General features: G+C 30.5%; 11 protein-coding genes and 1 long non-coding RNA gene across 14 annotated transcripts; 9 read left to right on the forward strand and 3 right to left on the reverse strand.

Moving 5' to 3' along the window:
• The first annotated feature begins 11,622 nt into the window (after window positions 1-11,622).
• LOC105639216 (epidermis-specific secreted glycoprotein EP1) lies at window positions 11,623-13,134 on the forward strand. The gene has a single exon (XM_012223201.3). The coding sequence runs from the start codon at window positions 11,635-11,637 to the stop codon at window positions 12,916-12,918; it is 1,284 nt and encodes a 427-aa protein (XP_012078591.1). The 5' UTR covers window positions 11,623-11,634; the 3' UTR covers window positions 12,919-13,134.
• Window positions 13,135-38,767: 25,633 nt separating this feature from the next.
• Window positions 38,768-44,731, forward strand: LOC105639215 (phosphoenolpyruvate carboxylase, housekeeping isozyme). Of its 2 annotated transcripts, none has more exons than XM_012223200.4 (11): window positions 38,768-38,922; window positions 39,235-39,435; window positions 39,947-40,338; window positions 40,533-40,617; window positions 40,798-41,020; window positions 41,159-41,262; window positions 41,398-41,485; window positions 41,743-41,897; window positions 42,292-43,290; window positions 43,384-43,770; window positions 44,138-44,731. In XM_012223200.4, exons 2-11 carry the CDS (start codon window positions 39,268-39,270, stop codon window positions 44,432-44,434), a joined length of 2,898 nt encoding a protein of 965 aa, XP_012078590.1. In that variant the 5' UTR covers window positions 38,768-38,922; window positions 39,235-39,267; the 3' UTR covers window positions 44,435-44,731. The 2 variants fall into 2 exon arrangements, with proteins under 2 accessions (XP_012078590.1, XP_020537007.1); XM_020681348.3 differs by lacking the exon at window positions 38,768-38,922 and adding an exon at window positions 38,992-39,157.
• Window positions 44,732-53,705: 8,974 nt separating this feature from the next.
• On the forward strand, window positions 53,706-59,429 carry EBS3 (Alg9-like mannosyltransferase family). Its single transcript, XM_089724329.1, has 10 exons — window positions 53,706-54,088; window positions 54,363-54,450; window positions 54,582-54,741; window positions 54,986-55,203; window positions 55,346-55,641; window positions 57,125-57,239; window positions 57,842-57,980; window positions 58,569-58,765; window positions 58,843-58,932; window positions 59,025-59,429. The coding sequence occupies exons 1-10, from the start codon at window positions 53,817-53,819 to the stop codon at window positions 59,154-59,156; spliced, it is 1,707 nt and encodes a 568-aa protein (XP_089580455.1). The 5' UTR covers window positions 53,706-53,816; the 3' UTR covers window positions 59,157-59,429.
• Window positions 59,430-63,554: 4,125 nt separating this feature from the next.
• On the reverse strand, window positions 63,555-64,667 carry LOC119371509 (uncharacterized). Its single transcript, XM_089724452.1, has 3 exons — window positions 64,397-64,667; window positions 64,220-64,301; window positions 63,555-63,957 (listed from the first exon to the last, which is right to left on the reverse strand). The coding sequence occupies exons 1-3, from the start codon at window positions 64,665-64,667 to the stop codon at window positions 63,555-63,557; spliced, it is 756 nt and encodes a 251-aa protein (XP_089580578.1).
• A 788-nt stretch (window positions 64,668-65,455) lies between these two features.
• Window positions 65,456-68,165, forward strand: LOC105639213 (14-3-3-like protein D). Its single transcript, XM_012223196.4, has 7 exons — window positions 65,456-65,615; window positions 65,762-66,068; window positions 66,157-66,244; window positions 67,131-67,240; window positions 67,354-67,502; window positions 67,784-67,836; window positions 67,937-68,165. Exons 1-7 carry the CDS (start codon window positions 65,543-65,545, stop codon window positions 67,937-67,939), a joined length of 783 nt encoding a protein of 260 aa, XP_012078586.3. The 5' UTR covers window positions 65,456-65,542; the 3' UTR covers window positions 67,940-68,165.
• Window positions 68,166-68,319: 154 nt separating this feature from the next.
• LOC105639211 (AAA-ATPase At3g50940) lies at window positions 68,320-72,115 on the forward strand. Of its 2 annotated transcripts, none has more exons than XM_020681355.3 (3): window positions 68,320-69,442; window positions 69,561-71,508; window positions 71,598-72,115. In XM_020681355.3, exons 2-3 carry the CDS (start codon window positions 70,444-70,446, stop codon window positions 71,952-71,954), a joined length of 1,422 nt encoding a protein of 473 aa, XP_020537014.3. In that variant the 5' UTR covers window positions 68,320-69,442; window positions 69,561-70,443; the 3' UTR covers window positions 71,955-72,115. The 2 variants fall into 2 exon arrangements, with proteins under 2 accessions (XP_020537014.3, XP_089579915.1); XM_089723789.1 differs by having other exon boundaries at window positions 68,320-68,428; window positions 68,768-71,508.
• On the reverse strand, window positions 68,858-70,264 carry LOC105639231 (AAA-ATPase At3g50940). The gene has a single exon (XM_012223212.1). It carries the CDS (start codon window positions 70,262-70,264, stop codon window positions 68,858-68,860), a length of 1,407 nt encoding a protein of 468 aa, XP_012078602.1.
• A 1,932-nt stretch (window positions 72,116-74,047) lies between the features above and the next one.
• LOC105639230 (AAA-ATPase At3g50940) lies at window positions 74,048-76,160 on the forward strand. The gene is made up of 2 exons (XM_012223211.4): window positions 74,048-74,849; window positions 75,572-76,160. Exons 1-2 carry the CDS (start codon window positions 74,058-74,060, stop codon window positions 75,968-75,970), a joined length of 1,191 nt encoding a protein of 396 aa, XP_012078601.1. The 5' UTR covers window positions 74,048-74,057; the 3' UTR covers window positions 75,971-76,160.
• A 1,335-nt stretch (window positions 76,161-77,495) lies between these two features.
• LOC105639210 (olee1-like protein) lies at window positions 77,496-78,353 on the forward strand. The gene is made up of 2 exons (XM_012223194.4): window positions 77,496-77,702; window positions 77,791-78,353. Exons 1-2 carry the CDS (start codon window positions 77,540-77,542, stop codon window positions 78,123-78,125), a joined length of 498 nt encoding a protein of 165 aa, XP_012078584.1. The 5' UTR covers window positions 77,496-77,539; the 3' UTR covers window positions 78,126-78,353.
• A 2,442-nt stretch (window positions 78,354-80,795) lies between these two features.
• Window positions 80,796-83,153, reverse strand: LOC119371510 (uncharacterized). Its single transcript, XR_005179131.2, has 3 exons — window positions 82,069-83,153; window positions 81,889-81,963; window positions 80,796-81,072 (listed from the first exon to the last, which is right to left on the reverse strand). It is a non-coding gene; the product is annotated as an uncharacterized LOC119371510 (long non-coding RNA).
• An 8,561-nt stretch (window positions 83,154-91,714) lies between these two features.
• Window positions 91,715-95,527, forward strand: LOC105639209 (ubiquitin-conjugating enzyme E2 36). Its single transcript, XM_012223193.4, has 8 exons — window positions 91,715-91,873; window positions 92,274-92,301; window positions 92,515-92,601; window positions 93,369-93,427; window positions 94,739-94,780; window positions 94,862-94,935; window positions 95,077-95,174; window positions 95,273-95,527. The coding sequence occupies exons 1-8, from the start codon at window positions 91,838-91,840 to the stop codon at window positions 95,308-95,310; spliced, it is 462 nt and encodes a 153-aa protein (XP_012078583.1). The 5' UTR covers window positions 91,715-91,837; the 3' UTR covers window positions 95,311-95,527.
• Window positions 95,528-96,684: 1,157 nt separating this feature from the next.
• On the forward strand, window positions 96,685-97,174 carry LOC105639208 (uncharacterized). Its single transcript, XM_089724260.1, has one exon. It carries the CDS (start codon window positions 96,753-96,755, stop codon window positions 97,161-97,163), a length of 411 nt encoding a protein of 136 aa, XP_089580386.1. The 5' UTR covers window positions 96,685-96,752; the 3' UTR covers window positions 97,164-97,174.
• The last annotated feature ends 30,909 nt before the right edge of the window (window positions 97,175-128,083 follow it).

The raw sequence follows: 128,083 nt of genomic DNA on the forward strand, positions 1-128,083 counted from the left end.
GAATTGAAAGGTGTAACAAATAATGTCAAGATTTGTGAAAACAAACCTGAAGAGTGAAGAATGAAAAGCCCGAAAATGGGTATTGGCATTAAAAAATGGTGACAATGAGTTATCACTAAACTCAATAGTACAACCGAAACGTATATAAATATAAAATATGAAGGCAAAATTTGAAATTGAAAAGTGTAATAAACAATGTCAGGATCTATAAAAACAAACCTGAAGAGAGAAGAACGCAAAGCTCGAAAATGGACATTGGCCTTAAAAAATGGTGACAGTGAGCTATCACAAAACTCAACAGTACAACTGAAACATATATAAATATATAACATGAAGGCAAAATCCGAAACTAGGCCATGAATTGAAAAGTGTAATAAACAATACCAGGATCTGTAAAAACAAACCTGAAGAGAGAAGAATGCAAAGCTTGAAAATGGGTATTTGCGCTAAAATATGGAGACTGAGCTTATGATGGGTAGCAAATATCGTTCTTTTAATGTATAATATTGAACTTTTTGAGCCCTTGGACTTTCTTTTTATAATTAAGCAGGCTTCTTCTTTTAATGAAATTTCAATCGTAATGTGTAGTCTTAAATAAATGGTTTTACCTTATTTTTAGATAAAAGAAGAAATGGTAAAAAAAATCAATGAAAGAGGTATTCAAATATCTATGAAAAATTCAAATAATCGATTTAAATTCCATATATGGACCGACCAAATCTAAACCCATGAAAACTTCTGCTACTTGTAGAAGAAGTTATGGAAGGAAAAGTAAAAGAAATTTGAGAGAGAACTCAGATTGAAACTAAAAGGAAAATGGTATTTCTATTAAATACAATTGAAGCTTCATAATAAGGTTTCTCTAATCGTATTAAGTTAAGTTGACTACTAATCTAAAAACTATATGACTTGTTGACTTACAATTGCCCAACTGTTTGGCAAACGACTCTCAAAAATTGTCTAATCAAATTCAAAATTTTAATAATTATCATAATAAATTCTATAATTAGTTCAAAAATAATAATAATAAATTATACATACACAAGCTTGCATTTGATTGCGAGTGCTTTTATAATAAAAAATCTATTACAAAAAGTGTAAGTTTTATAGTTAAAAATTTTGATTTATTGCTAGTGAATTTCTAATTTAAATGACATATTTCAATGATATATAAATAAAAACATGGGGAAATATGAGTCCTGAGGTTTAACCAAATTAAATAACTCGTCTCCGTGTTTTATCAATATTAATTAGGAGTCTTCCAAGTTTAGTTCCTTTAAACCATCAAGTTCTTCCATTCACTTTCCCTCATTTTGTCGTTAAAATGTGTGAGAAGACGAAAATAATCTCACAATTATATGAGAAAAGACGATAATACCCCCACAATTATTTAAGTTAAATGGAAAATATATAATGTTAGTAATTAAGAACTCGTATACTAATTCTAATTGGTGGAGGATTTATGAGTCTTTTTTATTAGGCAATTCAAGATGGTGGGTTTCATATTATAGGGTTAGTTTCTCTTTTCTTTCTTTTCTTCTCCTTCACTTTCTTTCTTTTCTTCTCCTTCACTTTTTTTTAGAAGTAATGCTTGTCTTCTTGTTCTTCATCCACATTTATACAAGTCGTCGGCGTCAATTGAACCGTCGCTTAGTGGCAATTACAAGAAGGAGAGAGAGAGAGAGAGAGAGAGAGAGAGAGAGAGAGAGAGAGAGAGAGAGAGAGAGAGAGAGAGAGAGAGAGAGAGAGAGAGAGAGAGAGAGAGAGAGAGAGAGAGAGAGAGAGAGAGAGAGAGAGAGAGAGAGAGAGAGAGAGAGAGAGAGAGAGAGAGAGAGAGGGCGAATTTTAGGGATTTTAAGAGAATGGTTTCTAACAAAAAAATTCTGGTTTTCCCCTTTTTTGAATAATTAAAACACATTCACACCTTTAAAAATAAAAAACATGGCCGTTTTCAAAACTTAACTGAACATAACATATATTCATTCTAGACGTCAATGGTAGTGGTCAAATTTACAGTAATAAAAGTGGACATATATTCATCAAATATACAAATAAGAGTTAACTCTGTATTTATGTGGCCAAACTTATAAAAGTGATCAATGTTACTATAAAACAAAATGAAAAAGTGAGTTGATAACTTGTTCCTTAAAACACGCGTGCATTAAATGCTAAGAATGTTTGTATTTGCCACTTTCCTTAATTGTTAAGCTTCAATCTTAAAAAAACGCATATACTGTAAGGACTTTTTAGTCTTTTTAGCTTAGCTTGGATCCCAAAATTACTATTTAGAGTAACTTTCTCTATATAAAACTACATCCAAAAAAATTTTTTCTCTAAATAAAGAGAACAGAGAAAGTACAATTTTTTAAATTTGTAACAATAAAATTATTTATTCACGTTTCTGGTATTTTTTTTCACTGGATTGCTTGAGTGGTTAGTACAATCAACAAACAAATTCGTTTCTAAAATCTCATACTATTTGAATCCATTTCCAACATATTAATATATTATTATTAAAATCCGTTGTTAACTTTATTGACTTCTTAAAAATCTATTAATAATTATAATTTTTTATTTTTCTCTATTTACTTTATATTAGAAAGACAATATGAATATAAATTATCGAATTTCTAATGAAGATAATTATATTAAACATATTTAGTGTAAGATAATTACAAAAACTTTGTCTAGTTAAAAAATATAATACATCATTTATGTCTAATTAATATAATTATAGAAAAAAACAAAAGAAAAAACATACATGCAAGACCATTTTTAAGTTTATTCATTGCCATATGATTTACATTATACAACACATATACAAGATATGTACAAAAAAAGAAAAAGGGATCATAATCGGATATAATAAGATCAGAATCACATATAGGATCAGATATATTATTGATCAAATTCAAATAAGGTATGGTCAAATTCAGATATACTAAAACCATTTAGGATTTTATTCTAACGTTATAATCCAAGAGTGACTGATAAAATAAATTCTATTGTTAAATTTAGAAAAATTTTATACTTATTTACCCAATGTCTCTCTCTAAATTTATATTCATTTTCCTTTATCGTCTATAATTTTCAAAACGTCCCATAAAAATTACAATATTTTAAATTCGTAACAATAAAATTATTTACTCATGCTTCTCGTCATTTTTTACTGGATTGCTTGAGTGTCAAGTACAATCAACAAACAATGTATATTTTTATGTCAAGTCACATCCTGTTTTTTATTTCACACGATTTCCTTCTCTCTTTTTGTAATCTTTATATCCTGTAACCTGTGTAATGACCTAATAAGTCCAATGAATAAACCAAACAATAAAAAGAGAAAAGGGTATATTTGTAATTGTTTGTGCACTTACATGTTTTTTTGAAATTACTGTACTTAAAATGAGTAATCTAAATTTCCACAATCATCATCATTGCTCCCACCACTAATTTCCTCTTAATTTCCCATTTTAATCTTGTTTCTTCTTTTTAATTAATATAATAGCCAAAAACAAAAATATTAAAAAAGTGTAAGCTATTGTCTGGGTAATATAATTGTGGTCTAAAAACAATTTTTTTTTTAAACATTATAAGAAAGGAAAAAATATTGATTTGTTTTTTCCTGAAATCATAGAAAATCAAAAAGAATTGTTAATAAATATTAAAAATTAAAAAATCCACATCCCCTCGATTGTATAAAGTTGGTTCAAATGTAAATTATTTAAAAATTTATAAACGAATAAAAAAATTAAAAGAAAAAAAAAAAAGAAAAGGTAAAAGCATGTAGACTTTGAAGTTTCAGAACAGAAAAATAGAATTCCTCTTTGAGTTTCAAAAGGTCAAATAGGGATTTTACTGCTGTACAGATAGTAATTATTCTCTATTAATATAGAATGCTCATCATTTGACACAAATTTATAAAAACTTATTGCGATAGGTTACTCAACATGTTATTTGTTTCTTATTTATATGTATCCTAACTTTTTTTTTTTTCTATATTTATCTTGTATCCAGTAACCTATTATATAAAAAATATATATAGTATTTTTAATATAAAAATTAAGAATATTTTTTTTCTCATTCCTAAATCATGATAAATATAAAATTATCTGGAAAAAAAAAATTAGTTATCAAATTTCATTTAAATACAAATTTTCCTTTCTAGTGTTATGATTTTTTTTTTTTTAAATAAAATTCCTCCTTATCATTAGGATGGCGTATATGAAATGTCGTATAAAAGTAATATAAAAGATAGGTAAATTATTATAGACATAAATTTCTTTCAATTAAGAAACTTGTAAAAATATATTAATTACAAATTCTATGTTCAAATTTACAAATTGAAGGTTACAAATTCATGATATATGAACCTTTATATTATATGAATTCTAAACCAAACAAATTTTATTTATAAAGCTATATGACTATATAAAAGTTTATTTTTGAAAAATGTAAAACAGAATTTACAACAAAAATAAGAATGATCAAATTGAAATTTAAAGATTAATTAATTTTAAAAATAATGATTTTATATATGGATGTATAATTTGATATTTTTAAAAATCAAATAAATTTTTGTATGACTAAATATATAATATGGATTATTTTTAAAAATATAAATCAATTTAAGGTAACAATTAAGATTAGTTAAACTACAAATTGGAAGTAACAAGGTTCAATTTATATAATAGTTTATATAATTTGATATTATAAAAGGGTAAGATTTATAAGTCAAGCATTAGAGTTATAAATTTTTTAATTAAAAATATTATATTAAAAAATATATAATCTAATTTAAATTACATGATAAATGTTTTAAAAATAAGAAACTAAAAATTTGTAATTATTTTTATTCAAAATTTAAATAATTTATTTTGAGTAGATGAATTTGAAGTATTAGTCAATTATTTATTTTTGAGAGTTTATGTTTTGTAGAATTATAGTTGTGCTTCAAATAGTTTTTTTTTTTTTTAATTTACAAAATTTAATAGTTTTTTATTTTAATAATAATAAATTAAATCATCTTCTTTTGATAAGTCATTCTATAGGTAACAACTCATATGATCAATTTTACATTTAATGTTTTATGTCTAATTAGTTTAAATTTAATGGTGAAAAATAATTATGTATCAGTAGAGAAATTTTTAAATCTGTATTGCAGTTTTACCGTGCGCTGTCCAACAGCTTACTTAGAAACCTCCTCCTCCTCCTTGTTCTTGTCATCTTTGTCACCTATTTACCCATCTTCTTTCTTGTTCAATTTGTCTCATGAATTCCTACAAAACCGAGCACCACCTCTTCCACAATGATCATGATGATCTGGGCCACCTCCTCAAATAAGTTTATTTACAGGAGAAGGAGATAAGATTACACTGAGAGAAAAAACAATAGTTAAGTATTTTAGCTTCACTGCATCACTTGACTCTTGCTACTGCTACTCTCCGCTAAAGCTGGATTCAAATCATGTACTACCAATCACGACGATGGCACCGTGAAGCACCGCAGAGTCCCCGAAATTCAAATCCAATCTAAGTCTACTCTCTCTTAATTCATGACTTTGCCGCAAACGCAATGTGGCAATTCAACAACTTCATTCCTCCATTGAAGTCCAACTCCAACCTTTATATCCCTGATCTTCTCTTCTTCGTTGATTCTTACACGACCCAACTTGAGAGATCCGAGAATTTCTAGGCCCAGTGCGCGATGGCTTTAATGGATGTTATTGCTAATGTTAGTATATGAAGCTTAGTTACAGTGGATCCGTGGGCGTATAGCATGGTGACACAGTCCTATTTGAGTTTGTTTGGAAGAGAAATATTCGGAGGAAAGGATGTTTCCAAATGAAGAGTCTTGAGAGAGAAATAGAAGAACAAGTTAGAGCGAGAATGTGATATTAGTCTGACATGACATCGCTTATCTGGCAAGCTTTTTCCTGAATTGACAGTCCAGTAGAACTATGGGTCAAAAGTGACCGGTTTTTTTATTTGTCAAGAATAGGAGAAGAACTGGAGCAGCGATTGAGGGGTATTCCAATCCCTAATGTTAATACTGGATGTTCTAACCCTTCCAGGAGATGCTTGAGAAGCTTGGCTAGCAGCTTCCGTGGCTGTCAGGCGGCGACTTCAAGAAAAACCGCCAGATTTTGTGGCCTTAGAGCTAGAGGAGTCAGAGGAGGAGGATCTAATGGCAATGGCCTTGCCTTTTCTCGAAGGAGAGATGGAAGCTCATTAGTGAAAGCAGAGACAAAGAATTTTTACCTTTTTTAGAATAATTGCAGAGAAATTGTGACAAAGAAGATAGCAGCAAAAGTGTCGAGGAGATGCTAAGAGGAAGCTGGAAAGACAAGGGACGTGCCTTAACGAAGGAAATAAAAGGATGCATTGTTGAAAGCACGTTGATAGCTTTAAAAGTCACGTCTAGGGATGTCAACGGATCATGTAACCGCATAAAATACACTGTTTAAATCCGAATTCGATTACAAATTAGGTATCTGAATCCATTTTAAATCCATTTAAAAATTCATATTTACTATCTAGGTCATCCTAAATTTGATTATAATTACCTGTTTTGAAATCCATTTAGCGTTAAAAATATTTTTATTTTAATTTTTTTTAAAATAAAAATAAGTAAAAATTATAAAATTTTTTATTTTGACTTCATAAAAAATATAATACAAATATTAAATAATTATAGTATTAAGTGCGCAATTTTTCAAAAAAGCAACTCACACGTGAAAAACTTATATAATTAATGTTCAAAATTTCCGCGCGACATTTACGACCAGAATTCTCGCTTCGGCTGTTATTCCTTCAGTTAATATATGAAAGGTATTATAAATATTCATATCTCATCCTATTTAGAGGAAATATTACAATTAATTATAATTTCATTCATTTTCTTAATCTAAATCTCTTACTTCTAACAAGATTTGCATCTTCTTAAATCTTTATATGACTTGGATAAATTAAGCACCAAAATAATGACATGAAAAATTTGATCTCATTTTGATTGGTAATGATGTTTTATCTGTTAAAGTTGATACATGAGTGTACAAAAACTTGAAAATGTTGGATATATAATTCTTCCTTGATATGTAGATTTCTAAAGATTTTGAATTCGAGCTCCGGGTACAGTGCACCTTTGAAACTTGTAAAAAAAACTTTATCTCTTTTCTACGCCTACAAGTGTAAATCTAGATCAGTCGAACTAGGAGATTCGCAAATGGTTTCTTCCAAAAAAAGTTTATTTATAAATGACATGTTTTTTTTTTTCATAATTATGAGATAGTACATACAATCTTTTTTTTTCTTGATTCTAAATCAAATAATTATATATACTCTAAAATCAAAAATAAAAAAATAGGTAAAAATAAAAAATAATCTAATTTGAATTTGCAATAAAATATCTTTCTAAGATTTTGCTTTTTCTACTTTATATTTGCTATTTTGTAATTCGATGTTCAGTTTTTTATTTTAATATTAAACAATTTTATCATTTTAAATATATTAAAAAAATCTATTTCTTTTCAAGCAAAAAAAAATATTTAATTGGTGCACAAATAAAAGCATTATAGAAATCAATTTTTTATCTCTTTTAGCTTGAATTTCTATTTCTTTTTCTATTATTTGTTATTTTGTATTTCAATTTTCAAATTTTTAAAAAATTCTTTTATAAAAATGTTAAAATAATTTTTATTTCAGTTTCACAAAATTAGATTAATTAATTCAAAAATATATATATTTTTTTATTTATTAGGCTTTTATAGAGAAAATAACGTTGGGGTTAACAGGAGGTAGTCATTTCCCTTGACTCTCTAAATTGATGAAAATAATTGTAATTGAGAGGATTCGACCCTCTTTCCCTTAACTCACTTAATTAATGAAAATAATTGTGATCGAGAGGATTTGAATTTGAAACTTTCTACTCCTCACACAAATAATAAAACCAACCGAACCACTACTTGATTTACAAAAATATTGCTTTAACTTGGTTCTGAAAATAAAATTAAACCAATCGATTACAATTATTCTAGTAGAGAAAATAAATCTTTTAAATATGATAATCTCGAATTCGTAAATTTGGATGTAACCATTACGTCACAAATGCTAATTTAAAAATTTTAGGGGTAGTAGGTAATAGAGATATATAAAATCCATGTCCACTGGATCTGGTTTTGTTTCTTTCATTCAAAACCCATTCAAAGACGTCGATCTAGACTGACCTCATCTTTTGACCATAATGGTGTAATAGGAGCCACCTTCCCGTTGCCCCCATGTGCTGAAAAAGTTTTTAATTCTATACATTGTGTCCTCCAAAATTCCAATCATGACACATTGTCAACCGTTGATCATTGAAAAGTCTACTATTGACTTTGATTTTAGTATTTATGATCATGGATTGAGCGCACATAATATAGAAAAAACCGACTGAATTAAACTAAAAATTTAAATTTAAATTAAAATTTAATCAAACCAATTTATTTAAATAACTTTAATCGTTTTAATTTTTTCTTTTATGAAATTCAATATAACAAGTTATATTTGTTTCATCTAATGTGAATTGAACAGATTTAAACAATTAATCATAAATATTTTTTGAAACCATTAATTATATATTATGAAATTAAATATTTTCTCTAAATAATTTTTAAAATATATTCCATATTGATTCAAGTTCGAATTTTCCTCATTCAATATTTAAAAATATATATATTCCATATTAAAGGAGCTTAGATTGGTTTAACAAGTAAGGTGTACAATGATGTTATAGACAGCCTAGTACATTGGAAATCCTTTTCCTTTTTTTTTTTTTTTTTTAAATTTTTTTTTTTAAAAAAGAGTAGCATTTCCTTCACGGAGCAACCTTATCCCCCCAACAATTTTTTTTTGTCTTCAGCTAACTCTACAGTACCCTAAGGTACGGGTAATATTTTCGAATTATTTTTTTTATTATTTAGTATTAATACTTGAAAATTAAATATTATTTTTTCTTTTGAAAAATAAATATTATTTTTGCTTTTAATATTTGAAATTCGAAAGTGTAATTCTTAACAATCGTTTTCCTATAGTTTCAAGAAGTACCATAAGTCTTTTTATATATATATATATATATAGAGAGTTGTATCCGTCGCGCTCTCTTTCCTTCTCCATTAAAATTTTCTTCTCTTCTCTCTATTCAAACACAAAATTAAGCTTGTAGATATGGAAGAGACTGGTTCTTGATCTTGTGACAGCCTCTTCCTCATATTTTAGTATATTTTTAGTTTTGGTACAAATTTTTATGTTTTTTTATTAAATAAATTATAAATCTATTTCTATTCTGACATAGATTCATGTTATTTATGTTTCTATTACTATTTGTGTTTTATCTTCATCTTGTGTAGAGTTTATGGTCTATCTATTTTATGTGGGGTTTTATTTTGTTGTTTGCATTTGTTTGGTTTATTTGGATAAGTTGCAATTTGTGAAGAATTTTTCAACTTTTGAAGCCTGGTAGTGTGACATGTTTCTCTATTGGATTTAGTAGTTAAAATCTTCTATGTTTGTCATAAACAACTAATTTATGGATAATTATGTCATGTATAGAAGATTCTAAGAGTTTATCTAATCAACCACTTTGAAAATTTATTCGTTTTCTTTAAATACACCTTATATTTTTTATTAAGGTTTTTTATTAAATCAGCGAATAATAATTATTTTATAATTTTTATTTTATGTCTGGTTTTCATAAGAGGGGTTATGTTCTATTTATAATATTTGTTTTGATTTAAACTTTTTTAATGAAATCCTAATATTATCTTTAAAAAAAAAAAATCAAGCGTTTTCCTAACCTACATAGTACATACGCTATTTTCAAATTAATAACATTTGTCTCATTTCAAAGACATTTAGAATCTTTTTCATGTTAACTTATTTGTATTTATGTTATATTTTGATTTTTATAAGGATAACCACTAATAAAAACAATAAATTAATGTTAGATTAGCTCATCTGCATTTATATTATTTTTTTCTAAGTTAATATTTTTTATTATTTTACTTATAGTTATTAAAAATAATAAATTTATATTAAATATTATTTTTTAAAAAGTATTTTTATATAACATATTAAAATAAAAAATAAATATATCACTTAAATTTTTTTTAAAAAAATTATATATATACATCATGATATACTCATTTCATATTTTAGCGACTAAAATTTTACCCATTCATCCACTAGCACTGATATATATTTAAATTTGAAAAATTGAGTTAATATTTGTGTTGTTTATAATTTATGTTAAAAGAAGATTCGTTTTACACACTGGAATTCCAATTTAAGTTTGATTCATCGTTAAACGAGTTAGTTAAATCTTTTAGACTATGGTGTGAGCAACTTGCAAGCATTTTTTTTTTTTTTTTGTTTATAATTCTAGTTTTAAACCCCTTCAAAGAAAAAATTATAATTTTAGATAAAAAGAGTGTAAAGGTGTAAATTAATAATTTCATCCTGGAAATCCGGTGACAAGTTTTTTGTTTACGCGGAAAATTGGGTAGCGCTGGACATTGTACCGGTACTTGAGGTACCAAACGTAGGACCCTTCTTCCCTTGGCAAATTGGATTAATGCAATCATGACTGTGGAAACAAATTGGTCAATTGGTCAACTTGTACTTTTTTTTTTTTTTTGCAAATGGAAAAAACCATGCTTCACTTCATTATTATATATTTTGATTAGTATTTATACGTAAATATAATGAAACATAAACATATTTTGATTATTATTATTATTATTATTATTATTATTAATACTGTAAACAATTGAAAATTGGAAAAAAAAATTTAATTTTAATTCTAAACTGAAGCTGAAATGAAACATATAGTATGAGATTATTTTAAAATTATATTGAAGTACAAAATAAAAAATAAGATTACACTAACCAAAAATTTCCCTTTAAATTTTATTTTTTCACAGTTTCACTTTCATGTTTTACCTTTTCAATTTTTCACTCTATTAAAGATTTTTACAGTAAGAATTAGAATTGGAATTCTAGTTCTTATTCCAATTCTAAATTAAATCCATGCTACTTAAAACTTCACCCAATTTAGCTATATTTAATTTTCAAATCAGATAAATGTATTCTTTTGAAAAATAGTATGAATTTTTTAAAATGAAAAATAATAAAATTTTCATTCAATTAAATCAAAAAGAACCATATGAAAAATAAAATTACAAGAAGATAAGATCTCACTCCTCATATAAAAAGCAGCAAATTAATATATATTTTTTTTCATTTGAAATAAATAATTTAATATCTAAAAAGTTAAAACATGAAATTATTAAAGGAGGGAATATTTTAATACTAAAAAAGAGTAAAGAGGGAATCCACCGAAGAATTTATCGTTCTTCGACCATTAATTAATATGGAACCAATAGATTTAACATGAAAAAAAAAAAAGAAAACATTAATTAAAGAGACGCCACCGTTTTACAGCTCATAGTGGGACCCTTTTCTAATCTATGACAATTCCTTCAACTTTGTCTAGCTTGTTTATCCAAATTTAAAATGCCTAAAAGACTAAAAGAGCCCTCAGGGATTGCTATAAAAGGAAACCCATTTCAGCCGGTTTTATGCCAAAAACAACCGAATCGAAATGTTTCCAAGTCAACATTTTCTGCTCTCTCTTTCTTTCTTCTTCTTCTTCTCCTTCATAGCTCATGCTTCTGTTCCTCCCTCTGCCACCTTCAAGTACGTCAATGAAGGTGATTTTGGTGAATATATCGTCGAATATGATGCAAATTACAGAGTCTTAGACCCATTTGCTCAACCATTCCAACTTTGTTTCTATAACACTACTCCTAATGCCTTTACTCTTGCTTTGCGTATGGGTACTGTTAGATCTGAGTCACTAATGCGATGGGTTTGGGAAGCCAACCGCGGCAACCCAGTTGGCGAAAACGCCACTCTCACCTTCGGAACAGATGGAAATCTTGCCTTGGCCGACGCTGATGGCCGGATTGCTTGGCAAACCAACACCTCCAATAAAGGGGTCGTGGGGTTCAAGTTATTCTCTAACGGTAACATGGTTCTCCATGACAAGAACGGTAAATTCATTTGGCAAAGTTTTGATTATCCAACTGATACACTTCTAGTGGGTCAGTCGTTAAAACTTGAGGGTCCTAACAAACTTGTGAGCAGAGCTAGTGAAAAAGAAAACAAAAATGGTGCATACAGTTTGTTTATGGAGGATAAGACTTTAGCCATGTATTATAAAAGCCCAAAAGCCTCAAAACCTTTACTTTACTTTTTATTTAATGATTTACTGAGTGTCGCAAAAGGTCCTTTGAAGCGAGTAACGTTTTTATCAGGTTTGGAATTAGAATACGAGGGTGCAAAGTCGTTTGGAGGTACTTTAACTCTTAGAAGGCCTAAATACAATATGACACTGTCATATTTGCGTTTGGGAATTGATGGGAACCTTAAAATCCATACTTATGAAGATAATGCAGATTGGAGTGCTTGGCAAGTGACTTACACTCTGTTTTCTAGAGATTCTTGGGAAACAGAATGTCAATTGCCTGAAAGATGTGGGAACTTTGGGGTATGTGAGGAAGACCAATGTGTTGCTTGTCCATCACCAAAAGGATTGTTGGGTTGGAGTAAAAATTGCCAGCCAGCAAAGGTAAATTCTTGTGGGTTAAAAGATTTTTACTATTATAAACTTGAAGGAATTGACCACTTCACTGCAAAGTATACTAAAGGAGATGGACCCATGAAGCAAGATGCTTGTAGCAGTAAATGCAGTAAAGATTGCAAGTGTTTGGGTTATTTTTACCATACACAATCTTCTAGATGTTGGATTGCTTATGATTTGAAGACCTTGACAAGAGTTGGTAATTCAACCCATTTGGCCTATATTAAGGCACCAAACAAGTAATTGAATAACTGGAGCAAAATAAAGAGAAGACTAGCTATTGAGTGATTGATTACTTCCTTTTTGCCTTTGAAATTGAGTTTTTTTTTTTTTCCTTTTTTCTTTTGTGTTTTTTGTTCTCTTTAGTTCAAGTGTAATAATGTTTGTCTTCCCATTTCTACTAGGAAAGCTACTTCTCTTTTTCGGTCTGTGTAATAATAACATTTGGAATTTCTTATATGTTCAAAGTAATGTTAGAAAAAATAACTTTTGCTTTCTAATTAAAGCTTTAATGTGTTCAAAATGATTTTTAATTAATGAATTGCACTTATTTTATCTATTTCTTATACACCCAACTAATAATTAATTATTATATAATTAATTAATTATATAATAATTAATTAATTATTTTGTTTGCTTATTATTACTTTTTTGGATGTCCTAAAATGTTTATAGGGTTTCTAAATTTATATATTTAAATAATTATTTTTCTTATAATAACCTTTACATTATTTATTAAATGAAGAATTTTTATTAATATTTTAATGAGTTAAGCGTAAAAAAAAATTAAAATAGTTTTGTTGACTAAATTTTTAATATGTATATTTTGTTAAACTATGTAAGCAAAATGAAACAGAAAGAGTAAATTGAACATTTTTTTGAATCCATCGATTGGCCTAGTAAAACACAAATTGTTCTTATCTATAATTACTCCATGAATACAAGATAAGTTTATTAATCTTACTCTACTTTTCGAATCACACATTAAATTTTTATTACCATATATTTTAATTTATTATAAGATTATTAAATAAAAAATATGACAGGCCATAGCTTTCATGAAATTACGATTTACAAATAAATTTTGAATTACAAAATTTGTAGGTTATTTGTTATATTGTCTTGATGTCAGAATAGATGTGATCACGAGAATTTTAAAGTTTATTGATGGTCTAAAAAATTTATTTTTATTTTCTCTAATAGTCTTTGACAAAAGACTTCTTCAAAGCCAAATACATAAACAGGATGCTCCAGTGCGACAACTCTGAACAAAATAAAATTAAATTATATTAAATTGATTGGCCAATACATTCAAAATTGCTTTAAACGGTTTTATTTCATGAATTTAAAAATTAAATTAATGCTTTCTTTTTATATTACTTTTTAGTTCTTCTAGAATAGGTGCCTCACGTACAGTGTTGAGTATTAATTTTTTATTTATTCTCTTAATTTTAGTAAAGCTTTTAGTTTATGTATCATAAAAAAAGCTTCACACACCATACTATCTATAAGTAAAAAAAAATCATAAACATCAGCTCTGTGTTCTTCAGCTATTGATTTCATGCATTTAATTATGAATTATATATAAAAGATTTGCTAAGTAGGATTCATAAATTATTGAAGCACATTCCAAATGAGAAAAAGATAAATTCTCTCCCTCATTTATATTTTAAATAAATATATATTTACATATTCCTCGCTTATAAACCATGTTATATTTACATGTGGTATAAATTATTGATTATTCTTTAGTTAATAATTTAATTTGATTATTTTCTAATTTCTAAGATGAGATAATAATATTATTGTTAGAATATTTATTTATTTATTTAAAAATTATATAACTACATTATTTAATAGTAAAGTACAAGTATTAAAAAATTAAATAATTCGACCATTCGAGGTAAGGTAAGAGATTGAATTCAAAAGGAAAGAAAAAAAGAGATAATTTTTCTCTCATTAATATTTTAATTTACATATGACTCACTTATAAAGAAAAAAAATTATATTATTATTTATTCCCTCTGATTTATTTATATAGATAGAACGAACTTTGCATATAGATGAAGGAGTTAGTTGAACTATAATTTTTGTCCAAATCTTTCCTATTTTGCCCACCCTACAACATCATTGTCCTCAATATATTTTAGCAAAATCCAACCCTTATCTCTAGTCTTGACAATATTACAAGAGTTCAGATACCTTCTATTATTTTTTTTCAATTACTTTGATATTATCTGCATGCTCCCTACTAACATCAACTCCAGCAGCCATAATGCAATTTGAAATCAACTTTGCATGAGGCAAATGAATACAATTATTCCTGGCTTTATATTTTTCTACACTCATAATCTTGTGATTGTGTGCAATATTCTTTAGAATTATGCCCACTAAACTAATTGGAACATGCTTAATCATATGCCATAAAATTAATTTTTTATCTTCAGTAACATTATCCTTGCTACCATATTTGAGCAAAATATTTGCACAAACAATTAAATGAGGCAATCTAGGAATTGCCTTCATCCTAATTTCAACATAGTCCTCATTAGCATAATTTTGCCAAGGACCTCTCTTAAAATTCAGAAACACCATAACCTTCAAAATATTTAGTATCCTCAATAACAGAATCAAAACCACTAGAATAAATCTAACCAACACGTTGTAAAACACTCTCATTAAGTTTAACCTCAGTACCTTTAACAACTGAGACCATATTAATCTTTCCCCTGTCACCCCTTTTTGTTTTCTCTACAAACATGTTTGCATAAAATAATCTAACTAATCGAGGATATACCATACTCTCTATTGATATACACCTTCTTATAAATCCATCAAAATAAGGTTCTAAGTCTAAACCAGGATCTTTTAACTCATCAAACTCAACTTTTTTTTCAATTAATAATTTTTCATGCATAACAATTTGGTTGTAATATTCTTCACAAGATCGAGACTTCAACGCATGATCATACTTGTCAATGTACTTTACACTGCTCTCTTCATCATCAGTTTTCTTTTCAAGTTCCTCTTCTTCTGATTCAGTGGAATCAACATCTTCTTGAATAATTTTTCTTTTTCCTTTGCTGGTGTTTTTTGAGATTACGAAGCTTTCTTTTTGGGTGAGGAAATTTTCAAAGAGGAAGTGCATGTTTGGGCCATAGATTTCATTCTATACCCCTTTTTTTTCTTATTAGCATCAAATATATCGACCGGCTTTCCCTTCTCTTTCGCAATTTTCTTCTTCATAGACGAAGTCTCACTATTTTCCCATTTTCTTTCGTTTGCTTGTGGTTGCAGTTTTATTATGTTTGGGTAACATTTATAAGTAGAAAATGTTGTTTGAGAAAGTCACTAAGGTTGCAATTGATGGAGGAAGTGATTTTTTGGGGATGAAAGCGATTAAAGGTTTTCAAACTCCAAAACTCTAATTCTCGAAACGAAACAATTTATGGTTTTTTTTTTTTTTTTTACAGCAAAGCACTATCATTTTGAGACAGAGCATTCAGGTTAAATATGCCCCTAATAATCTCTTGTACCCACTTATATGACCCATGCTCATTTTTCTACACGATTAATTGGTTAGTCAACCATATTTAATCAATATTTCAACTTTGTCTGTCACTTTCTTATTTTTCTAAAAAGTTGGTACTCTGAACAAAGCAAATCAAGGGTAATTTAGACTTTGCATTTTGGTCTGGTCTAAATTAATTAATTTTGTCTATATAAATGGAACGCTAAAAATGAAAATTTTGTCTATACAGATGAATCAGAGGGAGTATTACTTGTTAAATTTATGTTTATTATTTATTATTTGTTATAAGGTTGCTAAGTGCCTACCCAACACCATCGGTGTAAGTGAGTATCAAGACCAAGTGCCTTAGAGCTACGTGCTCTCCTTGTTGCCCCAAGTGAGCTGACTGCTCTGAAGTGAGCAACACTAAATGCCTAAAATAACAAATGATAAATGTAAACAAGATAAATTATTAAATAAATAAAGATAAAGGGTATCCTAAAGATATATTTAGATTCATAAGACATAAATGTCCTAGACTTGTGGGGACATTTACTAGAATATAAATATTTATCGAGAATTCAACTAAAATTTATATATAAGACCTAATTATATTTTAAAATCAAATATTATTATTTAGATAGAATCAGAATAGGATTAGGGTCTTTCTACCTATATATATAAAGAGATCAAACTTTCTACTTATATACCCAATATCTATACAATAAGAAACACAATCTCCAACTATTTATTATTCTATTGCTGATTTAAACATTGGAATAGTTTAAGGCCTAAGGCCCTTTTACTCTTTCTTTTTTTTTAGTCCATAGATAGATTGTTTCTAGATCCATCAAGAGTCAATTATAATTATTAGATTTGTTGAGCGTATACTGTATAGGTAAATAATTAACATTGAATTATTTCAAAACCAATGCAACTGAATTATTAAATTGGGTGAGGTAATATAAATAAATAATTAATTTGTCATATGAGTCCAATTTATATTGAATTGACTAGATTGAATTATATGATGTAGTGGTCAATACATATCCGATAAGGCAATAAAGTCTTTTTAATAAATGGGACAGCCATTTGTTTAGTAATTTATTGACTGTCATCACACAGTATCATATAGGTCAGTATGAGGCCTAATGGCTTTGCTTGATCCCAAAGGGCATAGCTAAGGGTAAATGTGTAAAAAAGTCGCACATCTGAATCTAGATTGGAGAATATATATTGATAAAAGAAAAACTTATATTTACATGCAAACACATATGCAAATAAGTCCAAGGAACAAAAATTTTGGATCCTTGAAAGTATACGAATTCTAAAATGCAAGTCTTTTTTTAAAAAATGATTATAGAGTCAAAAAGAAGTAAAAAATGTATCAAGGACTAAAGTATTAGTTTTGCTAGGGATTTGAATGTTTTTCATAACATTTCTGTTCTTTCTACGTTAATTGATTTATGAAATCTATTTTTTAGACGACGGACTGTGTATTTATTTAGCTATAAGTTAGAGCCTTATAATTATTTATTGAAAAAAAAGATATATATTTTTTAATTGGAATAAAAGTCAATTTGGTTCCTGAATTTGTTTAGTAGGATAAAAAATGTCAGATTTGACCTTTTGAGCCAATTTAGCCTTTGAACTTATATAAAATGATTAAAAAGATCCAATTTTACTTTTTAGGCCAATTTAACCCCTGAACTTATTTAAAATGATAAAAAAATTATATTTGACATTTTGAGTCAATTTAACTTATAATTCTTCATTATAGTTATAATAAAATCATTATATAGACATTTATTAAAATTGTAGTTGGGATCGAGCTGACTAATTTATTAAAAAATTAATTAATTAATTATAAAATATAGAAAAATGATATATGAAGAATATTGTATTTATAAATATATATTAATTTGAACATTTTAAAATTAACCTTTATTACTGGGTTATCGCTTATGAAATCTATGTATTTTTCATGTTGAATAAATTAAAGTTATAATACATATTTATAAATTTATTATATTACAATAAATGATGTTTCTATGAATTTTAAATTTACATTCATAAGTGTTGGAAAAGTTTGATCTGAGTGTTCTAAGTGCAAGGGAAAAATGTATAAAAAGTCAATCATTTTAAATTAAATTAATTGTTAATTTATAAAATCAAAAGAAGTTCAAGGGTTAAATTGACCAAAAAAGTGAAATCAGATTTTTTAAATTATTTTATATAAGTTCAAGGGCTAAATTGACCTAAAAGGTCAAATCTGAATCTTTGATTCTGCTAAACAAATTCAGGGACCAAATTTACTTTTATTTCTATTTTAATTTCACTCTTTAAAGACCAACAACTTTTCCTCACGAGTTCTGAAATTGAAAGAAATAAATCTCAATCTGCCCCCTGAACTTAGAAGTAATATTCAGTTTGTCCAAAAATAAACTTTTTTTACAATTTACCGTTGAATTTATACTAAAAGAACAAAACACCCAATTTTCCATAAAAAAATACTTTTAAATATTTCTAACTGACAAATTATTTAAAAAGTTCAAAATTAAGAAAGAAAAATTATTTAAAGACATAACAATAATTATAAAAAATTATAGTGTCTCATCTTCAATTTAAAAAATAACTAAACAAAATATTTGATTTAAAAAAAATTACTTCTTCCATCCCAAAAAGATAGTCTATTTTCTATTTTCACACAGATTAAGAAAGTAGCATTTTTATTATGGTTAAAGGACAATTTTATTCATATAAAATTTCTATTATGTCTATCTTAAATAATACATAAGGAATTATTATATTGAAACAATAAATAAGCATTAAAGAGGATTATTGAAAATAAGATAAAATTTAATAAGAGTATAATAAACAATTTAAAAATTAACTATAATAGAAAAAAAGAAAGTAGAATATATTTTGAGATAAACCAAAAAGAAAAGATGAACTATCTTTTTGGGACAGAGGAACTATAAAATTAGAAAATATTTGATTATATGAATATTTGGTTTAAAAAATTTTATGATTATTTCTTAATTTTATTTGATATAAATGACAAAATTTGTTATTTTTTAATTATATTTTGGTTTAAATTAAAATTTTTTTGAGTAATAAATGGACTTTTTGTTCTTTTGGTGTAAATTTAAAAAATAAATTGTATAAAAAATTAATTTCGAGTCAAACTGAATATAACTTCCAAGTTAAGCAGGTAAATTGAGCTTTATAAATTACATGTTTAATCAAAATTAAAAAGAAAAGTTTAAAAAGAGTTACGACTGCTTGACTTGCACATAAATGTGTCATGTGACTTGCACATGATTGCACTCAACCCTCTGAATACTTTTGAGATTATTGTAAAACGAAGCCCAATGTTATGCTTTATATCTTCAACCCTCCGTCAATACAAATTCAATTCTCGGAAGACAGCTAGCAGCATTGAGCGCATCGACTGAGGGAAGAGGCCGAGAGGGGCCATGGCCTCCTGGGTTAAAGAAAATTTTTGAGTGGAAAAGCATACGGAGTGTCGTTTAGTCTAGTGGCAAAAATATTATTTATGTAATTTGTTGCTCCATGGCTATGTCAGTAGGATTGTGAATGTGTATAATGAATAAGATTTGGATTGGGCTTCAGTATCCTTATATATGCATATGTGGGCCATCAGACCATTTGGAAGTCAAATTTATTACAGGATACTCGATCGTGTTTTATTCACAATGATGTGCCCTTGAGTGTGGACCTTGACAACAAAATTTTTGCAATATCATAATATTAATTCTAACATTAGGATTGAATGTAACCATCTAGGTATAAAATTACTAAAAAATCCTGAGCCATTTAATATATAGTTAAGTACTTGGCTAATTACTTTCAAGTAATTGTTGTATTTTATTTTGGATGACAATAATATTTAGCTTTACAATAATATCCCAACATTTTATGTTTAACTTATCACTAACCAATGCCTTTTCTCGCCAACTAATGCAATAATAATGATTTTAATCTTACCGATAAGATGTGATGTTATTATTCTTATTATTAATGTGAAAAGTGAGAGGTCTTGAATTCAACTCCTTTCAACTATAAGAATTTTCGTAAATTTTTTGAAGTAAAGACTGCCCTATTGTATATTTCAATATATTATTTCTTTTGGCTCATTGGACCTTCTAATAAATCAAAAAATCATAATTTTAATCATTATATATTGTATATTATAATTTTACAATTAACAATCGATTTTACACGGTGTATAATTAAAATATGTGTTATTTAATATCATAGTCATCAAAGGCCTGATATGTAAATTCACCATTATTCTCAAGATAATTAACTTAATAGCATAATCTGAAAATTGTGTGCTTAATCAAATTATTTGTACAAATAATTATGCAAACTTTAGGTTGCATGTTGACAATAATCTATGCAAACTTCGGGTTGCAAGTTAATAATAATCATGTAACTATCTTTTGAATATATCTATAATATATCAAAATAAACTGATCAATAATTTTCTTTTATATATTCTAGAAAATACAAACAGTTCAATTTAAATTCTTCGTGATGCTTAATAATTAATTTACTTTAAGAACAAATTAAGCATGAAAAATTCATTAGATTTGAAAAAACTTTTGGTTTTTTAATAAATATCCACATATTATATTTTCTTTTTTCGCATCATTATCGATTAGGACAGTCCAACCGATTATGCCAAATAATAATATACTTGAATTTGTAAACTTCTAGTCTACAATAATATTTATTTCAATTACAAATAGTTTTGGAATGGTGCATTACACATAAAATTCATTCCTTTTGGTAGTAATACTTGCTCTTTCGGAGCCTTTAAATATTCTTATTCTACCAAAGTCAAATATGAATTTTAATATTTTGGTGTACAAGTACATAACCAATATTCATATATGCCACATTTATTTGTACCATTTCTAGTAACAAGATTTGTTCTTAATAACTCATGTGGCTACCATAATTGCTAAAATCATTATTTCAACTATGATCTCATTAATATTCTCAATAATAAGTATATCTTTGTCATTATTTATATTCATGCCCAATATCATATATTATTGCATTCACTTTAGGGAATGTATCAGTTCTAGTTGGGTAGACATCGTTACACCCATATATATTCTATTCCATTCACTTTGAGGAATGGAGCAAAATCTAATTGGGCGGCCTCACGATTTTTATTAATATCTCTTTATTTTGCTTAATGATATAAAGGATATGAAAAATTCAAAATATATATTAAAATCATCTCTCTCAATATTGCTACTTCAAGAGCATGTTCGAAATACAAATATCATTTGACAATTCTAGATCAATGGCTAATATAAACTCCAAAAATAATAACGGCAATATCTTAATTATATTTAAAATAAACCAATCAGTTCTCAAAATCGGTAGTACATAAATAATATATGTAAATATATAATAATAATAATAATAATAATAATAGAACAATAATCTTAATATTACAAAATCAAAATAATTTACAGTTTTCCGATCTTGCAGGGATAAGCGCATCTTTTCATGATGAGCTTTTGATAATTATATATTTTTTTTCAAATCATTCCAAAGAACAAAAGCTATTTAATCATAAAATATTCTAGTATAATCTTCACGTGATCTTACTTAGATTCTTAGTTTCATCCTTGATTGTGTCTCCAAAGCCATAGCATATATATGTATTGTATCATCTAATATTCATGATATATAATTCTTGTTCATAATATGAAAGAAAACCTATAGCATTTACATTCCTTTTTTTTTAAATAAAAAAAATAAAAAAAAATATCACAACATAGATGTGATAGCCAAATATGATGTGGAGTTACTTGTCCACACAAACAATAAACTGTAAGCTCCCATTAGATTGAATGCAGCTTTAAAATTTAGACTAAGGATATAGTTTTTAATGCTCAATTCATTATATACATATGACAGTAGAAACATAAGGAAACAAAAATATTACGGATTTCGTTATTCAAACACAACTTTAGGTCATATAGAAATTACCTTTTGATTGTAGAAAAACTCAAACACACTAACCTTAACTTTGATTGTCGCAAACCACGAGTTATCCTTTCTTTATGCAAGCGAATTGACCAAGGAAGCTATAGAATAAAAATTATAGTGGTAGAACGAAATTGTAGTGGTAGAACGAAATCGTATTGATAACGTGTTATAAAATAACAGAAAAATAGGGAGAAGTAAATAGAGGATAGAGAAAATAGGGAGATAACCTGAGAGATCTATATTAATTTCGTCGTCTAAATTAATTAAAATACCAGTGGCTACTATGGATATCTATATTTGTTGCGAAGATCATCTTCAAGCAGAAAAATATAATATTATATCTTTTTTATTTTAGTTTTATTTTTCAAATGAATATAGATAATTTTTTTGATTTGTTAAAAAAATCAGCGAACTCTCTATTAATTATAATAGTAAATTCTATGTCTAACAGTAATGTCTCTTCGGCGAAAATTTAAGAGTGGATCATTTTTCTAATATTTTCTACAACGCATGAGGCAAGACAATATGCAAACCATCACTTCACCATTATCTATCATTCCAGTAGCAATAACATGGGCGGCTTAGGTCTAAATCTTTTATTAAATTTATTGAACTTCTTAATTTTTAAATATTATTTTCAACCTTCTAATTTTAGTGTCATTGTTCAAGAGAAATCATTTTATTATTTGATTACAATGGTAATAATGTTAAGAAAATAAATCATATTAGGCAGCAAGAATCAACTTGAATCTTAAAAAATTTAAGCAAAATTCTCTTTGAAAATTACTTTTTTGACTCTCCATCTTTAGTGTCAAGATCCTCAAAAGAGAATCACTTAATTTTTAGATAATAATGATAATAATTTTGAAAAAATAAATCAAAATAGGCAATAAGAATCCACTTGAATAAAAAAAAATTAAGCAAAGTTTCTCTTAATTAGAAATTGTATAGGAAGAGATATATTTTTATTTTGCTAGCTCTTTTTCAAGGGCCCCTTTTATTTCAATGGTTCATAACAACTGATGGATGATAGTAATTGTTAATAGTTGGTAACTGATAGATGTTAGCTGATTACTGAATGTGTGTAATAAAATTTTGGTAGCAAATTACTCTTAAAATATAAAATAATGGGTATAATTGATTTTATATATTATGATGTATAAAATAATTATACAACTGCATGAATCAGGTGAACCAAAGACTTTCTAAATACGAAAAGTTGCTCCAATTAAAAAAATAGAAAACTGATTAGTGATAATTGAGGAAGACTCTCGATAATTGGCATTACTTATCATTAAAAGTCAAAAGGATGTAGAACAGAGCTGGCAAGTGGCAGCTCATTTGACAACTCATGGATCAAAACTTGAGATACAAAACCCTTCTTTTTTGTCATTTCCATTTTTTTAGTCACTTTCTTTTTTATTTGCATAATAAATCAAGATCCTTGACAAAGTCAACTTGATGAAATTATTAGTTAGATGAGTATAATCACATAGCTAATACAAGTTGGATGCACCTTCAAAACCCACATGAAATATCATATGTTGAATCCCAAGAAACAAATTAATAAATCCCAAGAAAAAAAAAATGTGCACATGACTAATTGAATTGCTTTCATACTTGTACATTTTGGGTTTTAAATCAAAGTCTTGACACGACGTATGCTGCAAGGTCCTTACAAAATTTATTAGTCAAAAGTGGTCCCTCCTTATTAAATTACTAAATTTGTGCAACCAGTCATACTAAAATTTTCCACATACTTAAAAAAATAAAAAATTCTTAAGAGTATTTTCGAATTAGAGATAAAAGCAGACCAGATATTTGCGAATTTTTAGCTACTTGTATTTATATCTGTTTAGAATTTTATTATCTATATTTATCCAAAATCCATTTAATTAACTACCCCCGTCAAACCTGTTTAAACTTTAACTATCTATGCTCATCCAAAACCATTAAAAATACTCCTTAAATTGGTGGAGTAGCCACTTTTATCCATAACCAAATCCATTTAATATTGTGATTAAGATGAAATAAATACAGAAAATCAGACATCAATTATGATTATTCTTAACTTCGTTAAATATATCAAAATGGAACGGATATCTTAAAACATTCATCCCTATTTCTAATATGAAAATATGTATAATATTATTAAAATTTATTAGACTAAGAGCATAATAAACGTTTCGCAAATTTTACGGCATTATAAAACTTTTTTCAAAATTTTAGAAAGGTAAATTTATGTACTTACCCACACGAAACACACACTCTGTCTTCCCCCAGTTAACTTGCACGTGGAATTGAAGTTGGACACCACGAGTCTCCACATTTTCTACTCGTGCTCGTCAAAGCAGAATATCCAATCATCTTCCGTGGAATATCCCTATGGAAAATAAAAATTGGTAGTACATATCCGATCCTAATACTCTATAGATACTATGATTTTTACCAAATAATCAAAATAGAATTGGCTAAATACATAAATTAGCCCTGAAATTTATTATTTTATCTTATGACACTTTTAAATTTTATTTTGATTTATTAAATATTATAACTTATAAGATTATACCTATTAAACATTTTAATTTTTAAAATTATTTTATTAAACACTTCAACTCGTAAAATTAAATCAATTAAACATTCATTAAAAAGTTAAAATTTATAAAAATTATTATACGAAAAAGCCATATTAACTACATATCAAGTTAACATTTTATAAATAAAAGTTAAAAATTTTAAAAATTATTAATATTAGTGTTGAAAAATATGTAATATTATCAAAATTTACATATTTAAGTACACGATAAATTATCCTTAAAATTCAAAGTGTTACAAAATTAAAATTACAAAGTTTGGCTAAGTTGAAGTTAGACTGAAGCTCCAAATATTTGTAACTTCAATCTTTTTTTTTTTTTTTTTTTTCCTATTCATGCTAGTCAAATTAGAATATCCAATCATCTTCATAGAATATTCCTACATAGGCCGAAGAAAAAAAAAAAGATTGAATTTATCTAGATTCAGTTTGCTTGTTATCAATGGATTAAACCGATCTTAATAGAATTTTTTTTTTTAAATATCTTACTTTAATTTTTCATAATTGATTAGAAATATTTTCATTTTTTAAAAAAAAATATTTTTCATTAATTTGATTCATGAATGAATGCATACATCGAATCTAAATAAGTAATTAAAAAAAATATTAATAATATAGGACAAAAAAAAAAAAAAAAGTCCACCTATTGACTCTCTTTTTGGAAAAACGAATTTGTCGACAACTTCCAAGTCTAACTCCATTTAGTTAGCTTATTATTTTGATTTTTTTAAAACAAAAAGAATTTTCGACGCAAAAGGGAAAAGTGATATATATGAAATAATATTTGAAAAGAAAATAATTGAATTTCTAAAAATAAATTTTAACTACTTTCAATTATCATTTCAACATAAACCATTTCTTAATAACAATTCAAATATTAATTCTAAATTGACTTGTAATTAAAGTAGCACTCTCTCATTTTTAATTTTCATTGTAAATTTAAAATCAAACCTGCCCATTTTCCATATTAACATATAGGATTATAAACGAGACAAATTGTTTTTGAACTGCTTAAGCTCAGGTTAAAAAGAATTCGTTCAAGCACGTTCAATAAGTTTAATGATTCGAGCTCGATTTTTTAAATTTAAATACGTTTTTAATGAGACAAAATCAAATATAAAACAAATCAATTTCAAATACCACGTTACCACATAAATCAAAAAAATATTATTACAATTCTATTGTAACTGATCAATAATTTGAGCTGCATGCGCATGTTTTAAAAAGAAAAAAAAAAATCTTTCACATCACTTTCGTTTGTGAGTAATAAAATGGAGTTGTAAATAAAAATATAATTTTCAATATTCATTGAGCTAAACTGCAATGATCATGCTGTATAGTTAAAGAACTGATAAGTTCTTCATAACAAATTAATAAGCCATCCTGATTATAGGCAAAGGTCAAGAAAATAATAAAGAAATAAAAGGAAAAAAAATGAATATTTGTTTATTTATTTTGAGGAAGACAATAATTAATTGACGCATAGGCTGCCTAGATGTCATTGACAATGTTAGTATTTTCAATAATAGCATGCATGAATATTTATTATTATTTTATTAATAACATTTTGTATTTATTAGAACTATTATTATTATCAATAAAAATTATAATTTTTTTTAGTTGTAATGGTAGATAGTGTCATGGTTACAATTGAAGCACGCTTGATCAATTATTTAAGTCAACTAAATTTATATAAAATTGCTATAAATTAGTTTATAATTATTAAAAACGCACTTCCAAAATTAAAAAAAAGAAAACCAGATTCAATGAACTATTTCTATTTGTGGTATGGTTTTAGAAAACTACGATTGATTAAAATGAAAATGAAAAAATATATTTTTTGTATGCATTTTTCAATGTTCTGTTTTTGCCTTTTTTTATTTTTTACTAATGAATATAAAATTTTTTTTCTTATCAAAATTTATTTCTCATAATATCAAGGTTTAATGTTTATTAGTTTAGTTGAAGGAATCCAACCAATTCAAAACTCAGAAATTCATAAATAAGAAAATATCTTCATTTACAATATTTATTATTCATTTGTTTATAATCTCTTCTCGCCTGCCTAAAACCAGGCTGAAATATAATGTCTGGATTGGCAAATTTTTAAAAAGACAATTATATAATTAGATTAATGCTAAGAGTATCATTTGGTTTTAAATCCATAAATTGCATATATTTAGGATATTTTTGAATTTTTATATAGATTTTCTGGAAGGTTCACCTTACTTAGAGAATGCTTTTAGGATCCCCATAAATAAAAAAGACTAATTCTATAAATAACATAAAAATCTATATAGGCAAATCGAATTGCTTAACCGCAGCCAAATCACCTTATATACCTTTTTTTCACTCCGTGGATTTCTTATATTTCTTTTATGTCTTTTCATCTTTCTTTTTTCCCTTCTAAACTCTTTTTGTGTTGCAGAGGGAGGATCGAACCCATAACTTAAGCTGTAGTGATCAAGTTTGTATGTGGTTTTTTCCACTGAGCTACTCATTCAGATTTGCATCAAGTTTTATATTGTTTAATATCAATTCAATTAATTAGATACTTACTCCCATTTCTTTATTTTTATACCCGAAATTACAGTTTGTTTATAGGAAAATTTTCATTATAATAATGCCATATACTTCTTTCATATACAGTGAATTAATTATATTTTAATATATAATCCATAAGAATTATATTTTTAGATTGTAATATCTCTAAATCAACTATACATTATTATTTTTTTTTTTCCCTTAAATGGAGAGTGCGCGACACTCAAAGAGCATAAAACACACTGATGTACTACGTTATTTATATTTCTCACAGTATCTTGAGGGGAAAAAAAATTATTATCTGAGCTATAGTTAAATTAATAAATGAGCATTTCTATTTTTAAAAATTAACTATGAAATCCTTAAATTATAATTTTATTAAAATTTTAATACTCCCGTCCGAAATAAAGAGAATAAAGTACTACTGAAAATCACAAGAGAATGATCAAAACGTTAATGCAAAATCATAGGTTAGAGATTTTATAGTTAATTTCATTATAATTTATGAACTAATTTCTCAGTCAACTAATAACTAAAAGATACTATTTTAAATGGAAAAATAAATGTGTTAACATAATCATACCTTAAGGACCACGACAGAAGCCTAGACAAATCGGGAGCAATAAAATAAAGATATTATTAATTTATACAAACTTATGTACGTGACACATGCACTATACAAACAAACCTTATTATGTGAAGCTAATAATGAAGCAAGTTATTTAAGAAACGCCGTTAATTAAAATGTTAACATCTGAGCTTAAATGAAAAGAGGATACGAAACCTTTTTTTAGATATATTATGTATAATGGATATATTACAAATATGCACTAAACAATATTAAAATTGCCATTTAAGTTGATTTACAAAGCACAAACTTTTACATGATGATAAGACACATTTTTATTCTTATTCTTAACTTAATTACTTTTATATATCTTGATGATTATACGGTTCAATCCATCATTGAATAATTTTTTTTATTTAATTTATTGACTCACTTTTATTTAGTATATTAAGATGTTTATTTTTTTCTTATAAATTAGAGTTGGATAAGTATTTCAAAAATTAATTTCCAATACAATATACCAGAAAATATATTTATTCATATAATTTTAATCCATGATAATTTAAAAAAAAAAAAAAACAAAAGGTTAAAGCAACAGGTGTAACCGAAATTTAAAGTAGGCTATTAAGTTGTGGTATACCTAACTTTTATTTATTCCATTTGACATGTCTATATGCGGTTCTCTTATCACGTACATTTGCAAAATCTAATGAGAGAAGAATATATCCAACCATAGCTATCATCTAATTGATAGTGTTTCTCTTGAGGATAGCTTGAGAATATATGTACATAAACAACTATCCTATATTATAAATGGTAATAAAAGTAGGTCTAATTTCACATGAGGTCTCTCAGATATAGGCACTATCACGACGCAATCCCTTAATTTCAATTTATAACGATAAAATTTCTAAATATCTATTTGTGTAACGGTAAAGTGAATTTAACCTAATTTCCAGTGAGATGGAGCCGGAAAGCTGATGTGGCGTTCGGATCATCTTATTTTGTTTTTTAGTGTGTCCACACGTGCCTCGTAAGCTGCGAATCTTTTCTTGACGAAATTATTTCTCTCTCTCTCTCCTAAGTAGTTAATAGTCCTTGAAATTTGTAACAAACCTTTTTGTTTTCTTTTTTTTCTCTATCTCTTTTAATGATTTTGTATATGGGTGTATAGTAGCTTCTGCATTTCACTTCTTGAGTTCTCTTTTCTCATAAGTTTTAAACATTTTAATCGTTTCGAAAAATATTTATGTCAAATTATTTTTTTCAAGAAAAATATATAATTTTGAGATAGAACAATGAATTATACATGCAGTTTTACTCCATTAGCAAATATATTTGCACCTTCTCATTTTATTTTATTTTTTAAATCATTCAATAAACCTTATCCCTTTTTTTATCGAAAGATCAAATAATTTTTATTTTTGAAGGTAAAACTCTTACTTTTTTCGCATTCCCACACTCAAGATTTTTAGCTTAATAGTCATTGTAATATTATTTTCAAATTGGTAATAAAAAAGACCATAACTAATAGACTTAAACTCCTTCTATAGGTTTTTGTATTCAGCTCTTATAAATATTACGATAAAAACTTAACTTAATTCTATTATTATCTTTTTTTTGTCACTTTTATATATTAAGTTCCTTTGAAATACTTATTGATAATATACAATAATAAAATATATAAAAGAATAATATATAAATATATTAAAAAATATTAGACTCCTAAATAAACTCTAATTAATAAACAAGATAGGATTCTCATAATCTTTATCCTAGTACAATTATCCTTATCCCAGTATATATAACCCAAATTAGTTCCAAAAGGTTAACAATTGGTACGATGAGTGTGAAACACACCTTTAACCCTTGTTAATCTCTTTTTTTTTTTTCACCTTGAATACCATAGCTAATGAATTGGTCGAACACCATAACATGGGGGGTCAGGATGATAACCAGGGTGAGGCAGTTGAACATATCGTAATACCTCCTCCACAAACAACCCATCCTCAAGTGGTGGCAACCTTCGCTTAAGCATACTCATAGTTTGTCATTGTGTTGATACATCTTCTTAAGGCCCCCATCCAGGCGACGAACTGACACCCCCAGGTGGGCCAGCGAACCAACACCACAAAGAGCACAGTGCGCCTTTACCATCGCCTCACTGGCAAAGCCACCCAGCATCTGAACAATTCCATGAGGCTGACTCAGGGGCGACTCTCAGTATGGCTTGCCCCCATAGCCAGGAACTGAGCCACACACAACCAGCCCTAAATAGTGCTAATCTTTGAAACCTCATGAAGGAACTGGTTAGAGAGTGTAGAAAAACGAGAGAGGCGGGGGACTATGGTCTCAAGGAGGACTACCCCCTATCGGCCATTATTTTGGGTGTTACTTTTCCCCCAAAATTCAAAATTCTGACCTTCCAACCCTATGAATGGATCCACTGATCCCTGAAGTCATTTAGCGACTTTCCAAACCATGATGTACCTACAAACTAACTCTGAAGACTTTATGTGCAAGGTTTTTCCAATCACACTTAAGGGGGTAGCCCAAGAATGGTATTAAACCCCCGAAACAAGATTCATTCAATCATTCACCCAATTGGCCACAACATTTCGAGCTCGATTCATAATGAGTGTGTCATTTAGAAAAATCTCATATGACCTGGTAGACATGAAAGTATGTCTCCAGATTTCAAAGAACAGTGATGCAAGTAGAGAACCTGAATGATGAAGTGGCAATTAGTGTCATGGCGAACAATTGCAAATACAACAAGTTATTCAAGAGACTGAGTATAGACCATCCTCTAACCTTTGCTGAACTCATGGCCCAAGCCCATAAATACACAAAGCTAGACGAGACCTATGATGCTTAACACCGAAGATCGTCTAAGAAAGAAAAGCCTAGACACAAAAGACACTCTTCTCCAATAAGGAGACGTTCGCCCAGAAGAAGATCACCTCTCTAACATCCATGAGCTAGCTACGCTATTAGAGCACCCTACGTGAAAGAGGATAGATCACAGCAAGATCGAGAGTTCACCACTTTGAACAGGTCACGCTCGGAGTAACTATCTTGGGTAAGAGATCAGGGAAATAAGGTTCAGCTCAACTATTCCAGAAAGATGAAAGAAGATACCTTAGGCTATCGAGACAGGAACAAATACTGTGAAACTTATAGGGACATCGGCCATGAAACTGAAGCTTATTGGCAATTGAAAAAAGGAGATAGAATGCCTCATACAAAGAGGAGAACTAAAAGAATTTGTTGGGTAGGAGGAAAGAAAAACATGCGAGGCAATGCAATACCTTGGGCGCGATTCACACAATTTTTGGGGTTCGTCAGGGGGTGATAGCAACTCAGTAAGAAAGAAAGGGTTAGAGAAGTTTATTTTATCCTACCCCGACAAAAACTAAACATGAGACCACCTATTTTATTTTCTGAAGCAGATTGTGAACATATACATACCCCGCACAATGATGCCCTAGTAATATAAGGAATTTTAGAAAATTTCTTAGTATAAAATGATCTTAGTAGATGATGGCAGTGCGGTTAACTTGCTGACTATAGAAGTCTTCAAAGTTAGACCATATGAAGCTGAAGCATGTCTGAACCCCTCTGCCCAAACTCGTTGGGAAGCCACTTCTCATAGATGTGACTTTAAAGCTTGGAGCAGAGGGTATCTCAAGAAGTTTTAAGTCAGAGTTCATAGTAGCAGACATTCACTTTTTATATAATGCCATAATAGACATGCCTTCCTTATATAAGCTAGGGTAGTTTTGTGCATCAGGTATCTCACTCTAAAATTTTACTCTGATAGTGATGATGTTGTTACTCTAAGGGGAGATCAGAAGATGGCTTGGGAAGCGTACAAGATAGCATTAAAAGGGATACCTCTCGCGCTACCTATTATGTGGACGCCAGATGAGAAAAAAAATACATAATACAAGATGAATATCAACCTTTCGACATACCCAAAGACACCTCGGAGCTAAGCCCAATAACCGTAGGTGAACTGGTTAAATGGGAGATAGATCTAGGGAGACATCTGACCTTGGGTGTCTAACTAACTATCGAGGTACAAAGTACTATAAAGGGGGTATTGCAATATAATCTAAACAGTTTCACCTAAACCACTGGAGACATAGTTGGGATTAACCCAGACATCATATACCATAAGCTTATCATTCATTCAGGATACAAGCCTATCAAGCAAAAGAAATGAAGCATGCGCCTGCAAGGCAGCAAGCCATCGCGACCAAAATGGACAAACTACTACAAGCAAGATTTATAAAGGATGTCCATTACCCAGAATAGTTGGCGAACGTGGTTCTGGTACCAAAATCTAACAGAAAGTGGAGATTATGCATAGACTTTACCGATTTGAATAAGGTATGCCTAAAGGATTCCTACCCTTTACCTAACATTGATCAGCTGGTAGATTCAACAGCTGGATATGAAGTATACAACTTTGTAGATGCGACTGTTGGATACCATCAAATAAGGATGAATAAACTAGATGAAGAAAAGACAAGATTTATTACACATAGGGGAATCTATTTCTACTAGGTAATTGCCTTCGGTTTGAAATATGTAGGGACTACGTACCAGAGATTAGTCAATAGTATGTTCCAACACCTATTAGGGCAGACAATAGAGGTGTATGTAGATGACATGATTATCAAAAGTACCCAAGCCTTGGATCACCCTAACGATTTTGAAGAAGCATTCAAGATTCAAAGTAAATTGAATATGAAGCTGAACCTTGACAAGTGCACGTTTGGGGGTAAGAGTAGGCAAATTTTTAGGTTACGTGATATCACAGTGGAGAATCAAGGAGAAACAAGATAAGATCAAGGCAATCTTGGAGATGCAAATGGCAACCAATATTCACGAAGTACAATAGCCGAATGGCCGAATCATAGCACTGGGACGTTTCATTTCATGCTCGACCAAAAGATGTATGTCTTTTTACCGGGCCTTGAAACAATTGAAGAGCTTCCAATGGGACAAGAAATGTCAACTCACCTTTGACAAGATAAAGGAGTTTCTTTTTTTCGCCCCTCTCCTAAGTAGACCAAAAAGGGCGAACCTTATATTTATACCTAGCTACTACCAAAAGCATAATAGCATCTGTCCTTGTCAGAGAAGAAGATGGAAGCAGTATCCCGTCTATTACACTAGCACTAGTAGAGTTCTTCGAGGAGCCGAACTAAGATATCCCAACATTGTAAAATTGGCATTTGCTGTCCTCACATCGGCGAACAGGTTACATCATTACTTCTAATCTCACATTATATCCGTCTAAAATAACCACCCTTTAAAAAAGGTCTTATACCGAGTAGAAATTTCTAGAAGATTAGTGGAATGGTTAATCAGACTAGGGGAATTCGACATCAGTACACAACACGTGTCGTCATGAAAGCGCAAGTGCTACCGAACTTTGTGGCTGAATTCTCCAAAGAGCATGGAGAGGGCAAACTAGAGGTTGAAGTAACAGATCTTAACAATAATACCTTGTAGTTATACACTGATATGGCCTTGGGAAGTTTGAGGGCTACCGTGGGCATCATACTACAAGGACTTGGGAAGCTAAAAATACAGTATGTTGTCCTCCTGAACTTTACCACAACTAATGTGGTGCTGAATATGAGGGCTTAATCACAGGATTGAAGTTGGCTCGTGAAGTACAAGCTTCTGTACTCGACATCTTCTGTGACATCCTACCGAGTCGAGTCTTTGCATAGAGTCGAGTCGAGTTGAGTCGAGTTGAACCAAACCCGGTTGGGGTAGAATGGGTTTATTAGTGGACTTACTTGATTGAGAGAAAAAGAGCAAAGTGTAAGGATTAGGATTTAATGGCATTAAAAGAACAAGCTTGGGTATTAAGTTATAGCCTTTTGACAATTGAGGTATCATTTAGTAAGTTTCCATCATTTATCTTGATTTTGTGATGACTTACCCGTAATCATCATTTTACTTTCCCATTGTTCATCTTTATCTTCATCTTCTTCATCTCCTTCATTTCCTTTATTTCTCCATCCAATTAGGCAATCTCAATTTTCTCCAAGTAAGTAGAATTACTTGCAGCTTATTGTTATTCAGTCTCTACTTGAGTGATATTGTAGATAAGTTATCAGAAGTTTGATGTGTATAGGAGAAGGGAGTTCAAAGAGTGTAGAGAAGAGAAGCTAGAACAGAGCTCACGCGTTTTTGGAGTAAAGGTTTGATATCTCTTGATTTTTATTATTGTCTTTGCATGAGAATTTGTGTGATGTGTTGCTATTGAGACAATATATTGCTTCATGTTGGAGAATGGTAGTGGTGAGAAAACAGGGGAGGTATTGAGTTTATGTTGAAAACAGGGGAGGACTTCATCTTGATTTTGACCCCATTTAATGAGGGAATTAGGAAGTGTCATAGAAGAGTTATTTGTTCCTCTATGTGTTAGCTTTGCATGGGTTTTTGAATCATCCAAATTGGAGTTGTATGTTGAGAGATATGACCAAAAGAGTGCAGACTGCGCAGGCTGGAAACGCGTCGCGACCTGGCACTGCGTAGGCTGGAAGCACGTCGCGCGCTCGCGACTTTGCACTGCGCGCGCGCGACTTTCACTTCAAACTCACTGACTCTCATTTTGCTCTTCTCGCGCTCGCGACCTTGCAAGACGCGCTCGCGAAGTTGGCCCTTGGCCTGGAAGCGCTCGCGACTTGCATTGCGCGCTCGCGTAGTTGGCATGAAAACTCACTGTCTCTCATTTTGCACATTACGCGATCGCGACTTCCATGTGCGCGCTCGCGACTTTCACCTGAAACTTACTGTCTCTCATTTGGCACACTACGGGCTCGCGACTCTCAAGTACGCGATCGCGACTTGTGCCTGATAACACACTGTCTCTTATTTTCTGCATCTCGCGCTCGCGACTTCCACAGGCGCGCTCGCGACTTGGCTTTTCCTGCATTTTTGGACTTTCTTTTTCTATGTAATTGGGTTCTTTGCTCAACTTGTATGCATCCAATCATTTCAAAACAAAAAGACAACATTAGAACATGTATCAAAACAACATCCAAGCATGCAAATGATGTGAAATCATATGAACATTATAATTTATGAAGTGATGAACTATTACTATGATGTTGTGTTATACATTTGACATACCAACACTATGCTCCATTGAGGTTAGGTAGAAACCATGTCGATAAGGCCATGTCGCGACATAGGATAGCAGATCTGCGCCTCATACAGTTTGTTACTCCGGCTACAGGCCGTTGAGTGGATATGATTATATATGGGCCATAGCAGCCAAGTATACAGTATTCATCCAGTTTATACAGTTTTCTTATCACCTCGGTTTCGCTATAACCTTATGAAGCCATACAGATATCTGGACATAACATTGCATAAATCATACAGATAAATGAAAGATATCATGATATGTGTGCTTATATGTGCCTTGTGTGCCTACATGATTCTTTATATACAAGTATGTGCTTTATTGTTTCTTTCCTTGTTGAGATATCCACTGAGCTTTATTTGCTCAGCGAGTTACCTGTTTAACTCGCAGGTTTTGAGACTGGTCCGTAGAGGGTCCGTTTACAACTGCTGCCGTTCATCTGTAGAAGACTCGGTCTTCAGGGTAGAAACTCATTTTGTTATTCTTTTTATGGCATGTACTGGGCACACAGTTGGGCCCAATCCATTTTGTAACTAGTATCATGTCTTGTAAAGATTATAGACAGTATTAATATAACAGCATCAGCATGCTAGTATGTTCATATACAGGATGATGTCAGCATGACAGGACATACAGTCAACTAGTTTGTAGCGTCTCGTCTCGGTTTATTCGGGTTTACGGGTGGACCGAGAAGGGATGTTACATCTTCCTAGACTCATAGCTAGTAGTAAACCAAGTAATAGGTGCCTTCACCACCAAGAGGTAAACTTAGCCAAATACCACTTCCTAGCTACGATAATTCTACGCAAACTAGAGGAAGATGGTAGCACTTCGTAGATCTCCCAGATTGATCGAACGAACAAAAAAGAAGCAGATGCAATCGCTGTTTCAATAGCATTTAGCCAGTTGTTCGAGTAGCTTTTCATAAAACACTAAAGACTCTGTTCGGCAACAGCGTTTGAGGGAGCGTTAGAGTCTTGACTACGTCAAAACACTATTTTTGTAAATTATGTCATTCTATAAGGTTGTATATAAAATAGCTATTAGTGGATAATATATCATTTATTAAAACGTTAATCCATCTAACATTTAGCGTTTCCATTTTTTGATAATTTTGTCCTTAATTAACTTATATTAACATTAGTTTAAAGTCTTTCTTTCCAATGGTTGCTATGGTACTGCAAATCTGCAATTAATTTAAAAAATTACATTAATTTACGTAAAATTTTAAACAAAATAATTTAATAATAAATTAATAAAGGAATATGTGAGGAAATTGTATTATCATTTTAGAAATGATAATGATTTCAATTTATATAATTGGACTACAAGCTATAGATTGATATTCTTTTGACAAAAAAATAATAACACATTATATAAATTATCTTTTCTTTTTTATAATGAGTTCACTTCTATAATCATATTTCAATGTCTTGTTTTTATCATTTTAAATTCAACAGCTATTTTCACCAAACATTTTTACTCTAAATAACTATATAAACAACTAACAACTTGTAAAACCAATAACAGCCACTAAGGCCCTGTTTAGCAGCGGCGTTTGAAGTGGTGTTTAGTGTTTTGTGTTTTGTGTTTTGATAGAGTTGAAACACCATCTTAATTAATCATAATATTTGGTAATACAATATCTACCATAGTGTTTATAGTTTAATATAATATTTTATGAAACGTTATCTTCATTAATATTTAGCGTTTTATAATTTTTTTATCACTTGTTTTTATCTTGTTCCCCGCCTTCATACCATTTTTTGTCATTTTATATTAAACAGCTAATCAAGCAGTTATTTGTATTGAATCTTTTTTATTCCAAACCGCTATACAATCGTTATCACTAACAGCTAATATTTAATAGTTAACTACTATTAAAATAGCTGACAACTATTAAAACAGCTAACGGCTACTAGAACAGCTAATTTTACCGAACATATCCTAAAACAACTACTATTGTCGAATAGATCCAAAAACTAAACGTTACATGAGTTAACTTTTTATAAAATGCTAGTTCAAACGCTATGTTACTAAACACTATAAAAATTATCATTCAAATGCTAACAGCTACTCAAAAAACTATTGTCGAACACAACTTAAGCAAGACTATAAAAAAAAAAAAAAAGAAAAGAAAAGTACCATATTCAGGAGTAAGTGGAGAGAAGAAAGAAATTAAATAATAAAAAATTATAATTTTTTATATTAAGAATATTATATTCTCTCAAAAAACAAAAATATTATTAAATATTATGTTATTTAAAAATTCTAATCGAATCAAATATACCTGTTTTGATTTTTCCTTATACGTTTGAATACGGAACTTTCCTTCAACCTAGCTGAAAAAGAAAAGGGCATTTTCCCTAAGCATATTCTGTTACCGTACAAGTGGACGGAACAACACGACAAAGCAAAAGAAAAAGCTAAAATTGAAAAAGCCAGAAAAGAAAAATCTGAAAGCGAAAACCATGCGCATTATTGTCATTTTCAATCAATTACAATTACCAGCACAAGTTTCGCCTAATTGCTCCACACCAAAACCAAAATCATAGTAACTACCTTATTAGTCGATTTTTAAAAATAAATTTGTAGAAATATTTTTTAATTTTCAAGTAAGCATATAAATATTTTACTATAAAAGAAAAATTTTCTATTAGTGAATCTTTAAATATTTCTAATATCTTTTCGGAATTATAGCACTTAATTAATATAAATTATTTATTTGATGAAAATTATTTTTACATTATCTTTTTTAAAAAAATTTATTAAAAAAATTAAAAATATATCCGTCTATTTTTTATTGGAAAGTCATTGATGTGTCTTCCACAATTGTTGTTTCTACAAATCAAGTCATTTCTCACGCCATTTGAGCTATTATTCAAATTTACTAATTATTATTTTGAATTTTTTTTAAAAAAATAAAGGCAAGCCATAATTGACTTTTGAGAATGGGCATAGGTCACCTAATGAGAATCACAAAAAAATCATTTTTCTTTCAAAATTTTCTCAATATATAATATAAAAAATATTTATGGTTTCAAATGTTTTCGTATATTTTTATTTATATCTTAAAAGAACATATTTATTCATAGTCTGAAAAGTCAGTTTTCGATGATCACTAAATAAAATAATAAAGAAATATGATAAGTGGTGCCAACCTATTGATAAGCGGTGGCCAGTTGGATATTTCCCAAATTCAACGTTTTCGTTTCATTGTTTTTTCCTAAAAAAGTAAATTCCATTGAAAATTTTATATTTTTTGGTAGAATTTAATTTAATTATATTTAAATTCATAGAATTGAATTTATAAATTGAATTGTTGATTTTTCTTATAACAAATTTAAAATATTGGATTTGTAAATGCATTCCACAAAATTTGTGGAATTCATTACAAGGGGTTAGTAATACAGTAATTTAGATTTCATTTACATAATGTGTTTATTTATGTTCATTTTAATTTTAAGAAAAATAAAATAGTAATAACAGATCTCTAATGTAAGAAAGAAAGCAATCCTTGCAGTATTTACCATTATCAAATCTTTTATATTTAATTGGAGTCTTACATGTCAAATATTATTAATGTTAAAATCTTTTTAATAGGGATTGACGTGTGCAAGTTAGACGAAGATAACAAATTATTTTTCTTCTGTATTGTCTAATTCAGTTTCTTTGCTCTGCTTCTTCTCTGTCTATATATAGTGTAATCCGTGCTTCTCTTTTCATCTCACCCTCACTCTCTCTCTCTCTCTCTCTCTCTCTCTCTCTCTCTCTCTCTCTCTCTCTTCTATCAAATCTCAGTTATTCAGATTCAGGTATTCAATCATCTCTAAAAATAAAAATAATCACTTTCTCTTGCTGTCACACACACACACATACACTCTGTTTGCTCTGTTCTTATATTCACTTCATTGTTTTTCAACCTGCATTTTCTTGCTCTCTACACGTGGCCTTTTGTATAGAAACCTCGATTTTACAGGCCCAATTTTAGTGGGTCGTGATCAGATTTTGTAGCTATAGAGCCAATCCTTGATTTTGCTTTCTGTTTTTGTGGGTTCCTCTTCCTTTTTATGTCTTTGTTTTATTTTGTTTCAATCTTAATTTTTGTTTATCTCTGATTTACGCAGAAAGAAGGGGAAAAAAAAAAAAAGAAGTAAACAATGCAACCTCGGAATATAGAGAAGATGGCATCAATTGATGCACAGCTTAGGCTTCTGGTCCCTGCAAAAGTGAGTGAAGATGACAAATTGGTGGAGTATGATGCTTTGCTTTTGGATCGGTTTCTTGATATTCTTCAAGATTTGCATGGAGAAGATCTCAAGGAAACGGTAAAATTCATGAGCCTTGCCTTTTTTTTTCTCTTTTTGAAATCTGATTTGCAGAAGAATATTTGTGTGCTGATTCAGCCATGTTAAATGAAAATGTTCTGCTGGTAAAAGATTTGTGGTGTAAAAATGTGGATTGATGATCCAATCTGGTGTGATTTTGATTTTTCTTTTTAGGGGATTCAATATCATTTGATTAGTTGGTTTGGGTGCTACCCAGATCACAATTTTGTTTCCTGGGGACGCATCACTCATAAAAATTTTGATTCGCCACTATCTAGTCAGGGTGTTGCTTTCAATTAGTTTTTAAATTTGAAAATTTGATATCTCTTTCCATTTTGTCTGGTTAACAGCGATCATGATCCTATTTCTAGAGAATACAGCTTATGTTTTCTGATATAGACAATGCATGAATTTCTGGTTTTCCTGTATAAGACTCAAGAAATGGTAACTAGTGACTCTTCTTGAAGTTATATAATAATTTTTTTACAAATTTGTCAATGTGTGTGTTTAGGTTCAAGAATGCTATGAGCTTTCTGGTGAGTATGAAGGCAAACATGATGGCAAGAAACTTGAGGAGCTTGGAAATGTCTTGACCAGTTTGGATCCTGGTGATTCCATTGTTATTGCCAAGTCTTTCTCTCACATGCTTAACTTGGCTAACTTAGCCGAAGAGGTTCAAATTGCACATCGGCGACGGAACAAATTAAAGAAAGGAGATTTTGCGGATGAGAACAATGCAACAACTGAATCAGACATTGAAGAAACTATCAAGAGACTTGTTGTTGACATGAAGAAGTCTCCTGAAGAGGTTTTTGATGCTCTGAAGAATCAGACAGTAGATCTTGTTTTGACTGCTCATCCTACTCAATCGGTCCGTCGATCTTTGCTTCAAAAGCATGCAAGGTTTGTTCTACGATTCCTCCGGTTTTGTTTTCATATTCTCGTTCTGCCTCTTGTCTTTTGAGGATTTGATTTTATCCCGAATGTTTAAGTTTTAAATTTTACCATTTTTTTGTTTGAAAATAATTTTGGTTATAAGGTTTATTACATCTTCTATGTATTCATAACACTCTGTTTTGCATGTTCTCATTGTTCAGGATAAGGAATTGTTTGGCTCAGTTGTATGCCAAAGACATTACTCCAGATGATAAACAGGAGCTTGACGAGGCTTTACAGAGGGAGGTAAAAGTCACCTTCAAATGTACTTCTTTATCTACATCAAAACTTATATTTTATCTAAAGAACATAAGCACAAAAAAGAGTAAAAAGTAATTTTGTGCATACATATTTTACAGCTTGGCTTGAATCAATAGAATGTTGATTTGGTTTTCTCATTTTCCATTATCTTTTTTTTTCATGTAGATTCAAGCAGCATTTCGTACAGATGAGATTCGAAGGACACCTCCAACTCCCCAAGATGAGATGAGGGCAGGAATGAGTTACTTCCATGAAACAATCTGGAAGGGCGTTCCGAAATTCTTGCGCCGCGTTGACACTGCTTTAAAGAATGTAGGGATTAATGAAAGAGTTCCTTATAATGCTCCACTTATTCAGTTTTCTTCCTGGATGGGTGGTGATCGTGATGGTATGCTCTTTCTCTATTTTGGTGAAAATATTTTCTATTTTTCCATAAAAATTTTAGTTTGTTTTTTAATGTATTTATATGAGACCTTTGAGTAATATCTTTTGATATTCTTATCATTTTATTTCTTATGAGATGCAGGTAATCCAAGGGTAACTCCTGAAGTCACAAGGGATGTATGCTTATTGGCTAGAATGATGGCAGCCAACCTGTACTATTCCCAGATCGAGGATCTCATGTTTGAGGTACTTCTTGCCCTTTTCACTAGCATTTCACTAGGATTTTCGTTATATTATGTATTGTTTTATTAAGCCGCATCTTCTTTATGCTTATTTATTGTTAATATTAGGTTAATTTCCTACCTTGTTTTCCTATGGCAGTTGTCCATGTGGCGCTGCAGCGATGAGCTTCGGGTTCGTGCAGATGAACTCCACAGATCCTCAAAGAGGGATGCAAAACACTATATAGGTAAATTTTGGAATTAAGCAATTCTTATTTTTATATCAACTATTGTTTTCTGAAGGGATGGAATTTTCCTATATATGTTTGACTTGGATTCCACTTTAAATAACATGAGATGTAAAAAGTACTGTTTGGTTAGTCTCCCCCCTCATCTGTTGTCAAACCGAATGGAAAGGCATTTAACCTGTCTCAGATTTTAGTCTACCTAAGCAATGTAACCATCTTTATCAATGTGATTCCCATTTGCTTTATTTATGGTTCAGAGTTTTGGAAGCAAGTTCCTCCAAATGAACCCTATCGTGTGATTCTTGGTGACTTGAGGGACAGACTGTACAATACACGTGAACGCTCACGTCAATTATTATCCCATGGAATCTCAGAAATCCCGGAGGAGACTAGTTTCACCAATGTTGAGCAGGTATATTCCCTTTTTTTTTTTCTTTCTTTTTTAGTTTTTACTTTTGCAATAGTATAGCATTTCATTAAATGCATTTTTCCTGAAATTAATATGCCTGCTTTTTTGACAAAATTAAAGTTTAGGCGGTAGAACCTTTTTCCTTAACCATTCTGCTATATAGCTGTCTAAGACCATGAGATCCTTAAACCAGCTAAGGATCTTATGGTTTACTATCTGTCTTTTCTTTGATTTACTACCTTTCTTTTTGCTGAGATTTCAGCCGGAATTATTTAAGCCGACAAAAAGGCGATGGTTATTTTATTGTGACATCATGCTAAACTGCATTATTAAGACAAAGAAGAGTCACTGAACTGCGAGTTGATATGAGACTGATTAGGTTTACAATTTCATGCAGTTCTTGGAGCCTCTTGAACTGTGTTACAGATCACTCTGTGCTTGTGGTGACCGCCCAATTGCTGATGGAAGCCTCCTTGATTTCTTGAGGCAAGTTTCCACCTTTGGACTTTCACTAGTTAGGCTTGACATTAGACAAGAATCAGACCGTCATACTGACGTCATAGATGCCATCACCAAGCACTTGGAAATTGGTTCCTATCGGGATTGGTCTGAAGAACGCCGACAGGAATGGCTTTTATCTGAACTCAGTGGCAAGCGCCCATTGTTTGGTCCTGATCTTCCAAAAACTGAGGAAATAGCTGATGTGTTGGAAACTTTTCATGTCATATCAGAACTCCCTGCAGATAACTTTGGAGCATACATCATCTCTATGGCAACTGCACCATCAGATGTGCTTGCTGTTGAACTCCTGCAACGTGAATGCCATGTGAAGCAGCCTTTAAGAGTGGTTCCGCTGTTTGAGAAGCTTGCAGATCTGGAGGCTGCTCCTGCTGCTTTGGCTCGTCTCTTCTCGATAGATTGGTACAGAAACCGCATCAATGGAAAACAAGAAGTTATGATTGGTTATTCAGATTCTGGTAAAGATGCTGGACGATTCTCTGCAGCGTGGCAGTTATATAAGGCTCAAGAGGAGCTCATAAAGGTAGCTAAGCAATTTGGTGTGAAGCTTACAATGTTCCATGGTCGTGGTGGGACAGTTGGAAGAGGAGGTGGCCCCACTCATCTTGCTATATTATCTCAGCCACCAGATACCATTCATGGGTCACTCCGAGTCACTGTTCAAGGTGAAGTTATTGAGCAATCATTTGGAGAGGAACACTTGTGCTTTAGAACACTTCAGCGTTTCACTGCTGCAACTCTTGAGCATGGTATGCATCCACCAATCTCCCCAAAACCAGAATGGCGTAAACTGATGGATGAAATGGCTGTTGTTGCTACAGACGCGTACCGCTCCATTGTCTTTAAAGAACCACGATTTGTTGAATATTTCCGCCTTGTAAGTAAAGGAAGCATTCTATTGTCATATTGATGTCTTTTTGTCTGTTATCAAAGGAATTATAAAATAATGTTGCTTTGCTTATGATTTTAGGCTACACCAGAGATGGAGTATGGTAGAATGAACATTGGAAGCCGTCCATCAAAGCGAAAGCCAAGTGGGGGAATTGAATCTCTTCGTGCAATCCCATGGATCTTTGCCTGGACCCAAACTAGATTCCATCTTCCAGTATGGCTAGGCTTTGGAGCAGCATTTAAACAGGTTATTAAAAAAGACATTAAGAATCTCCATATGCTGCAAGAGATGTACAATGAATGGCCCTTTTTTAGGGTCACCCTTGATTTGGTTGAAATGGTGTTTGCCAAGGGAGACCCAGGGATAGCTGCCTTGTATGACAAACTCCTTGTTTCTGAGGAGCTATGGTCCTTTGGTGAGAGGTTGAGGTCTGACTATGAGGAAACCAAGGGCTTCCTTCTCCAGGTAAATTAATTCACTAGGATGCAATAAGCAATTAATACTTTTAATATGTTCAACACGATTGTGGTTGTTCTTGTTAAATATCTCCTTTCCTTTTGGAATCTAGAGAAGGACAACACTAAGTCGAAGGCTGCTTTCATTTTTTAGGTCTTGCCACACTCGCTGATACAGTGCTTAATTTAATGGTGATATTTGTAGATTCAGGATTCATATCACATTGTGAACCCTTTTATTTATTTAATTTATCGTCAGATTCCACAGAACTTACCATGATTTGCAAAATTCATCAGAACAAACATGCACCATATTTAATCTGCTTTTATAATGTCATAATGTTTGTTAATTTCTTTTATTTGTTTGCCTACTTCAGATTGCTGCACACAAAGATCTTCTTGAAGGAGATCCATACTTGAAACAAAGACTGCGGTTGCGTGATTCATACATCACAACCCTCAATGTATGCCAAGCTTATACACTAAAACGGATCCGCGATCCAAATTTCCACGTGACTGTGAGGCCACATATCTCCAAGGAAATTATGGAATCAAGCAAACCAGCTGACGAACTTGTGAAGTTAAATCCTACAAGTGAGTATGCTCCTGGATTGGAGGACACCCTCATCTTGACCATGAAGGGTATTGCCGCCGGAATGCAGAACACTGGTTGAAAAACCTGTGGGTGTTCTTTAGTTTCCTTTTCTTTTTCGTTTCTTGGCCTTTCTATATATATAGGTTTTGCCCCAAATGCCGTAATTACATGTAATGTACGTGGATGCTGTTTAAATTATCCACCTTTGAGGTTGAAAATTTGGGCTAACTTGTTTTTATTTTTCCAGTTGTCTGATCTCTTTGCTGTACTTTGAGTAGTTCTTGGAGCCAAGCAGAGTTTGTGCTGTGGCCACATCAGAAAGGAACTTGAATGGAATTAATGCTTTAATACTAAATAACTTTGAGACTTTCTAGTACTTTTTGCAGTCTTTAGGTTGATGAAACGGTCTCAGGTATATTCACCCTTCATATTGGGTGCAGTCTGAATACAATAATAGTAAGGATCGAATGAAAGTAAATAAATAAATAAGAAGGGATTTGAGGGTTAAAACAGTCATTTGCTTTTTTTTTTATTCATAAAAATAGTTGCCTCTTTATGAGCATATTTAATCGTTGGGTTATATCCGTCACAACTGAATAACAAATACTTATTTCATAAACACAGAAAAACTGAATAACAAATGCTAATAGTGGTTGTTATTAAAATGTAAAATGAATATTAAGTGTATAAATAGTTGTTTTTATACATTATTATATATAATATATTAATTTTTAATATAAATATATTGTGTTTTATTTTAATATAATATATAAATAAAAATATTAAATTACATTTTTTGGGGGCATTTGGTTCAGCTCATAGTTGATTGGTACCCAGTAGCTGATAGTATCCAACTGATTCCATCGATCAGGTTTGGAAAAATTTTCTTATAGTAAATTTGTATTTATATTATGTTGGGACTTTGTTAAGCTCATAAAAAAATTTATTAATATTGTTATTTATATATTTCATTTATAAAAAATTATAATCCCAAATTATAAACTAACTATTCATCCTATTTATATACTTGGAAAATAGGATGAATAGTTAGTTTACCAAAATTTCAAAATTAATTATCTTAAGACTTTTTTTCTCTATATCTAGTAAATCAACTAATATTAATTATTTACATGAGAAAGTGAAAAGAACAATATTTCTTAAATATGAGACATTATTTTAGGACACAAGAAGAAGAAAGAGGAGTATAGTTTTGGGACAAAGAGAATGATACATGAAAATAAAAATAAATGTATTCGCCTTAAATTTTATATATATATACATTACAATATATAAAAACAATTATGTTCTTAATGGTCTTTTTATTTTTAACAACAATAGCTACCAAAACTTTACCAATACGAACTTTTATCGGTTATCAGCCACTAGCTATTATCAACCATTATTAGTTAATCACCGATGAACTAAACAAGCCCTTGAAATAATATTAAATAGAAATTATTATGGTTAAATAATTTTATTAGTAATTAGTTGTCTTTCCACGTTTTGCATGCGGATGTTATATGATGTTTAAAAATGAAAATGCTATTTTTGTTATAACAAATAATCATTTTTAAGAATTCAAATATCGAATATATTATACTTGTTAATTTTCCAAAGAAATAAAATAAAGAATAAATTTTCCTAGATTCTTGCAAAAGGATCAATGTATTAACATATATATACATAAATCAAGTTTATAATTAAGCTTGAAATTTTTATTTTATAGAAATATTTTAATAGATTTTAAAATAATTTTATAAATATCAATTGTTATTAAATTTATTTTGAGTAAATAATCTAAAATCTATGCACAAATCCAATAAACATTAATTTTTTAAAAAATTTCATCGAAATTTGCCCAGATTTGAAATTTGTCGAGAAATACTGTCATTTCCCTTCACAAAAGAAAATATGCATATCAATTTGTCATAAAATGTTTCTCTATTTCATACATAATGATGTTAAATAATGAATTTTAATTTTAATTTCATTAAAAAAAGTACTGTGAAAAGGTGAATTTTATGATTTAGGTGGCATTGTGTTGAAAAAAAATAAACATTTAATTGTAATGACAACAAATAAAATGCTTTTATATGGATCAAATACACTAATAGTTATGAAATAATTTACAAAAATCATACCTTACTTGATCATCAAAACTAAATACACTTCCTAATTCCATTGTCATCACCACATTGATCAAGCGCACATATAAAATGCCATGAAAATAGTCTTATATTGTTTGTAAAGAATCCATTTCTTTTTGTTGAAAATATGATGTGATTTTCTTTATCATTTCATTTATATTGAAATAAATGTGAAAATGAAAATGAAAATTAATGATATTAATGATATTAATGTAAAAATATGAAAGTAAAAAAGTGAAAATGAAAAGCATAAATATTAATGATATCGTTCATTAGTTACAAAAAAAAAGTGAAAAAAAATTTTAAAATATCAATGATATTATTAATTTTATCAATTATTTAAAAATTGAAAATTAATGATATTAATTAAATTCTCTATTAATTATATTAAAAATAATTTTTTAAAATATAAATATTATTTCCAACACATTGTGACATAAGCAACTTAATACCACATAAGTTTTTATGACTCAATTTTTATATATTTATAGATAGGTACATAGATAGATTACTTTAATAGGGTAATTGGAACTTCATATTGATTGACAAGTCATTCTTGATGTGCTCACCGAGAATAATGAGGCTGTGAAGAGATGTAAAACCATCTATTCAAAAAAATATTATTAATTACCAACTATGAGTTGATCCAGTGAGATAAGACGCTAGATCTCTTAAATAATGTTTAGAGTTCAGAGTTCAAGCCAATTAAAGTGGTGGTCTATTTGCTCTTCTCACTTATGTGAGAAGTAGGAAGTCTCGAGTTCGAGTCCTTTCAATCACAGTTATTTTCACCAATTTGATAAGTTAAGGGAAGGTTATCCCCTATTGTATAGCCTATAGTATTGTTTCCAATGAATTAAAAATGTTTAGAGTTCGAATCTTGACATTGTGAATAGAGAAAATTAGATTGTGGGACGATTGCCCCCGTAATGGGCGTGCCGGATACCAAAAAAAAAATATTGGTAATTCAAAGAAAAGAAAAGAAAAAATTGTTAGGATATATAGATTTTTTGAAACAATTTCACAGAGTAAGGTTAAAGAAAATAAGATCTTTTAATTGAATACAAATTTTAATTTTAATCCTTAAAATAATAAAAGGATCCTAGCATTATTAAGATATATTGAAAAGTTTATTTTTATTATAAGGTCAATGTTGTTTTAATCTTAATTAGGCATTTAATTTTGTGTAATAACATTTTCTAATTATAGTTAACATATTATGAAAAAGATTAATATATAATAATTAATATTTGGACTCTGTAGATGCTTAAATTTTGTTGTTAAAAAGGTTCAGTGATGATGCTATGTTTTTTTACATAAAACTGGATTAAGATTTCCGATCGCCCTAGTTTTTGGACCGATGGTTCGTTGCTAAGATTACTGATGTGTTTAACCACTTTTACCTTTTTGGATTATCAGACGTTTCGCAATGAAACTGGGCTCAGAAAGCGCGTCGGTCTCGCCCGGCACACTTTTCAATGCACCATCTCATTTTACATGCCACCCGATCTGATTTTGTAAAAGTGGGTCGGTCCCGTTGCGGAGCCCGTTAGTAGCTTTTTTGCCACATCAGCCCTGACATGGGGCCACTCACCTTTATTTGTTTATAAATAAGTATTGAGGGGTGTGTTAAAGGGGGATTCTTTGGAAAAACAAGAGAAAGTTCATGCATTTTGAAAACTCAACCAAAAAACTCTAAAGTCAACTTGTGTTAACCTTGGATTGGTGTTGAGAATTTATTGTTAATCAATCAAAAATCCTCTGTAGACAATCTAGAATCCTAAAAACACAAACTCTAATCTTCAATCTCGGATTTTTGGATCGGAAGCCAAGTATTGGGTTTCCTTTCATCCATTTTTTGAGCAAATTATCAAAGAAATCACAAAATGTAATTCCTAAGAACCTTTTAACGCTTTCTTTATCTTTTTCTTTGCTTTTTCAGTGTTTAAAACACCATTTCTGGGTCTAGTTGTGAGGGAAACCTAAGATCTACTAAATAGGAGTTTCTGCATCTCTGCGGCGCGAGGCCAACAGTAGTGGCGTGCACCACTTCCCTGTGGCTCACACCATAAGTGCCTAGAAACCTCTTGTTCTTACCCAATAAACGTCCCGATTTAGTGATCAGGTGGCCAAGCTCCAACCTAAAAAGGTTCGTGATGCATGTTAGGTCATATACGGATCAAATAAATAAATAAAACATGATTGAGAGCAATGATTGGTGGATTTGAGGATGAGCATCAAGATCATAAGCTCAAATCTTGTTAAAATCTTTAAATTTCTGTCATTTAATTACTGTGTTTTACTTTACTAGCATTTTTATTATTTCTATCCTTTAAATTCTTGTCATTTAGTTGAATGTTCATTGTTATTGTGCTAACCTTTTTATTTATTAATCTTGTATCATTTACATTCATCATATTCATGCTTGTTGAATGATTGATTGTGTTGTGATCTTATAATTAATGTATAATTTTGTGGATACTTGTTATTTCTTATGTTTGTTGCTTGTGGTTTGGACTTTTTTTTTATTTAAGCTTTTTATTGCCAAATGTAAAGAGTCCATAAGGATTCCTATTAAAGCTTGCTTGTAATAATTATTTGGATTTGGAAAATTTGGAGGGTTTAACGGTAGATTGTAATGATTAGGGTGATTTGTAACTTTGTTCTCTTCACCTCCCCTTCTTTGATTGATTTATTTTATATTGTATGGGTGAGATTAAATATATGCTTGACATGTTTTTCAAAAATGCATAAAAGGTTTTACATCTTAATTTTTTAGTTAATTGCATTGTTAAATTATTGTAAATTAATGGACAATTAGGAGACCGGCTTAGCCGAGCGAGATGGATGCCTAATACCTTCCCATTTTGTACCTAACTCCCGGACCCTATCTCTGGTTTAAAATCGGATTAGTCGATTTTAAAGAATCGGCTGATTCGAGAATTTTTCCTAATAAGGGTGGCAATTCCAAAATAAAATTCTTACCAAAATAAGAAAATATTTTTTCGAGAATTAAATGGATTTAAATAAAAGAAAACCATTTTTAATAAATAAAATAAATCAAACCCTTCCAATTCGATTCTTTCCAAATCATTTTTGCAAAAAAAAGCTGACATCCTCAAACTCTATATAATAAAATTTTTTTATGATAATAAAAAATAAGTATTAGAACAAAATTAAGAATTTAATAGAGAAAATTAGTAAAAAATTATATATAAAAATTAAATGATATGTACTCTTTCTCATGAGTATAAAAAATATTAATACTCTTATCGTAAATTAAATTGTATATGACTAAAAATATTGAATTTTATATTGCTTTGGAAAAATTAATAAAAAATAAATAACAAATGAATTATAAGTAATCATTATAACGGTTATGATCCACCAGTAACAAAGTTCAATCCACGTCCTTGAATATATATATATATAAGTTGGAATGAGGAGTGAATATTGAAATTGTCAAAAACACGTTTAATAATTTTATAGATTGATAAAAGTATCTTTAAAAATTGTAAATATATTGGTTAAAAAATAAAGAAATCCTTAGTTAAATTGATTACTAAATGAAATTGAAATATTTTCTCTAACTGAATAGACTACTTATTGAGTAGGAATTTTAATTTTAATCATTAAAGAATAATAATGAAAAATTGTCCTATTTTTTGAATCCACAGGCAAAACTACGTCGTAGCCTAGGGTCGGACTCTAATCATACAAATAGATAGTTTGTGGATCACTGACAAACATTTCTATTTGTCTCTTCACTTGCATTTAGTTAAATAGTGTTTGAGTCGGACTGCCGCCTTACTTTGATACATCAGTTGAATAATAATATTTTCCCATATTCTGAGTTCGAAACCAGATTATTGAACTTGAGTATGCTTTTCAATTCTTTTGCCTCTTTTATTTTTATGCATTTCATTAGAGAATGTAATAAGGTAGCTCACGCTCTTGCTCAAATGGCTCTACTATTAAAGTAGAAGAGCTTATGTTCATGTAAAGTGGTATTCCACAACCAGCACAATTGTAAACTCCTTCACCAAAGAATTTATCATACTCTCCTGTGAATTTAAACTTGAGATATGCAATCGAACTATATTAAATATTTTATGGAACAAAAAATTGATAAATCTTCCAAAGATCAAAATGTTATCATAGCGAACATCTCAAATAGGATTTACTCAAGATTAACGATAAGGAATTTAGGGTTTACTCAATTCCTTTCTCTCAAACAATGTGAAATTGCTCTAGACAGAGAATAGCCCGCCACTCTTTTGTCGTCTTCTGGATCGAACCCGTTAAAGCAATAGTCGACCAACTGGACTATTTTTTTTGGTCTTCGAGTAAAGCTGATTCCATTGAACTGGGACAGTGAGGGCATTCAATTGATGTTGCCCTAAGTGTTTTGGAAGGGCCAATTTTGTCCCAAGGTTTTGACCAATCACCTTTTGTACGTGTCAAAACCGACATGGCAAGCCAATTGTCGTCCTAAGCAACTTTTTTTTAGTGGATCCATACGCAATATTTGTGTTTTCGTTAAACTATAGGTAATAGAAACACCGGATTGAAAATATTTTAGACATTTAGATATCTAATGATAAATGTTTTTCGTTAAAATATTGAAATAAAAATTTTTAGAGAACTCAAATATTAAATTTATAATTAAGTCTATATTTAAATCGCTCTTTCTCTTTTTTTTTTTTTCCTCTCAAAAAATGTCGTCCTACCCATAGAAGAAGAAGATGAAAACATGATTTTGCATCTTATAAATGATAAATTTGCTTTAAGATGAGTCTCACACTTTTTTTTGTTTTCATTAATTCATAGCTGGCTATGCTACAAATAAACAGATTTCTTTATTTATACATTAGATTTAACTAAACTTTCATTTTCTTTACAATCTAGTCCATATCTCATGGACACGCTGTCTCTCACTCTCTACTCACCTCCATGTTGGACCAACACCCACACATTCATACATCTAAACATATTTATAAGGTTCTTAAGTAGAGGGGTGTTACATTTTCTCTCTTCCCATAACTTTTATTTTTCCATATACCCTGGATATTATTTTTTCAACAAAAATAAATAAATAAATAAATAAGTAAATATTCTAATATTGAATAATTATAAATATAAAGTGTTATTAGATTTTTTAAATGCGTCACCTTTTTCCACAGAGTTATTATGTTAAATATATTTTAAAAATACTGACTATAATATTGTTTTTTTAGAAAAATCAAACTAGAATTTCATTAATTGAAAACTGTATACAGATATGGGATATGGATCATTATGTTTCTATATTTTTGTATAATAGAATAAAAAAATACAATCTTAATTTGAAGTATCAGATCGAGTTGACAAAACATCATATTTGTGCCATAGGCAATCGCTTGCTCCACTTGGTGGTTATTCATGGCCATTGTTCGACTCCATGGTCTTTTTATAAGTCCAATCTGATTACCTTCAAATTTCTTCCTTCTATTGGAGAGGAGATTTGCCCTTCTTTCTATATAATTATGCAAATAATAAAAGATGCTAGACAAAATCAATAATAACTCAAAACCAGATCTGAAGACAAAATCTCAATATATAGATGACAATAACTCAAATCTGTTTATAGATCTGAGGATTATTTACAAAAAACCAAATAAAAAAAAAGAAAAAGAAAAGGGGTGGCGGCCTGTGAAAGAAAAGAAGAGAGGTTTTAGATTTTTAGAAGAAGAGGGAAAGAGCATGCGATAAGTATTTGAGAATAGAGATAATAATTTAATTGCTATTTTTAAAGGGAGAAACAAATATTTTTTTTTTTTCAATGTGATATTGCAGTGCAATGCATATAACCAAAAAAAAGATCAACTGTATATATAAAATGTAATATAATTTAACCATTGTATTTATTATATTATAGAAGAATTTATTCTTTAATATCATATAAATAAAAAAATTAAACGAATATAAAAAAATGAGCATATAACGAGTATAGTCAACTTGCAACGCACGTAATACGTTTAATTTATAAAAATATAAGTAATAAACATAACACAAACACATATATGCACTAACATAGTTAGAAAATTTACCGAAAAATGCAATTAAAATATATAATTTACAGGAATAACATAAATAAGATAAACATAAATGACAGAAATTTCTTATACAAATGAAAATAAATTGTTACAATTAAATTACAATAATCATCGTCTATTTTTCATTTTTAAAATATATTCGTAATAATTTTATTATCGATACTTGTAAATGCATATTTTTCAATATAAATTATTGAATAATCATCAATAGCTCATTGATTTATTAAAGTACCATCTCATAGCTACTGCAATAAAAATTGTCATCACATAAATTTAAAACTTCATGCTTTTTGATTTTAAAATTAATTAACTTATTAAATATTAAGGATAAATATAATGTTCAATTAAATTGAATACTATGATTCAAAATTCATTTATTAAACTCCCTAAATTATAATGTATTATGAAAAACCAACAATTATTGAACCAAAAATTAATAGAATATAAAATCAATAACTAAAAAAGAAATAGAATTACAAAGTTAATTAGGGTTTTAGCTTTTCTTTAAAGAATGATTACTCAAACATATATATATATTTAAATTAGGGGCCCTAAGGTGGCTTTGTCTATTCACGTATGTGTATATTGAGTTAATTATGAAAAATGTAAAATATTTTCCTTAATAGATATTTTAATTTTTGAAAGTTTTGAAATTGTTAATTTTTAGTCACTTTCTAATATTAGATTATTAGCAAAAAAATAAAAAAATTAGTGGAATTTTTTATTATTTAAAAATGCAAAAATTAGGATAAAATTGATTAAAAGTTGAATTAGTAAGTGAGAATGTTTCTTAGAAAAATGTGAGTTACAATGTAATTTAATTTTTATGATTTAAAATGTAATAATTTTATAATAAGTTTAAATAAATACATTATGTTTGGGTAGTTAGAAATTATTTTTTTAATAATAGAAAATAAAATTTATTTCTTCAAAAGAAAAGAAAAGAAAAGAAAATTTATATTGCTAAAATCTAAACTTGACTAAAATTATAAAATTAAAAGGAAAATAAAAATAAGATATATAAATATTAAAATATATATTAAAATTAACTTTAAGGACTATGTTATAAATTAATAATTAACCCATATTATTTTATCATTATTATACAAAAGAGAGCAGCTAATTTTCTTTATCACCAAGGAAGGAATCGCCCTCTAACTCATTCATTTCTACTCTCTGATCCAAAAAAACAGAGAAAGAAAGATCATTGGAACTGTCTATGGCTCTATCAATGCGACAGCGGCGTCCACTACCGTCCGATTTGACGTCTTCGTCGGAATCATACACGAAGGCTGATAAACCTGTGAGATCGAATAGCAGCGAAGAGGAGGAAAAGGGATTAGGATGGTTCTTGCCTCTATTTGCTTTGGTAATGCTAAGATACATGAGTGCTACATCAAACATCATACATGATTGTGATGAGGTTTTTAACTATTGGGAGCCTCTCCATTATCTTCTCTACAAGTCTGGCTTCCAAACGTGGGAATACAGGTACTCCTTTTATTTCATCATTGCACTGTTTTTGTGCTCAAATTATTTGTTTGTATAGGTTTTGCTGTTTTATGCTATTTCAAGCCTTTTAATTTACTTAAAGACTTACTGGGTTTGCTTTCGTTTGTCTACTGTTTGTTGCCATTTAGAGCTTGCCTTAATTTTGTTGAATGAGTTGTTTGGTTTGGTTCTGAACTCATATTCTTTGATGCTTTTTAGAACTTAAATTTAATCGATATTTTGAACTTGTTGGGTTTGATTTTGGTATTTGCAGCTCTCAGTTCGCTCTTCGGTCTTACTTGTATATTAATTTCCATGAACTAGTGAGTTTACCAGCTTCTTGGCTGTATGCAGAGGACAAAGTAAGATTTTGAAACCCTGCCTTTGATTTATTGAAATTCTTCTAGTGGCTGATTTTGGTTTTTTTAATTTTTTGTTATCTGAAAGCTCGAAACTTTATGTAAACTTTAAATCATATTTTGCATATTAACAGGCAAGAGTATTCTATGCAGTAAGACTGTTTCTTGGTCTCATTTCTGTTGTTGCTGATGCCACTCTGGTAGTTGCACTTTCTAGGAAGTATGGCAAACGTCTTGCGTCTTATACACTTGCCATGCTATGCTTAACAAGTGGTTGTTTCTTTGCTAGTACAAGTGAGTAAGCCTTCTTGTTGCGCTTATTGTCTTTCTGGAATGTTATATTTGTTCTTCTCGTGGGCTCCTGGTAGTAATGCATTATATTCTACGATCCGAGTAGTGATGGTCAGCAAGTTTGGCTCCTGTTTCAGTTAACCAATTAACTATACATAACATTTTTGAATTGTTGTATTCTGCATATCAAACTGATTATCATTTTCTTTTATAGGCTTTTGTGATGTTTTTTGGGTTTCATTGCCAGGTTTTCTGCCAAGTTCATTCTCTATGTATGCCATGAGTCTTTCTTCGGGGTTATTTCTTCTTGAGAAACCTGCTACGGCTGTTGCTGTTGCAGCTATTGGGGTCATCCTTGGTTGGCCATTCTCAATCTTGGCTTTCCTGCCAATTACATTCTACTCTTTGGCTAGAAGATTCAAAAAAACATTTTTAGCTGGTGCACTCACTTCTCTTGTACTTCTTGTAAGTTCGTCACCGTTTCGATTGCTGCACATTTTGTGACACTGAAAATTTATGCTTATATCTAGCAAATCAAAAAGTTATAATAGTATCTTACTAAGTCATTTATGTTTATGCTATGATTTAAAGAGCTGAATTCTTTCAGGTACTCTCAGTTCTTGTTGACTATCATTACTACAGAAGGTGGACGTCTTCTGTTCTGAATCTTTTGGTATATAATGTCTTAGGAGGTGGTGAGAGTCATTTATATGGGATTGAAGGGCCATTATTTTATCTGAGGAATGGTCTTAACAATTTTAACTTTTGTTTTGTTCTGGCACTGCTCTTTCTTGTGATTTTACCAATTGCAAGGAGAAAGTATGCGCCGGACTTGCTGATTGTGGTGTCACCTCTTTATATTTGGCTAGGGTTTATGTCTTTGCAGCCCCACAAAGAAGAAAGGTATGATTTGTCTTGCTGTTATCTTGAAAATATTTGCAGATTATTCCCCAGTCATTTTTATTATGAAGGAATGATTTAGATCTGGATGCTTTATGCTTCTCTTTCTGTAACATCCTGGGTATTTTATTCGAATTATGATAATCCTCCATGCTTACCAGTCCTGGGTTCCTTGTATTTAAAATCCTGATTTTAACAATGATTCATTGAATAAATCCTATCAAATGTAATAAGTTTGTGGCTAGGTACATATCTTATCTTTGATGAATGACATCTTGTCTTGGCAAATGACATTTTCCTTGTTAAGGCTGTCTTATATTACCACACTGAACTATGATTGTACTGATAAATTTATGATGCTTGTCCTCTTTCACAAACAAAATTATGTAGTTGGTGACCTTTGTGTCACCAACTACATAATTTTGTCTGTAATGTGGCGAGTGAGCTTGATGCCACAGTAATATCCTTTTATTTCTGGCCGGTGCCATTGTTGCTATTGGTTGATCAGAATCTTTTGTATCACTAGTCTTTGAGATTAGAATTGACCATAAGGATAACTTGCATTTGATATCAAAGTTTTTAGTTTCAACTGGTTTAGTTTAGTTTAGTTTGCAGTTTGACATGCACCCCATATTTTTTTTTCTTAAAAAAGTTTGCAATGTTCTTATTTAGAGTTACAAGAAGAGATGGTATAGATAATTCGGAAACTGGTTGCTGAACATCATTAGTTTACTTTGGATGGTAGTTTATTTCTTGGTAATGCTTCATGCCATGAGTTTAAATTTTAGACTATAAAAGAAGTTGAGGGAGAAAAAAAAAACTCTTGAAAATTTTCCTATAGTGTTCAAGTTGTCCTATGCAGATAATGGCAATATTGTACATAAACCTGATAATCTATATGTTTTTTCCTTATCAGAATCCAAGTTCCTGTTGTTTGACCCATCTTGATGACAAATTATTGATGAAACCGTTGTTTTTTTTATATAATACAACTGGAAATGCTGCTAAACATTGTGTCATTTAGCATAATTTCTTTGCATTCATTTTTTTACCTTTCTTTGGGGAATCCTCATCAATGATGCTTACTACACTCCAATGCTTGCTTGTCTACAACCATATTCTCTGGGTAGGGACGAAATCTGTAGAGGTTTTTGGATAGATATATATGTATATTCTCATGTGTGTGATAAGCCAATATTTATACCAGAAGATTCATCCTAACTAAACAATATTAATCCTATAATATCCTTGCATGAATTTCATAACTGTTTACTTTTTTCCACATAAAATGATGATTGTGGATATTCAATGAGGTTTTGTTTGTAATGGAGCTCCTTCAAGCGATTACAATTCAAAATGCTTATATGTCATGTTGTTATGGGATTATGGGTGGTTCATATGCTTGGTTTCATCCAGCCTGAGCTCTAGGGTCGAGAAGCGTGGGCCAAATATATATATATGATGACCAAACAAGTGGCAATTGCAGGTTCCTTTATCCAATATACCCTCTTGTTTGTGTTGCTGCATCTGCTGTCATTGAAAGCTTTCCCGATCTTTTCCGAGACAAATATAATCCCTATGACAATTCTCTAATGGTTAAGGTAGCCTTCTTGTCCATTGCCAATACTGGGATAACTATCCCTTTGGTGCCTGAACTTTTTTTAATTTTTATATTCCACCGACAAGCTTATTTTTTTGTCAATAAGGTATATGAATGGTGAAATTTTTTTTTTCTACTTACATTGCATTTGGTCAGATTTAGTTCCCTGAAAAATAAAATTGACTTATTTATGCTTGTAAATAGGCCACTATCATTCCATTTTATTGATTCTCGTTTTATCCATTTTTCTGTGCTTTTTCTTTGCCAAAATTGAATTTTTCCTCATCTCTATCAACCTTTTGAAAGAGAAGCAATAAAATTATTTGAATAGAAAAGATATGATAAAATGGAATAAATCGAAAGAGGTAGTTATACTGTTAATGAGGGTAAATAGGTATAATTTAATTTTCAGGCCAAATGAACTTAGTTAAAAAAAAAAAAAAATTCCCTGTTCAGGCACTAATTGCACAAAAAAAGACAAATAAATAAATTTTAGACAGTAGAAAATTTGAAAAAGTTTGGACACCATTGTTATAATTATCCCACCCATATATTCCTTTTGTCTATTCAGTAGCAATAAACTTGTGGTCTGTTTCTGTGCAGATAGCAAAAGCTCTCAGACCTGTGGTTCTTAGCTTTATATTATGTGCATCCCATGCTCGTACATTCTCTCTGATTAACGGTTATGGTGCTCCTATCGAGGTTTACAAAATTTTGGAGCATCATGATGATGTAGGACCAGGTATGAATCGATATCTTGCATTATTTCTTGAAATTAGAAATGACTAGAATTTTAGAGTTACTGTAGCCCATGAAATTTTATTTTTGGCACTAGCTACGGTATTCATTCACTGATTTTAATGTAGTTTAACTTTCCAAGTGGAAGAGTTAATTTTATATGTTTTTTCTAGTCTCAAATTGTGGCTAACTTTGCTATTTAACTTCAGTGTTGGAGAAAGTTATCTGTGGACATAATATGAATACTTGATACATAAGAATGGTTATAAATGTGGCAAAATGAAAGCCACCTCCCATTTGAAGTGACTTTTTCACTTTCTGCAATTGTATAGCATTCATAACCAATGATCTTCTGCGGTAATTTTAATATGTAATGTTATTTAATTAAATCTGTACTATAGCATATCATGGTTATCTGTTATTTAACAAGTGCAAGTGCTAGTTCTGTTTCCAACTTGCAACTTTTCCCCTCTAGACAACCCAAAACTTATAGGTTTTTTTTTTCTTTGTCCTTAACTTAAAGTTTTTTACCTTATCTGGTGTAAGTTACTTTAGAAGAAACACATTCTAATTTGGCTCCTTCGACTTTCAGGTTCTGTGCTTTGTGTTGGAAGTGAATGGCACCGTTTCCCTTCATCATTCTTTGTTCCTGATTATGTCAGTGAAATCCGTTGGATTGATGATGGGTTCCGAGGTCTCCTTCCCCTTCCGTTCAATTCTACCTTGGGTGGTACTGCAGCAGCTCCTCCATATTTTAACAATAAGAACAAGGCAGCAGATGAGCAATATGTAATTAGCCTTTCCACTTGTGCTTTCTCATGATTATCTTATACAGCATGAATAAAACACTTCCATTCAATATACAGCTCCGCGATATCGAAACTTGTACATTCCTAGTTGAGCTTCATCTTAATCGACCCTACCCTTCTCGCGGAAGTGACTTGTCAACTTGGGAGGTAACTCTCACTCTCTCTCTCTCTCTCTCTCTCTCTCTCTCTATGATTCTTTTTGTTTCCTTTTATGACTATACTAAGACAATGTACTTCAGCCTATTGCAGCATTTCCTTATCTAGACAGGGAGCTCTCACCTCCCATGTACAGATCATTTTTTATCCCATATATGTGGCAAGAGAAGAATGTTTTTGGCATGTACAAGCTACTCAAAAGAATACCAAAATGACAATGCATTATGTTTTGCATAGTGGGATAGTTTTAGCTCCAAGTTTTGATTTCTACCAGCTGTTCATAGCCAAATTGATCCCAAAAGCAGAGGAATTTCCTGTTGTAAGAACTCTAGTTCTTTCCCCCTGCTTTTTATTTTCATTTTTTTTTTCCTTCTGTAGCAAACTTAGGTTGATTAGTGTGTGATCTTTGCTTGTAGTCCTTGAGATTTTATTGTACCAATATAATTTTTACTGTCATTTTAGCATTACAGTTAGATTTTTCATACAAATTGCTTTATAATGTTGAAGGCTTAGCAAACCATGGTTTCTTGTGTTTAAACACAGTTTTGAAAAAGTTGCTAAAACTGCGTTAAGTTCCACTTGCTGTCCCTTCAAATCTGAAGAATGAGTTCTTCGTTCCATATGGGTAATAATTTTTGAATGAGACTCTTTGTTCTGAAGTCTTTGTCTTACCTTTCACAGACACGAATATTACATTTCCTTGCCTTCGATGGTATTTCTTTCTTTTTTCCAATATGGTGGCCAAAATAATGATATTGTAGGGACCTTTTTAAACCAACTTAAGGATGTTCAAAAAGGATCAGACACGATGTTAGTAACGTTTCACATCAGGAGAGATATCGCTTACACCTCAACCAATATCATTTTCGTTCAATTTTTCCTATTTGATTTTATTAAATTCCTACAAATATTATAATGTAAATATTTTAGGCATGACTGGTTTATTGAATCGTTCAGAACTTGCGGTTTAAAATTTTTAAGATGTTGAACCTGAATTAATCCGTGAACCGTTGGTTTCAATCCGCTTACGATCTCAAACGGTTTCGGCAGACGGTTTTGATCACGGTTTTTCAGCGATATGTGTATTATTTTTCAAAAAAAATAATAATTGGGTTTTAAAATTATATTTTTCTTTCGAAAAAATTAATGAGTTCAAAAAATATTGATAAATTTTATTTCAAATAACTTTTGGAATGCTTATACTCGTATATAAAAAATAAAATTAATTAATTTTACAAAATCATAAAATAAATTATCGTTTTATTTTGTCTAAATGTTATTAATTAATTAAATTGTTAGAAAAATTTGAAAAATGCTTCAAACAATGTAACTTTGAACTAGATCAACAATTTAAAAGGAAAAAAGAAGTTAAAACTCCTATTTGTATCAAATAATATAATTTTAGACTAAATATTAACTTTTTTTTACCATTTTATTTCTTAGATTTTTAATCTTTAAGTAAAATGTACCGTGTGTAAAAGATTATTTAGACTTTTACAGGTGTATAAAATAAATTAAGTGATTATAATTTTGAAAATAAAAATAAAAAATTTTTGATTGGAACTGGACCGGAGTTGCCGATTAACTGCGAGTTCCAAATCGGTTTAGATTCAGATTTTAATATTCATAGGAACCTTAACTTACCTTTAAACCGCTGGTTCCGATTCAAAACTTTGAACTAACAGTTCCGATCCGGTTTCGACTCATCTATAGTACAGTTTGGTTTCAATTCGGTTCCGATTCAAATTGATGATGTGGACATGCCTACATATTTTTAATATGATACACGTATGTAAATAAATATATATTTAGAGAAAGACATAGCTAAATATAAGTAATATTTTCTTTTTTGAATTATTGTTTTGGTTCATGTTCTTTCATTATCATTGTTAGATATATAAAATTCATGCTATCATTTTTCTTCTTATGCACAAATATTGCAAAGATTCTACATTTATTTGATGTTAATTAACTTCATAAACTTTCTTTCATAAAAATAAATTAACTTAATAAACTTTTAAAATTTTATTAAAATTATACTACAGAAATTTCTTTAATTATAATTGTTTATATTTAAATAAAATTTTCTTAATGTTTTAAATATGAAATAGTAACTATCTTTTATCTAATAAGCCTAGTGTATTCGAACTTTACGAGTTTGTATAATTTCACCCTATTTTAATGTTTCTGTGAACTCTATTTCAATTTCAATCTTTTATAGCAATATCACTCTCAATTGTAGTTAAGGATGAGATCACAAATAAAAAGTACTTTCATTCTTTTTTAAAAATTAATAATAAAAATAAAATTTTAAATGTTCTTTCAATATCTAATTATATTCGCATTTGATGGATAGCAAATTTATAAATTTAGAAAATATAATATTTAACACGTGCTAATTAAAATAATTAAAAAACAAAATGATAAAAATACATTTCTATTTGCAATTCTATCTTTAATTGGAATTGAGGGCTATTAAAAAATTAGGATAAAATTGATAAAAATATCAAAATATGCGAAATTACAAAAACATGTAAAGTTGAAGCTAGTGATACGTTGGGCCTTAAAAAAAATATTAAATTTTAACAATTTCAATTTATATAATAATTATATTTAATAATTAAATTTATTAAAATATATTTATATGGAAATATATTATATACAATGTATAAATGCTAATCAAGCAGTAGGTTAGCTTTCTAGTCCTATAAAAGTAGGTCTTGTTTCCTAATTGGTTGTCATGTTTCAAAAGAACTGAAGAGCCTTTATTTTAAAACCATAAAGTGAATTCATTTCAAGCTTATTCTTACTTATTTGTAATATTAAATAATACCTATTTATAACATATAAATCATCATATACAAATTTAGTAAGAGTACCCTAAGATTAGAACTACATGGCAGTAAACATTTGATTGATTGTTTTAGTTTAAATTGAAATTAATAAATATAAATCCAACGAATCAAATTTTTATGTAAGGAAAATTGAATCAATTTAGCTTAATTTTTTTAATTTTGATTTTTAAAGATTTTTTTTTTCTTGTGATAAAAATGAATTGAATAAAAGAATTTGATTCTTCGTTAAAATTAAAAGCATACTAGATTTTTTAAAATTAAAAAAAAAATAAATTAATCAGTTTAATTTGGTTGATACATTTTCCCGCATATTTAAAAAAAAATTTTTTTTTGAAGGAAAATGAATAACTTTCATTACGGTAAATCAAGAAGAAGAGAAGTGACAATAAATAAAGGAGGGACAAGACCCCACTCCTTTAAATCAGACAAATAATATGCGTTAATTGCTAACAAGTGAGCAACTCTATTCGCTGATCGCTTAATAAATATCGCAGAACAAGGGACTAGTTCTTGAAGAAAGTATGTACATTCAGAGATAATATTACAAAATAAGAGTCATTTATGTTCTGGCCTTGAAGAGCTTGCACCAGCAAGAGGGAATCTGACTCCAATATAACATGGTTATAGGACTTGCTCTTTACCCAGCTCAAGGCCTCTCTAAAGGAGAGAGCTTCTGCCACCTGCGGATCAATCCCACCAACAAGACCAGTTTGGCATGCATTAAGAACTGCCTTTCCTCGTTGCGTAGCACCCAATCAGCACCAACCACCGGAAAGAGGCATGAAACAATGCATCTACATTACATTTTATGTAGCCCAGTGGAGGATTTGTCTAAGAAACAGGCCTCAGAAGACTAGAGGGGGAAGGCATCTATTGTTTGAGCTGAGAGGTCTGCCAATTAGTCATCCATTTCGTTGCTGACCCCAAAGGATGGTCTATAGGCGCATCTAAATTCCGCCAGAGGACTGCATTCCTGTGTTGCTAGATGACCCATAGCGTCATGCATGCATCGTTGACGTCCTAGATAGAGTGAGCTGCGAAAACATTAACCAATCAAGTATCTCCCAAGGCCTCTGCATGTCAAAAATTGCTAGTGCTCCATTCAATACTCGCAGCCAGCAATCTCAGGCAAAAGAACACTCTATGAATACATGCATTAAGAACTGCCAAAGCTTGACGAACTAGAATTGATCTCGTGCCAATGCGCCAGACAAGATTAAGCACCTTTGGAGGGAGCTTTGGAGCCCAGAGCTTGACCCGGAATGGTTTCATTATTACAGTGGAGATCATAGGGAATCCTGAACTCAGCCTTCTATAAGCACTACGAACCGAATAAACTCCACTCCTTTCGTCACACCATTGCCAACCATCCTCTCTACTTTGACTACACAAAGGGGTCCGCAAAATCAAGTTTATATCCCTGTCCGAGAACAAACTCTGCGAAGTATCTCTATTCCAACATTTGCCATCAGTTTGGATAAGAGAACTGACAGAGAAGAACTCACACGCAGAAGGTCGAGCAGATGTGATATGGGGATTAAGAGCATCAGGGAGCCAGGGGTGAGTCCAGATGGAGATAGACCTGCCGTTGCCCACCCTAAGTAGACTGCCAGTCTTAAGCAATGGGATAGCAGCTCGAAGGCTACTTCAGATATAACTTGGGTTCGAGCCCAAAGCTGTATCAAAAAGGGAAGAAACGGGATAGTACCTGGCTTTGTATAGCCTCACCGCCATTGTGTTTGGGAAGACAAGCAAGCGTCATAACTGTTTCCCCAATAAAACAAGATTGAACTCATGTAAGCAGCGGAAGTTGAGACCTCCAAAGGATTTTGAACAGCAAAGTGCTTCCCAGTGCTTCCAATGAATGCCAGTACTACCATTAGAGCCAGAATCCCACCAAAACTTGTTTTTAAGTCTTTGCAAGTCGGCACACAAATTTTGGGGAAGGAGAAAAACTGACATAGTGTAAGTGGGGATCGCTTGCACCACAGACTTGAGCAACACATCTTTCCCTGCTCGTGATAGGAGTTTCTTCCAGCTTTGTAAACTTTTCCAGATTTTATCCTTTATGAAGCCAAACACCTCTTGTTTATTTCTACCCTCCAAGGAAGGCAGACCCAAGTAAAATCCCAGGGAAGGAGATTCTTGGACCATAAGAGAGCTGGAAACACAGTTCCTCATAGACTGATCAATATTAGCACTAAATGCTTAGGTCGACTTGTTAAGATTTGTAGTCTATCAGGATGCTTTTGCATAGATGGACAAACAAATCTTTAATATGGGCACTCTCCGACTCTAGGGCGTTAAAAAACAACAAGGAATCATATGCGAAAAATAAGTGGGACATAGCGGTGCACCTCTACAAACACTAAGGCCGTGAATGAGACCCTTTCTTTCCCTATCCCGCAAAAGTAGAGATAGACCTTTCGAACACATTATGAAAAGGTACGACGACAGTGGGCATCCCTGTCGTAAGCCCCATTCTGGAATTACTGGACCAAGTTCCTGCCAATCATGTAGAATCTTATATTGAACTGTAGTAACACAGGTCATCACCAGATCAATAAATTTCTAATTGAACCCCAATTTAGCCATCATACCCTGTAAGAAACCCCACTCTAAGCGGTCATACGCCTTGCTCATATCAATTTTTAGAATAGCGCTACCCGCCTTGCCTTCTGCTTTTCTTCTCAGGTTGTGAATAACCTCATATGCAACCATAATATTGTCAGAAATTAGCTGTTCCGGGACAAAAGCACTCTGGGAGGGAGATATAACATCCGACAAAACAAGTTTCAACCAGTTAGCAATAACTTTAGAGATAATTTTGTAAAACACATTAGAGAGGGAGATTGGGCGAAGGTCAGCCATGGACAAAGGAATTTTTTCTTCGGAATCAGCACAATCAACGTCTGATTTAAATTCGAAGAAAAGCTCACATTATTCAAAAAATTCAAGCTCGCTTCTGTGACAGCAGGGCCAATGATAGTCCAATACTTCTTGCAGAAAGCCGGGCTCATTCCATCAGGTCCCGGAGATTTATCAGGATGCATAGAGAAGATAGCAGCTTTAACCTCTTCTGTAGTAAACTGACCATCCAAGAGAGCATTTTGATCATGATTAATAACCGAGTCCACACAAGAAAAGATACCAGTATGAGTATCAACGGACCCAGTCGGAAGTGAAAATGCAAGAGAAGTAATCTGTCATTAGTTCGTCTAGTCCCAGGCCTCTCTCATGCCAAACTCCGTTCAAGTCTTTTAACCTCGAAATTAAATTCTTTCCAGGAGACCTCCATATTTTTTAAAATTTTATTTCATTGGTTTTTTTTTTTTTTTAATAAAGAATTTATACGGTGACTAAGACCATCCGACAAACCTCAATAAATTTGAATAAAAGGCAGAGACAAATAATCAAAAAGCACGTGTCATTCATTGACTGGTGCGCAACACAATCAAATTATGTCTACTACCATGCGACTCTCTTACACTAATCCCCTCGAATAAAGTCAAACTTACTCAATGTCAAGGGTACAGGTTAAGTAGAAGGGGCCCACGACCGTACTAATCTTCAGAATGGAGCGTGATTCAGCTCCCCTCATCATGATCACACCTACAGCTGACCCTACCCTACTAAACCCTCCTCTATCCTCCTCTCCGCTTTATTACATTAGTTACAATTTCTCTCCACCTTACTCTCCTACTAGAGAAAAACCAGAGATACTGCTCTTTCTGCAGAGATCAGCCATGGACTCTTCTAAAGATCGTGGAAACTTCGTGTATGTCGCCAAGCTCGCAGAGCAAGCGGAACGCTACGACGGTCTGTCTCTCTTCTAGATTTTTTTTTTTTTTTTTTTGCATTTTCTAGTTTAGTTGATTCTTTTTTTTTTTGGGGGGGGGTGAATTTGTAGATGAAATTACTTACTGGAAACCAAATTTGAATGATTTCTTGTTAATTTTATGTAGAAATGGTTGAATCGATGAAGAAAGTAGCAGAACTTGATGTGGAATTGACAGTAGAGGAGAGAAACTTACTTTCTGTTGGTTATAAGAATGTGGTCGGCGCACGCCGGGCGTCGTGGAGGATCTTGTCTTCGATCGAGCAGAAGGAGGAATCGAAAGGCAACGAGTCACACGTTAGAAGAATTAAAGAGTATAGGAAAAGGGTGGAGGCGGAGTTGACCAACATTTGTAGTGATATTATGAGGATACTTGATGAGCATCTCATTCCATCTTCTGGAGATGTTGAGTCCAATGTGTTTTACTATAAGATGTAAGGGTTGGATTTTTGTTTGCCAAAGAAATTTCCTTTTTTGTAGTTTCAATTGGGAAAAATATCGTGGGTTTTTGATTTGTTTTAGGAAAGGTGATTATTTTCGGTATCTAGCGGAGTTCTATGCTGATACGGAGAAGAAAGAAGCAGCTGATCAGTCTCTGAAGGCATACCAGGTCTTTATAATTATTTATTTATTTATTTATTAATTTTTGCTGTTTTTCATTAATTTTTGAAAATATGTTATAGATATCCATGAGTGAAGCTTCTCCATTGGCATACTAGTTAAGTAGTTTATGTTAATTAAAGAAGTATTTCATTTCATTTGTCCTAAGTGATTCAACTTTTCTTACTTTTGCTACATTAACTTTATATTATTGGGCACAAAATTGAAATTTTCTTGTCATCAGTAATTTGCACTTCACATCGTTGGGGGAATAGATATTTTCTTTCATGTGCTACCTGGTTTTATAGGACTTATGATTTATTACAATTTTGTTCTCTTGCAAGGAACTAGAGGTTTACTTGCATTCTTAATTATGTAAGTGGAGGGGGTAATGGAGAAGCGAGCTTCTGCTTCTGTGCTATGGGAATGTACTCATAACTATGAAATGTAGAAAGATATTTTAGCAGGAAGTTACTGCTTTCCAAGAGTGTTTTGAGTTTTAGCATGTATAATTTAGAGTATGCTACTCTGGGTTAGATGACACTGTGTCTTGACTTGGGGAAGACGGGCTCAATCTCAATTCTCTGTTAAATGCTTTCCCAATAGTTTCTTTCTTTTCACATCCTTGAGTACTCTCACCTGCTAAACGTTTGAATGAGATTCTTGAGTGCATGGTCCAGCCAATAAAGTTATGGAGAGAAAACTGTAAACAAATAGAAAAACGAGAGAACCTTGGGGTGTCAAAGCACAGCCTCTGTGTAGTTTGATTCTAGAAAACGGGAACTTGGACTTGTGTTTAAATGTTATATTGTTTCCTTATTTTCTTTCTTCAAGATTTCATTTTTGAAAACATATAATGTGGTTATTACGCACTTAATGTTACTTTGATTTTTCAGATTGCTTCAACCGCTGCAGAGAGTGATTTACCTCCCACCCATCCTATTCGATTGGGTTTGGCTCTCAACTTCTCCGTCTTCTATTATGAGATTATGAATTCACCTGAAAGGTATTCTGAATATAGTTTGCTTATATGAGTGAGATGCTCTTGCGCAAACAGATTCTTAAATTTGCTAAGGAACATAAATACTGATTTTTATTTAATGGGTTTTTGTGTGTCAGAGCCTGTCACTTGGCAAAGCAAGCTTTTGATGAAGCTATTTCAGAATTGGATACCCTGAATGAAGAATCTTACAAGGATAGCACTTTGATCATGCAACTATTGAGGGATAACCTCACTTTGTGGACGTCTGACATTCCAGAGGATGGAGGTATTTCATGCACTTGATGGTTCATTTTAGCGATCTTTGCAATTTTGTGAATCTGTCCTGAGCTAATTTGTTAATAATGTCCTTGTTTTTGGCTTGGATCGATATGATTTGAGTTTTTTTTTTTTTTTTTTTTTTGGGTTGACAGCCCAAAGGGTGTTTTCAAATTTCATTCAAGCGTTCTTTATTAGATGTTTGTTTGTTTTCCATGGCCAGTAAATATATGATTTCATTCTCGTGAGTACCATTTATTTCTCATGTTCATTTTCACTTTATTTTGGCAGAAGACCAGAAAATGGAAACCTCTGGCAAAGCTGGTGGTGGTGAAGATGCAGAGGTGAGTCGGTCACCTACTGTCTGTACTCTGTACTTAAATGAGCATGAATCATTTATTTTTACACATTCAATTTATGAACATGATTCATTTATTTTTTCAGTGAAGCTGATGGAGTCTCCTAATTCTTCAGTGTGTGGTAGGATGAAGGGTGATTTCCCTTCAACTTTGTACTATTGTTATTTGAGAGAGGATTTTGAGATTTTCTCATTTTTTGTACCTTATTGTTTTCTGCTGGTGTTGATTTGTTCCAGTCGTGTACACGTTAGCACGGTGATTTGGGTTATTCTATTCCAATCATATATGCATTAGCAGGAAGATATTGGTTATTATAGAGATGGTCTATTTTTTGTCTCAAAAAATTGTTATTTTTTATATATTTGTCAACTATGGTCAGGTACATTTGCCTAAAAAACTTTGAGCATTGATTTATATGAGCAAAGGTGTCTGAGCAATAGTATTTTCTGTTCTGGAATTATCTAATACAGGGATTCAACTTTTCATGTGTTGACTGTTGACTGGTGATTACCAACTCTAACCCAAATTGCTACTCTGGTTGAATCTCCAAAATGTCAATCTTTGCTAGGGAAAATTGGTAACTTTTCAAGCTTTTTGTCTAAACTATTTTCTTTTGTTAATTAACCCTTCAATGTGTAAAATATTTTTAATTAAATATATTTATTAAACTGGAATTATCGAAAAATCAAAATAGATAGTTTTAGTTACTAACGCTTAAAAATGAACTCCATTTATCTCTGTTTTTGCTTTTTTTTTTTAATTTTTTATTATTTGATATCTTTTTTTGAAGAAAACAAAAAAGGTAAAAAGGCGAAAATTTTGCTTCTAGTTTTCTTATATATTAAGAAAAGAAAACATAAATAAGAAGAAGAAATAAAGAGAGGAAGATGACTATCTGGAAAAAATAATGAAACAGGGCAGTGGGATAATTATAATTCTTGTTGATATGGAACAAGAGAGTTTGAATTGCTGGCTCTGCGAAAAGAATTGTAAGCAATTCATGCAATTATCTTCTCATTTTTTTTCCAATTTCTGCTGAACGAATTTGGCAAAGCTTTTTTCGAAAATCTTCATAATCAGAACTTCTTGTTAGCTCTACTGCAAATTCAGCAGGTGTTACTTTAACCTTCTCCAGCAGCTCTTCAATTTCTTCAGGAACCTTACGAAAGAAAACCCGAAAATAGCGGTTGACAAACTGCTCGAACATAGGAACTGTACAATATGATGTCTGAATCTGCATATCGATCAGACCAGGCATTAACAGTGTTGGATCAAGCATTTCTCTGTCATTACTTTTAATGACAATGATAAGCTCATTCCCTCGAGGCAACCAAAGTCCGTTGATGACCCTTAGTAGCTTCAACAGTAGTGCCTGTTTTTCAACTTCAGTCAAGTTGTCTGTAGCTTCTGTTTTTGAATCAACGCCCTTTATGACAAGTACAGAACGGGTGATATAATGAAGCAGCAAATTCCTTATATCCTCACCGCGTCGAAAATCTGATAAATATACTTCATGTATGTTGTAATTTAAGTAATTAGCCATAGCAGCAATCAAGCTCGACTTGCCTGTTCCAGGAGGACCGTAAATCAAGTAAGCACGCTTCTTCGCTTTCCCTATTCTTTTGTAGTATTCTTTTGCGTCCATGAATGTTTTTAGATCATCCATTACTGCTTGCTTAAGTTCTGTATCCATAATAATGGTGTCAAAGGTCATAGGGTGGTTCAATTCGATCGATGATTGCCATGTCGAACCCAAAAGCATGTGGATCTTTCTTTTCTTGTTTTGTTCTTCAATAGTCTTTGCTTGCTGCATAATGTATGGTAAGTATGAATTTAGCACTCTGTCTTTGTGTTTCTTGTCAAAAGTTAAATTATAGCATTTTAACCTAACTTCAGTATCTTCTATAGAAGTCAATTTCCACCTTACTTGTATATCTTCAAAAACATCAAAAATTTCTTCATTTCTATCTATTCCGATTGCTATGTTTTTCTCGATCTCTTTCTTGATTGCGGTTAGTCTTCGAGCAGATGCTGTCGATTTCTTGCCCAGATAAGTATTAACAGCAAGAAACAGTTCATGATAATAGAATTCTTCAATGACAAGAGTGAGTTGAGAAGAGAAATGATGAGAAAGGTTGCAGAAGATTTTGAAAAAAATATTCCTTTTGGAAATTAATATTGCTGAAGCAGCAAAAGAGGCTATAATGGGGACAACTATTCTTGGGTTGGGCATTTTGTTCTTAGGAATTTTTGTGTTGGGAGGGTTTTGTTTAAGTGATGCTTTATAATGCAAAAGCCAAGAAAATTCTATAAAAATCTGTTCCAGAAGACCTTTTCTTTTGTTGCAAGGAATTGCAATACCAGAAGACCTTGAAGTTTTGATTTCACCAAATCTTCGAGGAAAAACCCCCATAGCCAAACCTTGAAATTTCTTTCTTTGATTTGGTCAACTTTGATAATTTATATAGCTAGCCTATCAATTTTACTGAGACATTAAAGAAGAGCCCTGTAAATAATTATTTTGGTGTTGAAAAATCAAATCATAACAGTTCAAAAGGGTCTTGTTGCTTTTCGTTTTCAAAGGACTAGACAATGAAAAATCAAACAAGGAACTTCTATAAGAAAACACTTTTAACCAAAAATATACAAGCCTTTCTTGAGAAACTTTCTTTCTTTACATATCAAAGCCATTCCCAACAAAAAAAAAAAAAAAAAAAAAAAAAAATGATTTCCTATCTAAAAACCCAAACCTCAGCAAAACTTCTCACCACAGTAGCCTCTGTTGCTGCTTCTGCAATTCTTATCCCAAAATTTCTCTCCATCCTTAAGTGTTCACCCCATTTCTCTTCTCAACAAAGCAGTATTGTTATAGAGGATGATCAAGAGTATGGCGCGCTTAACGAAGAATTCCGCGCTGTTGAAATCTATTTAGGCACTAAATTGTCCTCTTCCTTTAAAAGATTAAGAGTCATAAGGGATAGGGATATGAAGAAACCAGTATTTGCTTTGAACATAAATGAAGAAGTAACTGATGTTTTTGAAAATGTTCAAGTTAAGTGGAGATTAGTTTTCAGACATGTTGAAGCATCTCAGTATAGGAGAGAGTACTACATAAGATACTATGAGTTAACTTTTGAAAAGAAAAATGAAGATAAAGTATTGAATTGTTATTTGCCATACATTTACAAGCTATCAAAAACTATTATAGATGAATGCAAGGAAATAAGACTCTATCAAGTAGAATATGATTGTGGAGGTGTCTCTGAATATCCTTTTGAGTTCGATCACCCCATAACGTTCGAGACTCTTGCAATCGATTCGGAGATTAAAGCAATGGTGGCTAATGATTTGAATAGGTTTATTAATGGTGAGGAATGTTATAGGAGTAATGGAAAAGGATGGAGACGTAGTTATTTGTTATATGGTCCTCCTGGCACTGGCAAGTCGAGCTTGATTGCAGCAATGGCTAATCAATTGAATTATGATATATACGACTTTGATTTATCAAAATTGTTTGAACACAATCCTGAATTTTTGAGGTCACTAATTTGTGATAGCTCTAGTAAATCTTTACTTGTGGTTGAAGATATTGATTGTAGTATCCAACAACAGAACCAAGAATCGGAAGATAAATCAGCAAACAACGGTAAAACACTTGTAAGTATCGATTCTTTCTTTTTTCTTTTTTGGTTTATCGGATATCAATTAATAATGTACTAATTGCAATATTATTGTTTTATTGTCAGGTGAAACTGATGGAGCTCATCGATGAGGCTTGGTCAAACTGTGGTGGAGGGCAAGTTCTGGTGTTGACAACGAGTAACAAAGAGATCATTTCTGAATTGTTGAAGCCAAGTAGTCTAATTGATATGCAGATTAACATGTCATATTGCACAATTACTGCATTCAATCAATTAGTTTTTAACCATTTCGGAATTCGCCATCACATGATCTACAAAGAGATTGAAGAGCTCCTACAAAAGGTTGAAGTCAGCATTGCAGAAGTAGCAGTAGAGCTCATGAAGAGTCTTGATGCTGAAGTTTCTCTCCAAGGCTTGGTCAAGTTTCTTCACTACAAGCTAGCTGAACAGGACAAGTACTAGTTTTTAGAGCAGGATTTCATTTTTCTTTTTTTAACTTTATCCACAAAGTGTAACTTTTTTTTTTCCCCTATATTTTTATATTTGCATATAACATGAAGTAATGTTGATATTGTATTTATTTTTAACTATAATTCTTAATATAAATTATGTTTTTATTTTCATTCCTGTTTCATTTCCAAAGAAAATCAAATATGGCAGCATTGATTTGCAAGATTAGTAAAGATGTTAATATTAACATAATTCATGATCAAACATATATTAATTTAAAAAAAAAAAATCAGGAGTAATTTATACATATGTTGGATCAGCATAGAGTCTCAAGAGATGGTAACAACAAAACATTTACATGTTTAAAGGGTCAAATAATATATATATATATATATTTTTTTTTAATTTTAGAGTCATGCATACGTCGGATTATGAGCTCACTCATTGGCCAAACCAATGAAAAATGATTTTTTGTTGAAACAATAGTATTTCTGATTATACGCCGGAAAAAAAAAAGATATGAATAATTTTTAAAAAATTAATATTTTCATTAATTTAGTCCTTGGGTGGATCATAAACCCAGTTTAAACAGGTCTAATCCCTAACATTTTACTATTTTGTATTAATATTTTATTTGGTATTTTTATCTATAAATTAGTTATTTATTATGTTTATATCAATAAAATCCTTAAAATAAATATTGTGTAAATGGAAGTATGGTGTTTAGCATAATAATGAAATTTTTATTACATATAATATTATTTTTAAATTAATTATTTGTAGTCTTAGAATGATCGAGACAGAAAATATTGATGATTTAGATAGACTATAACATAACTTGTGCTTGATATCTTTATGAAAGAAAATAATTAATCTCATAAAGATATGGTAAAAAAAAAATTGATACTTACAAAAACATACAGGAAACGAGCTCATTGAATTCACTCCCTATAAAAAGAATTCATTTTGGAACGTTATTTGTTTATGTATGGACTATCTCATATTACACTTACATAAATAATTCTTGGATTATTACCGTATAACCTGTAAGAATTTCATAGTGTCTAAATAATAAATCCATAAAGCTTATATAAAGGTAGAAAACTAGCTAGTTAATCGGTTATTACTGGCCTTTGATCAACCAAAACTCAAGTAAGCCAACATTTTATATTTTATCTTCATAAATTCTAACATCTTACCCAATTCATCCTAGAATCAAATTTTGATTTTTTGTATTGTATATTTTCATCTATAAATAATCTTCCTTTAGACAATATTTATACTTAGTTTTGTTCGGCTTATTTTACGTTTATATCAAAAATAAATTTAAAATTTTTTTATGGTAAAAGTTAAAATTTTCAATTGTGTAGTCTACAATGTTATTCTAGTTCAATTTTAATGGGAAGTTCATACAATAAGAATATTTCTATCTTTTAAATAATATTCACCAAATAGATTATAATGTCTGTGTGGTGAAGAGAACTCATAACATCAATAAATTTATTATTCTTTAGAAATTGTAGTAACTACTCCCTCCGTTCCATTTTATTTGCTTGTTATTACTTTTTTGGATATCCCACAAACGTTTGCAAGATTTCTAAATTTATATATGTAAACAATTATTTTATTCATGATAATCTTTATTATCCTTTAGAAATACTTTTATTAACATCTTAACGTTAATGGTAAAAAAGGATAAAATGATTTTTGTTGACTAAATTCTTAATATGCATGTTTTGTCAAACCATGCAAAATAAAATAATACCGAAAGTATTTATTTTATTATATCACCATGACTGGTCAGTCAAAGAAGAACTTCTTGGAACTCAAGAAATTGGAAAAGTCTTTTCTTCTCCTTCGAATGCCAAAAGAAAAACAGAGAAGTCCTCAAATGTTTTAATTATGATATCATGAAAGAGTCTCCATAAAACTAATAGTTTATTTTGAAAGTCAAGTTAAAGACTAGTCATAATAGAATTAGTCTAAAAAATTGACATTATCACATCCAAAAACCATCTTTACCAAATCTTTCTCTAATCTCTACCTTTTAAGCAAAATCCTCCTTCAAATCCCATATTATATTCGTACCTTAATTCTCAAAAATTCTTACGAAAAATGTTTTCTCTCCAAAACATAAGTCCTGCCCATTTCTCTTCTCACCAAATCCTTACAATTGTTATAGAAGAATATCAAGATCATCACCATAACCAACTTTTTCAGGCTGCTCATACCTATTTAAGCACCATAGTAAATGCTTCCAAGGAGAACAAAACGACAACCATTGTCAAAGATCAAGAAATACATGATGTTTTTAGAAATGTACAAGTAAGTTGGAAGTTGGTTTTCTTTAAAGCTGGACATTTTGATTTTAGAATTCAATATGCTAATTCAGAATCCGAACTAAGATCCTATCAGCTATCTTTTCACAAGAAATATAAAGAAATAGTTCTAAATTTCTACTTGCCTTACATCTTGGAGAGAAAAGAACCAAGAAACAAGGTTCAAAAACTGAAGCTTTCTACCTTTGATCGTCAATGGAAGTGGGAAGTAGACGACACATTTGATAACTCAACGACATTCAAGAATCTAGTTATGGATGCAGAGATGAAGAAAACTGTTTTAGATGATTTGAACATGTTTATGAAGGCTAAGGAAATGTATGGAAGGATTGGGAGAGCTTGGAATAGAAGTTACTTGTTTTATGGACCTTCTGGCTCAGGCAAATCAAGCTTAATTGCAGCTATGGCTAATCACATAAAATATGACATTTATGAGTTAGATCCATCAATTTGGTGCCAACCTTACCTCAACTTTCACCGACTTATGGATGATATCCCCAATCGATCTATACTTGTGATAAAGGATATTGATTGCAATGTACAACCAGAGAATCATAATCAAGATCAGGTTAGTACGAATCTGTTTTTGGTGCATAGTTATGTTTTATTATGAGAATGGTAGCACTTAGTAGAATTTAGTAAAATTGTTTTTAGCATTTTGATCGATTCAAAACTCTATCTATGTTCAACAATATAGCTTTTATAATAACTTTTTGAGAGAGCTTTTTATGAAATATAAATTTTTTTTTCGACAATCATACATATTGTTTTTTCTCCCAAACTCAACTAATTAAACAATTGATGTCTTTTTTTTGTAATTTTAAATTAAACAACTAGTTTTACTTAACGCTTTTGATTTATCTCTTACTATTAGAAGCTAATAGCTAACGACTAGTAGAACAACTAAACATTGTCGAACAGACCTTGAATCAAATTGAATTGATAAGTTCAGTTTTTTTTTTTTTTTTAATGGTTTGGTTTTAGTTTTCATAAAAGAAACTGAAATCTTTTTTTATTTTTATTATGCAAAATTGAAAACCCTAAAAATCCTAAAATTCAAAACGATTTAATAGAAAAATTAAGTCAAAATTGAAAAATCAAACAGAAACAAATGTATTTTTGGGTTCTATACACAATTTGATTTAGTAATTGGTTTCTCTTATATAAAAACTTAGTTGAAGTTCAATTTAGTTTTATATAAACAATTCAATTGATTTAATTTTTCTTGTACAAAAATCAGGTTTTTAATAATTAATTAATGCCCTAATTTTGATGTGCTTTTGAACACAGAAAGAAACCTTACAGCTACTCCAAGTCACTGATGGACTTTGGTCACACTGTAGAAATGAATATATGATCATCTTCACAGCCAGAGACAAGGAAAGGGTTAATCCAGCTTTGATGAGTTATGGTCGCATAGATATGCACATCAAAATGTCATATTGTAATATTTTTACATTCAAGAAATTAGTTTCCCATTATCATGGAATTCAACATCACAAGCTTTTTCAAGAAATTGAAGAGCTCATAGAGAATGTTGAAGTCACTAATGAAGAAGTTTTAGGAGAGCTAATGAAGAGTAATGATGTGAGAACTGCTTTACAAGGCCTTGTAGAGTTCCTTCAATGGAAGAAAGTTAAGCTTGATGATGAAGCTGAAATTAGCATCAACAAAGAGGCTAAAGAATAGAACTATATATGTAGTTAGAGATTGATTTTGGATTTATTTCAATTTTTAATTAACTAATATTCTTTTTAGATCTATTTTATTGATTTGGTTCATAAATGGGCCTATGTACTTGTATTTTGCTATTATAACAATGATTATGAGGATAGATTTAACAGTTTGAAATTATATTTTATTAAATATTAAAAGTCCATATCTTATTCCTGAGCATGTAACCCTCCAATCATCCTACGAGAAAATGGGAAAAAAAAAAAAAAAAAAAAAACTTCAATCAAAAGTAGCCAATCACGGAGAATGAAATTACACTCCCTCTCACGATAAATAAATGTCATACAGCGTGTCTACAATAGGTGTCACGTTTATAATTTTAAAAAAAAAATTTCTCATTTTTACCTTTTGCAAATAATGAAGATTAATTGCTATAATTTTCAAAAACCTTTCTTTTTTATAAATAAGGATAACGTAGTCAACATTTACGGGCATCTAATGTATGATGGACCCTTACATAAAGGCAATCTAATGAAGACACATGACAAACGAGTTAATTATCTATTCACTGGATAAAAGAAAAAGACAAAAAAAAAATTATAATATTATTTGTCCTACAATATAAGTCGTTTAAGATTTTTATATGGAGATTAAAAGAAATAATTAATTCTCCTAATCAAAATAAAACTAAAAGTAATTTGATAAAATTATCTTTCATCTCAAAACTAAGGGTAACTTATGAAAATAGTTATTGTATCTAATAAATAGAGATAACATTATTTATTATTCTTTAAAATATTTAAAATAATTTATAGTTTGAGACAAAATAATTACCCAAAAACGACTTATATTTGGCTGGTTATAGATAGTCCATATATTGAAAATAAACAAATCAAGAGTCCTTCCGATCCTCCCATTAATGGAAAGATCAATTAGATAGAATACTTTGTAATTGCATTGTTTACATATGTAAAAAAATAGCATGTATTAATTAAATATATTTTATTAGTTTTCATTTTCACATTTTTTTTAAACCATCGGTATCCGGATCCTTTTATCAGGGACCGCCTAATCTGCTTTGAAATTTGGTCACAATTAAGACTTTTCACCCCTTCTTTCAAGTGTGTTTAATGGGTTCGAACTCGAGAACAGTTTTTACATGTCCAGCCTGTGTTGCCAACATAGTCCGTAGATTTACATATCTCTTTGTTGATATTGCATATTAGATTCAATTAATTAAATTTAGATGACTTGCTATAAATAATTGCAACAAAATAACCAAAAATATATAACAACAGACTACAACCCAACTAAAAACAACTAATTTGGAAACATTTTGGTTAAAAATTAACCGAAAAAAGCTTTTGCTCCTTGCAATTTACAATGACGTGATAGCATTGAACGAGTCTCTCTCCTTATTTATTTAACCTTAAAATAGAGAACTTGAATTATCTACCACTCAAAAATTACAGTTTTACCTAACCATTCTCCTTATAAAATAAAGTTATTGTCCACATAATGATCCAACATCAATAGTACATTGATCAAATACCAAGAGCTGTAATACGTAAACTCAGTAAAAAAATGGCAAAGAGCTTTGCTTTTGCTGGCCTCATTGCCTCTGCTCTTTGCTTCTCCTCTCTCTTTAGCTACGCCTTCGCTGGCGCCAACATGTTTGTTGAAGGAAAAGTATACTGCGACGTTTGCCGCGTCGAGTTCGAAACCAAGCTCAGTGAACCCATCAAAGGTGAATCAATATTTGCTTTCTCTGTTTTTCTTCTTAATTTTCTTTCATCCATAAACTTATAGCTCAATTAGTTTGCAATAAATTTCAGGTGCTGTAGTGAAGTTGGAATGCAAGATCCGAGAGAACAACACACTGACTTACGCGGTGGAGGGAGAGACTGATCCGCAGGGCATTTACCGGCTACCGGTGGAGGGCGAACACGAGGAAGATATTTGTGAGGTTCGGTTGGTGAAGAGTGGAATGACAGACTGTATAGAACCATTCAAAAGTACGGATCGAGCACGTATTTTACTTTCCCAAAATGTTGGAGTGGTTCAAGCAAGCCGATACGCTAACCCTTTAGGGTATATGAAGAAGGAAGCTAACCCTAATTGTGGACAGGTTCTTTTAGATATGGGCTTCCTTCCTAATGTTGATGTTTAATTAATAATTTAAATCATTTGGAAAATTTATATACAATTTCTAAATAAGTAAGCTTCATACATTTGTTTTTTTATTGATAAATTTGTGTGTGTTTTGTGTTAACTATGTCAATATTGTAGTAGCTCAGTGACATTGGTGGAATTATAACAAAACTTTACCATAATATCCACCATTGAGCTCACTTTTGTTCTATAATTCTTAATTTATACTTGTTTATTAATTGTTTAATCACCTTTGTAAACACATTCGGTTTTCTTTTAACTTAAATAGCATTAGAACCCACGAGATGGAAGAAACAATATTGAATGATAAAATAATCTTTTATAACATCATTTAAAAATAATAAAATTGTATAATAAAATAATTATAAAATGCATTACAAAATTGTATCTCGAGATATGTTGAAAAGTTGCAATATTAAAATGTGCCTATTAAATATTCTGCGAAATTTTTCACCAAGGTATCCAATATCAAAAACTATGTATTATATGACCTATATAAAAAAAATGCATACACTATTCCTATAAATGATAGTAAGACTTATAACAGTTCTCGTTCTCATTTTCGTCCTATCTTAATAGACAATTATCGTTTGATATTATACTTGATATTATACTTGTATAAAAAGAAAATCTCTATTTTTAATTTTTTATATATATATCTTGAAGAATGAAAAGACACATTAATATACATACCTAATAAATTATTTGCATGAATTTTTTTTTTTCATTTTCTATTTATTCTTCTAACATTTGTCATTCTATAATTCAAAATATTGTCAAGTACAAATTGTGCTACTTACACTTGGCTTCTATATAAGTCAATTACTTTCTGTATTATACTATTATATAGATATAGATATAGATTTTAAAGACTAATATTTATTTTATATATGAAGAGTCTGAAAAGGTTATTTAAGAAGTTCCCTCTCTTGAAACATATATCTAGTGTGTAAATTTGTCGCCTTCTTTATATTTTATTTTTTATTAAAATCTCTTTAAAAATCCTGTTAGTATCACCAAACATATTGTGTTAATTTGTCAATTTACAACCTTTCTTTTCACAGGAAAAGAAAAAAAAAAAACTTTCTTTATTTACAGAGATGTGAAAAGGCTTCTGTTAAAGATTAAAACTGTACTGTGATTTAAGGTCAAAAAAAAAAAAAAAACTGTACTGTCATTTTTAAAGTAAATATGTATAATGTTGATGTCCCAAAATTGTAAACTTAACGGTAACACATTCATAAACAAGTCATCCGCGCGTTACAAGTCATGATCATGTTTGCCGGTGCTAGTTCTAGTTGCTAATAGATGCAAGACTCCTTTGGTTAACCTTATACGAACTGATAACTGATAGTGATATATGAACTGATAACTGACAGTGATAAGTTGTGTAGCGGCCGATGATATTTATATTTGGTAATATTTTAGTAGTATTTACTATTAAAATATACAATGACAGATAATGGTATAGTTATTTTCGTATTTTATAACCTATATTATATATTGTTTCAATGTTTAAAATGAATATATTGCTTTTCTTTTATTTTGATGTATTATATAAATAAAAAATATTAATTAATTTTTTTAAAAAATAATAATCAAGCGGTATCATTCTTCCTTGGTTACAAAATTAGTGAGTTCCTAAGAAAATTCCTACAAAAACTTTCCATAAAGAGCTCAACAGAAAGCAAAATTAAAAATTACCTCAATTAATAAAAAGTGAAAATCCTAAATTATGCTTGCATATTACGAATTTTATTACGTTATCTTGTCTCTTCTTAGTGTTTTGCAAGTCTATTTGTATTCTCCTACATGAATTTCAACTAATAAATATTCTTTGTTTCTTAGCTACAATAATATTGGATAAGTTAACCCAAACAGGGTAGCTCAGTGGTAAAAAGTACTTACAGAGTTGATCACTATAACTTCAATCGTAGGTTGAATCCTGCACAACACAAACTCCCCGAGTCAGTCCCTTTGCCTCTGAGGGCAAGCGGGAAATAGTCAGATTTGGATACACTATAATATATTATTGCGAGCGGGAATTAGTCAAATTTGGATGCACTATGATACATTATTAGTATGTTGTTAAAGTGATATCTCTGACCCATTTCTTAGAAATTTATTTATTTGGACTTATTGATCGTGTTTTATTTAGTTTTATAAAATATTTGGATTAAGTTATAATCCAAAAGGTCTGATTTAAAACCCGTTATTAATGATTAATCATTAAAGTATTGATGGGTAGTTAAATGTGTTTGGATTAAGTGTGGTTAAATTATAACTTGGATTAGGATTGTATATCATATTAGGGTTATAATGGGAGACCCTAATAGTCTCCTACATATATATAGGCTATGTCCTCTCTCTCTCTGGTCTACGCTGTAAATAGACAATATTATTCTCCATCCATTGGGAGTTTGTAGACATAGGGAGGAAGCACCCAGTCGTTCCACGGATTGTGTGGCTGTTTCTAATTAATTCAACCTAGCTTTTGGGATCAAAATAGTGTCAATAGAATGTCACAACCCGTTCCCATGTGCCGGACCGGCACTAGAGTCCAGGTAAGCTTAAGTCCCCTGAGGCCCGTAGAAAGCCTAAACTACCAAACTCATACACGCCACACAAAAATCTTAGAAGCAGTAAGCCCATATAAATTTGTATTTATCTATAAATCATACAATCCTGGCCCAATCTCAAATATCTCGAGTAAAGCTTAGCTCGAGCCTAATAATAATACATCTCATTCGTAGGTTAGCACACCAGTTTAAAGACCAAATTAAAAATACGCATTCCTACAACTGTGGAGTTCAACAATAGTTAGAAGTAATGGAGTTATACATATAACAATACACAAATTAACTAATTGCAGAAATTAGGAATTTACTTTTATACCCTTGCAGAGAAGATTGCAGAGATTTAGTCGGTCGACGGGCTTCTACTTCCTGACAAGTTAAGTAAAAGAAGAGTGAGTTTTACAACTCAGTGAATAATAATAAATAATGCATATTACAAGCATTTACGCAAAATGCATCCTAAGATACTAACGTGAATGCACAACTAGTCAAGCATGTGGCACAAAATCAACATTCACCAGTAATTTCACCTTCAAATAATCAAGTAAGTGGAAATTAGTCAGTGGCCACCAAAAACCCCGACGAGCCATCCTCTCACATGGCTCGCCCTTTCAAACGTGTGCACTAGGGAGCCGATCACTCATACCTAGCCTACCAGTCTAATCCTCACTTGACCAGCCCTCTCCCATATGTACCTTTTATATATTCTCTTTTCATTTTCATATCAACAAGCGGCCACCTCCTGGTTTTTTCCATATCATATAACATCAGGTGGACACGGGGACACCGATCTCCCCATACACGGCCAACGATATCGCAGATCGCCCTCACAAATCTGTGGTGGCCCACTTCATTCCAATTCCATACAAACAAAGCATAGCAAATTCACCGCAGAAGTAATCAAACGATTATTTCAACGTAATGCACAAAACCAATCCTTAATGCACAAACATAAAAGTATAATTATATATTAATAGTAACATGATATATTTATGAAATACGTATAATAATATACTAATAATCTTATGATAATAAAAATGAATATTAGAGTTTCATTTATATATATATATATATATATATATATATATATATATATATATATATATATATATATATATATATATATATATATATATATATGTTATGCAAATGCAATAATAGTATGCACTATTTATTATTACTCACGGTGGTCGAGGAAAGAAGAAACTCTAACTCGAATTCTGACTAGAAGGAGCAGTAGACGAGTCCGAGCCCAAGCATCTAAAGAATTTAAAAATACAAGGAAAGAAATGCATCAGACAAAGGATTAATTTAAATAAATAATTAAGAAATTAATCTAATAAATTATTTACTAATCTAACTTACTATAACTAGACTAGATTCTACCAAAATTTTTGCAGCGCCTCCCCTAAATATTAGACTATCCACCTGTTCAAAGAATCACAACTTTATATATGTAAATATCAATCATCACACATAGATCATCCATGATCAAGTAATTTAATTTTCCCTTCCTCCATCCGAATAACAATATCAATATTATACTCAACCCTCGACATCAACACACATCCATAATTTATAAATTAAAATAAATCCACATTTTAATTCCATTAATATCATTATCAAATTTCCCCTAATTAAATTTATTTGGTGCCAAATTTTATTGGCTTTAATTAATTAAATCCTCTAATCAAATCAACACTTTAAAATATATTGATACTACCCACAATTAAATTAACTAGCTACAAATACTAGAAATCAATTAATTTTCTGAAAATAACCAGAATTAATTTCAATACTCCAGCACAACACCGCCGGAATTTTGCTTGGCTGGAGACAGCGCTGACACTCGCCGGGACGAGGGGAGTGAGGACAGTGGCTGAAGTTGACCAAAATAGGCGTCGCTGCTGGCATGAGCGGCTATGCTCACCGGAGGCGCGATGTCAAGCGGCGGTGACTGGTGGTACTGTTGCTCGCCCAAACGGAAACAGAGGGAGGCGGCGCGATCGAGCTGAGGGAGAAGAAGTGACTGGCGGCGCGTCTGCAGGGGGCGATGGTGGCGGCGCGAAGGCGTGGGTGGCGCGACGAAGGCTAGTTGAGTCCGTTTCTGGTGGCCGGAGTCGCAATTGCTTCGATCTAGGTGAGGCCCCGGCTCCGCTTGGCCCTTGCACTCGCCAGAAACGAAAAAAGGAGAGAGAGAGAGAGAACCAGACCGGCGCTAGGTAAGGGAGGCGACGGCAGCGCGATGGCGAGGGTGGCTCAGGCGAGTTAGGGGCTTCACGCTGAAAATAGGGGGGAGAAGGGTTTCGCTGTGGCTTCTGGGCTGATTTGGTTCGATCCGAGTTTGGTTCAGTCCAAATTGTGATTTTGTGTGGTTTTCGATTTCCAATTGGTTTTCATTCGGGTTTTCAATTAATGTGGGGTTGATTCAATTATTTAAATTATATATATATATATATATATATATATATATATATATATATATATATATATAACTGGTTAAATAAATTCGTAGGGTGTTAATTTATTAAAAATTTTAATAAATTAACAAAAGAAGCATTTCACAATATTGTTTCGAACATTATTTTTTCGAAAACTTGTTGCAACTGACACCTGTGGAATAATTATATATATATATATATATATATATATATATATATATATATAACTGGTTAAATAAATTCGTAGGGTGTTAATTTATTAAAAATTTTAATAAATTAACAAAAGAAGCATTTCACAATATTGTTCTGAACATTATTTTTTCGAAAACTTGTTGCAACTGACACCTGTGGAATAATTATATATATATATAACTGGTTAAATAAATTCGTAGGGTGTTAATTTATTAAAAATTTTAATAAATTAACAAAAGAAGCATTTCACAATATTGTTCTGAACATTATTTTTTCGAAAACTTATTGCAACTGACACCTGTGGAATAATTTAATATACTAAATTTTAATGGAGGAATATGCTACACTATCAGGTTCCATTGGTAAAAGAAACTTATCCGAATTTAACGATTTGAAGACTCTAGCACAAGCAACAACAATTCATCTTGTCTTTCGAACTGCCTATTAAATAAAAACACTATGGAAGGAGAGAAATTAATAACCTCACTGAGAGGGTACTAAAAACACTCAAGAACTATCAACTATTGCAGATTTAAGAGACTAAATCTAAATTTTATTCCAATCGATCATATATTTAAAATTTATTAGAAAGAAAACTAAACAAAATAAAGAAAACAATATAGAGAGATGAAAAGAAACCACTGCCGATTAAAGAAGATGGTTGGTCGTGGTTTAAAAATAAAATCTAGAAGAATAAAAAGAAAGAGCGGGAGAGACGGCTAAGGTTTTATATATATATATATATATATATATATATATATATATATATATATATATATATTTGTAAATTGAAATGATAATACAAGACATATCCACGGTATTACGTTAAAAACTTGTTTTAAATTTAGAGATGGCATAGTCTTAAATTTAAGATGGCATGGCTCAAACACCGTTTGAACCTATAGTCCTTGTCCAATTCTCTTATTGCTCGAAATAGTAATATAATAATATCTTTCATAGTGTTATGAGACATGTTTTGTATTATCATTTTACGGCAGTTTATAAAACAATTAACCTTAATCATCCTCATCCAATTAATATTCCTTGTAGAAAAGGTCATTGACATATTATGATCCAAAATATAGACAATTGGAGTAGAATGTTGTATTAATTATCAATTAGAAGGTAAAATTTAATATTAATTTTAACTTCATCCCATTCATATATATTTTCTTTAAATCAAATCTATCCCATCTATCTTCCATGAAGGGCTACATATTAGATATTAATATTTTGAGACACAATAAAATTGGATGAGGACTAGTGTTCTGGATGGTATGTGAGTCTGCTACCCAGCGCGAGAACACGGGTTTGATTCCTCTCTCCTTGCCATAACCGATGAAGATGAAAAAAAACTACCTATTTTCTGGCCAACACAGGCCATAACCAATGATGATGAAAAAAAGAAAACTGAAAACTACTTGCTTAATAATTATAGCTTCTATCAAATAATAGTCGTCATTAAATTAGGAGAGAGAATGTAAATTATTTAAATTTAAATTTCTTTCTCTCTCCATTAATTAAAGTTTTAGTCGAGAGTATAAGTTTTAAATTCAAATTTAATGTCTTTCATCTAACTAATAAAAAATTATTAAAGACACTATGGATATTTCATCTATCAAGATTCTAGTTAAGTTAGGCTCAACTTGAGCCCAACATCTTTATCGTTTGAAAATAAGTCATATCTATTCAGAAAGCTATAGCTCTTTTATAAAAAAAAAAAAAAAAATCAATTATTAGTTAACCAAAGTAATGAATAAAAGAAAGATTTTAATATCATTTTTTTATTGTTATAATATAAGTAAAGTAATTTTAAATCAATATCCAAAAAAACAAATTGAGATCGGTATGTTATTGAAACACCCTGAATTTTTATTTTCGAAACTTTTGAATTTTTATTAAATCAAAAATTTGAATTTTTGACGGTATGGGCCGTAAATAGTGAACAATTTTAATTTGAGTTCAAGTTTTGCAAATTAGGCCCAAGCCCAAATATAATGTCGAAATTTTGAATCGAGAACAATTAAATTTTTGAGTAATAATATGAAAGTCCAGCAATTAATCTATTATGTATATATATAAACCAATTATCCTAAAAATCAAATATGATTACTAACTATATTTTTATTTTTTTTTATTTAGTTAATGGAGGAAATGTTATGAAACCTAATTATATAATTAAAATAAATTGAACCGGACCCGAAACTCAGATTGATTTTTAGAAAACCACACGAATAATCCGAAAACCAAGTGAAAAACCTGCAAACTGGGCAAGAACCGAGCCAAATCATTAAATTAGACCGAACCGGTTCGAATCGAACCGGAATGGTCTAGAAGCGTTAGCCTTCTTTCTTTTCTTTCTTTTTTTTCTTTTCCTTTCTTTCCTTCTTCTTCTCCAGTCGCGCGATCCCTCCCCTCTCCCTCCACGTTCTCCGATCACTGCACGACCAGGGTGGGTGGCGACTGCCTCCTAAAGCCTTAACGACCACGATTCTGGCCTCCCTTCACGCGGAAAGAGTCCCCCATCGGCGCGAAACGGGACTGTCACTCCGACAGCTCCCAGTTTGGATTTCCGTTGATCAAGCTTGATCCAGGCAGTTGATGGCCACCAGGTGAGCTCCGATCGATTCCTCCGCCTTGTGTGAACGATTTCCATCCAAGAAACGATGGTTTTGGTGGAAGAAATTGAAAACACCATGGTCGGCGGCGAGGAAGGGTCTGTCGGGCTTGTTCCTGCCAAACGAGCCACCGGCTCAACAAACTGATAGCAGATTTGGACTCCTCGCGAAAATTGGAGTCGGATGGTGGTGACCTTGCAATTTTCTGGGCGGTTTAAATTTTCCGGCCACCGTGCACGGCGGCTGGCGACGGCGGTCCGGTGACCGGCCGGCGACACTCCGGCGAGGCCCCAAGAGGCAGAATGATCTCCACTTCGCGTTGATCATGGAATTGAGGTCCGATTCTCAAACGGTACGCCCTAATACCTATTTCCTAAATTTTGTTTTAAACTCCAAATTTAAAACTATTAATTGATTAAGTTGAAATCAAATATAATCCTTGCTATGAAATTAATTAACTGATATAATGTAGTTACAAATTAATTTTGAACATTTTTAAATAAATTACATGGTTATTGTTATAAATAGGTGAATTGAGGGGGAAACTAAATTAGAATTAGTTAATTAGTTAATTAGATAATCATTAGTTTAAAACTAACCGATTGTGCATAAGAAAAGTGAGGCAAATTTTAGTTGGTTAACGGTTAGATCCGAAATTTTGATTAATCAAGATTTGGGAGGCCTAGCCATTGTTGATATTGATATAAAAACCGAATTTTAATAGGTAGTAGTTATAATTAGTTATTGTTAAAATATGTTTTAGCTGCTTAACAAATTAGTTACGGTAAAACTAATAATTTAGTTAACTAATGACTTAATAAATGATCTTATATGGATATTATTAGAATTAGTTTGTAAATTTTTGATGGAGTATTGATATTGTTGTTTTTGGAAGGAGGATGGGATTTTAAATTGATTGATTGCCCGACGGATGGGCTGTGTGCACTGATTGATAAAGATATGATAATATTGTGATATTTGAGCAGGTAGATAGCCCAATTTTTAGGGGAGGTGCTGCCGAAATTTTGACAGAATTTAGACAAATTTTAATTAATAACATAACAAATAAGCTTATTAGATAAATTTCTACAATTTGATACATAATAAATAAAGTGCTTTAACTACCTTGTCATTATCATAGTTTATTATTATTATTATTATTTATTTTATCATTGCTGTTATTGTTAATATTATTTATTTAATTATTTAATTGCATTTGAGAATGGATGTTTAATTGTACATTGCAGTCCAATATGTAATTGATCGATATGTCTGCATTTAATCGCAATGTTTGATTAATTGTGTTGTGATATTGTTGTGCTTTGCTTGTGTGGAATTGGGATGAAGTGGGTCACCATGGGTTTGTGAGACCGTTACCGTTATATGGATCCTGATTACCGTTACCGTTATATACCGTTACTGTTATATGGATCCATTACCGTTAGCCGGGTAAATGGGAGATCGGCGCCCCCGTGTGCACCTACCGTTACAGTTACCGTTAACCACGGGTTGGCTTCTCGTCGTTGCGCACCGGACAGTCTAGATTTGATCGCAGCCCGCAGGGTGGCCTCCTGTTGTGAGCGCTTGATGATCTAGATTGGATGGAGACCACCGGGTTGCCTCTTGTTGGTATGAAAAAGAAAAGAGAGAATGGAAAAACAATGAGAGGGCTGGTCAAGTGAGGATTAGACCGGTCGGCCAGTATGGGGGATCGGCTCCCTGGTGCACACGTGAGAGGATGGGCCATGTGGGAGGACGGCTCATCGGGGGTTCGGTGACTCCACTGACTAATTTCCACGTGATGTGATTATATGAAGATGTTAATAATTGTGAGTGCTGGTGATATGCCATTTGTGTGACTGGCTGTGTGAGCATATAACTAGTCGGATGACTAGATTGATATATTCATACATTTGTGTGAATGCGTGTGTTGTGCAATAATTATTATTCATTAATAAACTCACATCTCTTGTTTAAATCTTCCAGGAAGTAGCATTTTCTAAATCCCAGCTATAACTCTGCTCCTTCACTGTTAAAAAGAGATTCTTTAATTTTAATGTTGATATATTAAGTAGATAAATGTCTGAAGACTTATCTGTATACATCTGTTAGTGAATTCCGCAGTTGTAGAATTTGTGTGCAATTAGTCGTGTATTAACATAGACGACGTAATTATGTGAGCCCATATTAAAAATATGATGTATTGTTAATTGGGCCCGAACTGTGGAAATGTTGTAATTGATAAATTTGGGCCGAAATTTAATAGAATCTTAAGGTTTATTTTTCTATAATTATAGGCTGAATGTTTTAAATATTATATTGAGATAATAGTTATTAGTGATTCAGGCTTACTACGGGCCTCGGGGGCCTTAAGCTTACCCGGGCCCTAGTGCCGGTCCGGCCCATGGAAACGGGTCGTGACAGTTATACACTTAAAAAAAAATTTTCAGGACGGAGAATTAATTTAGCAAAAGGAATTGATATATGTAACCCTATTATTAATAATTTATGTTTTTAACTAATTATCTACCATAAATTTCATTGGTTAAAATAATTGAAATTTGTGAGGTGCAAAATTTATTATTTTTTAAAACTAACTAAATGAAATCCTTTCATTTGTAAACAATTAACAATCATAACGGAAAACAACTAAAAAATAAAAATTTACTTTAATTATCTTCGAGCATTTCATTATTTAAGAAATTTTGCAATTGAGAATATCAATATTGTTCTGGTTTCAGAATCATCACCTTAATCAAGGGGCAAAACCAAGGTTGAAGAGAAGGGAAAAGAGAGGGTTTCCCTTTTCCTTTAACTATTTGCCCCTCTTGATTTAGGTACTCAAAAATTCACCCTCTTAGTTCAAATTCTTGGCTTCGCCCTTACATTAATTTCTATTAAGCATTGTGATTATTATCATTTTCGTATTCCTATCGCCATTATCATCATGAATATCTTCAAAAGGAATGACACGAGATGTATGTTTTGCATAGTATTTCTTCTATCATTGTCAACTGTATCATATGTTGAGTCTTCTATGATAGAACAAATTGTGAATTTTATTTTTGAGAAAATAGAAGTGAGACTTGTAAATAATGCAAATCATAATGTGGAAATTATGTGTGATACAGAAAAGTATGATCAAAATCTTCATATAATGAGACCGGGTGAAAACATATCATGGCATTTATATGATATAATGTTTCCATTAGCTTGGTGCTATGTTCATCTAAATGATAGTAGTCATGGAGTATTTTGGGCGTATCAATCAAGAATGCAATGCAATCCATGTGAATGGACAATTCAGGATGATGGTGTATTTCATATCGATGGAAAAGGGCAACCACAACTCAATAAGCTACACATTAACGGGGAATATTTTTGAACAATTGTTTTTATTTTTTAGGCAATGAATTATAAAAATTAATTCTTGAAATATTCTAATTACAGTAAATATTTATTGCAAATGGAAAATAGTGTTTGATAGTTTCGTTTAAAATGTTATATTTGCTGCAATTAGTGATGCATTATAATTCGTTGCGAATATTCATTTTAGATTTTAAATTTTTGATTAATTTTATTTACAAACTTGCTATTGGATTTCATTGAATTTTAACAATGGAATTTGTTATCATCAACAAACGCATTCATCAAATTTAAGAATGAGATATATACAATTCATCGGAGGAGAGTTTTTTTATTATAAACAGAGACATACTTCTTTGTATCATTTTCAAAAAAGTTTAATGACACATACAGAGTCTAAAAAATATTATTAAAAATGACCATCGTTACGAAAAAGTATGCAGATTATACTTGATTATCGATCTATTGTACTCCGTTATCAACCAAAAAAAATTCAATTCTAGTATAAATTATATTTATTTATATTTGAGTTGGCTCCTCTCACTCCCCTCCCATTAGGCATGGCCACGGTTCCGGTTCCAGAAAAGCTGGAACCGGAACCGAACCGAAATTGGCCGGTTCCGGTTCCGGTTTGGAACCGTCCGGTTCCGGTTCCGATCCGATTACAAAACCGACGGTTCCGATTGGTTTTCCGGCGAATCGCATAATTTGAAATTTTAAATTTTTAATACCGGTTTAAAAAAAAAATTTATATTAACATAAAAAATTTAAAAATACTGTTAAAAAATTTTAAAATATCAAGACCAACTAAAAAAAAATTATTTGAACATAAAAAATTTAAAAATACACCTAAAAAATTTCAAATTTTTAAGACCGGTTTAAAAAAAAATTTGAACTGATTTTTTTTTTTTTTAAGTTTGAACATAATGATTTTTTTTTAAAAAAAATTTGAATTGATTTTTTTTTTTTTTAAGTTTGAACATAATGATTTTTTTTTAAAAAAATTTGAACTGAATTTTTTTTTTTTTAAGTTTGAACATAATTTGAAAAAAAAAAAAATGGGCTTGAACTTAATTTTTTTAAAAAAAAAAAAAAAATTAAGTTGCCTACGTATCCTCTTGGGGTTTAGAGGAATCAAAGCCCACGTAGTTCTTACTTACCTTAGTATATTGTAGAGAGAGTAAGTAGAGAGAGTTGAGATTTTTTTGTAATGAATTTGTAAATAAAATGAGGTATTTATAATAAATCCAAAAATTCATTTTTCCAAAAATACCCTTCAAACTAGCCGTTATGTAGCCGTTTATGACAGTTGGGAGGGGTAATTAAGACATTTAACAACAAATTTAAAAAAAAAAAAAAAAAAAAAACAAAAATCTGACAGTTACAACGGCTAGAACCGCCGGTTCGAACCGGCGGTTCTAACCGGCCGGAGAACCGGCGGTTCCATTCCGGTTCCGACCGGTTCTATGGAACCGCCGGTTCTGGTTCCACATTTGCTGGAACCGGAATTTTCCGGTTCCGGTTCCGGTTCGTCCCGGTTCCGATTCTCACCTGTTCCGGTTGCGGTTCCGGGCCGGTTCGAACCGACGGTTCCGGTTCCCGGAACCGCAATATGGCCATGCCTACCTCCCATCATCCCATGGTGTAGCCATCTTTTTTCTAACTTTTTTCGACTTCACTTGCAACCAAAGGCAATTATATTTATTTTTTTTCAAAAGTATAAATTATAATAAAATCGTAATTTTTCTATTTTTAATTGTAAATAATAATTTTCTCAAAAATTTTGTAAATAATAACAAAATCTACATGCATGTGTATATATATATGGAGAAGTGAGCTAGAAAAAATTTCAAGGTGAAATTAAACATCTTATTCATATTATAATTTATTTCCTAAAAATTTTAAAATTCAAATTTTATTAATTTAAATTAGATATTTTTGGAATATATTAATTTAAATTAGTTAAAAGTACTAATTTTATTTTCAATTTATCTCTCAATAACCTGAAATCATAAGTTAAACCGAACTAATAAACTGGATAACTAAACCAAAAATTAAACTAGATAAATTTAATTAATTAATTTTTTGGTTAAAATTGTTGTATACTCGCTCTTAAATCAAATAAAAATATAAGTTTGTGACAGAAAAAAATATATATTTTTTAAAAATTTATCCTTTGACTTTCGTGTCAAGAAAACATTCATTGGTTGTTAGGAAGTTAATCAATTTTTTTTTGTTTAAGCACCCTATACATGTACAATACAGAAAATATTTTTCTGAAAATAAAAATAAAAATGTTGTGTAATGCAATTTATGTACAAATGAGGGAGTAAAAGGTAAAAAAGCAGTATAAAAAAGGAAATTGTCAAAATCATTGCATATGGGCTATAAAAACCGCCCAAAAAGTACAAAGAACGAAACGCCCCCGAATAGTCCTTATTGAGTTTAGTGAGAGAAACAATCTCTCTCTCTCTCAAAACCCTTCAAGTAGCGTTTTCTGCAATCGACCTTGAAGAAATGGCTAACAGTAATCTCCCTCGAAGAATCATTAAGGTTTGTCTGTCGATCTCTCTTTCCTTTACGCGATCTCACTCTCAATTTCTCTGATCGGCCAGTTTCCTTTTGGTTCTCGAGAAAAGCAAAGAAAAGAATGAGGAATTGGAATCGGAAACGAAATCAAACTCAACTCTAAATTTCTTCTATCGTTTATCACCATTTATTTGTATATGGAGTGAATGAACTTCGAGAGACTGAGCCGCATGTTTAAATTGTTAGGGTTAACATGTAAATCTAGGCTTTGAATTATACCCATTCGTTTCTTGTTTGCTTATTTTTCCTGTGTGATTTTATGGGTTTTTGTTGTAATTAATTAGAATTTATGTTTCTATATGTGATTTTGATGGTTTTATTTGTTTGATGAGGTTTATAACGGTTTTTGAATGTGATCTAACAGGAAACTCAACGTCTTCTGAGTGAACCAGGTGAGCTGCTAATTCTTTGTTTCTTTGCCATTTTTCTTTTGGGGTTATGTTTTGTGTTAATTGGTCAACTAATAATTTGGTTTAAAATATGTTAATTATGGCGTATTTCAAATAGGATTTTAACTATTATAGAATTTTCCTCATGTGCATGTTTGTTGAATTATATTGAATCTTGGGGTTTTAGTCGTTAATTTTGGGATTTATGTAATGCAGCTCCCGGAATAAGTGCTTCACCATCTGAGGATAATATGCGGTATTTTAATGTGATGATTCTTGGCCCAACACAGTCTCCATATGAAGGTATGCTAGTGTCCTTTGTACTAATTTTCTGTGCAATGCAATTTAATTGGACGCTTATTATTTGTGATTCTTTAGATGACTAAAAATGCAAGATCAAATCCTTAATTTGATATTTTTGTGTTCTGATAAATTCAAAGTTGCATTGAAATATTTGGTTTTGTGATAGCATGAAAATGATATCTCGTAATTGGAGGATCTGTTTCTTTTCTTGGCTTCAATTGCTGTTTTAATTGCTACAAAATTGAGAAAAATAGCTAGGGGAGCTTTAAATCTGGCTGATAGGCATCTTCAATATAATACCAATTCAGTATAAATCTGGTATTGATAGAAGACACTAATTTACGTACATAGCTATGGTAGATTTTCATCAATTTTCTTGTTTGATTCATTTATGATTTTACTTTTCAAGTGTTTTCCAGTTCCAAAATAATTCTGAATATTATTGAGTGCATTTCTAATGTTATTTATCTTCTTAAAGATTTAAGATTATATATTGCGATTTGTCTTGTAATCTTGCTTAATTCGGGCTTAGGCAACTATTGCAATGAATAATTTATCACTTGCTCCTAAAATACTTGATGAGTAACTTTATGATGTGAGAATGGAAGTGCTATAATTTTTGTGTGTTTGCCTGTAGTTTTTTCTTTTCTTTTCTCCTTTTTTTTGTTAAAAAAAATAAAATCAAGTACTCTGGCTTTCTCTTTCCATTTTTCTTCCAAGTATGTGTTATGTCATATGCAATGTTGCTGGTTGGAATTTTGATTTAGGTGGGGTTTTCAAACTGGAATTATTTCTACCAGAAGAATATCCAATGGCTGCTCCAAAGGTATGTTATTGAATTTAAATCATCGTACTCTTTTGTCATAACATTGGTAGGCCAATAATCTATTGTTTACTAGTACTATCTGTCATTCATTTGTGCTCAGTTTAGCTACCATGGTTTCCCTCTCTCTTTGCTCCCCTTTTCTAAGAATTTTATGGTGTATTTTGATAAGAGAAATTTTGACATTTAATGTTCGATTTTGGTATATGAGTTGGAAATACATTTTCATTTCAAAAAGTTTCTGGTTAAGGATTGTAGCTGTGAGGTTCATGATACAGGTGTTAAATCTCAGATGCTAATTTTGTATTAGTCAATTTATAATTGATACGAAATGCCTGCATATCCAGCCTAGGTTTAATGGCTGTTAGGGTCTATCCCAACAAAAGTGTAATTGCTGAAATAGCTGGCACGAGAGCAAAGTAGGGGGAGAAAAATGTTGGGGAGTTTGGGAACACATCTATATAGGAGTTATTCATTTTAACACTTGAGGAAGACTGGAAGATAACTGGGGGAGGAGGGGTGATGCAGGGTGGAGATAGACACATAGCATGTTTTTCTTCCTTTTTGTTTGCCCTTTTAATTACCTTTAGGGGCCCAATGCATAACCAACCGTTGCAGTTTGTTTAATTCCCTCTTATTTCATCCACTTTTATCTTCTGGTGATGAGTTCAGCTTTGTTGTGTATGAAAGGAGGTAGGGTAATCCTTGATAATCCATTTGGACCTTGATATGTAAATTAAAACCTGCCCTAAATGTAAATACATTTAAGAAATTGTCAACCAGAGCCCAATTCATATTCTCAACTGAGAAAATTTGGACCAAAAGCAGAATGGTCCTGGTTAACATGAATTGCATTTTGCTTGCCATATTTGGCAGACATTCCTCTCAAGAGGAGATGTACCTTGAAAAAAATTGAGTACTGCATGTTTGAGTTGATAATAGTAACCATACTTTGCATGAATCAGGACAATTGCAATCTAATTTGATTTGCAAGCACAAGTATCATTCTCATAATAACTTTGATTAAATATGATTTCTCTAATTTTCATTCAATATTTCAATTTCAATGACTTGGTTGACGATTCAACCTCAATTAATTCCAAATCAAAGTTTGCATGTTCTTCACATAATACTGGCTCATCCTGATAATTGGTGTATTGTGCAATCATATGTTTCAGTTCCGGAATGGTGGGTTCCATGTATGGTTGTGTCCCATGTCCTGAATAAGGTCTTGTGTTTCAAGGCATTTCTGTGCTTCTGTTTTCCATGATTTGCAAATCTTCTATATTTTTCTTTTGATTTTCTCTCTTACAGGTTCGATTTCTGACCAAAATCTACCATCCTAACATTGACAAGGTAGGCTTTGCTTCTCTTTCTGGTCTCTCTTTATATGTTTTGTCTGGTTGTTTGTTGTCCAACAGAAATGTCCTGATGTAGCTTGGAAGGATATGCCTTGATATTCTGAAAGACAAATGGAGTCCTGCTCTTCAGATCCGAACTGTACTTTTGAGGTAATATTAGTCTCAAAACTTTTATTTGAGATATTGAGACAGGTTCCGAAATCTTCTTTAGACGGACAAAAAATAAAAATCCTTGGAAGCTGCATTTGAATAATAATAATAATAATAATGTTGGGCTTCATTTTTTTATAGCATCCAAGCACTTCTTAGTGCTCCGAACCCCGATGACCCACTTTCTGAGAACATCGCTAAGCATTGGAAAACAAACGAGGCTGAAGCTGTTGAAACAGGTGATGCTTTTAGGTTCGAGTTGTAAGCTGTTGCCCTCGATGTTTTGGGTTTTGTTTTAATATTAATTTTCGTTTTTTTATCCAATTGAACAATGCAGCAAAGGAATGGACCCGTTTATATGCAAGTGGTGCATGATGACGATGCGGTGGAAAACTTCCCTTCCCTTTCCCTTTAGATGATGGTGATGTGAAATATGCTATTAACTGTTAATTTCAATCGAAAAAAGAAGTTTGAAAGAATTATAATTTGATATTTTTCAAAGCTTCCAGATACTGCCCCTATTAAAAATTGTTTGATGTTGGAAGCATTGTCTTTGAACTTGTATGATTAGATAACGCACATTATTCGTCTCCTCTGTCTCTCTCTCTCTCTCTCTCTCTCTATATATATATATATAAATATATGACATGTATGTATGTCTGATTTGGATGATGGGGATGGAAGCATTAAAAATGACTTAGTTGCAATATCTAGCAACTTGTTTAAAATATTTTTCTTGAAAAATATTTTTTAAATGATTTTTTTTCATTGTTTGGTTGTAATATTAAAAATTAGTTAAAATATTGAAGTCATTTATTTCATAAGATCACAAAAAATATTAATAATAATAAAAATTTTATTATTTTATTATTAAATATGATAAGAATGTAAAAAAAAAAAATATAAATTATGAAAGTTGCATGTGTTCGGTGGTGGTAAGTGATGATGCTGATAGTGATTATAATGATTAATAAATTAAAAAAAATATAGATTTATATTTTTCAAGTCTGGAAAATATTGCTCTTTGGAGATGATAAGTTATTTATAAATTATTTTACGAAAATAAATGGAGTTTTTGAGTTAAAAAGTATAAATTACTCAAAATATAAATTAAATTGATTTTAGTGTGAAACGGTAAATTCAATTATGATGAATTCCTCCGTCACTGCGTTGAAGAAATCAATATCTTTTTCAATCTTTTCAATTTTCACTAACATATTCCGATCAAATACATTGAATTGAAACGAAATGAAATAAAGTTGATGGACTAATTATCCAATAAAAGAACAATAGCCCAATCTCAAAGTAGTTCTCAATATTAGTAAGGGTAAGTTATATTAAATAGGAAGTAATTAATATCCTTTGAGAGTGTGGTTGAAGTATACAATAACAAAAAACAAATGATTGTATTTCATGGGAAGATGCATCTCTTCATTTTTTTTCTAAGACTCTCAAGGTTATTTTAGGCTTCAAGAAGACTGTCCTGAGTTCCTTTATTTGAATACAACTCTTACATTTATTGTCAAAAGTCATTAAATCATAAATTTCATGATAATATGATCGTTAGCACCAAGGCCTGCCTAGGTTGCCCCTCCAGACTTCCAGAATCCAAAGTCTTTATATTAGCTTAATCCAAACAAATTCATTTACATCTTTACGGTTTATACTATGAAGAAAAACATAGGATTCTCCATTAATTATGCTTAATTACCATAATATGTCAATTTCTAACATATTATCTTTCTATCTTTGCTTGTCAAAGTGTGTATATATATATATATATAGTTACATAAGCAAAAAGAAGCAAATCTTTTTCAATGGCCAAAAGAGAAGAAGGAGCTATTGTGAAAAAAGGTCAAGAAGGTCTCAAATTGGCAATTTCACTCTATGAAGAGTTTGGGCTTCCATTAGGGCTTTTGCCTCTTGAGGATGTAATTGAAGTGGGCTTCATTCGGAGCTCCGGATATATGTGGATTCTCCAACAAAAGAAAGTGGAGCACAAATTCAAGATGATAGGCAAGCTTGTTAGCTATGATAGTGAAGTCACTTGTTATATTGAGCCCAAAAGAATCAAGAACCTCAAAGGAGTGAAGGCTAAAGAGTTTATATTTTGGACACCATGCGGTGAGATCTTTGTTGATCATCCTCCCACCGGAAAAATTAAGTTCAAGGCCATCGGCGGTCTCACAGTGGCGTTTCCGGTAGAGGCTTTTGCCCTTGGTCAATAATATTCTATGCCCTCGGAAGGGATAATGGTTTGACCCTTGTCTATTACTAGGAAAAAACCTAAAACTATGAAAAGAAAATGTAATTATAATGTATTAATCAATGATTATATTAACCATATTGGTTTACTATGGCTAGAACATAGGTTTAAATACTAGATGCATGTTTGTCTTTAAAAAATTACTAAACCATTCTTTTATACAGATCTACCATTGAAATTTTTTAATTAAAATTATGTTTAATGAAGATAAAAATTTTAAAAAATAAATTGAAATGCATTTTCTATATTGTAAAGACTCTCTCTATTCTTAAATATGATGAATTAAGTTTTACAATTTTTATTAAAATTAAATAAATTTTTTTTCGATTATATAAAAAAAGAATGATAAGTATATATGAATAATTTTATATTTTCATACATAAAAATTAAGATAAATATTCAATGTATAAAATATATTAGTAAAAAACTAAAAGTAAGAGTTTTAATACACATAATTAAAATTCTCAATTTTATCTTTTTTTTTTCAAATTAATAATATTTCAAAACCTAGATTTATAAATTTTATACCAAAAAAAGTAAAGTTTTATCGTAAATTATACATCTAATTCATCTAAATTCCAATTAGCATATGATTTTATTAAAATCATAAGTACATGTATTATACGTTAAATTAATAGTTCTTAAATTTTAATTAGAAAATAAAAAAAAAAGTCTAATAATGTAGAAATTTAGAGAAAGGTACTCATTATATGTATTTATATGGAACAACAATTAACCAATACATATTTTGGTAGAAAATTAAAAAAAGAAGTCTTGGTACATTTTAATTTTAATAATTATATTTTTTTGTATAAAAATATTAATTTACCGTTACCGAAAAAAAAAAACTAAAAAATATATATAAATTCTATACTCTAGATTATATATATATATACGAACCACAGTATTTTACCAAATACATGCGGCTGCGTCTGTAATATGTGTAAAAAAAAAAAAAAAAAATGCCAACTCACTTCAAGTTTGTGAGACCTACTTTTACAACTAAATGAACAAAAAAGAAGGTTATAATTGTCAATTCACTGTTCCATGAATACTGAATTTGGTTTTCATTTTAATATAAATATATAATTCTCGAATGAACCAAGTCCACATGTGATAATAAATAATTTAATCTCAGTATATGCTCAAGATCACTTGATGAGATGGCTTAATCTCAATGGATCCATAAGATCACCCGAAAGAAAAGTACATAGTTCATATAAATTAACCAACATAAACTTTTCTAAGAAAATCTATAGCAGTAAGTAAAAATTAAGGCATAAAAACTTATCATTAGAAAATAAATCATATAAAAAGAAATCATATTATGAGCTATATGATTGTAACATCTTACACTTAGCAAGATATTATCCGTTTTAGGTTCAACCCGTATAGTTTTATCTACGCTAGAACCTCACCTCTAAGTCCAAAACACATCTTACTAGTTTAAGGCTTGTCCATATTTATGTACATCATTTTCACCTTGTGCATTGCTGCTGTGGGGTTCACCTAATGATAAACTAACATCTTAAGTTAGCACTTCAATGACAGTCAAGTGTAAGTCTCATAATTTGCAAAATGAAAGAAGAACATTTATTTAGCACAATTATAAAGAGATCAGCTGTTTTATATTTTTCAGATACTACATTTGTCAAGATAGTATCTATAATTACATCCCAATTAAACAAAGTCATATATATGTAGAGAGCTAAGATTATTAATGGGATTTAAATAAATACAGATACAAACATTTAAAGATAAATCATAATTGTGAATTAAAATACTATGATTTAATGGGTTTATATGAATACTTATATAATGCATTAAGTATGATACACAAGCAATACTAATTTCTGATGTGGAGGATCAGACTAAGCTGCATCCACAGAGCATACTTATATACAACATACAAGTCACAAATAAATTTAATATTTATCAATTAACTCAACCAATTTTAATTGATTTTATTTAGTACAAGGTTGAGGGTTCTTGCAACCTTAGCCTGGGATCCCCAGAACTAAGTCAGAGTGTGGAGGGAGAAGAGAAAGATGCCTTCAACAGGGCATTTAAGAAGTAGCAATTTATATTTACTAAAAATAAATTACAAAATACAATAATAAAATTTATAATATTGAAATTTAAACTTACAAGAGTTTTAAGACTTTCAACTTGAATCCTTTACAATCGAACTGGGAAAGGAGGGAGAGAAAATCTACGCCTATAGTTAAAGCTTATATTGAATTTTTATGCGATTATATGCTATGCCTTCACAAGGGGAAAAGGCTCCCTTAAATAAAATTTTTTGGAATCTTTACTATTTACTTTTACTGTTGGTGAACAGTAGTCTCTGTCGAAGAATCTCTACTGTTTGCTTTTACTGTTGGAACAGTAGTCTCTGTCGGAGAATCTCTACTGTTTGCTTACTGTGCCAAGTTGACCTTTACTGTTGGCGAGTGGACCTTTACTGCTGCTGAGTGGATCTTTACTGTTGCTGAGTGGACTTTTACTGTACTTGAATTCAGGCGTTTTTACAAAGATTGAAGGAATAAGGTTCCTTCTGCCTGTTTATAATGATTCAGAACAAGATGAGGACGATGATGTGTCCTTCTTTTTCTTTTTTAGCTTTTCTTTTCTTTTTATTTTTTCTTTCTGTTTTAACTTCTTTTTTCTTTCTTTTTCTTTTTTACCTGCTTTACTTTGGATTTTTATGATATCGCTGTCATCACTTTCGTCACTAGATGAACTAGATGATGAGGATGATGGTAAAACAATTTTACCCTTGTGTTTATGGTGTGTAGTGTTTGAAGATTTACTGGAGGATGCACTTTGGGCTTTACTGGTGGATGGATTTATGGGCTGTTTTGAACTGGTTGAGAGTTGTTCAAACATCTCTTGACAGATCAATTTATATTCTTCTGGTGTTTTGGCTGCAGCTAACCGGGCCTGACATTGGGCTTTTTGGATACCAAACTGGGGGTTATCCTGAATAACTAATGTATGGGCATAGGTTAAAGCTGGTTTAGATGGGCTGGATAATTTATTGCGGATCCATTGACTAATTTTATGTTCAGTGGTGGAATTCTTGAATGATCCCCACCATTTTATTTTATGTCTTTTTATTATCATGGGAATTTGGCTTCCCGGAACATACTGATAATCAAAATACCATTGATATACCCATGGAGTGAAGAAGGTCATACAATAATACATCAAAGAAGGAATATAAACTTCTTCAGGTTTAGGTTTATAATGAGTTTTAAAGAACTGGTACAAATAATGGATATCAGGAGGAATGATTTCCTCGGAAATTCCTTTAAATTGCCACCATCGTTTAAACCAATTTGGGAATTTTAAATCAGTGCGTATATTTTGATCAAAATATATTAACCATGAATGAGTAGTGGTGGGATTTTGAAGACAAAATATCTTATCCCACGCTTCTTTATAATCAAAATAATTATAACTCATATTATATTTATGTAATCCTTTAAATCTTACTGGCGTTGCTAAAGAAGATACGGGCCAATCCTTAGGATGGATGACGCGTTTTATTTTTATAGAAGAATAGGAAATTATTCCATTTTTATCAAAAGTATGTTTGATGTTTACTGAATCAGTATCTAATAATATATTATTATAATATGCCTGAGGTTTTGACAAGTCTGTTGGCATAAAAAACCAATTCTCAGGATAATAATTTTTTATAATTTGCCAAGGATTGGTATGATTATACCCATCCTCAACTTCGATTTCAAAATCAAATAAATTTTTATCAAACCATTTATGTATATTATTAGTAGATTTATATTGGATTTTTGGCAAATCCACAGCCATCAACGGATTTGATAACTCTTTACTGTCTACCGTTTGAGACAGAGTAGCCGTATCATGAGCGGATACGATCGCTTTAGATTTAGAAGACATACCTGGGTCCTCTGTGGAAGAGGATGCCATACCCTGCAGTGCTTTGATTACTTCAGGAGATTGAGAAAGTTCCTCAATCCATTTTTTAAGGTCTTTAGGAGAAGTGGTTTTAGTGTTTAAGGTTTTACTAAGATCTTCAGAGTGCTCAGAAAGAGCTTTAGTTGGGGAGCCGGAATCTTGTTTAATTTCTTTCCCTTTATCCTTCTTTCTTCCCATTGTTCTGTAAGAATTCTCTAGTTAGAAAGTCTGGAATATTATTATCATTACCTTTAATATACTCTATGTCAAATTCAAAAATACTTAAAAGCGCTTGCCATCTAGCAAAAATTTGTTTAGAGGCAAGGTTTTGGACATCTTTCTGCAAAACGTCTTTTGCAGATTTACAATCAATACGAAGTAAAAATTTTTGATTTAAAAGATCAGATTGAAATTTATTTATACAAATAACAATACTTAAAATTTCTTTTTTAATGGTAGAATAATTTAATTGAGTTGAAGTCCAATGACCTGAAGTATATTGGATTATTCTTTCTTTATCATTAATTTTTTGTTTTAAAATACCTCCATAACCAATATTAGTAGCATCAGTTTCAACAATTTTAAAAGCATTAGGATCAGGAATATATAAGTAAGGAATTTCTTTTACTGATGATTTTATCTTTTTTACGAGTTGAGTATGCTGAGTTGTCCAAGGACCAACATTTTTACAAAGTCTATTATGTAAAGGTTTTATCATGCAATTTAAATTTAGATAAAAATCAATTACATAATTTAAACAACCAAGAAAACGTTGTAATTGGGGTTTATTAGAAATTTCATCAGGAAATTTTTCACCAAAAACAAGTGCTCTTTCTATAGGTTGAATCTTACCTTGTTCTATATAATGACCTAAAAATCTTATTTTAGTTTTAAACAAATCCATTTTAGCTTTACTTAATGCTAAACCATTTTTCTCGAAGACCATACAAAATGTTTTTAAATGTTTAAAATGATCTTCAAGAGTTGTACTAAATATAAGCACATCATCAATATAAACAATACAAAATTTAGAATGAGGGTTAAAAATATCATTCATGATCCTCTGAAATTCAGAAGGAGCATTTTTTAATCCAAAAGGCATTACATTCCATTCGTATTGACCAAATGGAACTGTAAATGCTGTTTTATATCTGTCTTTAGGGTCAATTTGGATCTGCCAATAGCCGATTTCATATCAAATTTACTAAAAATATTTGCATTATAGAGTTGCTTTAAAAGATCTTTTTTATTTGGAATAGGATACCTAATCCATTTTAAAGCTGTATTTAATGGTTTATAATTTATTACTAATCTGGGAGCACCACGTTCTATTTCAGCGTTTTTATTCACATAAAAAGCTGCACAAGACCATGGGCTTCTAGATTTAGAAATTAATTTTTTATTAAGTAAATCTTGAATTTCATTTTTACAATGGTCAATCAATTCAGGACTCATCTAAATTGGTCTAGCTTTAGTTTTAATGGTTTTTTCATCAAAATCTTTTTCATATGGTAAGTCCATTATGTGTTGTTTACGATCCCAGAAAGCATTTGGATGATCAGCACATAATCTGTTTTCCATAAAATCTTTTAGAGTTGAAATTTTATTTTGGATGTCTTCAGTATTTAATTGGTTTTTAATTCTATTTAAACATGCATTATTTTTCAAATCTTTTAAGTTTTCTTCTTTGGATTTAATCAAAGAATTTATTTCTAACATTTTAATAGAATGAGCTTTTAACAAATTTAATTGTTTCTTTTTAGGCTTTTCTGTAAATTCCAATTGAGCTTTACAATTTTTTATTTTAAATTTAATACAATCCTCTTTAACTGAATATGGTGTTATGAGATTTATAAATGGAGTGCCTAATATTACCATATAATTTATCTGAGGTGATAGTAAAAATACTGTGTTTATTTCTAATTATTGATTTATGATTATTGCATCTGTTTTTCCTATAATTTCAAGTTTAGATTTGTTGGCTGTACTTAATTTTTCACTAGTTTTTAACCAATATCTTTTAGGAACTAGATCAGATTTTATACAGTTTAAATCTGCACCTGTGTCAAAAAGTGCAATTGCATCTATCACAAAATCATTTATTTGAATGTTTATTTTTACTAAATATTTTCGTGAAGTAATTTCTTGTAATAAATTGAGAAAATTACAATCTACATCTTCATCTAATTCATTTATTTTTAAATTATTATCTGGTTCGTCTTCTTCTGAGGAAGAACTGGAAATAAGTTGGGATTCTAGTATTTTTATTTTTTTAGAATTTTGTTGAAGTTGGATTTTTAATTCTTTTACTTCATGTTTTAGCGTCTTAATTTCTTTATATAATTCCTTAGTAGATTCATCCGCATCTACTTTTTTAGGTTTATTTTTATTTAAAATGGTAGTTAAATCATAAGTATTAGACTGAATTTTAGGAGTAATATTTTTTACTTCATTTTCTTTTTCAAAACTTTTTATTAGTTTTTTAAGAAGTTTAGCTTTAGTTTCTTGATCTTCAATACCATTAACTACTGTTAATAAATTACTTTGATCTTTAGATAACATGTTTAAAGAATATTTTGATGAATTGGAAGAACTTGTAGTAGTTCCTAATTCATCAATTTGATTTTCACTTTCATTAATCTCAGATTTCGAAGAATCCGAATCAATATATAATTCATAAATTTTATTTAAAACATTATCTTCTAAATTTAATTCATGTAATCTTTTATTAAATTTACAAAATTTAGATGTATGCCCTTTTTTACCACAATTGTAACAAGTCAAATTTTTATAAGAAGTTTTAGTTGTAGTTTTAGAAGGTTGTTTATTTTTGTGTTTATAAGAAGATTTTGTTCTCTTTTTACTATAAAATTTATCTTGACTAGGTGTAGACCTATATTAGTTTTTAGAGTATTTATTTCTATAATATTTTTTAGGTTTATTTGTTTTAGAACATTGGCCATCACATTTCTGTGGAGAAGTTATACTATAGTCAAATTATTTACAAAAAGATCCTAATTCTTTTTTAGTTTTCTGCATTTCATATTTTATTGTTCTTTGAAGTTTTAGATCATGACATATTTGTAATCCTTCCTTTTGAATTATACTTATTAATTGTCCATAGGTTAACTTACTATAAGGTATAGGTTGACCATGTTGTTGTTTAATATGATTTCTAACCTTTTCTCCCAAGAAATAAGGTAACCCAGCTAAAAACTTTTCTTTCCAAAAGCTTTGATTAGAGTCTTCCCTTAACATTAATCGAGTGAGAAAAGTCGTTTTATAATTTTGAAAATCACCTAAGTTTCTACATTTTAAATTACTAAGTAACTCTGCATTTTTATCTTTTAAGTGAGATGGATCTCCTATAAAATGAAGTGAAATAGTGAGAATTAAAGATGACACTGCATCTTGAATTACTTCACCATTTTCATCATATATAGGTTCATCTTCATCATCTATTTGAATTGAATTTAGGATTTCTAAATGTTGTTGGTCAGTGAGATGATAATCCCACCATCCTTTAAGTTGGCCGGTAAATCCAGCAATTAAGATTTCTGCTATAGCTTTATCAGAAATGATTGACTGTGTTTTATAAGCATTTGCAGCCATTGTCATTTGTTGCAAAACACTTAAGATATTATATTCACTTAAACCATCTATGTTCCATTCATAGATTGTTGAAGCATTATATTTAAATTGAGATACAGTGTTAGGTTTATCAATAATGCCTAAGTCTGGTGCCCTATTTACTATTTCTCTATGATGATTTATAGGGTTGATTTCAAATTGTTTAATATTTTCTGAGTCAGGTTCACTAACATCAGAGTTGGTGTTTTCTTCTATCATATTTACAGATGCTTGAGGAGTATCAGGAGCTACTTGTTGAATAGTCTCAGAACGAACCTCAAGTTTACTTAATTGATCTTTTAATTTATTTACAAATTCTTTTTTACTTGACTGAGAAATTTGGTAAGGTTTAAACATGTGAGATTTTACTATTTCTTTACCTTTTATATTTTCCGTAACTAAAGGTTTATCTTCGAGCATATGTTCTATGCGTTTTAATTGTGAGTTTAAACAAATTAAACTTGCATTACTAAAGTTATTCTGTTCAATTATCTTACTATTTGTATCATTATCTCGAGCAACTTTATATGGTGCACAGATAATTTCATGATCTTGATGTTTTAATTTACTAATTGTTTTAGGAGGAAAATCACTTTTTATGGTTTGTTCATTTACTATCCATTCAGGTCTTTTATCTCTAATTGTTATAGGGTTTAAATCTTTTTCAGATTTATTTTCTTTAATTAATTTATACCAATCAAAGAAATTAATTTTAGTTTGATTATTTATTTTATATTCTAAATATTCATATTTTAATTCTTCAAAAGTGTAAAGTTTTAATATCTTTTTCATTTTAAGTAAATTTTTAGTTTTAGATATTTCTTTTATTAAACTTTTCTCAATATCTATTTTACTAAGAACATTTAATTCTCTGTTTATATCACTAACATTTTCAGTGATAGCTGAAGCTGTTGGTGATTCAGGTGAATTGACTAAGGTTGACTGTTGATTTACATAATTATCTACAGGATTATAAACTGCCTGTGGTATAGAATTACTATAATCAACACCTTTCATTTTACTTGGAATATTTGAAGTTGAATATCTTGGTTTTACGATGGTTTGAATAATAGGTTTAGATTCATTATCTTTGTATTTAGCATAAATCACAGAAGGTATGGAGGAACTAGGTTTATCATTTTCATCTGTTGTAACAGAGGAAGATGACCCTGTATACCTCATACTTTGACTGCGATTAAATTTTAAAGTTACTTTACCATCTTCAAATTGTTCAATTTTTTGCAAATTGACGTTTGGTTTTACTGGTTCAGGAATAGGAGGAGGTACTACCCCTTCCAAAATCCATTCATCTGGAAGTGTGATATCCTTCCACTGAATTGTTTTAGGAATTACCGTATTGGTTTTAGTTAAATCTGTTTGCAAAAATCTTGTTTCACCAATTTTAGGTTGTAATTTATATTTGGTTCCAAAAGCTGAATTCATTGCTTTATAATGAATTTTATATATTAAAGCTATAGGAATTGATCCTTGCTTCATTTTATAATTATGAGTTTTAATTTCCAAAACTATACTTTCTAGAATATTTAAATCATTTAATGAGACAGTCATATCTGGATAGACCTCAAAGGAGATCGGTCCTTCACTTAAGCTAGTCTCAACTGATCCTAATAAAGAATCTTGAAAATTTAAAAATCTAGCATCTCTTACTACTGCAAGAATACTAGTATTTAATCCTTCTCTGGTTAAAGGTTTTATTCCAACTTGAATTAATCCTATATGAATATATTTATATTTTTTACTTTTATGATGTTGCAAAGTTTTAGAAGACAAAAGAGTTATACGTTCAAAAGGTTTACTTAATTGGAAATCTCTTTCTTCAGTTTTAATAACATAATCAGTTTTAAATAAATTAAATTTAGAGATTTTATAAATTTGTTCTTTATCAACTTTAGGAATTTCCCATTCATCAATAGCTTTACTAAAATCTTGTAAAATTAATTCATTTCTATTAATTACCCTTTTAATTTCTGAGTTATCTGAGTCTTCAGATTTATTACTACTAGCCGATCTACATAAGAAAGGATCCATTTTATTATATACCAAAAGCTTTAATGACTACCTGGTTATACCCCCCTGGTTATACCCTTTCGATGCCACTCACATGGGTCTTACTCATGGGTTCAGTAGGAATGGGTTCAGTAGGCAAAGTCAAAACCGCTTAAGATATATACTAAAACGAAGTCTTTATATGTATACAGATAGTAGATCTAAATCCTTAGGCTCTGATACCAACAAAAGAGAATAAGGACAGTTTAATTAATTACTCAGATAAAATACAGAAGAGAATTAAAACTTGATTTTAAACAAAGTCATATATATGTAGAGAGCTAAGATTATTAATGGGATTTAAATAAATACAGATACAAATATTTAAAGATAAATCATAATTGTGAATTAAAATACTATGATTTAATGGATTTATATGAATACTTATATAATGCATTAAGTATGATACACAAGCAATACTAATTTCTGATGTGGAGGATCAGACTAAGCTGCATCCACAGAGCATACTTATATACAACATACAAGTCACAAATAAATTTAATATTTATCAATTAACTCAACCAATTTTAATTGATTTTATTTAGTACAAGGTTGAGGGTTCTTGCAACCTTAGCCTGGGATCCCCAGAACTAAGTCAGAGTGTGGAGGGAGAAGAGAAAGATGCCTTCAACAGGGCATTTAAGAAGTAGCAATTTATATTTACTAAAAATAAATTACAAAATACAATAATAAAATTTATAATATTGAAGTTTAAACTTACAAGAGTTTTAAGACTTTCAACTTGAATCCTTTACAATCGAACTGGGAAAGGAGGGAGAGAAAATCTACGCCTATAGTTAAAGCTTATATTGAATTTTTATGCGATTATATGCTATGCCTTCACAAGGGGAAAAGGCTCCCTTAAATAAAATTTTTTGGAATCTTTACTATTTACTTTTACTGTTGGTGAACAGTAGTCTCTGTCGGAGAATCTCTACTGTTTGCTTTTACTGTTGGAACAGTAGTCTCTGTCGGAGAATCTCTACTGTTTTGCTTTTACTGTTGGAACAGTAGTCTCTGTCGGAGAATCTCTACTGTTTGCTTACTGTGCTAAGTTGACCTTTACTGTTGGCGAGTGGACCTTTACTGCTGCTCAGTGGATCTTTACTGTTGCTGAGTGGACTTTTACTGTACTTGAATTCAGGCGTTTTTACAAAGATTGAAGGAATAAGGTTCCTTCTGCCTGTTTATAATGATTCAGAACAAGATGAGGACGATGATGTGTCCTTCTTTTTCTTTTTTAGCTTTTCTTTTCTTTTTATTTTTTCTTTCTGTTTAACTTCTTTTTTCTTTCTTTTTCTTTTTTACCTGCTTTGCTTTGGATTTTTATGATATCGCTGTCATCACTTTCGTCACTAGATGAACTAGATGATGAGGATGATGGTAAAACAATTTTACCCTTGTGTTTATGGTGTGTAGTGTTTGAAGATTTACTGGAGGATGCACTTTGGGCTTTACTGGTGGATGGATTTATGGGCTGTTTTGAACTGGTTGAGAGTTGTTCAAACATCTCTTGACAGATCAATTTATATTCTTCTGGTGTTTTGGCTGCAGCTAACCGGGCCTGACATTGGGCTTTTTGGATACCAAACTGGGGGTTATCCTGAATAACTAATGTATGGGCATAGGTTAAAGCTGGTTTAGATGGGCTGGATAATTTATTGCGGATCCATTGACTAATTTTATGTTCAGTGGTGGAATTCTTGAATGATCCCCACCATTTTATTTTATGTCTTTTTATTATCATGGGAATTTGGCTTCCCGGAACATACTGATAATCAAAATACCATTGATATACCCATGGAGTGAAGAAGGTCATACAATAATACATCAAAGAAGGAATATGAACTTCTTCAGGTTTAGGTTTATAATGGGTTTTAAAGAACTGGTACAAATAATGGATATCAGGAGGAATGATTTCCTCGGAAATTCCTTTAAATTGCCACCATCGTTTAAACCAATTTGGGAATTTTAAATCAGTGCGTATATTTTGATCAAAATATATTAACCATGAATGAGTAGTGGTGGGATTTTGAAGACAAAATATCTTATCCCACGCTTCTTTATAATCAAAATAATTATAACTCATATTATATTTATGTAATCCTTTAAATCTTAAAGGCGTTGCTAAAGAAGATACGGGCCAATCCTTAGGATGGATGACGCGTTTTATTTTTATAGAAGAATAGGAAATTATTCCATTTTTATCAAAAGTATGTTTGATGTTTACTGAATCAGTATCTAATAATATATTATTATAATATGCCTGAGGTTTTGACAAGTCTGTTGGCATAAAAAACCAATTCTCAGGATAATAATTTTTTATAATTTGCCAAGGATTGGTATGATTATACCCATCCTCAACTTCGATTTCAGAATCAAATAAATTTTTATCAAACCATTTATGTATATTATTAGTAGATTTATATTGGATTTTTGGCAAATCCACAGCCATCAACGGATTTGATAACTCTTTACTGTCTACCGTTTGAGACAGAGTAGCCGTATCATGAGCGGATACGATCGCTTTAGATTTAGAAGACATACCTGGGTCCTCTGTGGAAGAGGATGCCATACCCTGCAGTGCTTTGATTACTTCAGGAGATTGAGAAAGTTCCTCAATCCATTTTTTAAGGTCTTTAGGAGAAGTGGTTTTAGTGTTTAAGGTTTTACTAAGATCTTCAGAGTGCTCAGAAAGAGCTTTAGTTGGGGAGCCGGAATCTTGTTTAATTTCTTTCCCTTTATCCTTCTTTCTTCCCATTGTTCTGTAAGAATTCTCTAGTTAGAAAGTCTGGAATATTATTATCATTACCTTTAATATACTCTATGTCAAATTCAAAAATACTTAAAAGCGCTTGCCATCTAGCAAAAATTTGTTTAGAGGCAAGGTTTTGGACATCTTTCTGCAAAACGTCTTTTGCAGATTTACAATCAATGCGAAGTAAAAATTTTTGATTTAAAAGATCAGATTGAAATTTATTTATACAAATAAGAATACTTAAAATTTCTTTTTTAATGGTAGAATAATTTAATTGAGTTGAAGTCCTATGACCTGAAGTATATTGGATTATTCTTTCTTTACCATTAATTTTTTGTTTTAAAATGCCACCATAACCAATATTAGAAGCATCAGTTTCAACAATTTTAAAAGCATTAGGATCAGGAAAATATAAGTAAGGAATTTCTTTTACTAGTGATTTTATCTTTTTTACGAGTTGAGTATGCTGAGTTGTCCAAGGACCAGCATTTTTACAAAGTCTATTATGTAAAGGTTTTATCATGCAATTTAAATTGGGATAAAAATCAATTACATAATTTAAACAACCAAGAAAACGTTGTAATTGGGGTTTATTAGAAATTTCATCAGGAAATTTTTCACCAAAAACAAGTGCTCTTTCTATAGGTTGAATCTTACCTTGTTCTATATAATGACCTAAAAATCTTATTTTAGTTTTAAACAAATCCATTTTAGCTCTACTTAATGCTAAACCATTTTTCTCGATGACCATACAAAATGTTTTTAAATGTTTAAAATGTTCTTCTAGAGTTGTACTAAATATAAGCACATCATCAATATAAACAATACAAAATTTAAAATGAGGGTTAAAAATATCATTCATGATCCTCTGAAATTCAGAAGGAGCATTTTTTAATCCAAAAGGCTTTACATTCCATTCGTATTGACCAAATGGAACTGTAAATGCTGTTTTATATCTGTCTTTAGGGTCAATTTGGATCTGCCAGTAGCCCGATTTCATATCAAATTTACTAAAAATATTTGCATTATAGAGTTGCTTTAAAAGATCTTTTTTATTTGGAATAGGATACCTAATCCATTTTAAAGCTGTATTTAATGGTTTATAATTTATTACTAATCTGGGAGCACCACGTTCTATGTCAGCGTTTTTATTCACATAAAAAGCTGCATAAGACCATGGGCTTCTAGATTTAGAAATTAATTTTTTATTAAGTAAATCTTGAATTTCATTTTTACAATGGCCAATCAATTCAGGACTCATCTGAATTGGTCTAGCTTTAGTTTTAATGGTTTTTTCATCAAAATCTTTTTCATATGGTAAGTCCACTATGTGTTGTTTACGATCCCAGAAAGCATTTGGATGATCAGCACATAATCTGTTTTCCATAAAATCTTTTAGAGTTGAAATTTTATTTTGGATGTCTTCAGTATTTAATTGGTTTTTAATTCTATTTAAACATGCATTATTTTTCAAATCTTTTAAGTTTTCTTCTTTAGATTTAATCAAAGAATTTATTTCTAACATTTTAATAGAATGAGCTTTTAACAAATTTAATTGTTTCTTTTTAGGCTTTTCTGTAAATTCCAATTGAGCTTTACAATTTTTTATTTTAAATTTAATACAATCCTCTTTAACTGAATATGGTGTTATGAGATTTATAAATGGAGTGCCTAATATTACCATATAATTTATCTGAGGTGATAGTAAAAATACTGTGTTTATTTCTAATTATTGATTTATGATTATTGCATCTGTTTTTCCTATAATTTCAAGTTTAGATTTGTTGGCTGTACTTAATTTTTCACTAGTTTTTAACCAATATCTTTTAGGAACTAGATCAGATTTTATACAGTTTAAATCTGCACCTGTGTCAAAAAGTGCAATTGCATCTATCACAAAATCATTTATTTGAATGTTTATTTTTACTAAATATTTTCGTGAAGTAATTTCTTGTAATAAATTGAGAAAATTACAATCTACATCTTCATCTAATTCATTTATTTTTAAATTATTATCTGGTTCGTCTTCTTCTGAGGAAGAACTGGAAATAAGTTGGGATTCTAGTATTTTTATTTTTTTAGAATTTTGTTGAAGTTGGGTTTTTAATTCTTTTACTTCATGTTTTAGCGTCTTAATTTCTTTATATAATTCCTTAGTAGATTCATCCGCATCTACCTTTTTAGGTTTATTTTTATTTAAAATGGTAGTTAAATCATAAGTATTAGACTGAATTTTAGGAGTAATATTTTTTACTTCATTTTCTTCTTCAAAACTTTTTATTAGTTTTTTAAGAAGTTTAGCTTTAGTTTCTTGATCTTCAATACCATTAACTACTGTTAATAAATTACTTTGATCTTTAGATAACATGTTTAAAGAATATTTTGATGAACTGGAAGAACTTGTAGTAGTTCCTAATTCATCAATTTGATTTTCACTTTCATTAATCTCAGATTCCGAAGAATCCGAATCAATATATAATTCATAAATTTTATTTAAAACATTGTCTTCTAAATTTAATTCATGTAATCTTTTATTAAATTTATAAAATTTAGATGTATGCCCTTTTTTACCACAATTGTAACAAGTCAAATTTTTATAAGAAGTTTTAGTTGTAGATTTAGAAGGTTGTTTATTTTTGTGTTTATAAGAAGATTTTGTTCTGTTTTTACTATAAAATTTATCTTGACTAGGTGTAGACCTATATTGTTTTTTAGAGTATTTATTTCTATAATGTTTTTTAGGTTTATTTGTTTTAGAACATTGGCCATCACATTTCTGTGGAGAAGTTATACTATAGTCAAATTGTTTATAAAAAGATCCTAATTCTTTTTTAGTTTTCTGCATTTCATATTTTATTGTTCTTTGAAGTTTTAGATCATGACAAATTTGTAATCCTTCCTTTTGAATTATACTAATTAATTGTCCATAGGTTAACTTACTATAAGGTATAGGTTGACCATGTTGTTGTTTAATATGATTTCTAACCTTTTCTCCCAAGAAATAAGGTAACCCAGCTAAAAACTTTTTTTTCCAAAAGCTTTGATTAGAGTTTTCCCTTAACATTAATCGAGTGAAAAAAGTCGTTTTATAATTTTGAAAATCACCTAAGTTTCTACATTTTAAATTACTAAGTAACTCTGCATTTTTATCTTTTAAGTGAGATGGATCTCCTATAAAATGAAGTGAAATAGTGAGAATTAAAGATGACACTGCATCTTGAATTACTTCACCATTTTCATCATATATAGGTTCACCTTCATCATCTATTTGAATTGAATTTAGGATTTCTAAATGTTGTTGGTCAGTGAGATGATAATCCCACCATCCTTTAAGTTGGCCGGTAAATCCAGCAATTAAGATTTCTGCTATAGCTTTATCAGAAATGATTGACTGTGTTTTATAAGCATTTGCAGCCATTGTCATTTGTTGCAAAACACTTAAGATATTATATTCACTTAAACCATCTATGTTCCATTCATAGATTGTTGAAGCATTATATTTAAATTGAGATACAGTGTTAGGTTTATCAATAATGCCTAAGTCTGGTGCCCTATTTACTATTTCTCTATGATGATTTATAGGGTTGATTTCAAATTGTTTAATATTTTCTGAGTCAGGTTCACTAACATCAGAGTTGGTGTTTTCTTCTATCATATTTACAGATGCTTAAGGAGTATCAGGAGCTACTTGTTGAATAGTCTCAGAACGAACCTCAAGTTTACTTAATTGATCTTTTAATTTATTTACAAATTCTTTTTTACTTGACTGAGAAATTTGGTAAGGTTTAAACATGTGAGATTTTACTATTTCTTTACCTTTTATATTTTCCGTAACTAAAGGTTTATCTTCGAGCATATGTTCTATGCGTTTTAATTGTGAGTTTAAACAAATTAAACTTGCATTACTAAAGTTATTCTGTTCAATTATCTTACTATTTGTATCATTATCTCGAGCAACTTTATATGGTGCACAGATAATTTCATGATCTTGATGTTTTAATTTACTAATTGTTTTAGGAGGAAAATCACTTTTTATGGTTTGTTCATTTACTATCCATTCAGGTCTTTTATCTCTAATTGTTATAGGGTTTAAATCTTTTTCAGATTTATTTTCTTTAATTAATTTATACCAATCAAAGAAATTAATTTTAGTTTGATTATTTATTTTATATTCTAAATATTCATATTTTAATTCTTCAAAAGTGTAAAGTTTTAATTCACTTATTAATTTGCTTAAGAAATAATGCCATTCACATCAAACAAGTTTTAAAAAATAAAATAAAATAATTTACTTTACCATTTGTATTTTGTGGCATTTTTTTTCTCTTTCTTGTATTTCTTTGCAATCTTGATTTTTCTTTTACGAAATATGTAATTTTTTTAGTAATCTTAATTTTTCTTGTATGCAGTGATGGAACCAAAAAAAATAATTAAAGGGGCGAAAAAGATTTTCAAAATTTAGAGGGGACTATATCGAAAAAAATCACTATTTTGTATGTAAAAAGTAAAATTTTTTATATTTTATAAGATAAATTTTTAAAAAAATTTAAAATTAGGGGGTGGCCGCAGTAGTTCCGCCACCCGCAGTATGTAATTTTCTTGATGTCATATTACTATTCTAATTACCGAATTTTAGTTGGTAACCTCTCCTTAAATAAAAATTGAATTTGAGTAATTAAAAAATAATAAATTAAAATTATATAAAATTAATGAAATTAAATGAAAAAAATAAGATATCGTTTAGTTACTCTAATTTATCCAGTAAAACTAGAAGGACCACAACCATGGCTACATCCTGTGATCTCTGACTCATGCACCGTACAAATTATAAGACAAACAGTACGGTGCCTATTCATCATTTGACGGTCATGAATCACGATCACTTAACCTTATCTTTTTATCTCTCGATCTGATCCACAACGTCTATATTTCACGTACACCATATGTACTGTAAGGATGACAGCACCGTACTAATCACCAGTTCACCACAACCTTTTGGCATCCTCTTTTTCACCATGCTCTTTTATCTTGTCCTTTTATATTTTTCTTTTTATCAATAAATTCAAGTTTTTAAGCAGGTCTGTTGTCGGTGTTCATGCTTTTTACGTTTTCTTTTCAGTAGCGAATGTATGAATTGTAAGGGTGTGTTCACGATCACCTAATCATTGATATTATTATTATTATTATAAATAATTGATAATAAAAATTTTAAATAAAAAAATTGTAAAGTTAGTTTATAATATTTCTTTGAATTATGAAAGTTACGAATAATGTTTGTAAAGTTTTTAAATTAAAATATGATTTTAATATTGTTACCAAATCAATGATTTCTCATTTCTATTTTTTAATTTTCATTTTTTAAGAAAATTATTTTTTTAGAAAACAAAAATAGAAAACAGAAAATTATTTTCTGCAAGTAAACTGAAACAACCCGAATTTTTATTTTCAAAGATTTTTCCAAATAAATTTAATGTACCGACAGCCTGGAAATTAATATTAATATTTTAGTGCAACTATCGTGAGAAACCGAACCGAAAACCGATTGAAAAAGCCGAAAACCAATCGAAAATCAAAGATTTGGGTTGAATCGAACCGAATCGAACCGGTTCGACCCAAACCATCTAGATTTTTCTTTTCTTTCTATTTCTAGCGCACCTCACTCCCCTCCCTCATATTTTTTCTGCGCTTCCCGATCTCCGGCGACACCATCTCCGCCACCTTCTCCTCCTTTTCTTTCTTCTTCTTCTTCTCCTTTTCTTTCTTTCTTTCTTTCTTTCTTTCTTTCCCCCTTTCTTCTTCCCTGCACCTGCATTCACACCACTGTCCAGCAGCACCAGCAGCTCCAGTCGAGCGCCACTGCCGTTCTCACTGCCGCTCGTCACCGGAGCAGCTCTGTTGCTCGTTCCGCTTTGTCCTAGCTCACGCAGCGCCACAGAGCGCGCAGTCAGACCCTTCTGTCAGGTCTGGCGCGCCCACAGCAGCAGCTCCAGCTGCAAGTCTTGCTGCCAGCCGCCTCTCTCCGCCTCTCTCCGCCACTGCTAGCTAGATCCGGCCACAAGCAGTTGCTACCCTTCAACCCGGCAACTCCCATTCTAGCAATTCGACAACAACTATTTTTGGGTATAATTAATTTAAGTGCATTTTAGTTAATCGATTAAATTTTATTCATGATAGTTAATTAAAGTTAGTTATTTTAGTTAGTTTGATTTTTTTTTACAATTTCAGTTAATCTAGTTAATGTTAGTAGTATTAGTTAATTAAATTAATTTTATTATTAGTAGTTAATTAATTTAGTAATGTTAGTTAATGAAATTAAATTTTTAATTAATTGTAATTAATGAGTTAGCTAAGTTTAGTTAAGTTAATGTTAGTAATGTTAGTTAATTAAATTAACCTTATTAATTGTAGTTAGATAGTGTAGTTAATTTAATTTGGTAAATGTGGATAGTTAATAGCTTTGTAATTTTAGTGTTGATTTAATTAAGATAGTTTAAACATAATGTTATGGTGTGGTGATGTTGAGATTGATGGAGGATGGGAAATTTGATTGATTGATTGCCCGATGGATGGGCTGTGTGGTTTGAAAATATTAGATATATTGTTGATATTTTAACAGGTGGATAGTCCAATTTTTAGGGGAGATGCCGCCGAAATTTCGGTAGAAAATAAAATAAATTTTAATAGAAAATAAAAATAAGAAATAAAATATAATTCAAACGAAAACAAATAAAATAGAGTTAGATAGGAAGATAAAAATTTTAGTACAGAAAAGAAATTAGATATTGAGATTATATTACGTAGAAAAAAAAAAAAAAATTTAGAATATAAAATAAAATTCTTAGATGGGTAAGGAGATATTTTGTCTGATAGAATTATTTCTTTTTGTGTCATTCTTATTTTGCTTAGATCGCCCGGGTCCATCTAGTGCTCCTCCAGGACAGAATCAAAGCTAGAATTTCGCTCTCCACCACTGTGAGTAATAATAAATAATGCATATCAACATGCATTTGCATAGCATTTTTTTTACAAACCTTATATATACATATATATTTTTTGTTATATTAAAGCTCATATTTATTTTATGTTGCATAATTGTATATTTTTATGTATTTGGTGCAGTACATTGAAAGAATTGTTTGAATAATTGTGTTGTGCATATATTGTGATTTGTTTGTGTGGAATTGGGATGAAGTGGGTCACCATGGGACTGTGAGACCGTACCGTTATATGGATCCAATATGATTACTGTTAGCCGGGTAAATGGGAGATCGGCGCCCCCGTGTGCACCTACTGCTATGATCTGTGTGATATGGAAAACCACAGGTTGGTTTCTTTATTGGGCGCACCTGATAATCTAGATTTGATCGCAGCCCGCAGGGTGGCCTCCTGTTGTGAGCGCCTGATGATCTAGATTTGATGGAGACGACCGGGTTACCTCCTGTTGGTATGAAAAAGAAAAGAGAGAATGGAAAAACAATGAGAGGGCTGGTCAAGTGAGGATTAGACCGGTCGGCCAGTATGGGGGATCGGCTCCCTGGTGCACATGTGAGAGGATGAGCCATGTGGGAGGACGGCTCATCGGGGGTTCGGTGACTCCACTGACTAATCTCCACGTGATGTGATTAATTGAAGGTGATATTGTTTGTGGGTGCTGATGTAATGTCATCTGATTGACTGATGTGTGTTCATTCAGTATACTAGGGTGCATTTTGCTTGACTGTATGTGGTGTGTATTATTTATTATTATTCACTGAGTTGCAAAACTCACCCCCTAAACAAATCTCCCAGGTACTAGGAAGTTGCCGGTTCGACTGAAGCTCTGCACTCTTCTCCGCAGAGTTATAAATGTAAAATTTGTATTCCTGTTATTTAATTTGGACTGTATAAATTATATTTTTATCTGACTATTATTGAGCTCCGCAGTTATAGGGTTGTGTATTTAAATTGGTTTTTATTGTTAGCACTACGCTATAAATTAATTATTGTTTAATTAGCTGCAGGTGAATCAGTAAGCCCATATTGTGATTATGATTTATTATGAACAGGCCCTGGTTAAATTTTATGTATTATTGAGATTGGGTCAGATGTTTGAAAAATTTTATCAACTTGTATCTTAAGTCATATGGGCTTACTGTTTTGATGAAATTGGGACAGATAGTTAGATAGATTGGATAATTTAGGCTTACTACGGGCCTCGGGGGCCTTAAGCTTACCTGGGCCCTAGTGCCGGTCCGGCCCACGGAAACGGGTCGTGACAAAAGTGGTATCAGAGCTTAGGTTCCTAATTCTAGATGTAACTGCGGAGTAATTCCTGTCATGTCTTGACATTGTCTTCCTTGCTTTTCCCTTCAGCGTTATTCGCAGTTAGGTTAAAGTCAAGTTGTTTAATATAATTAAATTTGTATCCTTGTTCTTTAGAGATGTGATTTAGTTACTGATGCTAAGGGGATGATCTAAAAAAAAAAAAAAAAAACCTTCTATGGAATAAACAATATTCATATATGATTTAAGTAAGTAAGAAGATAAGTTACATATGATTAATAAGTTGAAGTCAAATACTGTAAGTGTGCTATTTTATTTAATATGTGTTGAATGTAAAATACATACCTAAAAATACATGAGTGCGTGTATATGTGTGCCTGCAGAATTGAGACTTAATTGCTAGTTTTATTTAATAAGAGAACTAAATGATTCGAATTTGAGGACATTAGAATCTATTTAATTGGTGCCTTGAATTAATGTATGTATTTGGTGAAATTTATATTATTTTAGTTGGTGGAATTTATTATAGTTATTGGGGTAAATATTTTTCTGGATGGAATAGTTACATTAATTAGTATAAGTACATAACTGATTTTTATAAGGTTTACGTATTGAAGGATTTGGTGTGATTTGCTATAATAATTGGTGATGAGTATTTTTCGTAAGAAATAATATTGGTGGAATTATTATATGAAGTGAGTTTTATTTAGGAGCAATCACTGTCTGGTAGAGTAAAATATATTGTTGTATTCATCAACTATTTTTTTTAGTGTGTGAATATAGGGAATAATATAAATTATTGTGGTTATAAGAAAAGTAAATTGTGATTCTTAGTGAGAGATAAATTACTCTAATTTTTATGTACTTAGTGATGGATGTTGTGCGGATTGTGGCATCTTATATGGTATAAATAAGAATTAAATCTAATGGTGTTTATTCTTTTGATGTTTAGAATAGTTGTTACATACTCGATGGTATGTAAATGACAAACAATGATTTTTGTTTAACGGGAGATTCTATGATCTGAGGAACGACTCTATAAGGGAATTAAGGTACTTATGTTATGTAAATAGTGGGCTATGCTGATTAAGTGTATTGATGAATGACATCGGACATGGAGAGATAATTGTCCAATTATTGAATTGATGTTATACCAATGAATTAGATAAGTAAGAATGGATCTAGACTTATTATTGTATGGATAATAAGAAGAATCAATTACAGAAACGTGATGAGTATAAATTAGTATGATTTAAATGAGGATAATTATTATTTAGAGTTTTGATAAATTTGGAGTCACTGTTATTAAAAGTGATAAAAATAGGAATAATGATACATCAGAGGATTTAAGATAAAGACTTCTATATTTTGGGATTTCATGAGTGTAGAAAAATTGTGGTTTACAAGTCATGAAAGAGTTATGGATCCATGTGTAATATAATTAAGATCCTAGTACATGTAGGATGTTTAATAAGCCAGACTAAGCTTATGGACCAAGTATAATAAAATAAAAAGTAAAAGATAGCGAAGGAAATTAGTGGTTTTGGGATTGAAATGCTATGATATTCGATGATAATTATATTAGGAAAATTATAGCTTGAATATAATTTGAATATAATTTGAACATAATTTGAGTATGAAGAATAGAGGAGAATAATATTCGTATAATTGAACAGTGTCTTGTTATATCTTTTGAAGAATAGAGCTAAGGTAGATATTAAGAATTTAAATGATCATGAATAGTAATTTTATGCTGTAAATAAATTTCAGATTTATGAAACTTTAGAAAGTTAAAAGATGCTTTAGAATAAGTAGTTAAAAATAGGTAGTTAGACAAAAAGAAGTGAAATATTATTAAAGGTAGAAAGATGGAACATGTATACTATTGAAGGTAGGAAAATGACTTTGAGGTTTAAAATAGTTATCACTGTCGGTGATAATTCTAATAGAATATTAAATAAATAATTGATAATGTTATAACCAAACTTATGAGTGAGTTAATCGGTCTTTGCGAGGTGAGTTTCGAGAATTTAGTGGTTTATAAATAGTAAATTTAGAATCTAAAAAGAGATCAAATGTAGGAAACTATTGAATGTCTTGTGATAAACAAATAGATAATGGTTCAAGGATTGTAATCCCGATGACGAAAGAACTTAGTATGTATATATATATATATATACATTCAAAAAGAAAGATAGATTTTCTACATGAAAGATAGAGATAAGAAAATTTTGACTTCTGTGATTTGATAAGTGTATTATGTTTTATGAGTTATATTAATTGAACCCATATATTGAGCTTATAAATGTATCATGTACAAGTGATATGTGTTATTAATAGTAATAACTGGGAATAAGAGTTGATAAAAGATCATAGGACTTAGCTTAAGATGACAATGAATGTGAATACATGTAACTTGTTGGTGGAAAGTATATAAACATAAGGACTTTCTATTAATTAGTGCAATTTGTGCAAGATACTTGTTTATTGGATAAAGAAGGTTAGTTATATTTATGTCCTTAGTAGAACATGGATGTAATTAGAGTATTTTATTTCATTAGTAAGTTAGCTAAGTTTGAATTTACTATTTGTTTGGAACAATGAAACTTGGTATAAGAATAAATAGGTGAATTTGGGTTAGTTTAACAATTTTAGTGAGGAGAATACATGCTAGTATTTAAATACTGAAAATATATACTATAGGATTATTGGATATGATAATGGTATGGTATGACAACTGGAAAAAGGAAAAGAGAAGTTAATAACTAAAAGAGGGACTTGATTGTGAATTTAAAATTCTCTATATAATTGATGTACTACTTGTTTTTATGGATTCTCATTAGTAGGATTTTTAAAGAGATTGTATATCTATCTTTCGTTAGAAAATGGTTAAGTTGTTAAAGAGGTGATGTGATTGGGATAGAAGCCAAGTATATCCTATCAGTTGATAGCACTTAGCTAGAGAAATGTCTTGATTCTATTTGAAATAAGCTTGTAGTAGTGGCAAGAATTTGTTCTCTTTAATTGGAAATGATTCAAATAGCACTTACTGGCAGAATTTGATAATAATCGAAAACTTTCTTGAGTTGGCAGCAATCATCTTATTTAATTATGAACAACTTCAATGATTATGAGGGCAAATATATGGAATTGGAATTGAAGGAACATGGATGAGTCAGTATGTAGGTTTTGAATTTTAAAATAAGGAGTCCAAATTGGAATAGTAATAAATTTGATTGTATATGTGGATTCTTATATCAGTAAGATTACATATTGGGTTGGTTTATGAGTTTCTTATGGAGTGATGATCATTGCCTATGATAGCTAGTGAGAGACTAAATGACGATACATCAATGTAAGGACACATGATATAGAGCTAATGAGATCAATAACCCTTACTTGAGCAGATGTTATCAGTGAATAAAATTCTTACGTGTAAAGGTGAATATTAGTGTCGAATCTGTGCTTTAAGTTATGAATATTTGACTTGAGGGGACAACTTGTAGACATAGTATAATTCACGTTTAAATTAACTATGGTGATAAGGTAGATAACTTTAGGGATGGATTTATCTCATAATCATCCTACCCTCCCTATAAATTGAATTTTCTTCCCATTGGTTTGTCTTCAAAATTTAATAAAAATTAATTCCACTGGTCTGACTAACGAACACAAAAATATTTATCTCATCTTCTTGATTCATCCTTCTAGCTGCTCAGAAGAACATGTGTTCTATTTCAAAAATTCGAGGACGAATTTTTATAAGGGGGGAAGACTGAAACAACCCGAATTTTTATTTTCAAAGATTTTTCCAAATAAATTTAATGTACCGACAGCCTGGAAATTAATATTAATATTTTAGTGCAACTATCGTGAGAAACCGAACCGAAAACCGATTGAAAAAGCCGAAAACCAATCGAAAATCAAAGATTTGGGTTGAATCGAACCGAATCGAACCGGTTCGACCCAAACCATCTAGATTTTTCTTTTCTTTCTATTTCTAGCGCACCTCACTCCCCTCCCTCATATTTTTTCTGCGCTTCCCGATCTCCGGCGACACCATCTCCGCCACCTTCTCCTCCTTTTCTTTCTTCTTCTTCTTCTCCTTTTCTTTCTTTCTTTCTTTCTTTCTTTCTTTCCCCCTTTCTTCTTCCCTGCACCTGCATTCACACCACTGTCCAGCAGCACCAGCAGCTCCAGTCGAGCGCCACTGCCGTTCTCACTGCCGCTCGTCACCGGAGCAGCTCTGTTGCTCGTTCCGCTTTGTCCTAGCTCACGCAGCGCCACAGAGCGCGCAGTCAGACCCTTCTGTCAGGTCTGGCGCGCCCACAGCAGCAGCTCCAGCTGCAAGTCTTGCTGCCAGCCGCCTCTCTCCGCCTCTCTCCGCCACTGCTAGCTAGATCCGGCCACAAGCAGTTGCTACCCTTCAACCCGGCAACTCCCATTCTAGCAATTCGACAACAACTATTTTTGGGTATAATTAATTTAAGTGCATTTTAGTTAATCGATTAAATTTTATTCATGATAGTTAATTAAAGTTAGTTATTTTAGTTAGTTTGATTTTTTTTTACAATTTCAGTTAATCTAGTTAATGTTAGTAGTATTAGTTAATTAAATTAATTTTATTATTAGTAGTTAATTAATTTAGTAATGTTAGTTAATGAAATTAAATTTTTAATTAATTGTAATTAATGAGTTAGCTAAGTTTAGTTAAGTTAATGTTAGTAATGTTAGTTAATTAAATTAACCTTATTAATTGTAGTTAGATAGTGTAGTTAATTTAATTTGGTAAATGTGGATAGTTAATAGCTTTGTAATTTTAGTGTTGATTTAATTAAGATAGTTTAAACATAATGTTATGGTGTGGTGATGTTGAGATTGATGGAGGATGGGAAATTTGATTGATTGATTGCCCGATGGATGGGCTGTGTGGTTTGAAAATATTAGATATATTGTTGATATTTTAACAGGTGGATAGTCCAATTTTTAGGGGAGATGCCGCCGAAATTTCGGTAGAAAATAAAATAAATTTTAATAGAAAATAAAAATAAGAAATAAAATATAATTCAAACGAAAACAAATAAAATAGAGTTAGATAGGAAGATAAAAATTTTAGTACAGAAAAGAAATTAGATATTGAGATTATATTACGTAGAAAAAAAAAAAAATTTAGAATATAAAATAAAATTCTTAGATGGGTAAGGAGATATTTTGTCTGATAGAATTATTTCTTTTTGTGTCATTCTTATTTTGCTTAGATCGCCCGGGTCCATCTAGTGCTCCTCCAGGACAGAATCAAAGCTAGAATTTCGCTCTCCACCACTGTGAGTAATAATAAATAATGCATATCAACATGCATTTGCATAGCATTTTTTTTACAAACCTTATATATACATATATATTTTTTGTTATATTAAAGCTCATATTTATTTTATGTTGCATAATTGTATATTTTTATGTATTTGGTGCAGTACATTGAAAGAATTGTTTGAATAATTGTGTTGTGCATATATTGTGATTTGTTTGTGTGGAATTGGGATGAAGTGGGTCACCATGGGACTGTGAGACCGTACCGTTATATGGATCCAATATGATTACTGTTAGCCGGGTAAATGGGAGATCGGCGCCCCCGTGTGCACCTACTGCTATGATCTGTGTGATATGGAAAACCACAGGTTGGTTTCTTTATTGGGCGCACCTGATAATCTAGATTTGATCGCAGCCCGCAGGGTGGCCTCCTGTTGTGAGCGCCTGATGATCTAGATTTGATGGAGACGACCGGGTTACCTCCTGTTGGTATGAAAAAGAAAAGAGAGAATGGAAAAACAATGAGAGGGCTGGTCAAGTGAGGATTAGACCGGTCGGCCAGTATGGGGGATCGGCTCCCTGGTGCACATGTGAAAGGATGAGCCATGTGGGAGGACGGCTCATCGGGGGTTCGGTGACTCCACTGACTAATCTCCACGTGATGTGATTAATTGAAGGTGATATTGTTTGTGGGTGCTGATGTAATGTCATCTGATTGACTGATGTGTGTTCATTCAGTATACTAGGGTGCATTTTGCTTGACTGTATGTGGTGTGTATTATTTATTATTATTCACTGAGTTGCAAAACTCACCCCCTAAACAAATCTCCCAGGTACTAGGAAGTTGCCGGTTCGACTGAAGCTCTGCACTCTTCTCCGCAGAGTTATAAATGTAAAATTTGTATTCCTGTTATTTAATTTGGACTGTATAAATTATATTTTTATCTGACTATTATTGAGCTCCGCAGTTATAGGGTTGTGTATTTAAATTGGTTTTTATTGTTAGCACTACGCTATAAATTAATTATTGTTTAATTAGCTGCAGGTGAATCAGTAAGCCCATATTGTGATTATGATTTATTATGAACAGGCCCTGGTTAAATTTTATGTATTATTGAGATTGGGTCAGATGTTTGAAAAATTTTATCAACTTGTATCTTAAGTCATATGGGCTTACTGTTTTGATGAAATTGGGACAGATAGTTAGATAGATTGGATAATTTAGGCTTACTACGGGCCTCGGGGGCCTTAAGCTTACCTGGGCCCTAGTGCCGGTCCGGCCCACGGAAACGGGTCGTGACATAAACACACTCTAAGCTTTTACTTTTTCGGAAAAATTTTAGCAAAAATTATTTTAGGTTAATATACCGTTTCACTCTTAACTTTAAATTTTATTGCAATTTTAGATTTGATCTTTATGCTAATTTCGCCTTTAACTTTAATTTTTTTGTTGAAATTTCACTCCAATTTGATCTTTATATCAATTTCACCTTGAATTTTGACATTTTATTGCAATAGCACTCTAATTTATAATTAGGACTTAAATTGTAAATTTAAAATAGGTTCGCCCTTGACTTTAGGCTTAGATTAACATAATACATTTGTGTGAGTAAAGAAGTTTGGATTTATAGTAAGGACAACCTCTATTATTATTTTCAATATTTTTAAATTGTTTCTTTAATTGATAATAAATAATATTTAAAAATTAATTTCTTGATATATGAATGCTTTTTTAAAAATTAGAATATAATTATATCTTATATTCTATTTTGATAAAAAAATATTACAAGTTTTAATAGTTTATGAGTCAAATAAATTGATAGTAACTTTGTTTTAGATTTTATAATTATTTTAAAATTTATATTAAAATAAAACAATAATAATAATTATATTATAATTTTTTAAAAAAAAAGAATTCATGTTTCAAATAATTGATTTTTAAATATTACTTATTATCAATAAAAGAAAGAATTTAAAAATATTAAAAATAATAATGGAGATTGTCCTTACTATTACCTTTCAAAAAAAAAAATAAGAGATTATCTTTACTATTAACCTAAACTCCCTGATTCACACAAATGTATTAAGTTATTCCAAGCTAGTTCTAGTTATAATTTAGGGTGTTATTGCAACAAAAGGTCAAAGTTCAAGATGAAGTTGGGATAAAGATCAAATTGGAGTGAAGTTGCAATAAAATATTAAAATTTAGGGTAAAGTTGACATAAAAATTAAATCAGAGTAAAATTACAATAAAATTTAGAGTTGAGGGTGAAATAATATATTAAGTCATTATTTTATGGTTTATATTATACCAAAACTAATCACTCCGTGCTTTTTTTTTTAATTTCAGTATTTAATTCCATTAACTATTTAGTTTTTTCTTTCATTTTTAGAGCTTTTTATTGTTAATTTATTAAAAAGATAAAGTTCTCCTTTATTTAAATTAAAGAGGTAACAGTTTTTTTAATATATATATATATATATATATATATATATATATATATATATATATATATATATATATGTCAAAATGTATAAAAAAGCGAAATAAAGAAGTAAATATTTGACGAAATCAAATATTAAAAAAAAATATGAACGTAATTTTGACATAATATAAAGATATAAATGATAATTTTTTTTTTAAAAAATTATGTGATATCTCAATTATGCACTACTTTTCGATTGACAATGTTGCGGGAACCAACCAGCATTGTTGTTGTGGAGCCCTTCCATAGTCGGGGGTCCCACGCTCCTATAGCCTTTCAAATATTTGGGCTTCTGTTTTGACAAATTAATTCATCAGTACCGTCCATCTTTAGCTGCAGAGTGATAGTAATAAAACGACGGAGTTTAGTAATTTTAGGATACTTCAATGTTTGTTTGAATTTATAGCAATGGATTGATAAGGTTGCTAATAGTGATAATGCTTTTCTAATAAATGGTGTTTTGGATTCTGCTTCTAAATGTTGCTTCTAGCTTTTGGTATTTGGAAATTTGTTAACATGGTAAAATTGATGAGATGGTATTTTTGTTGGTCAACGTGATTGAAAATTGAGTTTCTCTTGTTGATTTTATGACCATTCTCTCTATAAAAAATAAAAAAAATTTATAGGATTGAAATTTGGTTTGTTTAAAAATAACTAAGCTCGTAGCTTGGACTTGACTCAATAATCATAAATTAGTTGAGCTAGAATTCAAGCTCAAAATCCACTTAATATGGGACATTCGATCTTTGTTTGTCCATTAAATTAGTTTTCAATTCTTCTCTTCATCAAGTGGGATAAAGTAGTGTGGTAGCTCGCATTGAGAAGTTATTAATCAAACTAAAAGTGCATTGTTTTGATTTAAGTTTATTTAATATTGACTTATTGAGCTCGCTTACGAACTAACTCATGACTTGAGTTCAACCTCAACCTAATAAATATATTGAACGAGCTTGAGTCGATCGAGCCTCAAACAGTTCGACTTATTTACATTTCCAATCTTTCATCTCTAGTAAATGGAAATAACTTTTAAATTTTAGATTTTTAGTTTCTTTAAAATTCTTTGTTTTTAAATATTATTTCACTACAAAAAAAGCGCGTAATTGCGATCGATTTTTGCGACCGACTAAAATCGGTCGCAATTTTGCGATCGATTTGAGACCTATGGACAAACAGTCGCTAATTGTAGCGCTAAAAATTCCCGCGAATTTGTTTTTCGGTTTGCGACCAGTGTACTACGGATTTGCGACCGATTTGCAACTGTATTTCATTCCGTCGCAACATTGCGCGCTTCAAAATTAGGAATAAGTTCTGAGACCAATTAGCGACCGAATTGCGACCGATTATATGCGACCGACTAATTCAGTCGCAAATCGGTCGCAATTTTATTGCGAAGTAAAACAACGTCGCAGAGTTAAAATTTGCGCCGATATTAATGAAATTATCGGTCGCAAAATTTAGGGCTTTAAACGCCAGACGCCCTCCTTCTTCTTTCTTCTCTTCCTCCTCTCCTCTCCTCCGTTCGCAACGCCGCTCCAGCTCTTCTTGACGCCGCTCCAGCCCGCTTGACGCCGCCAGCTCCGCTCCGGTGGAACTCCGGTCACTCCATTGCTGTTTGGAAATAATTTCAGGTAAGTTTTGGTTTGCGATTATTTTTTCAAATTTTTTTTTTTTGCGATTTTATTTGTTTTTATTATAATAAATTATGGTTGGTTTTGTTTAGTTGCGATTATGAATTTTTAGGTACTGTTATTATTATTATTAGTTAATAATAATAATAATAATAATTATTATTATTATTATTATTGTTACTGTTATTATTATTATTATTATTATTATTGTTCATGTTGTTATTATTATTATTATTATTATTATTGTTCATGTTGTTATTATTATTATTATTATTGTTAGTGTTGTTATTATTATTATTATTAGTATTATTATTGTGATTGTTATTATTATTATTATTATTATTATTATTATTATTATTATTGTTATTGTTATTATTATTATTATTATTATTATTATTATTATTATTATTATTATTATTGTTATTGAAATTTTAGTAAAAAATATTTTATTTCTTTGTAGGTGTACTCGAAAATGGTAAATAAAACTCTAATCACGACATAATGTATATAATCCGCATTTTTCATATATTTCTCATGTAATATTAGGTACATGAGAATTTCAATATTACATTAAGTCCTTTAATGTAATTTCTTAATTTATCCAATAAATTTTAGATTTAAATAGAAAATTAATATAACCAATTAAAATTAAATTACCTTTATTTGTTCAACTAATAAAATTCTTTAAAATATTTTAGATTTAAATAGAAAATTACCTTTTTAGTTTTGCAGTTGTTTTTTGACATTTTGTTCAGTATAATAACAATTATATTTTTATATTGTTTTTGAGTTGCGTTTGTGA

The sequence above is a fragment of the Jatropha curcas genome, chromosome 7, assembly GCF_041381405.1.
Source record: "Jatropha curcas cultivar XTBG-Jc1 chromosome 7, XTBG_Jcur_1.0, whole genome shotgun sequence".
NCBI lineage: Eukaryota > Viridiplantae > Streptophyta > Magnoliopsida > Malpighiales > Euphorbiaceae > Jatropha > Jatropha curcas.

Coding starts and splice junctions, on each gene's coding strand:
- LOC105639216 (XM_012223201.3), top strand. CDS start 11,635: ATGTTTCCAAGTCAACATTTTCTGCTCTCTCTTTCTTTCTTCTTCTTC.
- LOC105639215 (XM_012223200.4), top strand. CDS start 39,268: ATGCAACCTCGGAATATAGAGAAGATGGCATCAATTGATGCACAGCTT. Junction 39,436..39,946: donor GAGAAGATCTCAAGGAAACG/GTAAAATTCATG, acceptor GTGTGTGTTTAG/GTTCAAGAATGCTATGAGCT. Junction 43,771..44,137: donor CCAAGGGCTTCCTTCTCCAG/GTAAATTAATTC, acceptor TGCCTACTTCAG/ATTGCTGCACACAAAGATCT.
- EBS3 (XM_089724329.1), top strand. CDS start 53,817: ATGGCTCTATCAATGCGACAGCGGCGTCCACTACCGTCCGATTTGACG. Junction 57,240..57,841: donor ACAATTCTCTAATGGTTAAG/GTAGCCTTCTTG, acceptor GTTTCTGTGCAG/ATAGCAAAAGCTCTCAGACC. Junction 57,981..58,568: donor TCATGATGATGTAGGACCAG/GTATGAATCGAT, acceptor TTCGACTTTCAG/GTTCTGTGCTTTGTGTTGGA.
- LOC119371509 (XM_089724452.1), bottom strand. CDS start 64,667: ATGGCTGACCTTCGCCCAATCTCCCTCTCTAATGTGTTTTACAAAATT. Junction 64,302..64,396: donor AGAGTGGGGTTTCTTACAGG/GTATGATGGCTA, acceptor CATGATTGGCAG/GAACTTGGTCCAGTAATTCC. Junction 63,958..64,219: donor TTTCATAATGTGTTCGAAAG/GTCTATCTCTAC, acceptor CTGTGTTTCCAG/CTCTCTTATGGTCCAAGAAT.
- LOC105639213 (XM_012223196.4), top strand. CDS start 65,543: ATGGACTCTTCTAAAGATCGTGGAAACTTCGTGTATGTCGCCAAGCTC. Junction 66,245..67,130: donor AGTCTCTGAAGGCATACCAG/GTCTTTATAATT, acceptor TTGATTTTTCAG/ATTGCTTCAACCGCTGCAGA. Junction 67,241..67,353: donor ATTATGAATTCACCTGAAAG/GTATTCTGAATA, acceptor TTTGTGTGTCAG/AGCCTGTCACTTGGCAAAGC.
- LOC105639231 (XM_012223212.1), bottom strand. CDS start 70,264: ATGGGGGTTTTTCCTCGAAGATTTGGTGAAATCAAAACTTCAAGGTCT.
- LOC105639211 (XM_020681355.3), top strand. CDS start 70,444: ATGAAAAATCAAACAAGGAACTTCTATAAGAAAACACTTTTAACCAAA. Junction 71,509..71,597: donor CAAACAACGGTAAAACACTT/GTAAGTATCGAT, acceptor TTTTATTGTCAG/GTGAAACTGATGGAGCTCAT.
- LOC105639230 (XM_012223211.4), top strand. CDS start 74,058: ATGTTTTCTCTCCAAAACATAAGTCCTGCCCATTTCTCTTCTCACCAA. Junction 74,850..75,571: donor AGAATCATAATCAAGATCAG/GTTAGTACGAAT, acceptor TTTTGAACACAG/AAAGAAACCTTACAGCTACT.
- LOC105639210 (XM_012223194.4), top strand. CDS start 77,540: ATGGCAAAGAGCTTTGCTTTTGCTGGCCTCATTGCCTCTGCTCTTTGC. Junction 77,703..77,790: donor GCTCAGTGAACCCATCAAAG/GTGAATCAATAT, acceptor AATAAATTTCAG/GTGCTGTAGTGAAGTTGGAA.
- LOC105639209 (XM_012223193.4), top strand. CDS start 91,838: ATGGCTAACAGTAATCTCCCTCGAAGAATCATTAAG. Junction 91,874..92,273: donor TCCCTCGAAGAATCATTAAG/GTTTGTCTGTCG, acceptor GTGATCTAACAG/GAAACTCAACGTCTTCTGAG. Junction 94,781..94,861: donor ACCATCCTAACATTGACAAG/GTAGGCTTTGCT, acceptor GTCCTGATGTAG/CTTGGAAGGATATGCCTTGA.
- LOC105639208 (XM_089724260.1), top strand. CDS start 96,753: ATGGCCAAAAGAGAAGAAGGAGCTATTGTGAAAAAAGGTCAAGAAGGT.